The following is a 144,179-nucleotide window of genomic DNA, read 5'->3' on the forward strand; positions in this document are numbered from 1 at the left end:
GGGCTGACCAGAACCTACAAGGCAACACACGTGCAAAAACACAAAGCATGTCTAAAGTAGTAGGTTTGTCTTTGTCCATTTAACTTTTGCATGTGAAAATAAACTTTCTTCAAGGGTCATTTTGCTGTAAGGTTTTACAGGATAAGGCACTCTCTCGAGTCGACATCACCTTGTTTCCAACCCCAGAGCTTACTGTGTACATGTTAAGTTAGTGTTCAGCGCATCACTGCCAACAAATGAAAACGATAACCTCCTAAGAGAGTGCAGGGTATTGCTCATTTTCTAATGACACAGATGAAGGGGGAAAAAACTCATCCCTGTATACATTGGAGAGGACAGCCATACGGGTCTGAAACAACAACAGTATGTGGCACTGGACAGACTTTTGATGTCAGATTTAGATGGGGGTAGACTGGCTGCAGCACTGCCATTAAAATTCTGCCTCTGTAGGAAACTGAATTAGGAAGGAAGGTCAGTAACTACTGTCTTCTCCCTAAGAAGAGTAACGGGCCCTTCGCTAGTTGAGTACGGGAACTAAACGACAACTTTACAAAACTATTTCAAGTATTCGTTATCACAGTGAAAAATGTTGAGAACAATGTCAAGACTGAACGATCTGAAAATTCCTTTGATGACAAAGGCAAGGGCACTAAATCAAAACATATACAAAATGCTTCAACGCATTTCTTTATGTGATATGAATAGAAAGATTATCCATAAAAAGTTAGAAAAAATTAAGGTAAATTATATATTAGTACACCTTCCCAACCACATTTGATATAAAAATTCAGAATAGTGTACTGTTATTTCAATCTACACAATGAAAATGCCTGGGCATGGTGGATATTTTCTCTCTGTGCATGTATTTTTTTTTTCTCAGCAGAAGGTTTACTGGTTGAGTCAGTATTTTTCAAGCTTTCTTTTTCGTTGTGGAGCTGACTGAACCGTCAGTAAACCCAGCTGATGGGGACCCACTGGGGCTCCAGCCTCAGCTTCTCTGTGGCAGTCTGCAGCTTCTCAAAGGCTTTATCTAGATTGTCATTCACGATGATCAAATCAAAATAGTGGCTGTACGCTCTCTGAATCCGGGCACTTTCATCCACTGTTTTCTTCAAGTCAGAGTCCTGTTGAAAGGAAACAGCTCGTATCGTAATGCAGATTTGTTTGGTCAGACTCCCAGCATTAAGTGCTTAAGATGTAAGCATACTGGATGTTTCTTGATTGTAACTGTCATCTGGGTAGTAATCCTAAAGAGCTAACCTACATGGAATGTTAAAGACACTGATTACATCGAACTACACATGCTCAAAAGAGTAGGTTTAAACAGGGAAAACAAAACAAAAATGAAAACTTTGTTAAGCCTGGAAAGAACTGCTCACCGTCAAAAGCTTGGTGGTAATGCCTGCATCTACCACGGCCTTGTGCATGGCGCGCAGGGTCTCCAGCTCGGGGGCGGCGATGAACACCACGTAGGGCATGAACTCGGACGTCCGCAACACTTTCAGTGCCTGCACAGAGAACCATTACAAACCAACCTGCGCATCATTAGAGCATGAACTGAGCTACCCTGTAGGATAAGGTCAAAGTCTGTTTGCCATCTTCCTCAATTTTTGTTTTAAGAATTTACTTACTTGAAAGGCTACAAGAGAAAAGGAAGGCCACACACACACACACACACACACTCACACTCAGAGACACACACACCCCCATCATTCTCTGGTTTATTCCTCAAATGCCTGCAATGGCCAGGACTGGGGCAGGGCAAAACAAGGATCCTACAACTCCATGTGGGCCTCTGACATGAGTGAGAGGAGCCCCAGCACTTGGGCTATCCTCCACTGCCATCCCAGGCACATTAGCAGTGAGCTGGATCAGAAGTGGAGTAAACAGGACTCAAACAGGCACCCTAAGTGCTGCCAGCACTGCATGCAGCGGCTTCACCTACTGCACCACGACACCAGCTGCTCTGCAACTTCCCTGAAGATTAAGGACCTCACTTCCCTCTTTCTGATTCTGTTAAAATAGTGATTCACTAATTTTATTCTGAACTCTCATTTCTCTTCATTCCTCTCAAACAAGGGAAAACTAAAGTTATAAAAATCACCAAGAATTGTCTAAACCTATGAAAACCTTAGAATTGTGATACTATTGAGAAAGTGTAAAAAACGTGAGTGTTGACTCATTAGAGAGTGGCTAAATGGAGGCCAGATCTGTGCTGTGAAAAACTGTATGGCAACTACAAAGAACCAAAACAGCCCTAAGGTAACAGCTACAGAAAGAGCTTTGAGAAACACTAAGAAACCTCAGAATCTACACAAAATTTTCCCATTTAAGCAAAAAGAAAGGCGCTAGATGGGAAGTGGAACAGCTGGGACTCAAGTGGCACTCTGATATAGGATGCCAAGCATGTCACAATGCGGGCTCCTTCAATTTCTTATTCTTCATATTGCAGCCTGGTTTTGCTTCACATGTAATATTTCCTCAGGACCGAGCAAGGAAACAGGTATCAACTCTTGTCCACAGACCCAATCACAGAGCTTCTGTGGCTCACCGAGCAGGGGTTCTCTAAGCAGCTACGGATGCCTGGTGAGGTTCTTTAGCACCGAAAGATCCTCCAGGCAGCATCACGTTCCTACCCAGGAGGACTTCCCACCCAGAGGAACTGACGAGTCACACCCCAACACACAGGCACACGTGCACAGGAACTGACCTCTGCAAAAACAGCTTTGGAACCCAAACGCAACTTACTTGTGGGTTGACGTCCAAAATACAGGTTCGCCCAGTTTGGACGACCTCGAGGATGGAATCAATCTTGGTTCCATAGAGATTTCCTTCATATTCCCCGTGCTCCAGATATTTCCCAGCTTTAATGTCTGCTTCCATCTCAGATCGTGACACAAATTTATACGCCTGGCCGTCATTTTCATCTTCTCTGGGTTTTCGTGAAGTAACTGAACAGAAGCATGGTAAGAGTTCGTACACAGAGACTTTGAAGGCAAACAAGACTAACGTCCACAGGGCTGGCAGACCGCAGCCAGCGGGGAGCTCTGACCTGTTTCCTGTTTCTGTAAATAATGTTTTACTGGACCACGGCCATGCTCTTCCACTAATGTACGGTTCCTGGTTTCTTTCTCGGTAACATGGTGGACTGACCTGCAAAAGTCTTAACTATTGCCAGTATGGCCTTTGGGAAGCTTGCTCACCCTTGAGTCTGAGGAACGGCCCAACCAGTCTTCAACAGAACATCTGTATTCAAAATATGTGCTTTAAAAAAGTCATTTTGAAATTTGATTTCCCTAGAAGCTGAATTCCAAATTCCATTCTTACTGTTGAGACGTGTTCTGAGTTACTATCTCCTCCTGAGTAACACACACTCGGCCTTCTCAAGGGAGCCATGATATCATTTCTTTCCATATACTCCACAAAGGCAAGCCAATGTCACCACCCATTCTTAACTGGCAATACCAACTGTCTCCAGTGTGGTTTTGAGCCACAAGTTCTGTGTCCTTTAACTTGCCTCAACAGCAAATACTTTCGGTGGCTTTCTGCTTTACTGGTATTCCCTAATATCACTTCATTTTACGCTTCAGCAGTAGAACTAACCATGATCTCTGTGTGTGACAAGGAATGGCCCAGGGCAAAATGTACAAGTGGGGAACCTTTGGCTTGGTATTTCCGAGTACTGAGCACTCCCCTCTGTACCCTGGCTTGGGCCAGAAACAGAACATCATCATCTACTATGCTGTTGCTAGAAAGGGGAACTCTGGCAACGTTGTTAATATCAGCTTTGAGCAAAGAAAATTATCTTTCTTTTTAAAAGATCAATTGGGGCTGGCACTGTAGCACAACACATTAAGTCTCTGTCTGCAATGATGGCATCCCACACAAGTGCTGGTTCAAGTCCTAGCTTGGCCCGATTCTGATTCAGCTTCCTGCAAATACTCCTGGGAAAGCAGCAAAAGCTGGCCCGAGTGCTTTGGGCCCTTGCATCATGAGGGAGGCCAGGAAGAAGCTGCAGACTCCTGCCTTCAGACTAGCCCAGCTCTGGCTGTTGCAGCCATTTGGAGAGTGAACCAGCGGATGGAAGATCAGTCTCTCCTTTTCTTTCTAGAAGTCTGCTTTTCTTATAAAAAGAGATTTATTTATGTATTTGAGAGCGAGGGAAGGAGGAATACCCAGAGGGGAAAGCAGGGAGGTGGAGCTATCTTCTATTTGCTTGTTCACTCCCCAAATGGCCACAACAGCTGGGGCTGCACCAGGCTGAAGGCAGCAGTGCAGCACTCCATCCGAGCCGCCCACAGGGCTGGCAGGGGCCCGAGGACTTGGGCCACCGTTCGCTGCCTTCCCAGGTACGTTAGTGGGAAGCTGAGTTGGAAATAGAAGCTGGGACTTGAAGTGATATTCCCATACAGAAAGCGGTGTCAAGTGGTGGCTACACCCCTCAGGACACTGGACTTGCTCCCCCACCCAAAAAGTAATTTTTCTGTATATTATTTCAAGTTTAAGTTACTCTGGGCTTGCTTGGATCAGATATAAAAAACAGAATCTTGTGGGCTGATGTCGCACCCAGTTGGTTAAGCAGTTGCAGGCCATGCAGGCATCTTAACATGGGTGCCGTGGTTCAAGTACTGGCTGTTCTACTTCTAATTCAGCTCCCTGTTAATGAGTCTGAGAGAGCAGCAGCAGATGGCCCAAGTTCTTGGGGGACCCAGGAGAAACTCCTGCTATAGTCATTTTGAGCCAGAAAATGGAAGATCTCTTTTTGTCTTTCAAATAATTATTTTTCCTAAGAATTTATAAATGCAGAATATCTGACCAACTTATCTACACCCATGAAATTAAAATCAAAGTAATCCGTATAAAATGTTGAAAGGCTTTTTGCTATTTATCATAAACAAGTATCAAGAAAACCACAGAATGAGTTTCAAACTCAAGCTCCAAAATAAGGTCCTCAATCAAAGCCAAGATCATTCTGTGCAGTGGCAGGCAGTGGCTCCCTTGCCCCTCGGTGGCTTTCAGCTCAGCCGTGACTGACCTCACAGCCCAGGAGGGACAGCACCTGCCAAGTCCGGCTGTTCACGTCTGAACTGTGCCCGAGGGATGGGGTGGAGGTTGTTTCTTGGACTGTTCAGCAAATGTGGTTATGGTTAGGCTTCCCAGGTAAGGTTAATCACCCCGTGAATAAATACCTACTAGTTCTTGGGTCAGGATCTGAACAATAATTTTAGCGAGCACAGCTTTTTGGTGAAGCTCCACTGTGAAACAACCTAGGGGAGTGTGCTGCTTGGAATAAACAGGTACAGCAACATGGAGGGACTCTAACCATGCTGCCAACAAGCTGAGGGAGTCTTACGCTCAAGATGTTACTACTGAAAACAGGATTCAGAAGTGATTTGTTAAATCAAAACATAGCACTGGCATATACTTTCTTTGCTAGTATAACGAAGACATGACAAAAATTTCATGGAAACATGGAATTTTTTAAAAGTATGAGTTTATTTGGACACAAAAGCAGTTTTGAAATTCATGTACAGATTTTTCATGGCACACATGTGCCATGTATTATGAAAGAAAATCTACTTGGAACTGACATAAATGCATAAATTCAAGTTTTCAACAAACCTTTTTTTGTAATGCTTTCTTACTTTCCCGTTAATCTATAGCACAATCCTGTGTATCAGGAATCACACAAGGTCCTGCAGACTCACTAAAACTGCAGTGGACAGCAATATGCCAGAGAGACCTCCACGGTGTCCCTCATGCATGCATGATTTAACAAGGTGACATATATACTCAGTGGAGTGTCCAGTCCTCCAAAAGCCCGGGTAGCCCATTATTTACGTCACAGGCGCCTCTAGAGGCATTTACTGTAAGTGACACACAGAGGGACAATCACCGTACAATCTTTGTGATAGGTGTGAGCTAAAAAGATCAAACTCCTTGTAGTAGAGAAGATGATGATGTTACCGGACATTGTCAGGAAGAGGCAGCAGAAGGGGAGACACTGGTCAGTGGGTACAAGTTACAGTTGGATGGGAATGAATGCTAGCATCCCACCGCACAGCAAGATAACAGTTACAGCGGGTATCAGTGCACTGCGCGTTTTCAAATAGATGCAAGAGGAGTTTAGATGTCCGTACCACAAAGCAATGATGAATACCCGAGATAAAGGATATGTTAATCACCCTGATTTGATCAATGTGTAAAGTTTGCATACACGGAAACATCTTTCTGTATATTCTATATAATTAGTGTTTTTTTTCAATTAAGGAAATTAAAAATTTTTCATGTTACTAAAACATTAAGTAAATTATAACACTGACTCAATCTTGCTTTTTTGTGTGTATATCCTGAGGCTTTAAAACAAGCTGAATGCTATATAAGTGTGAATAATTTAAGTAAAAGTGAAAGACAGCACCATTACATTTGTAAAAAAATCTGAAAGGTGATGCGTGGATATGTACATTTTTTTTCCATATAAAAATTCAGCTTTGAAGGTCCAGCATGATAGCCTAGTGGCTAAAGTCATTGCCTTGCACACACTGGGATCCCACATGTGTGCCAGTTCTAATCCTGGCAGCTCCACTTGCCATCCAGCTCTCTGCTTGTGGCCTGGGAAAGCAGTCAAGGACAGCCCAAAGCCTTGGGATCCTGCACACACATGGAAGACCTGAAAGAGGTTCCTGGCTCCTGGCTTTGGCTTGGAGCAGCACTGGCCATTGCAGCTGCTTGGGGAGTGAATCATCAGACAGAAGAACTTCCTCTCTCTCTCTCCTCGTCTCTGTATAACTGACTTTCAAATAAAAACAAACATTTTCAATAAAAACATATAAAATTACATATATATCATATCATATCATATATCATATAAAATGAAGTAAATAAGTCTTAAAACAAAGCGAGCGAGCGAGACACTCCTGCATCCCATGTCAGAGAGTGTGGCTGGAGTCAGTGCCCGACTCCTCTGCTTCCTACAAGGTCCGTTCTGGGAAGCAGAAGGTGATGGCGTTTTTACATCTTTTGGACTACTTAAGTCCTTTGGCGGTTCTTGAATGCGTTTGGTGTTTTAAGATTCAGTTACACAAACACTTTGATGACAGGGGTCCCTGCCACCCCCATGAGAAGGCTTGAAGCAGTCTGGGCTCCTGGCTTCAGTCTAGCCATGCTTCAGCTGCTGCAGGGAGCTGAGGGATGAACAAGGAACAGATCTCTCTCTGCTCCTCAAATAAAACACAAATGAACAAAGACTAAAAATTTGCCTTCTGGAAAAAATGACAGTGATAGTGATGGTCAAACTGCAAAAACACTTTTTTGTGGAAATATTAAGAAGTTACAAGATTATTAAAGCTTTTATGTAACATAAAAGTTACCATTTTAACTTTTTTTTTCTTTTAAAGAGTTAACTACTTTTTATTGGAAAGGCACATTCATAGAGACAGACAGACAGGAAGATGGTCTTTTGGTTCACCCTCCAAGTGGCTGCAATGGCCAGAGCCAAGCCACTCTGAAGTCAGAGCCGTGCAGGTGCAGGGTCCCAAGGCTTTGGGCTGTCCTTAACTCCTTTCCCAGGTCACAGGCAGAGAGCTGGAAGGGAAGGGGACACGAACTGGCACCCATATGGGATGCTGAGCGCGCAAGGTGAGGATTTAGCCACTGAGTCATCATGTCGGGCCCGTTAAAACTACTTTTTTAAGTGCGCAATTCAGTCATTCTACCTTCATTTACAGTGTTGTACAATCATCAACAGCATCAATTTCCTGAACTTTTTCATCATCCCAGAAATTCTGCATTCATTGAACAGTTTCCTGTTATGCCCTCCATGGAATCTGGCCACCATGACTCACTTCTTCTGTCTTTCACATATTGCAGGTGCCTCACATAAAACTGAAGTGGAATCATATGATGCCTGCCCTTTTTTATGTGGTTTATTTCACTTTTAAGGCTCAACTATATTGCACCATGTGTCAGAACTCCATTCTTATTTGAGGCTGAATAATATTCCAGGGTGCATCACGACATACTTTCTTCATTCATTTATCTACCAATACACTCTTGGGTTTGGTTGTGTTTTCTGACTAGTACAAGTGCTAGTAATACTGCAATGTACACTCGTGTACAAATAACTGTCTGAGCATATTTATATCTTTTCGAGAAAGGACTATGTAAGTTCTTTGCCCATTCTTGAGTTTTTGTGTGTGTGTGTGTTTTAAGATTCAGTTGCACAGACATTTTAATGACTTGTGGGGAAAAAGGTCATGATGTGCATTCCTTTTATTCATCAAGTATTTACTGCACACACACAGGCGATACGCCAGATCCTGGTCTGCGTGTTGGTCTACAGAAACATAAAAAAGAATTTCTCTGTTCTCCTGAGATGTATTCTGCAGCGTAGAGTAATCTGAGTAACTGAGTAATCAAGTGCCAGAGAACTCTGGAACAGTCACTCACCAACAGACGAGAAAGAACGATCTGGGAGAGCCTGTGTCAAGTCAGGGTCAGAACAGAGTTGTTTCCTGTTTGTGCACCAAAGAGCTCATTCAAAAAACCACATCGGGTACTAAGTGAAGACATAATTTAGATGGAACCTTGGTAGCTGTTCCCTCAGGTTTAGGGAAAGATCTTCGATTATCTGATTATCGATAGAATACACACTGGGTTCAAGTTTAATGGAGTTTGTTGAAAATGTTTACACAGTTCTCAAGTAGGCTGGAACAATTACAAGTGGAGGAAAGTTATCTTTTATGGTGAAGAAAATCTAGTAGATACAAACTTAAACCAGTAACTAAAACTCACCCTGTCGGTAAGGGCTCAAAATTGACAAGATGTAGCTCCAGATTTAATTTTTGGAGAAGAATAAAACATGACTTAGGGGATCCCAACAATTTTTCAGATGAATCTGTTCATGAAGAAACACTCAGGAAAAATCAGCTGCAAGCACATTTACTTATCAGCAATTACAAGATATAGATCGGCAGGCTGGCTTAGGAAAAATAAGATGGAACGACACTCTCCCTACAAAAGGCACCTTAAATTCAAAGTTATAACCAGGTTGGAAGTAAAAAGATGAGTGAAAGCTATAATATGCATTTTCCATGGGCTTTCTGAAGGCCCTTCATATATGCACCTGGCCTTACAATCCCAAAATAACTGAAGCATCAAAACCTGGCAGAACTGAAGGGAGAACCACTCACAGGCAGGTCACCAGCAAGAGAAGGAGGCTCCAGCACCACATTTTCAATAATGGCAGCAGATTTATAAGCAGAAAAACAGTAGACCCAAGACACACCACACAACTCTATCTTGATAAAGGTTAACAAACTCAGACAGGAACTTTTTTTTTCTCTCAATGAGACACCCACACTGAATAGTTAAAGATCAAATCTTTCTCTTAAGATCATGAAGACAGGATGCCAACTTTTGTCACCTGTATTCTGTACTGCACAGTAAGTTTTATCCAGGGCAATCGGGCAAGAAAACAATATAAAGGATACCCAGATGAGAAAGGATACAGTAAAGCAATATTTACAAACAACATGATTTACTGCCTAGAAAATGCTGAGGAATTCACACACATACATGAATCATGAACACTGATGAGATCAGCAGACACAAAGTCAAGGCAAAAAAAAAAAATCAGTTGCATTTCTATTCACTAACAAGGAAAAAAAATTTTCCAAAAGGGAATTAAGGAAATAATATTTTATGAGAGCAATAAAGATGCTTAATAGTTGATTTAATCAAAATACTTGAGAACACACGAGACAAAAAACCCATAAGATTTGTCCATTGAAAGCTATAAATGTCACCGAAAGAAATCAAAGACCTAAATGTACGGAGACTAAATTTTGTTAAGATGGCAATATTCCTAAAACTGATATGAAACCTCTCCAAATTCTGGCTGCCTTTTCTGTAGAAATTGAAAGTTTATTGTATAATTTATACAAAAGAGCTAGAAGAGCTAAAAGAATTTTGAAAAAGAAGAAAAAACTGGAGGGGGGGGACAGGAATTCATAATTCTGTATTTTGAGACTGACTTTACAAAAGTACATTGATCAAAGTTCTGTGGGACTGGGATGCTGACACACACAGAGGCTAATGGACAAGAACTCAGTCCACAAATAGATCTTCACATTCATTGTCCACTGATCTTTAACAACGGTAGCAAAACTATTCAAGAAAGTAAAGGAAAATTATGCAAAGTAAATATCTGCAAGCAAATCGATGAAAGCTGGGCACCTTTACCCACCATGCTTTATATACAAACTCAAAGTTCATCGTAAATCTAAACATAAGAGCTATTACTATAAATATTGGGGTAAAATGTTGCAGATCTAAATGGGGCAAAGTCTTGTATGATATCATATTTGATGTGATACCAAAAGCATGAATAAAGGAAAAGAGTTTTTACATATTAAAGGTCATTACTCAAATTTTCTAGTACATACTGGGAGAAATATTTGTAAAGAATTTATCTGTTAAAGGAGTTAAAGAACATACAATTAACTCTTCTTCAGCTGAAGAAACAAGTCATACAACATAATTTAAAAATGACCTATCATTCCCAAGACATGTATATAGAAAGTGTGTACAGGGAAAGCTGTCCAACATTATCAACCTTTACGGAAATATAACTTGGGCTCACAATGAACCAGAACTTCATTCCACTAGGATGACTACATTAAAAAAAAAAAATCCAGTTGAAGAAAGTTGGTGAGGATGCAGAGAAATCGGAAACATCCTCCTGAGCTGCGACTGCCCGGAAGGTGTGGATACCCTCTGTGGGAAGCAGAGAGGCCCTTCCTCGAAGGCTTGAATATGCAGTGAACACAGGGCTTACAAAACCCAGTCCTAGCCAGACGTTCGGGTGAAGCTAAGCATTATTTCTCCACTGATAACATTATAGCAACATTATTCACAGTAGCTGAAAATTGCAATAATTCAGCACCAATCAACCAAACGAACAGAATCAAACAGCAATGTGGACCAGCCATAAAACAGACCATGATTCAGCCATGAAGAGAAACTGAGTACCGACAAGCGCTGTCACTCGGATGAAGACTGAAAGAATCCTGTTAAGAAGCCAGTCACAAAACACACATCTTGTAAAATTCCATCACATAAAATGTTCAAAATAAGCCAATTTGTTATGACAGAAAGACCAATGACTGCCCATGGCTGCACTGGGGGAGGCAGCTGATGGCAAGTGGTTACAAGGTTTCTTTTTGGGGTGATAAACATTCTGAAATCTTGACAATGCTTGCACGACTGTGAATATATTAATATACTGAAAACCACTGAAGTGTATACTTTAAATACATGAATTGCCTGGTAGTGTGAATCCTTTCTCAGCAAAGCAGTGGGAAGAAAAATGAATAGAAAAATTTGGGAAACCAAAATAAGATGACCAATACATACATAAATGCTCACCAGGTCAAGGAGTGAAACAAGAGCAAAACATGAAAAACACAGTTCTATGCAGTTACTACCTGCATATTCATGCAACTGAAAAGCAAACAGAGATTTTGGGTCTGACAGTATATACATTATTACTATTTGCTACTATTCTTAAGCTAGCCCTGGCATTTTAATTTTAAAAAGGCAAAATAAATGAGTAAATAAAAGGGAAGAAATCTTAAAGACGCAAATGAAACCAACACAAATGAGAAAGTACAACCCAAGCTACCATACGTCACATATTACTGAAACTAACTTCTGGTAACTGGTTTATTCAGGCAGGAGATGCAGCAAGCCAAAGGTTCAAGAGGGACTTGTACAACTAGGCTGACTTATCTTGTAAAAGACACTGGAGGGAACTCGAGATCGAGTCAAGAGGCTGAACACAGGGTAGGATATGAAGCAGGCTGATTTCTCTCTCAGAGAATAGTCTCAGCAGGGCCCTATCTAAGTATCTTTGAAGGAAAACCAAGGTCACGTGTGAAAGAGCAAAAACTACTACGATGCCACTGCTGAGAAATGGACAGTGTGCGTGTTGGGTTTCACAAGCTACAGTTTCTGTTCTCAGCCAATCAATGAATCAAACCCATGGCAGAAAGTGAGCATCCTAAATGCAGATACAGAAATGCTTCCATACCCTCACTGCCTGTGTGGTTACAGGAGGACACAACCCAATAAAAACAAGGCACTATAAACTGAAAAAGAATGGGATCCAGGAACAGGAGCTTTGAGCATGGATGACCGCAAAGGGCCAGCTATGTCCTGGTGTTAAGTCACGTAGCTGGAACAGTGAACATCTGGCCCTCAATGAGACCTGGACACTGAGGTTCTGAGACAGAGGAACATAACTTACCAGAGGAGTGAGCCTTTGGCTTGAACAACAACAAAAACCATATACACATATAAACATAATGTGGTGAAGAGCAGCAGAAGGGAAAGAAAGAACTCTAGCGAGTGCTGCTTGCATGCAGGGCGCGCCTGCTCAAGACCGCAAATGGAATGCACTGGAAATAGATCTTTAATACTGAGATTAGTTAGGAAGTCAGTTGATAAGGCCTGAAATGAGATAAAGCAGGAAATAGCAAAGTAAAGATATTAGTACGAAATACTGAACAGTACCATAAGAAAATGCCTGCTTCTGGTAAGTGGACCAAAAGTAGGGTAGGGAAGAAAGCCAACTGTCTAATGTACACTAATTTGATAAACATTTGAAAAAAAAAAACCCTTTATTTCACGATTACAGCCTTTCAAGTACATGACAACAGTGAAATTCTTATTTTAGCAACTGCTCAGCTAGGATGTGTCTGAATTTACGGATTGACAGTGGTTACAATGGCACCAAGCTTTCCCCTCAGGGATTATAAGCAGCACATGAAGGAGGTTAACAGAGTTACTCTCCCAACTTCTTTGAATTTTAACAGTAAGATTACTCACCGAGTATTAAACCTCAAAACCCACCAATGAAAATTTCTAAAATGTATTTAGAAGAGATGGGACAGCTTTACACCATGATTTGACTTAAAAACAGCTTAAAGACATTTATACATCTGGAATACTGTGTTAAGAGGACAGAGACTACAAATACAAAACGCAGAGTCCCAAAGGCACCCCCGCTTCCCTGCTGCTCCCTTGAGGGGAGAGTATGCAAGCCCACACCCAGGCTCACGCATCTCCGAAACGAAAGTACATTAATCATTGCAACAAGCCAGTGATATCATCCGTTAATTCAGTCTTGACTGGATTCATTTCTCACCAAGCATATTCATGATATCATGATCTAACCTTTCATGAAAATACGGCAACAGGAAGAGAACGAGAAGATCCAGAATATCAATGTCAGCTTTGCTTAACGGTCATGCTTTTCACCAGCATTATTTTGCACACAGCAGTCTCTGTGACCGTAACTAATGTCCCATTGTGGAGGAGGACTCACTCTCAATGTGTGCCATCAAACATTAGGTTTATGACGTGTTAGGCCACAAGCCAGAACGCAACACTGCACAAAGGTTTTGGCACCCTGCGTGTGTCTGAGGGTCCAGCAGCTTCTCCCCTTTCCTTCCATTAACATGGGCGAAACAAAAAAATACAACTTTACAGACAGATATCAGTTGTATGAGAAAATACCAAACTGATGCGAATGCTGTCACAATTCTTACATACTTCCATTTAACTCGAATATTTCTGGGCTGACCAGTTTGAAGAAGCAACGGTCACTTCTAGGCAGACAACTAACACTGCTGCGCCAGCGTTCCAAGTTACAGAACTACTGAATCTCTTCGTCTTCTACTACTTGGGAAGAATAATTAATAATACCTTTCCCCCTTCCCATAGGCCCATTTCTTGCCAAACAAAGAGCAAAGAAAACTCACAACACTTACACGGCACCGTTGTTCCAAATTTGGTGGGATTCAGTACTATGAACCTGTTCTTCAAGCTTCTTCGGCCCACGCCTTGAGCCCCTATCAACACTAACGTCCTTCTCTGGAAGGGAGGCATCTTAGCCACTTCCTCATATATCTGCATTTCATGACGATCAAATTCTGAAGGTACAGAGACAGGAAAACCTAGCAGTGAGCATGCCTCTACACTGAAGACAAATCCTCTGCTCTTCCGTCTAGTAATGGCTTCGTTGTCAAATATCCCTTGCATTGCATCCCCCCAACTTGACAGAACATAAGCTATTTTACATCTTGATTTTGAACATCTACTTCCATCCATTAAACCCTATAAACCTGTCTAACTAAGCTAGAAAGATTCCTGAGTTTTATATTTATTTATCAGACATTCTATACAGTTTATTTTCAATTTGTCAGCAGAAATAATCCCTTTAATAATAATAATAATAATAAAATCAAACCACAGATGGGTTTAGGTAATTCACGCTGAAATGTGTCCATCATGCACCAGGGACAGCAGTGCACCTAGGGTGACTGCTGGCATGAGTGAGCTGCCCTCCCAGACAGCAACGAGTAAGCACCGTGCTGTTATTCTGCAAGTGTCAGCTGCTTGAGCACGACACATACGGACAGCACACTGGTGTTTAAGAACTGGATTTACAGATATCAAAATATTGGATCTTAGCTGTTTTCTCTAGAAACACATTCTCAAATTATAATCTTAGTCAATGGCAAAATCACAGATTTTGTATTTTTGCACAAAAGCCTTGGGAGTGCATGTTAATGAACCACGAGGGACCAAGGTAGATTTGAAAGACTTATAATTGGTACAGCTCTCAATCAGCAGTAATAACACTTATTGCTTAGGGTTATTATCTGAACAGTTAATTTCTCATCCCACAATAGGTTTAGCTACCATTAACAGACAAAAGGCAGCCCCTCCTCCTTTCTATATTATTCTCTTCCAGAGTATGCTATTACCAAGATAGAGGTGGCCCCAAAATTTTAAAAAAATGTAATAAAAATAATTATTTCAAGTTTACCTCCACTCCTCCACCAAGCTTTCTGACTCAAAGAGCTGCATTTCACACCAATCACCTTGTGGCCTCTGTAGTTGGGCACTACAAACATCACAGCATCTGCATTTATCCTCAACTCCTCCTTTCTAAAGATGAAGGGCATCCAATCCAGAGCTGAAGTCATTTTTTTTTAAATGTTAGTTTTACTGAGGTATAACTGGCAAAGAATGTTCTATACGTAAGGTACACAAGTTAATGTTTTCATATATGTATACAGTGAGAAATGATTATCATGCCCTCATGCTGTTAACAGTTCTTTTAATGCCAAACTTTTTAAACGAATCCAACCAGAGCTGCTGTTTCTGAGGAAGCTTTTGCCAAGCACCTGGGAAGGCAGCAGCAGATGTCCCAAGGCCCTGGGCCTCTGCCTCCTGTTTTAGTCTGGCCCAGCCCCAGCCTTTTTGACTACTTATGGAATAACTGATGGATATAAGACCTCTCTTCCCTTCCCTCTGCCTATCAAATAGATAAATATTAAAAGAAAGGGAGGGAGCAGGACAGGGAGAGGGAGAGACAGAACTCTACAAGTTCAGACTAAGATTGGTTTGGTCTGGTGTTATTTTTACGGTTGCCCTTCATTGGAACTTAGTTATCTTCACAAGTTGTTCTGTCTTTTAGAAATGGCGCAGTTTCGGGCCCAGCCACGTGGCCTAGCAGCTAAAGTCCTCGCCTTGAACGCGCCGGATCCCATATGGGTGCCGGTTCTAATCCCAGCAGCTCCACTTCCCATCCAGCTCCCTGCTTGTGGCCTGGGAAAGCAGTCGAGGATGGCCCAATGCTTTGAGATCCTGCACCAGTGTGGGAGACTTGGAGGAGGTTCCTGGCTCCAGATCGGCATAGAATATAAAACTAGGGATACTTGGGGAGTGAATCATCGGACAGAAGATCTTCCTCTCTGTCTCTCCTCCTCTCTGTATATCTGACTTTGTAATAAAAATAAATAAATCTTTTTTTTAAAAAAATGGCACAGTGTCAAAACTCTGTGAATAATTGTAATTCTAACCAGTTCATGATGCTGCAAACCAGAGTCAGAATGCAGAGCACTTTGGTCGTACAGCCTTAGGATTTAAAGGATGTCTCTAGGCCATTACCTGTTCATATGCCCATCCCTTCCAGTCCTTTCATTTGTGGACTGGTCTGAATTTCCTTCATTTTCAATGATACATTTAAAGTTTGCACCACAAAAGCAGTAACAGCCCTCAGACTTTTCCAAACAGAATCTGAAACTTACCTGCATTTCTGGTTGTGAGATACATCATCTTTTTCTTTTTTTTACTACTTATAGTTCCACAGAAAGGCCCTGGAGGAGAAGATGAACGGAACTTAATGCATGTCACAGTATGATAGAAACACTGTCCTGAGGTTTACATCTTTGGAAGCAAAAGGGGGTGGAGGTGGTGGGGGTCAGTCAGCACTGAATTCTGATATTCTACCAGCAGGTGGCAGAAAGGGATAGGGAAAAAATGACTTTAGAGAACCATTAGAGTGACTGATAGGAGGGATGAAATCTAGACTTGTTTTAAATATACTTCTTTGTTTATGCAGATAAGAGGGGCCAGGAAGGGTGACCACAAAGGGCTGCTTTAGGTCTGAGTCGAGCTTCTCACCTGAGCTGTCCCAGTCTCTTCTGACAAACGCCTTCCTCTTCTCTTCCAGGAACTGGCTGGGAATGAGACCAGCACTTCCTCCCTCCTTTACATGGCTAGCCTAGAATCAGATTAGTGAACTGTATATTCTCAGTGACCAAAATTAGAAACCATATTCCTATAAGCAGGATCAGCAGTTTAAAAAAAAAAGTCATATGTGCTTTTAAAAACAGCCTAGAGATTTAAATCAATGGTACTTGTTGTCGGTTAAGATATCAACATTTTAGCACTGGCACCTAAAATCTTCCCATCTTTAATTGGACAAGAAAACAGTGAGGCTAAAATAGCATGGTATACAGGATCTTTCTAGTTTCTAAATGTCTGCAGCCACTGTCGGGGTTCAGAGCAGGTTAAACTGCCACATGTTGATGATGGCATCACAGGAGTCCTGGCTGCTTCCCTTCTAACCCAGCTCTCTGTTAATACTCTTAGGAAGACACTGGAAGATGGCCTAAGCGCAGAGGTCCCCGCTGCCCTTGGGGAGACCTGGGTGGAGTTCCCAGTACCTGTCTCCTTTCTAATAAAAATAATAAGTCTTAAAGAAAAAGAGAGATTGGAATGGTGACAGGGTTAGACGACAGAAGTGGAGATGGTGTTCAAAGAAAAGGGAAAGGAGAGGAGGGAAGAGCAGAGAAATTCATACAGGAAACAGAAGGCAGACAGCAGGTTTTTAAAACAAGGGTTCTAATTTAAGTGAGGACTGCAAAAAGAAAAAAAAATTAAGTAAAAACCTGCTGAGATGGTGGACTGTCTAGTTTACTGATTTCTTAGTTCTCTCACAACACACTGGACACACTGTACTTACACAAAGTAATGTCTTAAGCGCAACATAAGGACAACATTGAAGTTGCCCATAAAATGTATTAGTGATGGTGAGTTACCAACAGCTCAGGTGGCTCAGTCCCTGAGTTCTTTCCTATTACATCTTACTCTTTCATAACAAATTTCACTTGCTTTGATAAAAGATTTCAGAGCTCAGATTTGCCAGTATCCCTAGTTTTAAACACCGTGGTGGATTAAAAACAGAAACAAACTCACTGCTACTGCTATGGATTCCCAAACATGCTAGGGAGAAGGGAGAAAAAAAATAACATCGCCACACCTTCCGGTAAATGGAGAAAGGGAAAAATATTTCATTTCGTTGTACACACACATTGACTCAAGAACATACACAACTGACAGAGCAAACCTCCGGGCAAGTGGATCAAGAGATCTAGGACCTGAAGAAATTAGGCTTTCCTTACCATGAACACAGGGAGGACAGACGAGAGAAAGATGACTATGCTTACAGCAGAACACATACGGTGAGACAAGGCTAAACCAAGAGCAAATGCTGAGAAGGAACCACTCCAAGTGAGTTCTTCTGGCCCGACGGCATGCTTTGAGGCATCGCCATGCAGAAGGGCTGATGGTCCCAATCCCCAGGCCAGTGCCAACAGCTCCACAGGCAGGATAATTCTGTCACACAGCTACTCACAAACTCCCTCTTTGTTGGATCTTCTGTCACAGAAATCAGTAGCCGTGAAGCAGGAGTTGGATCATGTGGGGGAAAATTCCACTGGAACAAAACTAACACCTTCCTGAATGTTCAGGTGGTGGCCAGATCTAAGACTGTAGAATGACAGCTGAGGAACCTGTGAGAGGCATACTAACCTGCCACCAGTTTGGGTCTTCTCTGTTTACGATCTGAAGAATTTCTCCTTTGGAAAACTTCAATCCCGCTTCTTTGCAAGGTATTAGGTTATCATTATATGGGTTATAATCAAAATGACACTTCACAAATACCTAAAACACACAGCACAATGAGAAACATTATACATCTGTCATTTCTCACTACTCCTGACATCCTTTTCAAACCACCTTGATCTGAATGTAACTAACAGTGTACTGAGCACTTAGGATAAGGACTTGTCTCAGAGTATTAATACGATTACTTGCCATCACAGAGAAACAGCATAAATACTAATACATAATGACGAACGTTTAATGTTCATGACTATGAAGTAAATCAAAAGTGTTATCTTAAAAGTTAGAAACGATTAAAAAAATAAACTTTTAACTGTTACTAAGGGACTATACTACTGTGGCAATTCGGGGGAAGGGAAACTCAGGAGGGAAGACCCCCTATATCTACAAGACTGGAGAGGGAAAATCCAAAAATAAAGAGAACAGGAAGTTGTTGCCTCTGTTAAATCTCTCTTCTTTATGATAATAAATTTAAAACATCTTTGTGTCTGGTTTAACCTATCCTAAACTATTTCATCCGAAATCAACAAAGAGCTTGACTGTCATTTTATCCTAACGCTCTTAAATTTTGCTCTACTTTTTTCACTTGCTTTTCCAACTAACATTGAAAACTTTTTAATGCAGTTACGTTAATACTACTTTCTAATGATTCTAATATATACAATTGATTTAAAGCATATACCAAAGATCTATAAAGTGACTGAAGGAATCCCCAAAACCAACATAAAATATTTCATTCTAATGTCGGACCTGTAATATATCTGGTACTTACACATAGATTTAATTGATCAAAACGAGTATAGAAAATACTTTCCTGGAATTGTCTTGATCTTATTTTATATAACCACTTAAATTTAGATGATCAGCATAAATTAGTTACAAGACAAATACTGAAAATGTCTTAAGATCATTATTTTCTACTTAAACACTTTTAAGCACTCATCTCATATTTACTTTGTTTAAAAGTGTGAGTTACCACTATTAAAATCTCCAACACTTCAAATATTTTGTTCATTTGCATTCTATTTATTTCCATTTTGTATGAAAGGCAGAGAGAAGAAAGAGAAAACCTTCTATCCACTGGTTTCACCTCTCAAATTCTGGGCCAGATAGAACCCAAACACCTGAGCCATCACCTGCCTCTTCCTAGGACACATTAGTAAGCAGCTGTATCAGAGCTGGCGTAGCTGGGACTTGAACCAGGAACTCCAACAATGAGATGTGAGTGTCCCAAGCAGCGACTCAGACTGAATCACTGCTTCAAGTGCCCAACCCTGAAGTCTAATTAAGCACTTTCAGTATTTGATAGCAAGTTCACACCAGCAGCTTTCTTAAAACAGGTTTGTTTTATACATATTTAAGGAATATGTATAAACAGTTCATTTATCATCAAGAAGTTGTAAATTTTATCTTCTAAAGAACAGCCTTAATGATTATCAGCAGGTAAACCAAATAAGCAGAAAAGCACACAATCAGTAAAAATAAAGGTTTTACTTGTTCATATTTCCACATGATACAACCAAACAATATATTTAAATGAAGTCAATATAAAGGTAAAACTAATGTGATCAATACATTCTGAAGTAATGTTAAAATAACTAAACTCAGTTGCATGCAATAAAATTTCATTTTAAACTATATGATTTTTATAAAAAGTTCTGAACATTTTCAATAGCTTTGAAAGGCTAGAAATTCATGCTTTAAAAAATAAATAAGTCAATTTCTTCCCCCAGATACACATTTTTAGAAGTAACTGAAAAGCAAGCAAACACTATTAAGAGTGCTAAAACTGTGAGTTGGCTAACTAGATAACTACATGCAGCTCAATATGTTGGCAAAAGACAACACCACCAAAAAAAACAAAATGACAAGTTAAATCAAGGTACATTTAGTTGACTGATACAACAGCAAAGCCAAGTGCCAGAGAATATTCTTCCAGCAATACCATACCTGATAGAAACATGCTGACTGTCTCTCCGTAGTGATGCAACTCTAAAAATACATTTTCAACTGTATAAGTCAGACTTTGAAGTGAAGATAAACTAACAAAATGTAAACTCTTGGCTCATCTCATCTCACTACTTCCTCACTCTTTGGGCACAGCACTTCCCTCCCGAATCAACCCTTCACAAGGGGTACTGCATGCAAATTTTAAGGGATAGAAGCAAAAAATTAAGAGGTATTATTTGAGATGAGGCTGAGAAAAAGGGTTGCTGTGTAAAGTTGTGAAAGAATCTGTATCTTAAGGAAGGTGTGAGTGAAGACCTGGGCCCTGCCATCCGGCCCTGAGTGTAGCCATCACGCTTATGTGCAATGCTTGGTCCTCATAAAGTTCAGATTTCACAAAGCTCAGAGAGTCACTTTTCCACTCCTTTCGGAATATTCCAGAAATGCCATAATTTGTGAAATACAAACTACATCTCTGCAAAAATTTCTAGAAAAAAACAATTCTTTTTTCTCTCATTAAAAAAAATTTTTTTTAATTGGAAAGGTAGATATACAGAGAAAAGGAGATACAGAGAAAGATCTGCCATGGGCTGGTTCACTTCCCAAGTGGCAACTACACAATGGTTAGAGCTGAGCCAATCCCAAGCCAGGAGCTTCTTCTGGGCTTCCCACATGGCTGCAGGGTCCCAAGGCTTTGGGCTGTCTTCATCTGCTTTCCCAGGCCACAAACAGGGAGCTCGATGGGAAGTGGAGCAGCTGGGACACGAATCAACACCCATATAGGATCCTGGCATATGGAGGGGAAGTGGAGCTGCCAGAACACAATCAACACCCATATGGGATCCTGACACACACAAGGCAAGGATTTAGCCACGAGGCTACCGCCCGTTTTTTTTTTTTTTCCCCACTTGTTAAGCTAATTTGGGGACATTTATCTCATGTTCACAAACTCAGATTAACCTGGCTTTACTTTGAACTTTGAACTTTAAAAAACTCTGAAAGGGGCCCGGCCACGTGGCCTAGTGGCTAAAGTCCTCGCCTTGAATGCGCGGGGATCCCATATAGGGTTCTGGTTCTAATCCCAGCAGCTCCATGTCCCATCCAGCTCCCTGCTTGTGGCCTGGGAAAGCAGTCAAGGACAGCCCAAAGCCTTGGGATCCTGCACCCACATGGAAGACCTGAAAGAGGTTTCTGGCTCCTGGCTTTGGCTTGGAGCAGCACTGGCCATTGCAGCTGCTTGGGGAGTGAATCATTAGACAGAAGAACTTCTTCTCTGTCTCTCCTCCTCTCTGTATATCTGACTTTGTAATAAAAAATAAATAAATCTTTAAAATAATAATAATAATAAAAACTTTGAAAAAAATCAATGATTTCAATTTTTGACCTTCACTTAGGTAATGACCTTAAACCCGTAAAGATTTAGCCAGATTATTATACTTCATTAGATACATTTTATAGAGTATTTCACTGATAGGCTATACATGTTGATGTCACTCATTATTAAGAAGGTACAAAACACTGCCTCTTAAAATATTTCAATTTCATATTCTTATTACCAAGAACAGTCAACAATTTGAGGTAGACAGAACAGAGAAAAAGGAAGTGCAGATGTTTTTCAAACTTGGGAGGGTCTGGCATTTTGCCACAGTGGGTTAAGCCACCTGCTTGAAATGCCTGCTTCAAGTTCTGGCTACTCTGCCTTTAACCCGACTTCCTGCTAATGCATCCTGGGAGGTGATGATGGTGGTTCAAGTGCTTGGGACACATGTTCGAGGCTCGCTTCAGCCTGGTCCCAACCTGATTACGGCAGGCATTTGAGAAGTTAAGTAGTGGATGGATGATTTCTTTCTCTCTCTGTTGCTCTTTTGAGCAGGTGAAAATGAATATTAAAAAACCCCAAGCAAAAATGTTCAATGCCAGAGTAAAAACAAACAAACAAAAATCACAACTATTATTATGAAAACATTTTTTCCTATCTAATCAGATAAACATTGTATTGCTTGTACTGTGGGCTAATAGGCTTATGGAATGATATTTGAATCTGTTGGGAGCGCAATTTGGTAATAGCTAGCAACATTACAAATGTATAAACCCTCTGACCCAGTAATCTATGTCTGGGAATGTATTAAACAGGTATTAATGTGATACATACAAAAATGACTTGCAAGATGATTAAGTACAGACTTGCTTCTAAGAGGAAAAGATTAGAAGCAGTCTCTTTAATGGTAGAGAAGTGCATGCAGCACAAGCATCCCATATGGGTGCTGGTTCGAATCCTGGGGCTCCATTTCCCATTCCAGCTCCTTAATTATGGCATGGGAAAGCAGCAAAGGATGTCCTTGCGCCCCTGTACCCGTGTGGAGACTAGAGGAAATTCAGATTAGTTCAGCTCTGGCCATTGCTGCCATTTGAGGAGTGAACCAGCAAAGGGGGATGATTCTGTGTCTCTCAATGTAACTCTACCCTTCAAATAAAAATAAAATAAATATTTAAAGGCAACTTTATAAAATATAATGCCATATGGTTGTTTTTAAAAAGTTTGTGTATGCATGTGTGTGTCAAGAGGCAATCAAGGACCAACGAGAAAGGATCCTTAAAATACATGGTTTAGGGCCAGGTGTCATAGCCTAGTGGCTGAAGCCCTCGCTTTGCATGCGCTGGGATCCCACATGGGTGCCAGTTCTAATTTTGGTGGTTGTGTTTCCCATCCAGTTCCCTGCTTGTAGCCTGGGTAAACAGTCAAGGACAGTCCAAAGCCTTGGGACCCTGCACCCATGTGGGAGACCCAGGAGGCAGCTCTGGGCTCCTGGCTTTAGATCAGCACAGCTCTGGCCATTGCAGCTGCTTGGGTAGTGAATCAGTGGATGGAAGATTTTCTTCTCTGTCTCCCCTCTTCTCTGTATATGACTTTACAATTAATATATGATTTAGATATAAAAATAAAGAAACCACATAAGGTACAGTATAGCATGTTTAGTATAAGGAGAATAAAATAACCTTTATTGACTTGCATATGACTAAAAAAACACTGCAAAGATAAACATCAGTTTCTTACTGGAAGTGGTGAACACTTATTGGAGAGCTAGACATATTAAAACTGGAGAAATCATATGAAAAAATTTTTTTTCAAGACATCAGGATCCAGTGAAGACTGACGGGGAACAAGATGGAAAGCAGATGCCCCTGCTAACTGTACAGAGGAAGTTCCCAGGTTGCAACCCAGGGAGAGATTCTGGGCGAGTGCTGGAGGTCTCCACGCTGAGCAAGAGGCGCACCCAACAAAGCTTCAAAAAGAAGAGCTGAGAGGCTCATCACACGAGGCTAAGTAACTGTATCCTGGAATACAGTTCAGGTAGAGCTAGAGAGAAGAGAGATTTGCCATCTGCCAGTTCTCTCCTCACATGGTCACGAGTGCTGGGACTGGGCCTCATGGAAGCCAGGAGTGTGAAACTCCATTCGGATCTCCCACGCTGGTGGCAGGCATCCAAGACCCTCAGCCACCTTCTGCGGCTTCCCCAGGCACGTTACCAGAGCAGGCTTGGAAGTGGAGCAGAACTTGGACCTATGTGGGATGGCAGCCTGGCAGTTTAATCCGCTGCGTCACAGGTTGATGACCCCTGCTTAAGACTAAACAGCCAGCATACACTGAGTTAACACGCACAATTCCTGGGAGCCAATAAAAATGACCAGTACATAAGGAAGCAGGAAATGTGCCCTGGAATGAGTAGAAAATTCTATTACTTAAATGGCCTGTTGTGATAGAATTAATAGACAAAGATATTACAATAATTATTTTAACTTTACATATTGGATTCCTAGGTTCAAGAAGCTAGAGGAAGGATCTGGCATGTTAAGCAGACACATGACAGACATAAAAGAGGGTACTCCATCAGGTGCGATCAGCAACAGACTGCAGAAGGGCATAAGAATCAGTGAGTCACACAAAGAGCCACTACAGGGTCTACGGGCTAAAGTCCTCACTTTGCATGCACTGGTTCTAATCCTGGCTGCTCCACTTCCCATCCAGCTCTCTGCTTGTGGCCTGGGAAAGCTGCCAAGGACAGCCTAAAGCCTTGGGACCCTGCAGTCACGTGGGAGACCCGGAAGAAACTCCTGGCTTCAGATTGGTGCACCTCGGGCCGTTGCGGCCAACTGGGGGCTGAGTCAGCGGAGGACGGAAGATATTCTTCTTTGTGTCTCCTCCTCTTTGTATAACTGAGTTTCCAATAAAAATAAATCAATCTTTAAAAAAAGGTTAGAAAAAAATGATATAAACAGCTATCCAAAATGGAAAGTATGAAGAAGTAAATGAAGAGAGCTTAGATAAAACGATGGGACAACTTCAAGGAAACTAACACCTGAGGAAACTTAACAAGTTGGTGGAAAAATACAATTAAAAAGTGTGTTACTTTGTTTTTTTTCTTTAAATATGTTGAAAATGGGTGAAATGTAAAAGCATACTTCATTTGGCCATAACATGTAAGACATAAAACCATCAAACTCCCAGAGGAAACCACAGGAGAAAAAATCTTCTGGTCTTGGACCATACGAAGATTTCTTATGAAAAGTATGATTTGTAAGAGTGAAAGAATACAACAGACTGAACTTCACTAAAATGAAGAACTGTTGCCCTTCGAATGACCGACGCTGTTAAGCAATGGAAAAACAGGTCAGAGACTAGAAGGGAATAGTCCTGGCAAATCACAGTTCTGATGAGGCACTCGTGCTTCTGGAGAGCAGACCGTCAGCACTGCACACGAAAAACAAAACAAAACAAAACAAAAAAAACGGAATAATGCTAACTGCTAAGGAAATGTGGATGCAAACCCTAACCACCGCACATCCGTCAGGATGGCGGAAACTAACCAGACCAGAGCACATCTGTGTGAACTGATACAATTACATCTGAAAATAGTTTACTTCCTTAAAAGTTCAATATATACCTTTTTTATCACCCAATTCTTGAATTTCTATGCACCTGAGACTAATGCACAAATGTTCATGGCAGGTTTATCAGTAAAAGCCCCCAAATGGTAACACAAAATTGTTCATCAGTTAGCTGATGAATAAACAGGGATATAGCTACCCAAGAGAATACTTCTTGTGAATAAGAAGGGATGAACTAGAAGGAATACACACATGTATCTCTGGATGTAGTTACTATTTGCATGCTTGTCTACTTGCTTCCAGCTGCATGTAAATAAAGCAATCGCTCTAGGCAATCACTGCCCCGCAGAGTTTGTGAACACTCTACTCTGAGAGGTAGTATTGGCAGTAAGCTATTCTCCCAAGTCTACAACCTTTTGCCATCTGATGATATTAAGAAAAAGAAACAGGGTGGTGGGATGCAAGCATACCTATAATCACAGAAAGCAAAGCAGTGGCTACCCTGGGAGGGAGGGAGGGAGGCAGGCAGAGAAACGGAGGGAGGGAGGAGAGGGAGGCAGGCAGAGAAACGGAGGGAGGGAAGGAGGGAGGGAGGGAGGCAGAGAAACGGAGGGAGGGAAGGAGGGAGGGAGGGAAGGCAGGCAGGTGGGCAGGATGGCCTGACACAAGTGGACTTAAGGAAATGTACTGGGGTGAGAGATCTGCTCATGACCTTGGTTGTGTTGACAGCTTCACAGATGCACATGATAGCCCGTACTTATTGAACTACACACTTTATTAAACATGTTATTTACACGGACTATCACCGTGACATTCTTACAAACATATCTTCATTTTACTGAGCAGTGTTACTGACCCAGGTTCCCTTACGCTTGATTTTTCTGAGAACAGGAATTCAATTTTAAATACTGCCGTTATGAATCTACCAATTCCTTCTGTTATTGAACAGTTTCTTTTTTCACTGCAATTTGTTATCTATCATACACTAAAGTAACATATGTGCAGGTCTTTTTTTTCCTGAGCTCTGGGTCTTTTTTTCACTGATCATGCTGTTTATTTCAATGCCAACACTGGAATACTCTGATTGCTACATATTAATGATAATCCTCTGTTGGTTCTTTGGCTACTTATTCTATCAAATTCTGTGAACAACTCGTTTGGAAAACTGAGTAGAATCCCACTGAATCTACAAGTCAATTTAAAGAAAACAGATATCTTCATATCTTCATAATATTGTCCCTCTGATTCTCTTAATCATCTTTGGTGTGCTGAGGTCCAGAATTTTTTTTTTTTTGGATTTATTCCTAGAAATAAATGTGACACACTCTAATTTGCAAATCAAAATTTAGTTATGTTTATAGATGTTGATGACAAAAATGCAAATAACTTCTGAATACTGACCTTATTCTCAAACATTGTAAACTCTTGTAGCTAAGTTGTTTGGGCATAGTTTATGCTCCAAATTCTGCTGTCGATAGCTCATTTTGCCTTCCCAAACCGTCTGCCTTCCACAATTTGCCTCTGCTATCCTTTGCTTCTGAGAGGCCTTTCCCCCTAAACTATGTAAAGACTACTCACTTTCATTTTAAACTTTCTCACTTCTGTGGCTTATAAATAACTTGGTCCAAGAAGTATCTAGAGAGCAGTATCCTAATACAGGAATTTAAAATATTACAGATCTATAATTCGTTAGACTTTAAAACATTTTCAAAAAGCAGTTATAATTCTTGAAAAAGATTTTTGTGTTAGAGCAGTTGAATCAATTTGGTTTGCTTTGCTGTTGGAAGCCTCATCAAAACGCTGAAGAAGAACAGCCTCCCTCCGCAGTGGTGCGTGGTGACTGGCCGGCCAGCTGCTGCCTGCCCTGAAGCTTCTCCACACACCAGGCTGCCGGGAGAGGCCAGTGGCATTTGCGTCAGCTGTCTCGTCTCAGCAGGGCCAGGAATGGCCAAGGCGTCCGATGATGCCAGGGGTGGAACCTGGTACTACTAAACCGGATCTCCACCCACTCCTCTTCACCACCTCTGTATCAGTATTGTTTAATTTCTTTGAGAACTGAAGATTTTTCTTGAACAGAAACTGTTGCCGTTATCATCTGAGGGGGACTTTTTTTTTTTTAAATCAATGCGCAATTTTCCTGAAATTTGGCAAGTTGTCCTTGGTTTATGATGGGGTTGGAGTCTTTCATTTTGTTGGAAATGGAGTTTCATGAGGCACTAGGGTTGGCAGCTAGCTGAGAGTTCAGTTTTTGATTTTAAAGGAGAAACTAAGATTTGAATATTCAGAAGGTTCTGTTTATTAATATAGTCACTTACAGATTTTTCTTACATAAAACTATGCTAGTCTTCCTAAGACAAATCCAGCTCAGGCATATTGTATTACATTTTTCCATACAAATAAATTTGCTTTACTAGCATTTTGCTGAGAATTTTTGCATGTACAGCTTCAGTGAAACGGCTCTACAATTTTTCTTTTAAAATTTATTTGGTGCCCCCATCACCCTGACCTGAAAGGAGGAACCAGCATTCCCATCAGCTGGCCTCCGTGAAACACTACCAACAGCGGTCTGTGGACACCTAAGTTACATGTAAGCTGAAGCACTTCACAAGGCTACAATTCCTACCTCACCCTGATTCTCAAATTTAAAAATACCTGTCTCATAGAAGAGTTTGGACTTTTGACCAGCAGCTCAAAGGGCTCCAATAAGGAGATCCACTGACCACTCTAAAGTCAACATGTGGCTGGGCGAAGAGTGCCTGCCTTGCAGCTGCTCACACAGCAGTGGGGGGACAGGCTCCACAGCACCCCAAAGCACCTGTAGTTAGCACCAAATCCTACACTCCAATTCCTTTTCCATCCTGACTAAGCACTTGCTATGCAATGTGGCCATAATGTGCGCAAGTTGAGGTGTATTAGAAAAACTAGCATGGATTTCTTTCCTGCTTCACAGTTTAATAGAGAGAAGATTCATTCTTATGTAGACTTCAGCAACCTAAGCATATGACTGCTTTGCTAATGGAGACTTTTTTAAAGATTTATTTATTTTTATTGGAAAGGCAGACATACAACAAGGAGGAGAGACAGAAACGAAGATCTTCCATCCAATGATTCACTCCCCAAGCAGCTGCAATGGCAAGGAGCTGTGTCACTCCAAAGCTAGAAGCCAGGAGCCTCCTCTGGGTCTCCCACATGGGTGCAGGGTTCCAAAGGTTTGGGCTGTCCTCGACTGCTTTCCCAGGCCACAGACAGGGAGCTGGATGGAAAGCAGGGCTGCCGGGATCAGAATCAGCTCCCATATGGGATCCCGGGCGTGCGCCAAGGTGAGGACTTTAGCCACTAGGCTACAGCATCAGACTCTAAAGTTGAGATTTTTTTTTATATCTTTTCACTTAAAGGAAGCATTTTTATGACTTCTCTTTGACACATCTGAATTGCTAGTATCATTCTCATGTTCTCTGAGACATCATTGAATTTAAAAAAAAAAAAGGTGGGGGGGGGCGGCGGCTAGCTGAACACAGCACTGCAGCAGCAGAGCAGTTGTGGCCCTGATAGTGAAGCAGGGTGAGTCACTGAAGGGCAAGATGTAGTGAACACAGCGTGGCTGCTGGACACAGGCATGGCTGCTGGACACAGGCGTGGCTGCTGGACACAAGCATGCTTCGTGTCTGGGGAGAGGCAGGACAAGAATGGTGCAAAAATACAACCTATGATTTTGCCTCTGGAATTTTCCATTTAATAGTTTCAGACCATAGGTTGGTCATAGTCACTGATATTGCCGATCAGGGGAGGACAACCATGCTACACAGTGGAGCTACAGCTGGAGCAGCTGAGGAGGCTCAATGTCCTTGCTGTCCCACAGCTTTCTCCGCAGGAAGTGGCCCAGGATTTTGCCAGGGTGGTCCTGGCTTGTGGCTAATGCTTTGGTGTAACAGGTAACACTTTTAGCTTTCCTTCTCATAAAAAAAAAAAAAAAGTCCTGCCGTGAAGTCCTGCATGTCTCAGTCTCCCCTTTAGGGGAGGACGGGCCCGAGATTCCCTGTGGACTTTGTAAGCTCCCCTCCCACCTAAGGACTAAAGAAAACCAGAGCTTGAGAAAACATGTGTGGCAAAAATCCATGCATTTCATGCAAATCACTTCACCAGGTGCAAAATTTACAAGGGTATCTGGGCCAAAATCCAAGCTATTACTGCTATGAAACTTTTGTTTTGTCCTAAAATGTCCATTACGTCGTGGTGAGCTGGAAGAATTCTGGAGCTTGGATCACAGTGTGGTGCGGGGCGGGGGTAGAGGGAATCAACAAAACTTTCCTCAATATTATATCACAACTAACATTCAATAACAAATATATATTGCCCACAATTCTTTCTTTTGAAGATGAAGTCTCTACTTCCATTTCAGCTATGCTCATTATCAAGTTTATTTTTCAGAATTCCAATTGATACAATAAAACTCATGGTTACGTAGCTTAGCCTATGTTCTAAAGATCAGACCACTCAATCAATGCTCTCTCAAAGAATGATATGGAAATATACAAACTGAACTATGTCACTCTTAAGAACATAAGATACAATGACAACACAGAGTTTCACAGAGTGAAAACAGAATGCCACTCATGTACCAAAAGAAAAATTTCCAGCACAAACCTGAACAGGGGAGGTATCCAACTAAAAAACTGCCAGGTATTCCCTCTATTGCTTCATTATCTGGACTTAGAAACCCTCTCCTCAGTTCCAACGTGCGGACCGGAACTGCCAGTGTCTCCGTGCATCTTCTGTTACTTTGTTTCTGTACGCACAGCTACCTCACCACCACCATCACAGCAGTGGTGCCGGACGCTGCTCTGCAAGCATGATGTGAGTTAACTTGTTGACTCCTCACAACAATCTTGTGAGGAGAAAAATATTATCTCTGAATACATAGATGGTAAAAATTCAGCTCAGAGAAACTAACCAAGCAAGCAGAAGAACCAGCATTTAAACCCAAGCAGAAGATTTAACTATGTGTCAGTACTGCCTTTCACAATCACCACGCACTTGCAAATACGTACACATGTGCGTGTGCCAGCGACCTGATCTCTAGGATTCAAATTCATCCAACATAATGTGGCTGATCATCTTTACAACATTCTAAAGTCCAGTTATCTGTTACATCTAAACACAGATCCCAAACCAAACGTATGCAAACCAAGCGTTGAAGGTCATCTTTCAGCCATACCCATCCCCTTTGCCCTCATCCCTCATCTGGCCTGCCCGTCACAGGAACACGAGGCGGGAGGTGGTTTGAACTGCCTGATAGAACGCTGAGAAGGTCACACACCTCAATGATGTTTGCTGGATAAACGAGGCGATTCAGAATCACTGAGTCAGACAGTTGGCTTTTCCTTTTCATCAGTACAATAGTTAGCAGCTTCTGGTTTTATCCACCAAGGTGATTAAAGCAGCATAAGGAATATTATCAAATACTTTATTACTAACCTGCTGAGGAGTAATGGTATCTCTGTAACTTGGTAAGATTTTTAAAGTGACGCTTCCACTAATATTTTTCAGCAATTCTTGTAATTCCTTTGGATTGTTCCCAACCTCATGGCCGTTGACTTCCTTAATGATGTCTCCCACATGCAGCAGACCCTGCCGGTCTATCATTCCGCCATGAAGGATTCGGGCAATCACAAGGTCATTATTTTCAACTCTAAATGTTACACCCTGTAGTGAATAAGGGGAACAGAATTGCCATGTATTTTGTTGAGTAGACATATTTAAATATTTATGAATATATGTAAGAAAACTCCAAAACTAGATCTATGAATCACTCCTAACTTTTCCTGTGTTCTCACCTACTGGACATCTCAAGCCCATTAAGCTACATGCACCTGTGGCAATCTGCTGCTCCATCAAGAAAGGTTAACTCTACACATAAAACTTATGCTAAGATGTGGGGAGTAGAAAAAAGCATTTATGCCTTTCGATGGACTTAATTTGATAAAACAATCAGTAATACAGTTTTTGCAAGAATACACCAGGAAAGAAACAAAGCAAAACAAAAAGTGACTGCGCCACCAACTATTTCAGAGTGAGGAAGGCAGTGATTCATTTACTTACCAGTGGCTCCCCAGCTCTCTTGTGAATTCCTAGAATACGAATAGCATCTACAGGTAACAACTGATTATTGATAGAAGAGTTATTCATTTCTGGGCTCGATGGAGGGGAATCATAACACTTTGATGCTACGATGTCATGGGCTTCCAGGAGGGACTGTAACGAGCCAGAACAGCCTGTGGTTATTAGCCACGGATGGAGTAAGTCACCAAGCTTAAAACAGATTTATTAACATTCCTGCTTTAGGATTGAAGAAATTGAAAAAAGTCACTTTTTTTGTGGGGCAGGGGAGGCAGAGGAAACACAGAGACATACAGAAAAAAAGGGAGGGAATGTAGGGGACAGAGCAAGTGACAGCCCATGTTCTGATTCACTACCCCAAAGGCTTGTAAGAGACCTGGGCCAGAGCAGCAGCAATTCAGTCAATCTAGGCTTCCCAAATGGGTGTCAGGAGAACAATGACTTCACTATACGCTGCCTCTCTGGGTTTGTATCAGCAGGAAGCAAGAGCTAGGACCAGGGTACCGGGGCACTAGCTGACCCAGAAACTCCCAAAGGGACAGTCATCTTCACTGGCAGAGTAACTGCTCTGCCAAACGCTGAACCAGTTAAAGTGTTTTAGATTTATATTTATTGAAAAGGCAGATTTACAGAGAGCTCTTCCATCTGCTGATTCACTGACCAATTGGTTGCAATGACCAGAGCTGAGCCTATTAGAAACCAGAGCCAGGAGTTTCCTCTGGGTTTCCGACACGGGTGCAGGGTCCCAAGGGACAGGGTCCCAGTTGGGAAATCTTTTTTTTTTTAAAGATTTATTTTTATTATGTTTTTATTGGAAAGGCAGATATACAGAGAGGAGAGAGAGACGAAGATCTTCCGTCCGATGATTCACTCCCCAAGTGAGCGCAACGGCTGATACTATGCCAATCCTAAGCCAGGAGCCTCTTCCAGGTCTCCCACGCGGGTGCAGGGTCCCAAAGCTTTGGGCCGTCCTCGACTGCTTTCCCGGGCCACAGGGAGCTGGAAGGGAAGTGGGGCCTCCGGGATAGAACCGGCGCCCATATGGGATCCCGGGCGTGCAAGGTGAGGACCTTAACCACTTGCGGGCCCAGTTGGGACATCTTTAACAGCTTTCCCAGGCCTAGTGGCTGGATGCAAAGTGGAGGAGCTGGGCCACTCACAATTTCACAATGGTATCTTAAAAATAGAAGGAGTAACAAAACTCATTTTTACTACTCAAGAGCGCTATTTTTAAGGGCCTGGCACAATAGCTCAACTGGCTAACCCTCCCCCTGGTTTGTGTCCCAGCTGCCCCACTTTCCATCCTGCTTTTTGTGGCCTGGAAAAGCAGTCGAGGATGGCCCAAAGCCTTGGGACCCTGCACCCATGTGGGAGACCCAGAAGAGGGTCCTGGCTTCTGGCTTAGGATTGGTTCAGCTCTAGCCACTGTGGCCACTTGGGGAGTGAACCAGCAGATGGAAGACTTCTCTCTCCTTCTCTCTGTAAGTCTGCCTTTCCAATAAAAATAAACTAATTAAAAAAAAAACTGCTACTTTAAATTACTTTTTAAAAAGATTTATTTTATTTTTATTGGAAAGTCAGATATACAAAGAGGGAGAGAGACAGAGAGGAAGATCTACTCTTCTGGTTCTCCCTCACGGGTGCAGGATCCCAAGACCTTGTGCCATCCTCCACTGCTTTCCCAAGCCACGAGCAGGGAGCTGGATGGGAAGCGGGGCAGCCGGGATTAGAACCGGTGCCCATATGGGATCCCAGCGGTACGTGTCAGGCAAAGACTTTAGCTGCTAGACTACGGCATCCAGCCCTTAGATAACTTTTGAACACTGAAAATTGGTGAAGGATCAGATATAGAATACCACTGCCCTTTTGGTAGGAGATACATTACAGAATCTGTGAGCTCATGAGAAGCAGCTCACTTGTTTATAGAAAAAGAGCAGATGATAAATAAGAAAATAAAAAAATTCATGCTGCAACATTTAAAAAAAATATTTATTCAAGTACAGTCTTCATGCTACAGCTTCTAATGAAAACACGGATATGGGCTAGGTACACTATTTATCAACAGGTGAGTGGTTGATAGGAAATGACAGTTGTATAAAAATTAGAACATTAGCACAATATATTACTTCCTGGTGAATGGATTATCATCACCCTAATTAAGACATTAATCTTAGCGTTGGTGGTAGTCTATCCAAATATTATACATCATCTGCTGTCATTTATATTTTTGTTTATGAGAGACAGAGAGAACAAACCCTATCTGCTGGTTCAGTCCCTGAATGCACAGGAGCTGGGAAGTGGATCTGGATGTCCCATATGGGTAGCAGAGTCCCACGTGCTTTGGACATTACTGCTGTCTCCCCAGACATTAGCAGGAAGGCAGAATTCAGAGTGGAGCAAGGGAACACAGGCAGTTACACAGGGATACAGGAGTCTGTTAACCCCTGTGCCAATCTCCCACCCCACTCAGGTAGCTTAATTAATATTGTTTCACACCATTTACAATACAGACTAGGTCCAACTAATGAAAGAATCACCAATCTTTCAGCCACGACTTCTGTGTACAGGAAATCGAAGGGATAATTAAACAATACAGTGGGGGGGGGGGAAGCAACTAGTCAAATCCGGGGAGGGGGACATCCTACAAGGGGCTGTTCTCAAGAGGCTGACATGATCAAAGGCAAAGTGGGGGCTCCAGCCAGATGCCACCCTTAGATGTGGGCTGGGAACTGGGGTGTGACACACTCTCCTGCAAAGCTTTCCCACCATCCTCAGGATAACATCCAAAACACATTAGAAGAACTTAACCATCTGGATCCTACACGAGGCTGGCTGTGACGTGTGTCATTTTTATTCTCTGCCAGTTACACTGACTTATGCGGGAATCATCTCACTATAAATCTTCATTTTTCACAGTAGTACTGTTGGAGGCTCACAGAACGTTTTGGCACAGAACAAAAGGGTGTTACCATTTGATTTTCAGTGCTAAGATTTGCAGACAAGCCCAGGCCTGAGAAGCAATGTACGCAAAATGTGCATTACTGGGCCCCAGGAGGACTGGAAAACAGAGTAGGAGCAAACAAGAAAAAAGTCCATTATCTCAGTGAAAAATTATCTGTTGCATGTGGCCTGATGGTGAATTAGAGCTGCTTTGTTTAACCACAGAAAAGAAAACCCACTGTTAACATATCCCGTTATAGATACTGTGTGTTTATAAAATGTAGATATATTTGACCATGTAAATCTATTCATGTATCCTCAATGCATCAGGATATTAAAATACCTAAGTTGGGATTTATACACTTAGAAATTCACTGCCTTAAACGTGAACTTAACTGGTACTTGGGAGCACAGTGACAGGGAAAGGTTACCTGGAAGTGCGGCTCTTTGAGTATGCCAGCTAGTTCTGCCGCGTTCTCGTCCACACTGACCAGAGGGGTGATGTCTTCCAGAATCTCATTGACTAACTCCAAATTATTGTCACTGACAGCTTCTAGTTTGGAGTCTTCAAGCCTCTCGTGAGCCTGAAAAAGTGACCGTGACTTCAAGTAACAGCACTTACTTGTTTTGCCCTAAACCATGGCCTACTTACTGATTAAAAAACAACAACAATAATAATAATTTTGAACACTAATACTTGAAATACTAACTCAAAGAAACCAAATTTAGTATTTCAATCAGAGGATATATGTGTATCTTATGATAAATATATTATGTAATTTAATAAACGTTGGCTTCTATTTCTACTGTAGACATCATAAAACAGAACTCATTCATATATATATATATATATATATATATAAACAAAATTTTTGAAGAGGCTAGGCGACTTTTAAAACCATGGATTCCCTGCCCACTGACACCATTTCCTCACCACTTCCCTGTTGAGGCTCAAATGCTGGGAGCTATTTACACTTTATCAAAATGACAGAAATGAGCATAGCAAAAACAAAGGCATAGAACCAGCATGTCAGATTTTTTGAAAGACAGAAAATCATTGTGGAAAGCCCAGAATCCAAAAGCCACTACTTTTTAATTCTTAAAATCAGCAGACAATAGGATGCTGGACTCTGCCAGTGCTCATGCCTGCAATGAATGACTTATGACTGTGTATTACTATACTGTAGTAATAATATAGGGGAACTCAGAAGGGGGGAGAGAATTGGGGAAGGGATAAGGGAAATTTGAGGAACTGTATCATAAAATGATAATAATAAAAAGAAGTAAAAAAAAAAAAACACATCAGCAGATAAACCCTTTCAGAGCAGGCGACTCTGGCCCTGAATGATCCTCTCCTGTCTGTGCCTTGGGTTGTTTTGTTATTCAGATTTTCACAATCTTTCCCACAGAAAAATAGACCACGAATTTCAGTGTCACAGAAAATTGGTAATGTCAATTATCCTTTAATTGCACCAACAAAGCAGTTTTATATTCTAAATGAGAAAACATGAGACAGGCTCATTTTAAAAATGGCCTTTGGTTTAATAAATGGCTTGTATGTAATTCTGAAGATGGGAAAACCTTGATTATCAAGATTTAACTCAGAAACATAACCATGTAAGGTGCCAAAACCAAACATTTAAAGATTCATCTCTGTAAGTGCATAAGAAAAATCCAGATTGGAGTGGTAACAGTTTCAGACACCTGGTGTACATTTTACATGGCATTTCCACCACACTGGTGGGGATCCTTCAGAGTTCACATATGCCATATTCTAATGTTCAAAAGACAATCTTTTTTGTTTCCTTGCTTTAAAATTTTTATTTTTATCTCTCTGAAACACAGAGAAGTCTTCCATATGCTGATTTGCCCCCCCACAACTCCCAAACAGTGGCAAATAAACGGTTGGGACTTGTATTAGGCCAAAGTCAGGAACCTGGAACAACTTTGGGTCTCCCATGTGGGTAGCTAGGCCCAAGCACTTGGGCCATCTTCTGCTTTTCAGACCATTTTCAGGGAGCTCACCAAAGTGGAGCAACCAGGTCTCTAGGCAGTGCCCAGTGGGATGCTAACATCCCAGGGGGAGGCTTAACTTGTAAAGACCACAAAGCAACTCTGGTCTTTTTGTTTCAATGTAGTTTTTTTTTTTTTCTATGTAACTCACAGTGTGAAATAGTTCTTAGTTGGATGCAATGTCTACATAATAAGCCACATTTTAAAGAAAATCTGATACTTGAAAAAAACCTGATAACTTGAGAAAGAGCTGTTAAATGAAAAGAAATTAGTCAAAAAGAGCAAATGTAATTTAAACAGAGGAAGAAGCTTCTATTAGACTTTGATAAGGAAACAGAAATTATAGACTAGAAAATGTCACAAAGAATTGGAATGGGTAAATGTGTAATTTTCTGAAAGCATTAACACAAGCCAGACAAGGACAGGATGATAAGGACTTTCATCACAGACCATGCTATGATTATCATCATTGGAAGACGGGTGGGTAACTCCACAATGAATTGATTCCTGTAAACAAGCGAAAATTGTCAGTTGTTTAAATACAGATATTTACTGGTTAAATTAAAGCAATGAAAAAACTAGGAGTAATTGGGGCAATGTTTAGCTTCCACTTGGGACGCTTGCACCCAACCTCAACACATCAGAGTGTTTGGGGTTGAATCCGAGCTCTGCTTCAGATTCTAGCTTCCTGCTAACTCTTACCCTAGGGGATGGCAGGTCTGACCCTGAGGCACTTGGATTCTTGTCACTCCTGTCACTCATCTGTGGACTTCCGGACTCCTTGGCCTGACTTGGGTTGCTGTGGGCATTTTGAAATAGATCATCAGTTGTCTCTCCATGTGTCTCTGCCTTTTAAATGAATCTTTAAAACATTTATTTACACAGAGGTAGAGAGAGATCTTCCATTTGCTGGTCTAGTCCCCAAATGGTTACAACAGTCAGGGCTGGGCCAGCCCGAAGCCAGGAGCCAGGAATTTCATCCCAGTCTCCGATGTAGATAGCAGGGGCCCAAGCACTTAACCAATTGGTGCTGCTTTCCCAGGCACACTTGCAGGCAGCTATTCATTTTTTTTTTAAGTTTACTTGTTTTTATTATTATCATTTTGTGATACAGTTCCATAGATTGTAAGATTATCAGGAAGGGTAAGGGAGAATGGAGCAAGACTGGAGAGAGACAAAGGAGCATAGATGTATGTGTGTGTGTGAACATGTATGTGTAGGGTGCTGTGCATGTGTGTAGCACATGAACCGCATAGATTGGTTTCTGAGAAAAAAGAATCTAATTAGACAATATAGAAATTCTTGGCAGGAGGCAGTTGGAGAATATAAATCAAGTTACTGCGACAATTAACATGGAAAACCAATTTCTGAAACTTCATTAGGCTCAAACAGGATCAATATTACTTTTCCCAAGGAAGCAAATACTGGTTCATATTTATTAAGGTGTAGCTTTTTAAGCTCTGATACATAGTGAAAGAACTCGGGACCTCTAATTCACTTTTAAAGTCAGAATCTATTTATTGGCATTCAACAGGCAAGTGCCAACTTGAGTTTAATCAAACTAAAAAAGGCGAAGGCAATACTAAAGACTTACTGGAGGGGCTTACTTGAATAAATGTGTCTTGGTTCCTTCAAGAAATGACATTATTAGAAGTGGGCTGGCATTGTGGCAAAGTAGGCCAAGCTGCTGGCATCTCATAGAGATGCTTCACTTCCAACCCAGCTCCCTGCTAATGTGCCTAATAAAGCAGTGGAAGTGCTTGGACTTCACAGCCTTGTGTGAGACTAGCCCTGACTGTTGTGGCTATCTGGAGAGTGAACCACCAATGGATGAACGCTCTCTCTCTGTAACAGCAAAAGACAAAACAAACAAACAACAACAAAACGAAATCTAACTGAACAAACAGATTTCACTTGCTAGAAGCGGACAGAAGAATATACCACAAATGCCTCTTTGGAACTCAGACTTGACACAAATATGGCCCAGCCTTCCTGTATGGCCAGTTCTAAGAACCCTGTTCACCACTGCACCTAAGAAAAATCAACTGCAAAGAAAAGGTTCTTTCAGAACTTCTGAGTATTTCACCAAAACATGGTCCACGGACCAAGCATACCTGTAAACCCAAAGCATTTTATGGAGGAGGCACTCAGCCCAGTTGGATAGGACACCAGTGAAGAGGCCACATCACTCCACACTGGGGTGTTTGGGTTTCATACCCAGTTCTGGTTACCAGTTCCAGCTTCCTGCTTAATGTAGACCCTGGGAGGCAGGCAATGGTTCAAGCAGCTGGGTCTCTGCCACCATGCGACAGAGTTCTTGCTCTGGCCACTGCAGGCATCTGGGAAGTCAAGCAGTGCCCAGGAGTCCTCCATCTAGTCTCTGTTTAACTTGGAAACAATAACAAAAACTATTTTTGCTAAAACTTGTGGACTATATCTAAAGTGACACAACCACTTAACAGTAATAATATCACTATGAATATTTGTTTTTCACTCTTAGAAGCCATATAAAATTTTTCATCTTCTCATAAACATGGATAGGTAGTCATTGCTTATTAGTTCTTGAAAACGCTTAGAAGAGCATAGGATGTTAGGAGCTAAGAAAGCATCCCTTCTGTTCTCAGAATGAGGGGGGAAAAAGCTGAATAAAGAGGAAATCAGCCACTCTTTTTTTAGATTCATCAGAAGTCATATGGAAAACTGCTACCCACTAAACTGGACAAATGGATACAGGGAATCACAGCTTGTTTGGACAGAAATCTAGAAGTAGAAACTTCCACTGAAATCAGCACCAGGTTAGGGAAATTTAGAGGAACAACTGATGCGTTGGCACAGGCTCAGTGTAGACAAGGTGGGGAATTAAAATCCAGAAGCTGATGGGCTCAGTCCTGGAGAGCTCTCATACTTGTCAGCTTTACAGATGGGAGATGGGGGACTGGACACTGTGGTGTCTGGTTTAAATGCCACTTACAATGCCAGTACCACATACTGGAGTGCTGGTTCAAGTGTCTGATGGGCTGCTTCCAATCCAGAGCCCTGCTAAAGGTCTAGGAAAGCAGCAGGTGACCGCCCCCCCCCCCATTTGGGCCCTGCCCCAGCATGCTGGAGGTGCAGCTGGAGTTTCAGTGCAGCCCTGCCTGTTGCTGCCATTTTTAGAGTGAACTAGAAAATGGGAGGTCTCTGTCTGTCCCTCTTATGTCATTCTGTGTTTTAAATAAAAACTCTTAAAAATCCAGGATACCTACAAAGTTCTCATAGTAAAAACTGGAGGGAGAATGGTTCAAATTTTCAGCAAAAGGAAGGTTAGGCAAGTTCAGCTATTCAGAGATACCCTTAATGTATCTGGTCTTTCTTAATGAGACACTTTTAAAGGAAACTATTTTGTTAGAGTTGGTCTAGCCCAGGGGAAGGAAAATATTCAATCCATCCTTCTTGATTCATCTATTTTGAGGGAAAACACACACAAGATTCAGACCTAGTCACAGGACTACAAAAACACTAACCCTCACCCTCAACACCACAGCAATGCGGTTCTGGTATAATAATAAGAATGCAACTTAAAAGAACGTTAGACTTTACATAACTAGAAGTCTGGGGGAAATCTGAAGATAACATGAGCAATAAAAGACAAGGCATCAGAGGAAAGGTTAGCTTGACACCTATGGCTACAGCATGGCAAAGCCAGATAAACCTCACCGTAAAAGCTATTTGCTTCAAGTTCCTTTAGCCAAAGACCAGCTTTCAACAGAAATAACAAAAGGACACAGTTTGAAGACACACGGCAAGTCTTCAGAACCAGACTCAGACCTGAGCTGTCATTCTCTGGCTGGCAACGTGTAATATCCAGGACCACCATGCTAGAGGCCCTTGTGGGAAAAGCGGACATCACAAAAGAGCATTGTAGGTAGGAAGCTAAGCCAAGAAACAGAAACCCTAAGAAAGTACAGGATACAAATAACAACAAAAGACGAACAAATGATAACACGCCTTTGATCAGCTCACACTCAGCACGGCTGAAGACGCCATCAGTGAGCCTGAAGACACGGCAACAGACACTTCTGAGGTGCAAATGCAAAAGACAGAACAGAATGTCCAAGCACTCTGAGACAATTACAAAAGGTGTAACATGCGTAATGGGAATACTGGAAGGAGAAGAAAGAAACAGAAGAAATCTTAGCAGCTGCAATGACAGAATTTCCCAAGATGAACGGCAGATACCGAACCACAGACCGAGGAAGCTCAGGGAACACGGAGCAGCATAAATAACTCCCAAATCTAAACCTACACCAGTAAAATTCAAGCTAGAGAGAACCAAAGAAAAAGAAATATCTTTAAGAGCTGTGCTAATTTTACAAGGCACATTTCAGAACAAGAAAAATTATCGGGGACAAAGATGGGCATCATGTAACAACAGGGTCAATTCTCCCAGAAGATATAACGGAACGGAATGTATACATGCCTAACAGGGTGCCAAAGCACATGACAAAATATAACAGCTGCAAGGATCACTGCATGAATTGGCCATTAGTTCCTCGCTCCGTAATGAAGAGGCCCCCGCGGGCAGACAGTAGGTAGGATACCGAACAGTGCCACACATCAGCTGGACTTCAGCGAACTCTGCAAGGTACCCCAACAGCAGAACACATTTCTTCTCCAACTCCCCATACAGCGTTCACCAAGAGACAGCAGCAGAGGCTGCACCACACACCTTAACAAATTCATTATAAAAATCATGCCAAGTACGTTTTCAGACTCCACAGAAAAATAAATGGAAAGCTCTAAAACAATCAAAAAGAGGTTAAGCAACACACTTCTAAGTAACACATGGGTTAAAGAAGTGTTGAGAGAAATGGAAATCAGGAAAATAGGTTATTTGAAAGAAGAAAATTTGGTTCTTTGAAAACATCAATAAAATTGAAAACCTCTTTGCCACTTAGTGGAAAAAAAGAGGTAAGGCAAAAATATAGTGATACTGGTCAAATAAAGGGGGAACATAATGGATGCACATCACAGGAACAATTCTAAGCCCACAAACTTGATAACAGAGATGAAATGAGCCAGCTCTTTGGATGATTCAGGAGACACAGATAAGACAAATATCCCTGCCAACAAAATCAAGTCAGCCATCACTCTTCCAAAACCAATACCAATTTCCTACAATCTCTTTGATAACCAAGCAGAAGAAATACTTCCTAATGTATTCTATCAGGTGTGCACTGCTCTTAACATCAAAACCAGATGAAGACATTAACCAGATGCACACACAAACTTTGCTTGATAAATTTTGGGGTTCACAGAAATTTGAATAGCACAGAGGTCCCACACACACGGAAACTTTTCCCGAATCCATGTTCAGTTTCTCCTGTTATCCATTCTAGTATTGGTGTGGTTCATTGGTCACAACTGATGAACCAAGACTGAACTAAAACCCACAGCTCACACTAAAGTTCACTCTGGGTTGTGCAGTTCCACGGGTTTGACAGACACACGCTGTCTGACAACCTTTACGGCATCATATTGCCCCACGGCCTCAGAAACTTCCCCTACTCCCGACAGATATTCAACCCTCTTTCTCACCACTCTCGCCTTCAAAACCCTGGCCTACTACTGATTTTTTAAATGGTCTTTGTGGCTTTTTTCTAGCAATGTATATTTAAGGTTCTTCCCAGTCCTTTTATTGGTTGACAGACCATTTCTTTTTACCACTGAAGAATATTACGGCATGTGGAAGAGCTACACTTCATCCATCCACCTACTGAAGAACTTCTTAGATGCTTTAAGTTTTAGCAGTTATAGATAAAGCAGCTATTCACTTTGGTGTGAAGGCTGCTGTTATCAATTTATGTAAAAAAAAAACATACCAAAGAACAGAATTTCTGGGACATATGGAAAGGCTATGTTTAGCTTTATAAGATGCTGCTAGATTGTCTTTCAAAGAAGCGGTACCATTTCACATTACCATCAGCAAGACACCAGAAACATGAATGCTTTGTGAATATTCCTCCTAACATGGTAACTTGCCTCTTTTTCTTCTTTTTAATAATAAAATTTACGGGATTTCTCATTTACTTTCTCATTTGAGAGGCACACACACACAACTCATCTCCCATCTATTGGTTCGTAGCAGCTTGGGGCTGGACCAGCCTGAACCCAGGAGCCTGGAATTCCATCCAGTTGTCCTACCTAGGAGACAGGGATCCACGTGGTAGAGCTGTCACCTGCTGCTTCCAGGTGTCCATCAGCAAGAAGCCAGAGTAAGTGGACTGAGGGACTGCACCGGCTCTGCATGAGATCAGCAGTCCCCAAGGCCATCTAACCGCTCTACTACGGCTCACCTTTTCATTAATGTGTCTTTTTCTAAGAGAAGTCTCTATTTTCACAAAATCAATTTTATGAAATTCTCATTATGCTTCAGTTCTCTAAAAAAAAATTTTTTTTTTTTTTGAAATGTAGAATGACAGAGAGAAGGAAAAGCAGATAAGACTGTAAGCAGAGGAGCCAGGACTGGACCTGTCAGTGATATGGGATACAAGCATTCCAAACCACGGTTTAACCTGCTGCGCTATAATGCCTACCAATTAAATTTTTCCCATGATTTTTGTGTTATTTTAGACAACTTATGTGAGCTAATACATGTTAATTAGCTCAATTTAGCCACTCCATGATGAATACACATGTCAAAACACCATGTACATGATGAACATGCACATTTCATAAATTAAGAAATACAAGGCTTTAATACTAAATCCCAATTTTTCCTTGTATGGTCTTTTAGGAGTTCTTGACAGTCTTGGTTCTAGGTCTACAATACATTCTTAGCTGACTGTTGCACACACCGCTCACTTGTTTGTTGTGTGAATATTCAATTGTTCTAGTTATATTTACTGAAAACAGTAACATTTTCCCACAGAATGACCAAGGCCTTCATTACTAAGGAGCATCAGTTGAACCTGTACAGTTGCCCCTAGCAACAGTGGGGGATTATCTTCAGGACAGTTGTAGATATCCAAATCTGCAGACGCCCAAGCCCCCTCAACATCTCTGCAAATACGGATTATGCCCATATTCCCTTTTATTTTAGAAATACCTCTGAGAGTACCTAACACGATGTGACGTCACATGAATGGCTGTTACACTACACTGTTTGGGACTGACTGTACGCAGTCAGGACAGGCATGTCCAGTGGCCGGCGGGGTGTGCTGGCCTCCTCCTCCTCCCAGGCTCCTGATCAGAACGCTCCAACTACACTGTCTTCATCACCGTAGGCTCATGCACAGCCCTGAGAACAGACTGTCAGAAGAATGAAAAACTCTGCTCTTTAAAAATTATCTGGTCTAGTTCGTTTTTTTTAATCAATTTTAGTCATACCAGTTGAGTGAAATTGTGACTAGTACTGACCTGAAACAGTGAATCAGTACCAGGATATGGGCGTCCCAGGGGTAATCCCCTGTGCCACCACCCCCTCACTGTACACTCTGGTATTTATTCCTTAGTTGGTCCTGCTTACTCTGGTTTCACTGGCTCCCTTCTTATTTACTTGAGGCTCACCGCCTTGAGACATTTCTCTTTTCTAATACAGACACTTTTTTCCCCCTTAGAATTGTTTTCTTGCTTTTAATAGCTATGATCTGAATATTAATTTTAACTCAGCTAAGAAACTATTCCTTGTGATATTCTTCTTTGAAACATGGTTATATGTGATGGAATAATTTAAAAATTAGTTATTTTAATAAACACTCTTATTTGTTTTATTAAATTTTAATTTATTAAAATGTTAAAATTATTACTTGATTTCCAAATACTTGGGGCTTTTTAAAGCTAACTTGTCATTGTTTTTAGTTTATTTCTGAAAGTCTATTCTTTTCTGGGGTTCACTAATGTGAATTAGGGCTAATAACTCCCCACTTATGCTGTGGGAGCGCATGTGCTTATCCACCCTTTGCAAGCTCTGCAAACTGGTATGCTCATTTCCAGGGCTCTTTCCGTGCACTGCATTTCACTTCCTATATACTCAAGTCTGGACCCAAATTTGAAGGGCATCTCTGCAAAGATGCCTGGAGCACTTCCTTTGTTCAGTTTCCTCCTGTCTCATACTCTGCCTCACAAATCCCAGGCATCTTTGTTAATAGAATTCTAACCTCTATCAAGACTACTGGGCTGTCCTTGTACAAGTCCACTCTGAAGCACAAAACTTAGCTTCTTTAAAACTTACACAGAGACACAGTTCTTAACTATTCTGAGGTGAGAGTGGGGTAGGTGGAGGAGCTGGAGTGTGCATTCTTACTGAGTTTATTCCATAAATGCCTACGGCTGGACTGAGGCTACAGCCAGGACATAATCCGGCTCTCCCATGTGGGTGGCACAAATCCAGTGGCTGGAACCACCACTGCCGCCTTCTGGGGCAGGTCTTAATCAGTAAGAAGCTGGAGCTAGGAGCCAGAGTGAGGAACGAGCCTAGGGACTCCAACGTGTGAAGCAGGCATCTTAACTGCTAGGCTCACACTCATCTTAAGCTAATGTCTTCATCCACATTGCAGGAATTTGAACTACCACTGCCTTTTGTGCACTGACAATCTATTTGAATATGGTAGATTACTGGGTCATTTTGTTTACCTCATTCTTAACAAATGATTATAGATACACCTCACTTGCTCAAAAGCCATCTGTCCATTTCAACTGTGGTAACAACAAACAGAATGATTCTCTGAGCACCAGGGACATACAACTGATACATTTTTATGCACTAAAGTAAAGTTATTTAGAACACACACCCCCCTTTCAAAGAGACAACCATCATCCCAAACCTCATTGCTGTCCTTTACCAGCCAAGTGACCCCCAAGCAAACCACTTATCTAGCTGGAACCTTAGTTTTCACTCATAAAATGGAGGCAGAAAAAACAATATAATCTATTTTAAATATCTTTGGAAACTATAAAAATACATACATATATATATATATATAATTTTTTGCCGAGGAATGCTGTTTTTTATTTTTTATATTTTTAGTTTGAATTTTGTGGTACAATTTCGTACAGATTGGGATTCCCCCCAAACTCCCACCCCCCAACAGATTTTCCCCCTTGTTGGTATACAATGGTATAGTCCTTCATAAGCACTCATAATCCCATCAGTCTCATATTTAAGTTTGCCCCAACATTGCTGGTACAGAATGTCAGATAGTCCAACCTCCCATTACCTACACATTTCCAACAGTTTTTTTGGAAGCAGAGATGTATGTTGCATTGTACCCCTACATCTGGACATGGTAGACCCCAGTACTTCATCACTATACATTTCCATAAATGAGAAGCCATGAAACAAAGTGAACAACTGGTAAGAATATATAAACATATTTAAAACTGCCTTATACTATTTTAGTTTTAGTTTTTAAACCCACAGATCAAAAACCACAAATTACATATATGAGGGAGGGGGCCCAACGGACACATGGACAGTAAAAACTAAAAATCATCAGACTAGCGAGCATAAAAAACATTTTGAAAGTTCCATTATGAACCCAGAGGAAACATTTCACATGGGTTTCAACAGGTTGGGCTTATTTCAACAGTCACTAAGACCATCAAAATTCCTTCTTGTATAACGGAAAACTGTATAAAAAGCATGATTTCTTGACATTCTTGGAATAAATTTTAAAAAGAGCAGGATTAAAAAACAAACAAATAAAAAAGAAGCAATTCTCATTCTAGGAGGACAATGTGCAGGAATGATCATGGAGGCCTGGGATTTCTGAAAACCACACCTTGAGAAGCAGGGAGTACACTAAATCAGGGGTGGGGAACACCTGGCCCTCACAAGGTAACTGCAGGTGGGACTCCAAGTCCAATAAATCTACAGCACACTGTTTTCAAAGTTTACAAGGGCCACAAAAGTTACACTCTAATGGCCCTCTGCAAGAAAAAAAAAATAGGTTTCCCCAACCTTGCACTAAAGTCTAGTGACATCCAGCAAAAAAATTATGATGGGGAAGGAGTGTAAGTGAAATAAAACTGGATTCCCAAAAAATGGTTGTAAAAGCATATTTATGAACAAACTGAGGAGTTTAGTGTGGACAATGGAAACAGACTTAAAATACAAGGGTTATGAAAAAAGAAACAAAATTTCAAACCATTACTAGAGAAAAGGAGCCCAACACATTATTCTAATGCATGATGCTTAATATTATCGTAATCTAAGAAAGTCAGTAACTTGTTGTTGAACTAGGATTATGTTCTTTGTCAGAGACCCAATTATAACACTACTTTGCATTTCTCTAGATTTTTAAAGTGTTAGGCCAAAACTAAGACCATTCATCCTGTGGTCCAGGGTTATACTCAGGAAGGCAAAAGTTTCTGCAAAATTTATAATTTCATTATATAGCAGGCATTACTGTTTTTGCTAACTCTGCCTGAGGTACGATCAACCAAGTTCTGAAACAGTAACATCTGAAAGGAACTCTATAGAAATATATGCAAAATAAATTTGGTAATTTTACAAATGAGCCCTTTATACCTTGGCAAGTGACTTCACAATAGGATTCTCCATAATCCCCTTCAGGAAAATAAGGTCTATTTCTTCTGCTCCCGTGGATGAGGGCAGCTCCGTCAGGTTTTCCAAGACTTGCTGCATCGCTGCTGAGACACGTGCAACACAAAGGAGAAGAGAAACAGAACTTAGGACCCACGTCACTGTGCAGGAAGACTCACCATCCCAAACCTCAACGCTTCTGAAACACGACATCTTTCAAAACTAAACTGTTAGTATGGCTCTCAAGTTCATTTCCCATGAATCAGCAGCAGTATTGATCTTTACATGCAATCTGGGATTTATCAACTACCCTACACATACTTAAAACTCATATTTGCTTTATATTTTCCAAATGTAAAAACGCCACTCAAGAAAAATGACAGTTAAAACCAGTATTTCAAAACTCATTCCAAAAAAAAAAATAATAATTACAAATTCATTTTATAAAACCAGTTACTCTCCCCATCCCTCTGGTATTTTAACAGTGTAGCCCTTTAGTAAGTCGTAAGCCCACCAGTCTTCTATTTAAGTGTATCATGACATTGTAAGTAAAGACAATGGTAGAAAGTAGAGCATTCCATTGTCAAGATATATTTTAACAGTTTCATTGGGGGTCCATCTTTTATTCAAAAGCAGAGATGCATGCTGCAATATATCTTTACTTTGCAGTATACTTGCCTCCATTATAATTCCTCTAGACAAATATACATATATGTTTACATATGTATCACTTGACCTTATATTTTGTGTTAATATTGTCTAATAACAGAAAGAACATATCCATAACCTTAAGGATCTGTATGATAAAAAATTTAAAAAATAAAGAAACCAGTTACTTTGATACTGCAAGATCCTACAAGACAATTGTGGCTAACAGCCTCATGTACACAGATGCAAAAGTCTTTTTAACAAGATAGTACCAAGCTGAACTCAGGAACACATAAAAAGTATTACAATGGCCCTGTATAATTTACCCAAGGAATGGCAGAAAGCTTCAGCATATGAAAATCAAAACAATGTATTAATAGGACAAAGGGAAAAAAAAACCCCAATGATATCTGAATAAAGAATACATTCAAAACATTTCCATGATACAAATATTTGCCAAACTAGGAAGCGAAGGGAAGTCTTTCATTCTGATAAAGATCATGTAGGAAAACTCACTGGCTACATGAGAGGTCATGCTGAAAGACTGGGTGCCTTCTGTCAAAGATCAAAGATGTCCGTTCCAGTTATGTCTATTCAACTCTATACTGGAGGTTCCAGCCAGGGATCGATACCAAAGAATAAACTGCATTTGTATAGACTAGCAACAAACTACCCAAAAATGAAATAAAGAAAAACCATTTTCATACTGTAGCATCAATAATACACTGAAGAATAAATATAATGAAAGTTGCGCAAACTTTGTAAAATGCAACTATAAAACTGTCATTGATGGGCCTGGCGCGGTGGTGCAGTGGTTAAGGTCCTCGCCTTGAATGCTCTGGGATCCCATATGGGCGCTGGTTCTAATCCCGGCAGCCCCGCTTCCCATCCTTCTCCCTGCCTGTGGCCTGGGAAAGCAGTCGAGGACGGCCCAAAGCTTTGGGACCCTGCGCCCGCCTGGGAGACCCAGAAGAGGCTCCTGGCTTCGGATCGGCATAGCATCAGCAGTTGCACTCACTTGGGGAGTGAATCATCGGATGGAAGACCTTCCTCTCTGTCTCTCCTCTCTGTATATCCGCCTTTCCAATAAAAATAAAATAAATCTTTTTTAAAAAAAACTGTCATTGAATGGACAAATTAAGGCTTGAATAAATGCAAACATACCTCACATTCAACTGCCTGACTAGGAAGATGACAACAGTTCCCAATGTGATCTGCAGATCTAGCACATTTTCCATCAAAACCTGAGCCTTTCTTTTCTTTTTTAAAGAAACAGACAGGCAGTGCAAGGGAATCAGAAGAGCCCCAACAAATCTTGAAAAAGAACAAACCTGCAGGACCCACATTTTTCACTTTCAAAACTTGCTGAAAGTCTACAGCGATCACAACTGTGGTGCTGCCATATGGACACATATGGAATCACAAAGCATCCAGAAATTATCCCTTCGAGGTGTGGCCAGCTGATTACTGGCGACGGTGATGAGCTGTTTCAGCCAGTGCTGGGGCAACTGTAAGATGAGAGGCTAAGGCGCCACATACCTTCATTCACTCATTAGCATAGTCTTTTTTTTTTAGGGCTAATTTTATTAGTTTTATCTCATTTTGATATTTCTTCAAAATAAATCTGCTAATACTAGTTTTTTTTTTTTTCAATTCACCTTCACTACTGCTAAAATAATACACAGGCAGTGCTAAAATTCAAATGGACTAAGTGGCTAATGATGAAATACCACAGTGGTTCCCGGTTACAGATGTCTACGCTTTTCCCACTTACCCTGCTAGCTCCTAGGACCAACAACCATGAATTTACTAATCATCTTTTTTCTTTCTGAATCACTATTTTTACTGACTTATTTCGGATAGTATCTATTCTCTGTTAGAATACTACAGGCTTCAAGTTTGATCTTCACTCTCTCTAGACTCAATGTTTCATAGGATTCTTTTCACATCACTGTGTTTTCTTCTTCTCTTCCCACCGTCCCCGCCCCTCCGCAAATGCGTAGACTCTTTCCTATTACTGTATTATCTCTATCCCAGCTCTCCTTCCCAGAGCATTCTTCCCTTGGACATTCATCGGGACAGGTTCATCTCGAGGTCTCCTACTCACGAGGTATAAATAAAGTTTCAGACCAGAGCACCATGTGCACCCAAAACCAGAAGAAAACTAGTGCCAGATGGAAATGGAGAGAAGACATTGGAAAATAAAGGTGGGTAAACAAAGTCTATCTCATCCTTTTTGCTTTTGGTCCTCAGTTCAGCTCTAAGTGGGCATGAAACAAGAGACTCGATACTGAAAAGGATGTTTCCTGTGATTACACATTTAATTAGTTATACTTCTCATTATTATTTTTCCTTGACATTCTGCACCTCTATTTTTAACTCTCATCATAGAAATATCCAAATGCTTACAAAAATAATGAAATCAAAAATTATCAGTTCTAACCACTGCCAATGTCCAATCTTCTTTCATTCTTCTATACATTTCACACCTCATACACCATATTGAAGCACACTGCAGATACCATATTTCAGTTTTTATGTGCCAAAGCTCAGGACTTCTTTAAAAACAAACACTGCTAGCCCTTCTAAAGAATGAACAATCTTTAAATATTATAAAATATCTAGTCAGTACTCAAGTTCCAGGTTACGCTTTCAATCTTTTAAAGATCTACCTTCTATACTCATTAAATGCTTATTATTTTTTTAAATTGGCATTTGTGAGGAGGAAACTGATGTTGATGGTCAAATACACCACTAGCTATTTTGAAGATTTTCATTAAGTCACTAATTCTTGGTCATATGGAATTTAATTAAGAAGCTGATAATTCTGCCAATACCCTATGTTCTAGAATGGGACTCTTGAATATTACAAAGCTGCCAGTCACTCCCAAAGTACTTCTACATTTGGTGGATTTCTAAGCAAAAAATACACAACACATAGTCTTTTAAAAATGTACCATTCCAAAAGTGTATGAAAAGGCAAATAAAATTATAATAAATCACATGAAAAATGGGCCTAGGCTCAAGTTTCATTAGGAATGATTCTGCAGAATACTTCACTAACATCTGGACAGCGTAGCCTGAGTTATAATCTTAGAAGAACCTTGCTGCTGCTCCTAGGCTTCAAATGCAAATCACTCTCTTGTTTTCTGCCATCAAAGCCTCTTCTTCCCCATACTTCAAAGTACTTGCAATATTTACCAAAAAAAAAAAAAGGAAGAAATAGATGAATAATAAGAGAATTAAACTATAAAACATTAAAAGTATTAATAATTACTTAGCCATAAATAATCACAAGATTAGTACATGAGACTGGAAGTTCTCTGTCATGGGAATCTTAGAAGTTGGGATGAGGACCCCAGAAGCAGCGAGTGTCCCCACCTTACGTAGATTACTGGAACACAAGAAAGTCTCAAACTCACACTACATGGCTTACCCCACAAGTTCCACCAGTAGGTCATCACTACAGGGCAGATGCTTGAAACAACATCAACGACACATAAATGAGATTATTGTTTGAGACAAAAACTAGACCTGTTTCATGGCTTTTTATTTAGGGGATATATAGTAATTGTGTAATGCAGACTATCATATCCAGATGTGAGGATACAATACAGTATGCATCTCTACTTCCAGATCAAAGGTGGACTTCCAATGAAACTGTTAACTATATCTTGATGCTGGAGACTCTGTCATTGTCCATACCTACCTACAATGTCAGGATACACTTAAATAGAATGAACACCTATACTACTGTAATAACATAGGGGAAATCAGTGTGTGGGGGGCGGGTTGGGAGAGGGTACTAGGGGGAGGGGGAATCCCAGAGCCTATGGAACTGTATCACAAAATAATAAAATATACAAATATAAAAAAAACATATCAGAACATTTCAAAACTTGAAAGTGATAGTAGAAACCTAGCTAAAGCAAATGAAGCATCCAGTCCTAACTCCTAAATATTTCTAGAATCCACCACTTGTGCCCTTAATGAGTACAAGCCATTATCATATCCCAACTCAGACTATCATTTTAACCGCCTATCTATATTTAACTCACAGGGATTCAATTAAAGTGTAACTTTTATGGCCTACAAGTCTTTAAAGCATTGCTAGGCTCAGTTCTCACCACCTTTTGCAGCTTCAGGCAAATTGACCTTGCCCCATTTACCACCATGCATGTACAATCACTCTCACTCCCCAAATTCACTCTCACTCTTCAGAAGCAAGACTCCAATGTTCCTGGCTGTTACCAATTAGGGCACATTTTCACAGAATTCCATACATTTAACTTCTCATAATCCTATAGACCATTTTGACCTTCAAGGCATACTTTCTAAACTCTTTTACAATGGACACACATCCTGTTTTGCTCATTCCTCTATTTCCAACATGATCACAGGCCAGTAGAGCATTGGTTCCTGATAATGTAGGTTGTTGCACAAAGATGTTTATGTTACCAAAGTCAAGAACACTTTTTAAAATGATAAGTTACCCAAAAAAAGATCTGTATAGTATTTGGGAGCAGCAAAATGCAGAACAGTTAATAAAAACAGTATGAAAGTTATCATTTCCTGTGATTAGAAGAGAAAGGCAGCAGTAGTGTTCCTAAATGCTTTTTCTACTAAAATGGCATAATTTACAGTAATAGTTCCTATCCTATAAATATATTTCTAATTTGCATAATCTAGTGCATTATGTTAAGTAAATTTAACGTGTTATTTATTCACCTGTATTTTGTTCCAAAAGTTTTGTTAATTATCTCATGAAAACATTTCTACTCAGCTTTAAAACTTGAAATGAGTTATTCTTAATAAGACCAGGGCTTATTTGAATACTAAAGATCATTCTGTAACCCCATTTGAAGGCATGCTCAGACTCATTTAATGCAACAAACTGAATTTCCCAGCCAAAATATGATGGCTAAATGAAGTCTTCACAAGATGTTAGACATTATTTCTGATCTTAAAGATAAAATAACAATTACTTCATCAGAACTGTATTGCACAATTTATGGAAGCCATGAAATGAAAAGCAAAATCCCATTCAATGTACTTGGACAATTTAAGAATAATTTTAAATTACTTAAAGAATTTGGATTATTCGTTTGTAGCAGAGCAGCAAAATTCCTTTTAAAAAACACATTTCTAAAAAGTGAAGAAAAAAGCAATGACACAGAAAAAAGAACTCCAGACCAAACTCCCTTAAATTTTAACTGCTTTTACACTTGATCTTAGCAAAAAGGCGGAGAAGCAATCACACACAACTGTTTTTGCCTACAATACTGATAACAGCTGAGACCACCTACATTAATAAAAATAACTTCGGCAAAATGTCAGTATATTATCAAAATCTTAGGTCTCAAACAAATATCCTGAAATTTTTATGTAGCTATATGGGATCAAAAAAAAAATGGGGCTTTCCATGTGCATAGCTAATTTAATTAGTTGCCCAGGATTCATTAGGTGCCAGGCATGGGGTTAAGTGTTGGAAATGCAGACACAAACCATCTGTCCTCCAAACACTCTAGAGAGCAGACCAAATGAAGCTCGATGTGTAGAATCCCCTGCAGCTATCGCAGAGTAAGGTAACAGAGCACACTAGTTAAGAATCTGAACTCTACCACTTATCTAGTCCTGGACAGCTATAAATGATTTCACCTCTTAAGAAGCTATTTTTTTCCTGTCAACTGGGGAATGACGAGGATAGTGTCCACCATATGGGGTTGATGTTGCTAAATAATACACAAGATTCTTATGCATTATTAACGATGGAAGCACAACAGGAAATGATTTAAAAGTTAGTTCTTGATCTTATGCGGGTGGTGAGCTGATGAGAAGATAGGAAATCAGGGGAGACACCAACCTACGGTATCCCAGTGGATATGACCAAGTACGTCTTACTGGAAATATGGAACTTACTGTCAGTACTTAAAGCCTTAAAACAAAGCAAAGCATTTCTAGAGGAAACCCAAACATGGGAGTCAGACACAAGGGGAGGGGCAGTTAGTTGGAGAAACCAAAGCCCCCTTATTCAAGAGCCCGCTTTCTGAACAAGGACCACAGGTCTCTTCCCAAAGTCAGGGAAGTAGGAACAGACGCAGAGGTCACCCTGGCTATGACGACAGATGCTGATGCAGAGGACTCTGAGCAGAGCAGACGGTTCAGGAGGACACGGGCCAGAGTGGAGCTTGTCCAATGGATGCCACTGATAACTAGGAAGCAGACCATCCTCTGAGTGCTGGGCTGCTCTTCCAACAGGTGAAGGACCACAGTGTCCCAGCGTTGCTTTGACAACCCCAAACTCTCCTCACAACATCTAAATATCTGCTTGCAAAGCCAATAGACCACAGCAGGTTCCGCTCCCACCATCCCATTCCCGAGGGGGCGAGCAGGGAGAGGGAAAGATACAACTGCAGAGGAAATCTGTCAGCCCTTGCCGCTCATTGACAAATACAAACCAGCAACTGCAGATCCACCAGTTTAAGAAAACCCCAGTCACCGTAGATAAGGCTGAACGGGCTAACACTGCAGTACCAAAAACAAAATGTTCTGAGAACAGAAGACAACCTTAAAGTTTCATTTTGTTGGTGTTTTCAGACATGGGAAGAGAGGCTACTGCATTCATAAAACAAGCCATTAAGAGCGATAAAACAGTAATCCAAGAATAAGAGTTTTTGGCAACTGACATTTTCGTCAAATTAAAATCTAACAGTAAACTGCATGACAGAACAAAATTGAAACTAATCCAGAATATCAAGTCAAAGCAAACTGCCAAATGCAAAACAAAGATGTTGAAAAATATCAGAGTAAAATTAAAACACATAAGCAATAGATACTATCGTAGAAGGAATAATCATCAAACTTCCATGATATTTATTATTAGTAATAATAGCTACTGGAAGACAATGGAGTAGGCTTCAAATTTTGATGAAAAATAAGGAATTTTCACATATCAATTTTCAAAAAACCATTATATATATTCATAGGATATATTAAAATATTTATAAAATCACAAATAAAATGTTATTCTCCCACAAAGCAAATCCTTTCTCAGTCCTCCAAAAATTACATATGTATTTAAATATATCTACTGTGATTTAGAAATGTTCACATTAAAAGGCTTGCTCCCACAGGATGAGCAATAGAATGTTCAGGCAGTAAGAGCCTAGTGCGAGGGCCCTGGGTCAGCAGGCTCATGGTCTTGAAGGTAGTTCCCAGGAGGGCTGTAAAACACTCTGAAGTTGAGCCCAATGACCCTGATTCCTAGGTCAACATTTGGACCTTTGTCCATGCCCCACTGCCTGACACCTGTTACCCTCATCATGCTGAAACAATGGGCTGCTTGAACTTAGACTTAACATCTCCAAAACACTGAGCTTAAACCTCTTATCAAGTTAGTTGCTTCAAGAATTTTGCTATAGTAACAGAAATCTGGCTGACACAACATACTTTTAAAATTTACATGGATGTAGTTATTTTATTTAATAAATATCTTAGTGATATTTCTATACTGGAGCTCATTTCTCCCACCCCCAAGACAGCTAGTACTTCACTACGTGGATACATCAACATTCTTTTAGCCTGTTCTCTACAGGGAGATATACAGGTTGCTTCCATCATTTGCATCTATAATCAATGTTACAATCTACAACCCAACCCAACCCAACCCAACACGCTTGTGGGGCCCAGTACAGTAGCCTAGCAGTTAAAGTCCTTGCCTTGAATGCTCTGGGATACCATATGAGTGCCGGTTCTAATCCCGGCAGCCCTGCTTCCCATCTAGCTCCCTGCTTGTGGCCTGAGAAAGCAGTCAAGGATGGCCCAAAGCCTTGAGACCCTGCATCTGCGTGGGAGACCCAGAAGAGCTCCTCGCTCCTGGCTTCAGATCGGCGCAGCACCAGCCATTGTGGTCACTTCGGGAATGAACCATTGGAAGGAAGATCTTCCTCTCTGTCTCTCCTCTTCTACGTATATCTGACTTTGCAATAAAAATAAATCTTTAAAAAACAAAAAAGACAAAAAAAAAAAAAACAATCCACTCCTGTGTATGTTTGTGTCCACGTCTCTCACCTGGCTGGGACCCAAAGACTTAGGCCATCTTCTACTGCTTTCCTTGGCACATTAGTCAGGTGCTAGATGAGAAGTGGAACAGGTAAGATTCAAATCACTCAGCATGCCGGCTTAACCCGCAGGTAGCAGCTTAATCCATGGCACCACAACACTAGTTCCTCATTTTTTGATGATGATTAACAAGGAATTGCCCCCACAAAGACCCTCTAGTACGAACTCTGAAGGCACCAAGCAGCAGAAGGGTAAGAACAAAATTATCATCTCATTTCCTCCCCAACATAGTCTTTTTTAAAAAAGATCAAACCTCATAAACACTTCCTTGCCTAAAAAAATTGACACCAGGGCTGGAGTTGTGGCACAGTGTGTTAACTTGCTACCTTCATGAGGCCAGCATTTTATGAGTGCTGTCTCGAGCCTCAGCTACACCACCTCGGCTTCAGCTCCCCACTAATGTGCCTGAGAAAAAGTATGGAAGATGACAAGTATTTGGATCTCTGCCACCAGTGTGGGAGATCCAGAAACTGTTCCTGGCTTCAAGGTTAAGCCTGGCCCAGTACAGCCACTGAGCCTATTTGGCGAATTTACCAGCGGATGGAAGATCTCCCTCTAATTCTGCCTTTCAAATAGTTAAGCTATATATATAAAGCAAGTATATCTACGACTATATACTACAGTATATATATCTACATATATTTCTACATACATGTTTGTGTGCCATCTGAAATGTTAGGCATAATTTATCATTGTGCACTTTGACTCACTATGTATATCTTCATAGGTTTTCTCAGAACATATATCTCATTCTTTCTAATGGCTTATTAATTGTTGTTACTAGAATTGTTATTATGTAGCTTTTTGAGCATTTCTGCCAGACAGATTTAACAAGTGAGATCTCTGTGTAAGAGGATATATCTTGTACATTTTTATAGATGCAATTTAACTGGCATTTAAAGAAACAGCACCTTACAATGTACTTCTACAATTTTTAGAAGCTTCTGACAGGTGGAGCACTTGTAAAACCATCAGAACACTCGAGACAGTGAACACGTGAGCATGGAGCCTGCTAGGTTAGCTGCCAGTTACGATGCCCACAACCCATTTCAGAGTACCTGGCTTCAATTCCCACCTCTGGCACCTGAGTCCCAGTTCCTGGGTATGCACTCTGGCAGGCAGTAGTCATGCCAAAAATAACTGGGTTAAGTGCCACCCACACGAAATAGCTGGACTGAAGTCTTGGCTTCTAGCTTCAGCCCTGGCAGCTGTATCCGGGGAGTAAACCAGCCGGTAAGAAAAGCATGGGTGTCTGTCTCCGTCTCTTCCCCCTTGTAAAATATATTTTTTCTTTATGCAAACATATATCCTTAGTTTACTGGTATCCCTAATCCCTTACATGTTGTCTTTTGAATACCACCGATCTGTTGTTATAAACTAACCGGCAGTTTTGAGAATTCACACTCATGAAGAAATGTGTGATCTCTAGGAATATTAAGCTCATTCAGGTCCACCCTATTTAGACCTATCTTCATGTTCTAGTTACTCTTGAGAGCGGTATATAAAGTCCATTACAACATGTTTGTTTCCTTGCATCTGCTGTAACTTAGTTTCATTAAGATGCTATTATACTCATGTTATCATGTATGAAAAAAACATTGTGCTCTTATTTAATGCTCAGTGACTTGAATTTTACTTTGTGTAATCAGTCAGGATTCTGTTTTCTCGTTGCCTTCTCAAGATTATTGGTTTTCATTATGTAAAACAGTTGTACGTCAGTCTTTCACATTTGCCCCCTCCTTTGTGAACTTAATCTTTTGGCTTCTCTGGGCTAAGGAAGAGGATTTCTGAATCACTTAAGTACATATTCCTGTATTAGCTGAGAGTCAAAGACCGACACAGAGAACTCTTCATCTACTGCTTCACTCCAGGGCATCAACCTTCCCAATTTTATGTTGGAATCGCCTCGATATCACACCTACACTCGGCGAAAACCCCATCAGACATCATGGCTTTTGCTTCCAGCCCTTAGATGTATCTTACAGAAGAACAGAACAACAGCCTACTCTGCTTGCCCTCATCTGCTGTTCTTCCTTCACTGCTGCTGCTCCACGCCTTCCTTGTGGCATCGTTTCCTTCCCAAGCCACTTTTTTTTTCTTCTAATTTTATTTTTAGAACACATATGCTGCCAACATATTCTCCAAGTGATTATCTGAGAATGTCTTTGATTTGCTCTCACTCTTGGTATTTCCACTGGATCAAGAATTCTAGGCTGATGGCTTCTCCTCTGCCCAATTCTTAAAACGCTGCTTGACCTCCTTCCAGTCTCTCAGTCTCCGAGGAATAGTACACATCCATTCAAACAGTTCCCCTTGTTCGTGGTAAATATGTTTTTCTAGTTTCGCTTTCAGTATTATTTTGTCTCCTATTTCCAGCAGTTTGATTATGATACCTCCAGACATTGATTTCACTGGATTTATCTTGCTTGAAGTTCACTGGACTTGGGTGATCTTACGGGTTAGTTTTGCCCCAAATTTGAAAAGATTTCAAGCCATTATCTCTTGGAATATTCCTTTCTGCACTGTATTCTCTTCTGCTGCTGGTCTTCTTCTAACATCCCCACAGCTCCTGAGTCCACTTTATTCCATTTCCCTACTCCCACCCCCCTCTGCTAGTCAATCTGGAAGTATCTGCATTGGTTTGCCTTTCGCATTCCACTATTGTATCTGGCCAGTGAGATATGCTACTGTATTGTTGGTGTTCACATTCTCCACTTGGTTCTTCTTTCACTACATCTTTTCTTAGGTATTACAGATTTCCACCTATTTTTGTAGAATTAAACTCCTATTTCTAGTAGCACCCCTGTAATGGCTGTCTCAAGTCTTTGTTGAATAGTTCCCACATCTGTCATTCCGGACTTGGCGTCTGTTCACTGGTTTTTGCCTGTGTGGGCTTCCACTGACGCACTGCGGTAAATACTGGAGTTTTCATTTGAGCAGGCAGTGACTCAGCTGAACCTGGACCTTGAGTTTTGACCAGCCTTCTGAGGCGCTCATGGTATTTTACATCCATGCATCTATGGGTAATCTAGTTTGTGAACCTAAGTTTTCATTTCTGCTGGGTAAATAACCTAGCAGTGGGGTTGCTAAGAGTATGCTGAATTTCATGACACTTGTCAAAACTTCCACAGTGCTATCCGGAACTCAATCAACATCTGTAGCACCTGCTGGCTGGAGTAGGACTTGGGAAGACAGCCTGCCAATATGTATAATTCAGGACTCAGTATCACAGGATGCTGTTTGGAGTCAAATCTGCACATGCTCAGCTCAGAAGTGAGTCCATCAATTCTTGGGGTCTCTTCCCAGGCTTCTTTCTCTTCATAATCTGTTGGGAACTTCTGGTTCTCTGGGATGCCCTTTTCACTAATCCTCCTTTCAAAAATGCAAACCTTTGTTTATGTCACATACTTCCTACAACTACACTCAAGCCAACGTTCAAGCACAAGACTGAAAGAAAGAGAAAGCAAATTCACCCTGGACTTTGAGGGCTACAGTTCCTCTGTGTAAAAAGAGAACCATTTGCTCCCTTTGGAGTTGTAGCTCCTCTCGGGTGCACAGCTGCATCCACACTGCTGCCCAAAGCTCTCCTAGGGATCAGGGTGACAGAGAAAAATGAGGCAGGTGGCAGGGACGAGAATGTTGCTGGGCGTTTGGACTTCTTTTCCCTGCTCTTCTTGGCAGACCTACAGTCCTGTCCATTCTGATGCCCATCTGTAGGTACTGAGTTCAGGTCAGAGGACACAAAATCCAAAAGACAAAACATCAAGTTAACTCACCAGTGACTCGGTGGCACTAAGATCCCTGGTTATCTTCTCTAATATGTCTGTTACTATTTACTTTTTACAGTCTGTGAACACTTCTCCATATTCTGTCTAGTATTAGTAAATACTAAGTCTGCAGTGAGAGAGAAACACGGAATATGCCTATTCCATGTTACTGCTGCTCTCTGTAAATTACAGCTTTCATCAAAACTGGGTGAAAAGTTGGAGTGGATTGGTATCATGATTTCTTCAAGTAAGTTTTCACTGTCACTTTTTCCTTTGACTCTCACTATCCATATCGATGGTGCTCGACTTAGAAGGATCATCCCAACTCACCTATTGTTAAGCCAGGAATATTTTAGGTAACAAAATGGATTTACTTCACCTGACTGGCACAGTGCACTGTGGAATGTTGGCAGTTTCATCCCCGAAATTACCCGGCTGACAGGGCTACCACACACAACCACTGAAGGGGCACAAGGACCTAACACCAATCTTGGATTAAGATCAAAGTTCAACATATGAAGTATGGCTCCTGCTGAATGTATGTAACTTTTTGCAACATGTGAAGTTGAAAACTGATGCTGAGTTACAGTAGGTTTGGAACCATATGTTCTGTTAGATGCTGGGACACTGTCCCAGAGGCTACAGTGCTTGCTCACTGGCCTCACAAATCTTTGTCTCTCGCTTATAAAAGGACATTTTCTCTGATACCCCAAATGTACTGTGGAGCCTACCTGGGGCCAGCTCTGATCCTTTCATCTTTGTATAAGGACATTAATGTCATGAAGTTAGCTCCACCCTCATAACCTAACCCTAACCTCATCTGTTAGGTACCCCTAACAGATACCCCTCCAAATACCATCGTATGGGATTACGGTTTCAACTGACGCAGCCACTGAGTAGCACTGTAAAGGCTCCACTTCCCCCAGCCTGGCCAGCAGCGTGGCCTGCCGAGGCTCACGGGAACAAAGCCAGGCAAGGTCAGCGGCTCACCCTGCTCTTCCATCCAAGCTCCAACAGCCGTGAGAATAAACACCGATCTGTGTTTTCAATTCCCTGGGGTCAATTAGCAGTAGCCTGAGAGGGCTGCTTCTCACAGCTCTGTCCAGGTTTTTATTTGCTTTCCATGGAGTGGTAGCACGATGTTTTCATACCGGTATCACCAGAATTCATGTAATCTTTCTTAATAATAAAAGATTTTCAGGGTCTTAATCTTACAAAGCCTTCTTAGTTGTCAATCCACTATCAAGCAAAAGAAAAGGTCATGACAGTGGTGATATGGCTACTAAGAAGACCCACTAGAATGTTCACTGCGGCACAACATGAATGCATGGGGAACACAGAAAACCGCCTCATAGGCCTCAGCCGGGAAACAGCTAAATAAACTCTACTCCGCCTACAAGTAAGCTAACAGTTAAAGGCTTTCGGTGTGCAGCCATGAAAACCTCTCTAAAACACATCTTGTCTGTGGGGAAAAAAAAAAAAAACAGCAAATTTTGTATAGTATCATGGGCATTGTAAGATTCTGTATACTTACCTTTACAGAAGTGAGATGTAAAAAAAAAATATATATATATATATACACATATATATATATATTTTCTTTTCTACAGGCAAAAATATGGAAATACACAGCAGCACATGTGGAGAGAACCACGACAAAGCGCATCCAGCACTACAAGGCCTGCAGCAGAAGTGTGGCGTTGGCAAAGTGCTTTGTCTCTCTGGTCAAGTCTTAAAAGGTTGATGAAATTACTATAATTCTATAAGCCTGTGCAGCAAAACAGTAATTTAACAAATGGATTGCCTGAGCTGTGGACTGTGTATTTAGAGGTTCAGTAACATGAGCATGCTTAGAGGTCTTTATGCAGGTTCAAAAGGATTAAAAATAATAAAACTAAGGTAGAAAATCTTACTAGGCAAAAAAAAAAATACTTGGCATCATTTTTCAAGTCATGAATTTGTCTCTTCAGAGATAATTTCTTTATACAGATTATCTCATCCCCTGAATAGCTGATGCCTTATTTGTATTTTTTAATCATAGGTTTCTTTCCTAGCAAGTCACTTGAGTCTATGTCATATTAAGTACTTTTTAATAACTTTAGCAGATGAACTGTAAGTTATAAAAACTGCTTTAATGCCTACGGTCAAGGACCACATGAATGGGAATAATTAATATTTACTCAGCTTTCTACATTTTAATTCTGCAAATTAGATATTTTTGCCAAAAATATTTCTCTGCAATCACCACCTCTCCAGACTTCAAAAAGAAAAGAGATACAAGACACTGTGAAAATGAAAGTAATTTATCTTCCATTTTAGGACACTCATAACAATGCAAGCTATCATTCCTATGTAGGGTTCCAGGACATCTGTTCTGAGATTACCAAGAATTAAGTTCCATATTGATTCCTATAAATATTTATCAGAGAACTTTCCTTGCTCTCTTGCACTGTATTGTTCTCTCAGTTGCAAAATAGGAATTTCGTAGCATTAAATAGCTCATTTATAAGTTTTTCGACTTCTCTAATGTAAACACTCACCCACACCTAATTCAACCAAGCCTTTCAAACATTATCAGTGGTATCTCTTCACAACCCCTATTCTTCAATTTGCTCAGCACACAATCATGCTTGCATACCACTGTAGATGCCCACATTACCTCATTGTAATTTCATCTCTAGATCAGTTGTCCACTCTACATTACTTCCATTTTCATGTCATTCCCCCCTAAAACTTAGTCAATCCTAAGCACTACTCTGTCCTTACCTGAGTTCAAACAACTACCTCGTACACAGTTCATGACCCTGTCCTACGTTTCTTTTCCATCTCAGGTTCCAAAAACAAACAAACAAAAAACAAATTAAAAACCCATAAATTGCATGGGATAAGTGTTATCTCCATCTGCCTGGTGAGAAAAATGAGGCTCAGGGGAGTTTAAAAGACAGAGGTGAATCAATAGGAGAAACAAAAAAATCAGCAATCCGGTTTCAGTGACATTCTGCAAGCAGGGTTCCCTGTACAGCACACTTCTCCCAAAGGAATCTCAGTCCTTTGCTCAAAACAGAATGAAGGAAAACACCCAACAAGGTTGGACAAATCACACAAATGGGCATTTTGTTGCAAGGGACTGGCCAAGGGTGAGAGATGTGCAAGATGAATTCAGTTCTGTTTGCTTTATAACAAATGGCAGATACTCAGAAAAATTATGAAACAATCTATTTTGGTTAGTAGAGACAGTACTGGGCATGAGAAAATGTTTCCTAGATTTGCCACTAAGTAGCATGACTTCAATGTAATTGTAACCCTGAAGTTGTGGGGAGACACGTTTCCAGGGTGAGTATCAACCATTTCTCATCCTCCCCACCCATCCCTCTCATCATGTCAGTCACTGGAGCAGCTGCCAAGATCGGAGCAGCTGCCAAGATCCGTTAGAATCTGAGCTGCCAGTGCACCTTTCTCAGAAGCAGCGGACGACAAAGAAACGCCTGCAAGGCCAACACACGGCCACAGTGCGAACAAGGCTAACAGTCAGACACGGACTCTCGAAACTCCGCAGGCAGGGGCATCCAGAGATGCCAAAGGGAAAGACACTGTGCCCTGCGCTGCTTTGCCATTTCTGGCTCCTTTCGGCTGTGAAAGGTAAAGAGACAGCTGCGGCTAGATGCTGTTTCTTCTCCATAGAACCAAATACCTTTGCCGACATCTGAAAAGGATGTGTTAAAAATATAAATTTCTCAAAATAAAAAAATTCTCCCTTCTTTCCCTTAGCTATCTTTTTCCCCTCTCAACTTCCCTGTTTATTTTTCTTATGTAAAAAGTAAAACAAGGGGAAGTAGTTTCATGCATGCTGCTTCTCTCTCAAGCTATCTTCCTCTCTACAAGAGCTCCTAAATACACTGCCTTGAGTATCTTAGGATACTGGATAAATGTACAACAAATACTGGATAAATGTAACCGTGTGAAGAAATGTTTCAATGTTCTACATTTTTTGTTAAATTTCAGCTCTAACTGAAGCATCTCGGGGTAAAACACAAAATTTCTGTGGGATTAGTTGAGTTTCTACTGGTCCCAGTACCACAAAGGAGGCAATTCATTTCGTAACACTAAGAGTGATCTAAAAACGCCCAAACTGAAGCAAAGCCTGCTGTTGGAGTAATTAATCTTTTTTTGGAAAGCCGAATAGCATCCTTCACCGCATAACTTCACATGAACATAATTAAAAACAATTAAGAATCATCTTCTAGGAGTGGGTACCACGGATGTCTGTATTTCCTATCACATCATGTTCCGGCTATACTTCTTTATAACCAACTTCCTTCTAGTGTGCCTTGGAAAACAGCGGATGCTGGTTTAAGGACTCATGTCTCTGACTCCACATGGTAGAGCAAGAGCTCCAGCTCCTAGCTACCACCAGCACCTGGTCTGGACCAGCTCTGGTTGGTGGGGATATCTGGAGAAGTGAATCAGCAGACAAACTCTTTGTCTTGTCATCACTCTGCCTTTCAAGTAAATAAATATTAAGAACGGTTTTCCAGGGTTAGCCATCTGGCTCAGCAGTCAAGGGATTCCTGAGGATACCTGCATCACATCCTCTGAGCAACTGGATTCAAGTCCCAGCTACACTCCAGATTCTAACTTCCTGCTAATAGGCACGCTGGGAAGCAGAGTAACAGCTCAAGTATCGGGAACACACAAGAGATCTGGACTGAATCCTAGCTTCCAGCAATTACCAGCATCTGGGAAGAAAACTGATGGAAGATCGGCCTTTCAAATATATAAAAATGTTTGTAAAATGGCTAAGAAGAAACTCCTTTCCTGATAGGCTACATAATTTTGCTTTGCTTGGATTTGACCCAGAGTTGAGCTGGAAAGAAAAGCAGATAGAAAAATGAGTATTTTTATTCAAGAAGGAAAAACAGCAACACTTCCATGTAAAGATGAGTTGGACCCATTTTTTGCTTTTTCCTAAAAGCCTTCTCCATGAAATAAAGATACTTATGTCTTTCATTTTATCAAGAATTGGCTTGCAAAGATGCAGATAATCGGAGAAAAAAGTGACTTTGGAATTGTAAAGCACACAAAGAATTCACTCACTCAGTGGAACCAGAGAGGAGAGCCCTAAACCAGCCAGAGGGAAAGTGGGAACACACTTCATTTACACAAAGACGACTCCCAATGGCCTAGGAATGGGCAGCACAAGGTAGAGGAGGTGAGGGGAACGCAGAAAAGGAGACCAGGACAGAAACTCTGTCAAAAGTACTGGCATCTCTCTCACTCCCACTCTCCTTTTCTGCCCTCCCTAGGAATCACAAGGAACTAAAAACAAGAGATGCTACTTTCTGGAGAGAGGGGGTCCCAATGGTTCTGACCCACTCAGGGATGGCACCCCATGTCAGAAGACAATCAGATCATCACATGAGGATGGTTGGAAGCAACTTTTAGACTTGCCTGTAAAATTTCACAAGATTAATCAGCCATAAGTGCTTTTTCTCAGAAAGACACTAAAAAAAGAAGACAAGCTGCTTTCTAAGAATGAAACAAACAGGCAGAACAAAAAAGGCAAGACAGACTAGAAGCCACCAGGGACAAGATGACGGGTCCACAATGGACGGGTCAGAGGCTCCTGGAGGGCGGAGAAGGAAGCTGCTAAGTCTGAAAAAATGGCACTTAGAGAACCAGAGAGATCTGGGGCCGAACTGTTGAACAGACATGAAAATAAGTAAAGCCAAACAAATCAACATTAACTCCAAGAAAATAAAGACAGAAGAATGGAGAATGGTAACCACTGATTGGCTAAAGCACACTGGTTGATCAAAATTACCAATCTAAGTAAAGTGAGGAGGACGGAGGACCAGAGGTATATATTACATGTACTGGGAGCAGACTGGGGTGGGGGAAGAACACAATGATTTTCTTCCAAAAGAATAAAGCTGGAAGAATCTGTGAGTCAGCAGCATCAGTCTGCCATTCACGGACAGAGAGGGAGTTCACTACCAAAAAACAAATCCACCAAAAATGTCCATCCTGCAGGAAGAAACAGTGGCAGGAACCCAGGGAGCAGCGGTCTCACATCCGTGCAAGCACTCGGCTTTAATAAGAAACCAAAGCTGCAAAGCATGCATTTATTATGTATAAACAGCAACCAGCTTGAATATGGGAAAAAAAAAAATCCCAGGCCTGTCACTATCCTCTTGAAGTAAAAAACAAGCAGGACTTTTCAATGATGAAAATCTAGGACACAAAGTCATCTTTAGACGATTTCTTTCATTTGATTCTGCTTCGTAACACAAACAGTAATTTAAGGTTTTTTTAAAGTATTTATTTGATGGGCAGAGAGACAGAGCAAGTTCCCATGCCATGGGTTCACTCCCTTTATTCAGCTATAAAGGTGAAGCCTGGGCCCAAGAACTCATCCCAGGTCCTAAACACGAGGCCGTCACCTGCTGCTTCCCAACAGTGCGTGTCAGGAAGCCGGAACTCCACCCAGGCACTTAGACACGATTTGGGCATCCCAAACCAGCAGCGTTTTAACTGCCAGGCCAATGCCCACTTCGTAAAATGTATTCTAGCAATAGATTTAGCTAAAACTTGACATGTAGAAAAGTTGTAAAACATTTTCAGATTTTTGAAGATATGGCCATTTTTTCCCTACAAGTGTAAAGATTTAACATACACTAAAGGAAATTTTTCAACTTTAATTCATAAACCTGCATCTCCTTAACATATTTATCTGGTATCAACCTAAATCATTTATTTCCCTTAGCTGGCACAACATCAGTTCCATTTTGACAAGGAACTAGAGCTCAAAAATCATCAATGTGTAAATGAATACAATTCAGATTATTCTGCTATGCTCCCATGACACGGTTCTCGGCTCTATAAAATATTTTAGGAGCTACTACAATTAGCTCATCATAAGGACATTTTATTCTCACCTCACTCAACACCCAGGCTGCTGTTTACTGCTGCTTTATGTTACACACTAAAGCACTGAGGCAAAACATTCCGCAAAAGGAGGCACAAAGTATTGCATTAAAAATAATCATGACATGGTATTTTTTGATGGTGAAAAACAAGCGGCAGACAAATTCTCTTCTCCCAAGCAGAAGGGCCCCAGGCCATCTCAGCGTGCTTGCTCGGCTGACCAGGACTGCCGCACACAGGCCACAGGGAACCCTGGCGGGGAACGGGAGGAAGTGCTCGCTCTGCGTGCTCGGCCGGACGCCTAGCACACATCTAAGAAGTCCTACTGCAGTGAGAACACAGGGCTGAATCCTACCCAGAATGAGCAGATTTTAGGTTTTTCCTCACCTTTCATACCTGAGATTTTTTTCTTTGGTTGGGAAAAAAAAAATCAAGCAATATATAATATGCTCAAAGTTGTGAAACAGCACTCTGAGTGGATGGAATTACATCTGAATCACAGTCTTTGATCCAGACTACAAACTGCTCCATGACAAACATCAACCCCACAGACCACTGAACATCTTGGCAGGATCTTGCATTTCTAGAAGGTCAAGACTGAGCTAGGTGCTGAGCTTGAAAAATATGGCTAATAAAATGAGGCAGAAACAAGATAATTTGTACCTTTCACAAATTTCCAAAAGGCCACATAAAAATATTGCTTCAAAAACTGCAACATGTCTTAGAAGTCCTTTTCTATGATGATAGTGTTCTGTGGCAATCAGCCTCCTTTTGCATTCTTTAGTTTGATAAATCATCACTAATGAAACAGTTCACATTTTGACTCAGTGAAAAAGACCTAAGAGCCTGCCTGCAGCTCACCCGCACCAGCATCAGCATAGGTGGCCCTGAACAAAGACAGGAGAAAGCTCCCTTTACCTCTTATTGCCACAGTTCCTTCCTTTGCAACAGTAGCTTCAGTCCTTCTTATTATATTTTCTGCACGTTTAAATTTTAACTTTTAATTGAGAAGGTGGGAGGGAAGAGAGAGGGAGATGGAGCTCTCCCATCTGCTGGTTCACACCCTGTAAATGGCCTCCACACTGATGGCCAGGGCTGCGACAAGGTAACATCAGGAGCCAGGAACTCAATCCAGATCTCCTACAGGGGCGACAGGGATCCAAGGACCTGAGCCATTACCCACTGCTTCCCCGCGTGTGCCTAAGATGAAGAGGGAATTGCAAGCAGTGCCGGGACTTGAACTCGGGCTTCCTGAGTGGTATCTTAACTGCTGTACCAAATGCCCAGCCTCACTCTTCGTCCTGTTCTTATCAATAAATCCTTCAGTATTCTAAAACCTCCCTGGTCCTACGAAAATCACAAGGTTCCTATGGCCCACATGAAGCCATTACCTGTCTCTTGCCAAGTTTTCTTGTCCCCTCGCCCCCGTTTTCTAGAACTACACCAAATTATCAATATACCTTACTTTGTCAGAAGGGAAAATAGAAAGACTATCATCTGTGACTTACTCAAAGTTTCCCTCCACCTGGAGAACTGAATGTATTAGCACTACACCCCTGATCTCTGCTCTAATCAGGTTCAGGAGGAAATATGCCCCCCTCCTCCGGGTAAGGCTGCTTACCCATGCAGCGAATCGACCTCCCCTGCCCAGCGAGGACCTTGGTTCCCTGGTTACTCCTCTCCTGGAACACAAGTGATTCTTCTTCAGTGACCACTTCTGCCATTTGTAAATGCCAGCAAGTTTCTCATCTTTAAATTACAACTTCCAAGAATTCCCTATTTTGAAGTGCATTCCCTGGTTAAGTTGTTGCTTTATCTCCTTCCTTTTCTCCATCACACCAGGCTCCTCTGAAGAGTAGCCCACTTGGAGCCAGTGTGGCTAATAAAGTTGCTGCCTATGACACCAGCATCCTATAGAGGCAATGGTTCGTGTCCTGGCCTCTTGTAAACAGCCTTGGAAAAGCAGCAAAGAAAGGTCCAGGTGGTTGGCTACCGGCCACTTGCTACCCATGTGGGGAGATGCAGATGAAGCTCTCCGCTTCCTTGCGGCCACTTGGGGAGAGAACCAGTGGACAAAAGATCTCACTCGCTCTAGCTCTGCAGCTCTTTCAAATACACAAAGCTTAAAAATAACCACAAGCCCCTGTGCCTCTTCAACTCTTCACACTCTCCAGCCCAGCAGTCTACTCTGGCTTTCTCTACAGGATAAAGAACCCCATCAGGTGTGTCTACAGCACATCCATTCCCCACCCTGCCTGAGGACAGCCACCCAGCACTACAGGGATGCTCGGGCTCCTGTGTTTTCCTTGTAGGATCCCACTCACTTGCAGGGTGTCTACTACTTCTCACAAGGTAATGATTTCCAAGCCTTGGCAACAGCATTCACATTCCTTTGAGTGCCTTCTTGACACATTTTCCCAGCAGGCCCCAAGATGGCACCTCTGACTCACCACCTGCTGGACTGTGCACTGGTCCTGACCAAGCCTACTCCTCCAACTGCACATTCTAACACCTGCATTATGACATCACCACCCCATTCTCTATCAGTTATAAGCTCGGAATTGTCCTCAGTGGTCTTTCTGCTAACCTCCACACATCAAAATCTTCTCATTATGCTTCATAGAAGTCTCAAAATTATCCTTAGCGCAATTTCCACTCTCTGCCCACTGCTTTCCAATTTGGGCTTTCTCCTTCCCAAATTATAGAAATGTCTTAACTGGTCAGTTGACTCCAAGTTTTCCCAACCACAGTCTATGCCCCTGCTAGGTCCACAAACATCCTCATTAAAGTATAATACAAAGACAGAAAAAAGCTACATTTACAAAAAAATAGCTACTCCTAATTAGCTCCCACAATGTAATAGCCCTACTTGGCAAAGATTTGTATGGATCTAAGCACTAGCCAACAAAGCAAGCCAAAGGTTACTTTATTATAGGAAGATACACAGGATTATATTTAACGGTATTATCTGAAAGCATTTCTGCATTCCCATTGATTATCAATAAACATGAATGATGAGTACAGGATCACTGTCACTTTTATTAAATATGCAAACTAGAATCTTTTGAACATGTCTCAAAACCAATTTTGTCGAAATGGATTTTATTGACGGTTTCTGTTTTTAAAGGCAACATGTGTTTGACATATGCACCTATGGTAATATCTGGAAGTCATAACAGACCAGGGATTATTCAGTCGTGACAGAGGTGACTGAAGACAAGCCACTTGACTTGGTCCCTCACTCGGCCTCGGCTATCACACCACTGACCCATCATCACCCTCGCTGTCCACTGCAAGGTCCAGGCAGTTCACTCCAGTTCCCAACATCTACCACAGCCTTCCCTGTAAAACTTAAGATAGATTCTGTTACTCTCCTGCTGCAGCTGTCCCAAGGCTTCCCCTGTACTTAGGAAAATATCTGCATACCTCGCCATGACCTGTCACAGCTTCATGAAGCCACCTCTCTGGCCTCTGTGCTATCCCTCAAATACGTCCAGCTCATTTTTCTGTTCCCTCTGCTGGAAATGACCTCCTCAGAGAGCCACGTGCACATCCTGATTCTCTCTACTTTGTCTTCAGGTGATCAGCACCTCCAAAAATAGGCTGAAACACCCAATCTTAGTCAGCCCCCATCTTGGTCACTCCCTGTTCGGTTAAGTTTCAATTTCAACACAGCACGTAGCTGAGTCATTTTCACAAGGTCTGTCTGCCCCGGCTTAGACATTCACACACTGTCCTATCTAACTCTGCACTCTGTCAGTGGCTTCACACACAGCAGGCATGAAGGTACTTATCAGTGCCTAATCTCTCTCAAATCCCCATTTCCTAAGTGTCATCAGACTCACTTTATGCCTATACTTCCCCATCCCTCCCCCCCCAAAAGGCTGCAGGTACACCACACACTTGACATCTTCAGAACTAGCCCATTCCTCCCTAACTGTGGCTACCCTCCTCTATTCCCCATCCTAACTAAAGCCATCATGTAAGGGTGTTCGTTCTCCTTGGTTTCCTCTATCTAATCTATCACCAAGACCATTCAGTTTGACAACTTGCCTAATTCTCAAATAACTACTTCCTTTTTTTCTGGTTTTATTTTTCATGATATGATTCCAGAATCACAGAGTTTTCCCCTTCCTCCCATGGTTTCTCTCCATATTAATACAGTAGTGTAACAGTCCTTCAGCAACAGTCCCAAGTCCAACATCCTATATCAGTATATCATGACATTGTAGGTATAGACAACAGTAGATAGTCTAGTGTCCCACTGTCAAGATATATTTAAGTCTCACTGGGAGTCCTCCTTTCATTCGGGAGATGCCATTTTGCTCCAGCCTCAAACAATAACCATTTCTCCCCCATCTCCACCATCACTACCTTGACTCATTCTCTACCGTGTTCACTTTCATGTTTAAACCTTCCATTTATTTTTCTTTCCCATCTGCCCTAGGGCCACTGTGAGTTATGGCTGTGTTTCTTCTTTGGCTAAAGTCTTTCACTAAGGGTAGGAATGCGGACCTGGATCAGGATGGCTGCTTCCCATAAAGGAGCACCTGGACTTGCCATCCTCCTCTGGCTCCTGACTCCAACTACATGGGAGACCTGGATTCAGTCCTCAGCTCCCAACAGAGCATTTGTGGATGTGTGGGGAATGAACCAGCACACAGGAACACACACTCTCAGTCTGCTTCTCTGCCTCCCAAGCAGTTCACCAGCTCCTCATCATCTATAAAATCCAAATTCCTTAATGCGATATAAGAGCCTTCACAGCCTCCTGCTGCCCCTCTTGTCCCTCCTTACAGAGCTACTGACTCCAGCCACAGTGACTCGCCTTCTCTTCCCTCAATCCTCTGCTTTTACCACTGGAACCTCATCCTTCCCTGACCCACTCTCACAGATACAGTGACTACAGTTTACTTAACAGTTACCTGAAACAGAATTTGTAAATGACAGTATAATTGATTTGCAACCCCCAAATCAGAGTTTTGTGGTCATTCATGGATATTCTCAGATTAGCAAAAATCTAAGTTGTCCAACACTGAATTGTCCTGGAAGAGGCCTCAAAAGGTACCGTTCTGCTTCCCATGGTCACAAGCCATCTTTTTTTATGCTGTACTTAATTTGGGGGTTTTGATTTTGTATGTTTCGTTCTTAAAAATTTTTAAACCAGCGCCCAGCATGATAGCCTAGTGGCTAAAGACCTTGCTTTGCATGTGCCAGGATCCCATATGGGTACCAGTTCATGTCCTGGCTGCTCCATTTTCCTTCGAGCTCCCTGCTTCTAGCCTGGGAAAGCAGTAGCGGAAGGCTCAAGGCCTTGGGACTCTGTACCCATGTGGGAGACCTGGTAGGAGCTCCTGGCTTGAGATGGGCTCAGTTCTGGCCACTACAGCCATTTGGGGAGTGAACCAGCAGATGGAAGAACTTTGTCTCTCCTTCTCCATGTAAATCTGCCTTTCCAATGAAAGACGAAAAAAAAAATCTTATATATAGAAAAAAAGGTATGTCTGGTTAATTTGAAAATAATTCTCCCACTTATAAAATATCAGAAATTGATAATTAAAACACCAAAAAATATTCTCTTTAAAAATTAGTCTAAGATGAAATCTCCATAGGCTAAGATGAATTGGGGGTGACAGGACCCAGGAGTTCCGGGGTGCCTGCTGATGTCAGCACTGAATCCAGCAGGGTAGCCGTTGGCTTGTGAGAGACAGAGAGCAACCCTGACCCCACCATGCAGAGCGGGGACCTGGAGGGACTCACCCTCCTCTGCTGAAAGGCTAGTGTTACTGAAAACATGCTAGTCGAAGACTACAGACATCAGCCTGTGTCCATGAGGACTCCACCTGAGGGACGCCGAGGATGCTCGAAGATTCAGTGCTCAACTGTATCGACCAGGTTCAAAGCACTCACAGCGTCCTGTGTTTGAAGCTCTGACAGGTGCGAAAGCACAGCCTTAGCAACTCCGGGGAAGCCGCCTTCTAACCAGGCAGCACCGAAAAATGAAAACCCAGCCAAGCCAAGTGCTCCCAATTCAGAATCCATGACACACTCAAGCCACAGAGAAACAAAAACACCAGAGAGCAGTTTGACTGTAAAGGAGCGCAGAGATGACCCACACGTCCTGTAAGCTCGGGCTGCAGAGGCAAGCACGGCTCCTCCCCAGCCAGGCCTCCCCTGGGAGGCATCCTTCGGCAGAGAGTCAACAGCCGCTGGGTAATGCTGACAACACAGACATATGCTTCCTGAGACATATGGTGCACTTTTAAAAACGGCAGCAGCACCCCTCTCCCTGAGGAAAGTCTGAAAGGCCATGAGGGCATTTTTGATTGTGCCAGTGATTCTGGGAGGGAACAGGGGACGTTAAACACCAAGTCACGTTCAGGACAATCCCGCACTGCAAAGCATGGCACAACAGATCTCAGGATGCGGAGGGACAGTTTACTAGCAAAACTACACCCGCCATTCCTGGCAGTGATGCAGCACTAGGATAAGAAACCTGGGCTGTTCATTATACATTCCTTCTTGCACACCAAATTAACTATGTAACATTAATATTTGTAAAGCTTAATTTAAAATAGAGAAATAAGTCACGGGAGAGGACAGTTGTCTTATTTCTTAATCAGCATAAATCTCTCCCCTACAGATAATACATGGTTGTTCGCAGCACCCAGGATAAAGCAACACACTTGACCACCCTGGATGACCCTAGGCTTACAGCAACTGAAGAATTAAGATGGACTGACTGCTGCTAGCTGTATGCTCAGGCAGCAAGGTTGGGCTTCCCACAGCCCTACAAAGGCTATGAAGAGGTCAAGCTTCCACAGTGCCCATGTAAACTGGTTACACTGGTGGGGCCAGAGGTTGGGATAGGGGGGCTCACCCCGGCACATACCACACACCACTCAGCAAACCACCAGAAGCTCTGGTTGACACTCTGACACCAAGGAAGCAGCTTAGCTGTGGATGTGATGAGGCCAAGGAAGGATATACCAGCACCAGTGGGAAGGAAGGATGGAGACATAACTGATGTGGACACGGGGCGGGGGGGCAGGGAGCAACACACCTACTGTGCACACTCCAGAACTCACGTCACAACCAAATAAAACCATCCTTTGGAAAACCACCTTTTCTCTGTTGAGACATTTTTTTTCCTGCTGCTATATCACAATGAAATATTTTTCTGTGATTAACAGAAATAATGAAGCCAAACAAAAACTCTTGCATGTCTTATTTCAGCATAGAATATCAATTCACTATTCTTCATCACCACTACAGATCCATCACAAAACGTTTCTACGTGTAACTTTTATGCAGGACAATCTTTCTTTGTAAGCAGAGTTAAGATTTTTCTGAAAGCACTAGCTTCATGAGTAGCTCTTCCTTGAAGTATCTTGTTGTCTGAACTTCCAACATACACAGAAACGACAACGATACCAACGCTGCAAGAGGAGTCCCCTGACCCGGGCAGCGGCTTGAAAGCACACGGGAAGCGATGTGAAGAGAACAGCATCCTTAAAGAAAGCGTAACTAGAGGCCTGGAGATCTAACTATATGATGATTCCCTCAACAGCTAAATTAGTCAGAGTAAACACAAGATAAATTGCCACGCCAAACAAAAATGTGTAAAAAGATTTGGAAATATCTAATCCAAAGTGTGTACCCTTGGGCTAGGGCTTGGGAGGGTGAGGTGGCTGGAGACAGGCTTTCAGGCACATGAGAGCAGATGCTCTGGTCCTGCCAAGGAAGCTGTAGGCAGGTCATCGGATCTGTAGCAGGCTAATTTGTAAGTTGATAATTTTGTGTTTTCTGTGAATGATGCTATAAAACATCCAAATGGCCCTTGACAAAGGTTCCCCATCACCAACACAGGATAAGTACGCAACAGAGAAGGTGCTAAGAAAGATCTGCATTGTACTCCGTGGGAAGGACAGTGAAGGGTCACGCTGAGACAGAGGGAGTAAGAATCTGGCCTGGGGGGTACTGCAAAGTCCAGGGAAGAACTCGGCTCCTCTGTATTCCATAGTTTTCCAACCTTGGCAGTTCTGACATAGGGGGGTCAGGGTAACTGATGGTTGCCTTTACTAGATGTCAGCAGCAGCCTCCCTGCCAGATGTGACAACCAGAAAATGTCTTCGGATATTACCAAGAGTTCCTGTGGGTGGAGGGAGGAGAGAAAATTCCTCCTCCTACAGGACGACTGGTGTATCTCAAATAAGGCAAATAGATGCGTCAAGCCAACAGTTTGGTATTTCTTGCATCAAACTCGTTTTCTCGCTCTCGCAAGCTGGCTTTCTAGAGACAATATGGTCATGGCTATAGGAATGTGCTACACTGCTACTTTATAAAAAATAAGTTAAATTTGTCAGAGAGGAGGACTCCTGACCAAAGTAAAATAGTGCCAATAAAATACTGCCAATAAAAATAGTGAGCCACATCTTAAACTTTCCAATATCTAACACTGTAACGCATGTCCGATAACTTGAACTGCTTCTAAAATATTCCTACTTAATATGGCTATAATATTCCTTATTGCTGTTAGTATCTTCATTTTTTTAATTTTCCCTTTTAAAATTTGTTTTTTTACAGTTTCTGTTTCTCTTCCCTGAAGTGACAGCAACACTCCCCCCCCGCCCCCAGTTAATCCATCATCATTATTGTCCTTCCATTCTAAGTTAACAATATGTAGATCATATAGGGATGAGAGAAGTTTAACTAATTGGCAGTCTAAAAAAGAGAAAAAAAAAACCGTTTCCACTCTTTAATATAAAGGCAACAGCTGAGAACAACCTACAAAAACCTAGGGTTTCTAACTTTCAATAACCTAAAACATCTTTTGAAGTTTTAAAACAAGACATGGACTTATCTTAGAAAAAAACTGTACCTCTCCGGGGGGGAGACTCAAACCCTGAAAATCCAGGAGTGTCTTTGTCTTGAGGCCCCATCTACGTCATTCCACCTGCCCTGGCGGACGGTGAACCCACTGTCTTTACACTGATCTTATTCTTCACTCTCCCGGCAACCATTTTCTTTCATGAACTCCCCTTACATGTTGCTGCCAGCGTCTTCGGACTATCAGATTCTTCAGCACGATCCACCCAGCAGCCGGAGGCTCTCATGCCCATCACAGTAACAGAACATTTTAATGACCAAAGGTTTTTTGTCATCCGGAATGTTGAAGTTTTTTTCTTCTTAAAACCTAGCTTTCTAGCTCCTCAAACCAGTCCACTTGTTCCTTAATATAAATTCTGTTCTGGGGCCTTCATCTGCAGGGCTGACAGCCCGTAGAGGCGTTTGTCAGGATGTTAGCTGCCCTGATTCCAATACAGCTCCCTGCTTAACCTGGGAAAGTAACAGAGGGTGGCTTAGAGACCACAGAGAAGATCCAGAAGAGGCTCCAGGCTCCTTGACTTCAGACTAGCCCCCAGTCCCAGCTGTTGCGGCCAGTTGGGGAGTAAACCAGAGAATGTAAGATCCAACGATCTCTGTCTCTCCTGACTCTGCCTCTCAAATAAAAATATTACAACACACACACACACACAACACATACACCTTCAGTTCCATTCACAGCGATCTTTACGATACCTAAATGCACAACCGCACTTCTCATTTTCATCTAAATGTATCCATTTATGTTCATCTTCCCCATCTAAGAACATGGTTTTTGGAGGCTGGGTTGGGGGTAGAGCAGGTGAAAACACTGCTGGGGACACCAGAACCCTGTATCTGAGTGCCTGGGATGGAGTCCTGCTCTGCTTCCCACTCAGCTTCCTGCTAATGCGCTCAGGAGCCAGCAGCAGCCGGCCCACGTGTTTGTAGTCCTGCCACCCACAGGGGTCCTCAGGCCTGGCCCGGCAGGTGTGTGAGGCGTAAACAACAGGTGGACTATCTCCCTCTTCCTCTCTGTTACTGCTCTGCCTTTCAATCACATAGATAATACTTTGCTTTACCTTTGCTATTCATTATCTAACCAATGTATGATCCATCCTGTGCTTCTGCAGAATCAAAATGTCAAAAACTAAAATGGGAATTCATTCTCTGAATTCCACTGAGAAGGATCCAAACGAGGGAGTGCCATGTTTCTCCCCGTAGGTGAAAATTCATTTCACTGCAAGTTTTCAAAACTTCGTTGTATGTGATAAAACACTACTCTGTATCTTCCATAACGTGCAAACCCATGACCCTTAGCCTCTGTTCACAGGCGGATGCTCAGCTGGGGGAAGTCCAAACACAGGTTCTTCCTCAGATCAGTCAGACAGGGCAATGCTTTCATTACGCTGCGATGTCAGTTCACTCATATATACGCAGACTGACTTTAGGTGAACGTTTTCACCGGGAGTAACACATTCTTCTAAGTGGTTTTTCTTGAAACTATTTTGGGAAGAGAGGAGTCGAGGCTTGGATAATACAAGAGAAGGAAACAGAGAGATGGCAGGGTAGGAGAAGACATTTGCTGTGCAAAGTCACAGAGTGTGCTTAGATCAACCTATGGCTTCCATCTGCGATCACGCAGGCTGCTTGGGGAGTGGAGAACCAAGATGGGACCGCCAGGGACCGCCAGAGCCAAGCGTCCCACACCGTGTCCTCACGAGCACTGGCAGGAAATTATCACGAGTAGAAACCGACTATAAATATCTGCATGCACACAGCCAACTTGGCGAGTTAAAGAAAGGTTACTAAAAGCTCATTTTTTAAAAAAAATCTGAAACATCCAAGTTATGCAGGAGCAGCAGCTGGAACCAGAAGCTGAAGTCAGTAACTGACTGAAACTAAGGCAGGGTTTGAGGAAGACCCCTCTGGAAATGTCTGCTGGAACGTGTGAGCACTCCTTCAAGACCAGACTGAAAATCACACCAAGCCTGTTACAAGAACGTAGCTGTGAATGGAAAGGTACTGCGAACCTGCCTGATTCTGCCAGGCCGAATGGGGCAAAGCACTGACCATGTCTGATCTGTTCTGTTCAATGTTTTAATGGAGAGAACGTTAGAACTTACAAGGGTTTTTATGCATTTATTCCCCAGCTCTGTCTCCTTATTGACCCCATGAGATCTTGAATTCCTTCATGCAAAACTGCTCCACCCTTAGGTCTTTTAAGAACTTGATGCTTCAGTGAGGGCATACTGTGCCTACTTGTCACGCAAGATATTCCAATCTTCTTAAAGATGTGGTTCCAAAGCATGTTTTTCGCTTCCAGAAGATTACAAGTTTCAAAAAAGAAAATGAAGGGCACTTGAATTAATTTGTATAAAAATATGCATGATCACCGTCTCATTTTTTGAAAAAAGTCATTTCGATGAATTAATTTTCTTCCCTCAGCTACCTAGGTTTTAAAGCTCAAGCCAGAAAAACTATCAAAAAGATGAATTTTAAAAGGTGAATAATTTTCATTTTGTAACCATTTCAACACAATATTCTAAGGGCCAGCACCATGGCACAATACACTGAATCTCCACCTGCTGTGGCAGCATCCCTTTTAGGTGCTGGTTCATGTCCCAGTTGCTCCACTTCTGATCCAGCTCCCTGCTCATGTACCCGGGAAAGCAGCAGAAGATGGTCCAAGTGCTTTGGGACCCTGCATTCATATGGGAGACCTGGAAGAAGCTCCAGGCTCTTAGCTTCCAACAGGCCAAGCTCTGGCCACTGCAGCTATTTGAGGAATGAATCAATGGATGGAAAAGCTATACCCTCTGCAATTCTGCCTTGCCAATAAAAATAATCTTTGAAATGATTTTTATTGGAAAGGTAGATTTTACAGAGAAAAGGAGAGACAGATCTTCTACCCACTGGTTCACTCCCCAGGTGGCCCCAATGGCAGAGCTGAGGCAAGCCAAAGCAAGGAGTTTCTTCCAGATCTCCCATGCAAGTGCAAGGCTCCAAGGCTTTCCACTGCTTTCCCAGGGAGTTGGATGGGAAGTGGAGCAGCCAGGACATGAACTAGTGACCATATAGGGTCCCAGAGCTTGCAAAGTGAGGATTTATCCACTGAGCCATAGCATTGGACCCAAGTAGTTGGATTTTTACCTTGCAAATTATTTTTTAAAAATTCATTCACTTACTTATTATTTAGACAGAGAGCAATCTCCCATCCATTGATCCATTCCACAGCTGTGTACACCAACCAGGACTGGGCTGAGCCAAAGCTAAGGACTCAATCCAAACTTCCCACATGGTAGCAAGAACCCAACTATTTGGGCCCTGGTTCATGTCTCAGCTGCTCCATCTCCCATCCAGCACCCTGCCATGGCCTGGGAAGGTAGCGGAAGATGGTCCAAAGCCTTGGGACCCTGCATCCGTGTAGGAAATCTGGAACAAAGAATTTCCTGGCTTCAGAATGGCTGAGCTTGGCCTTTTGGGAAGTGAACTAGCAGATGAAAGATCTGTCTCTCCTTCTTTCTGTAAATCTGATCTGCCTTTCTAACAAAGAAATCTTTAAAAAAAAAAAACAAAAAAACAGCTACTTGGGATAGCATCACTGCCTCACAGTTCTACATTCACAGGCGCTTGAGCTGGGAGGCGGGAGGAGAGGAGCAGAAAGGGGGAATCAAACACAGTTCTCTCATCTGGGACAGATGCATCCTAACCACTGAGGACCAAAATGCCCACTCCAAAACATCTCCTTATACATATATATATGCACAAACATATATATTCCAGTAAAAAAAAAACACAAAGGAAGGCAAATCTACTGGAAGACAAATCACACACATTCAAAATACTATGGGGTTCCTATTACGGGACAACAGACCATCATGGAGGCATTTTAAGTGAGGCCATTGTCTTTATTTAAAACAAAATGTTTTATGTCAAACATGAGTCAACTTCTGGAGACATTTGGGGAAAGGCATGAGGCAGAAAAAAAAATCAAGACGTGTCAGTTTTATAAAATCTTGACATGAAGTTGGAAATGTCATGTAAAAATAAGTGATTAACTTTACTTGGTAGTACATAACTTATTACTTTAAAATTAAAAGTCCTTAAGGAAAAAAATTTCACAGGCCTGGTGCAATGGCTCAGTGGCTAATCCTCACCTTCCAACAGCCAGGAACCCATATGGGCACTATGGGATCCAGCTGTTCCACCTCCCACCTAGCTCCCTCCCTGCTTGTAACCCGGAAAAGCACCAGAGGATGGCCAGAAGCCTTGGGACCCTGCAGTTGTGTGGGAGACCTGCAAGAAGCTCCTGATTCCTGGCTTTGGATTGGCTCAGCTCTAGCCACTGTGGCCATTTGGGGGCGTGAACCAGCCGATGGAAGATCTTTGTCTCTCCTTCTCTGTGTAAATCTTAACTGCTTTTCAATAAAAATAAATCTTTAAAAACCATATATTCATAAGATGAGATCTGCCTATGGTGGATAAGAAACACTACGAATCAGACTGAGCCACTGTCCAGTGCAGTACTGTCCACTGCAGTACTGTCCACGGCTGCTATTACACTATATCAATGCCATGTGTATCGGAGTGAAAGGCACTCACTCAACACTTAGCCATGTCTCAGGGTCTGTGCCACACTTCACTCACATTAGCTAACTGAAATCTTACACTCACCCTATTAAAGGGATGTAATCTCCACTTTAGAGAGGGGACAGATACTGAGCTCACCAGTATTGCAACTATGTATCCTGAATGCCATGTTACAAAGACCGGGGTTCCAATCCGCAACTGCCCTGCCACACTGAGAGGAAAGATTAAAAAGTGCTTCCTAATTTCAAGGATTCTATGGTTCAACTCTATAGGAAGCAGTAAAGACACTGTTTTGCAAGTAAATATTTTGTTATATAATATTTATGACAGTTAATGAAAAGCAAATCAATGTTGCTGTTAGCCAAAAGAGAGCTGAAGTATTAATCTGGTGACCTTAGCATAGTATTTATAGTAATGCTCTCCAGACAATTTACAAACTCTATACTGATAGCACCTAAAATGAAATTTCCTGAAACATTCAAGATTTGGTAAACAAGTGTGATATTAGCTGTCACCATTTCAATAAGTGAGAAGCTGTAAGAATGAGCTACAGCTGGAGGCAGTGCTCCCAACTCCGGGCAGCGCTATTGGAGTGTGTGTGCATGAAATCTGTCTTCATATATACTGTGTATTGTATTTGATACAAGACAGTAGGAGTTACAGTGCCCCTAACATGAAAATCAAGTTGAATGCTTTGGAAAGATCCCAGAAAGTCAAGTGTCCAAACAGAAAACACATGGCTGTATAACTAAGGATGAGCAAGACAGGTGTCAACAGGGCATCACCAACCACCGGGAACCTATAGGCCACAGGCTGATTACCTCACAGACTTGTGTGTCCTCACTCATAAGCTGGTGACACCACTGGTTCAGGAGAACAATAACCCAGGACTCCTAGGAAAAGGTGCCTACATAGATAAGGTGCTCCTTATCTATGTTTTGGAGTCATAATCTTATTTATGGTACATAGGAATCATCTGTCACTGGCTCTTCACTTACAACTACCACCTGTCCTGATCCAATCAGAGGGATTGGATCCAATCATGTCCTGCTCATGAGCTCTGCCAACACAGGCACGAGCTGCTTCAGAATCGGGTTTCTCAGCCTTTGGACCACAGATGATCCCTGGCAGTGGGCCATGGGGTCCTGCATTACCTGCACAACTCCCGACCTCTCTGTCCCAGACCCAAGCAGCTACCCCTGCCCAGGGGTGAGTGTAGATGCAAGAAACCCTAGGGCAAAAATCACTGCTGGTGGAGAAAACTGATTTACAGAGAGATGAGCAGCAAAAAAAACAAAACAAAACAAAAAAGACCCCCACCACAGCTCTCTTCTGAACCTGTCTGAATTTATACAGAGGAGCGCTGAATAGCAGCAGTCTCAAAGAAATCCAGGTCTGAATCCCTGAGCCCTGCCAATGTCACTTTGCTGGGAAAAAGGGGGTTTGGCAGAGGTAATTAGACCAGGATTCTGTGATGGGGGTTATCCACTAGGGAACAGGCCGCATCTGGCCTCACAGGCATCTCTGGCAGAGGGAGTGCTCACATGGAGCCACAGGGGAGAGAAGAAAAGCCAGGACAGAGAAAGACTTGAAATGCTGACCTTGAAGACTGCAGTGGGGCAGCCACAAGCCAAGGAATGCCAGCAGCCAAGAGAAACTGTGCTAGATACTACAGTACAGATGGTGCCTCCTCTGGATCTTCCGGAGCGGGAGAGGCCCTAGGGGCAACCCTGACCCTGGCCCACCTCGTGTGAATGAAATGCCTGTCCTCCCAAACCATGCGTGAATACGCGTCTGTACCAACTTGTTACAGCAGCCACAAGAAGTCAAAACTACGAGCAACGGAGACAACGTGCAGGTAAGGCGTTCGCACAGATCCTGAGCGAGAACAAGGGGAAGGACGAACCAAGCGTACACACTCAAGGCTCACGTGAACAAAAACACATCCGTCATCCACTCAGATGGCACATGCACTTGCCACTTCCATAAGTGCTGAGTTATCATTTGTCCTGGACTGAGAAGATACATTGTGTTTGGGGGTGGGGGGAAAAGGGACATCCAATGACAGCTTGGGAGACAGACGCAAACCTGAACGTTTATTAGAAAAGCAGAACAGGCAGGCCAAGGCTAGAAGAGGAGAGGGTGGACGACTGTGGAGTCCCGCGAAGAGACAGGCCAAGCTCTGGCGTTGGTTAGCTAAGGGACATAAGACCCTGCAGGCCAGGTGACCCCACAGGCAGCTTCCAGCAGACCTGCGAGAACCTCCGTTAGAGTGGGATTCCTGACAGAGGACCGCAGGGCAGGAAGGATCCCCTGTACTGGGAGTCGCTTCACAGTAAAGCCACCCCACAGCAACACACCACTCACAGGGTCTGCTCTCAGAGCATGCGTTAAACTACAGCAGCTTGAGCTTCTGCCGGGTTCCAACGCCTCCCGAGATGCAGCCCCTGTGATTTCCACCACAGAATTTCCCTAACCTCATGGTTCATTCCTCATTTTCCCCTTCCACAGCACCTTCCGTCAGCTCAGTCATCCTCCTCACACTTCCTCACAAATGTCTCTACAAAGGTCCCACACATCGCCAGCTGCTCATCGCACCTCTAACACGTACACCACCCTCCCGAACAAATGAACAGGAAAAGTTCCACTCACACAGCTCATAATAAACCATAATAAAACCCCACTCAATTGCTGACTTACTCTAATAGTCTAAGTACATTTATCAAATGAAATTCTAAACCTTTTCTTTTTATAAGCAAAGATTGCTGCTAAAATTGTAAAATGATGGACTAGGTCTATTAAAAAAAAAAAGTAAGCTAAATTCCTTCACTACAGTCTTTACTTGATGCTACCAAGTAGCTAACGAAGCGCTGGCCTCTGGGATACTAAGTACATGGTAATTCCAGAGAGGAGAAACAACTTTACCAGCACCTGGCAGGGACAAGCAGCTGGATTGGATTCTGCAAGGGCTTGCCTTCCTGGGGGGAGGAGGGGCGGCGCGGGGAAGGAGGGTTATTTTTTTCTAGTTATATTAACCCTCTTGCAAAATTATGACATGAAATTCTACAGATTTATATTTTCCATCAGCACCATGAACGCCTCCGTCATTTGCCATTTCTCACCCAAAGCATTGCCAACGTTTTCAGCCCACTGGCAGGTGTACATGACATCTCAGTTTTAACACATCCATGCTATGCATAAGGTTGAAAGCCTTTCTCCGTGCGTGCCGAGGGACCGTCTTGAGCGTGACCTGCGCACGGTCTCTGCCCACAATGGCCCACAATGGCTCGTCTTCCTCCTGCTGCTCTGTAAAGCCATACTTTACATATATCAAGGCAGTTAGTCTTCTGTGGGCAAATACTAATGATGAACATATTTTACCAGTTCCTCCATTATCATCTCTATTCTTTTTTAAATTTATTTTTTTTTATTGAAAAGGCAAATATATATATACAGAGGAGAGGCAGAGAAAAAGATCTTCCATCTGCTGGTTCACTCCCCAAATGGCCCCAAAAGCAGGAGTTGAACCAATTTGAAGCCAAGAGCTTCTTCTGGGTCTCCCACATGGGTGCAGGATCCCAGGGCCTTGGCCCATCCATCCACTGCTTTCCCAGGCCACAAGCAGAGAGCTGGATGGGAAGAGGAGCAGCCAGAATATGAATTGGTGCCTGTCTGGGATCCCAGCGTGTTCAAGGCGAGGACTTTAGCCACCAGGCTATGGGAGCCAGACTGGCCAAGCTGCTGGCGCTGTTTTCCATCAGGAGGACCAGGAGGCGGTCCTCTGCAGCCCAAGAAGGAATGAGGCAAACACTCAGTGAGGAGTGGAAGAGCAGCGAGTGTGTCCTGCTGGACTGCAGTTCCCAAGTCCCAGCCCTGCCTGTCCAGCAGGCATGCAACGGATCTTAACAGCAAGCTTTCCCTTGCGGTCCCACACTTGGAGATTTCTCTAACCCACTTTCTCTTGTCCCCCACTCCTCTTACCATTTCATAAAGGTGTGTTTCAACACCACAATCTCAGGCAGGACAGAGCTGCAGGTCCTTCAGAAGCCTTCCTTATGGGATGGCAAGCGTGCCAGGTCTAAAGTCCCTGAAACAGAGCGATAACCCACAGAGCTAAGCTCAAAGGGGCCTTCTCCTCAGGGTATGCAGATCACAAAAAATCACCACACACAGAGACCCCCTCAGTGAGGAAGGTCTGAAGAAAAATTTAAACAGATGGATGGAAGGGGAGGAGGATGGTACCATTCTAAAAGGGCAGCTGGATAGTGATGCTTGTTTGAAAAGGGGATACATGAACCTGAAGACAGCCAGCCATGGATGGATCCGGGGAGGGAGTTCCAGAAACAGAGAAAAGGGAGGGGTGGGCCCAGTGCAGTAGCCTAGTAGCTAAAGCCCTCACCTTGCTTGTACTGGGATTCTATATGGGTGCCAGTTCTAATCCTGGCAGCCCCACTTCTCATCCAGCTCCCTGCTTGTGGCCTGGGGAAGCAGTCGAGGCCAGCCCAAAACCTCGGGACCCTGCACCCATGTGGGAGACCTGGAAGAGGCTCCAGGCTCCTGGCTTTGGATTGGTACAGCTCTGGCAGTTGCGGCCGGTTGGGGAGTGAATCATAGGATGGAAGATCGTCCTCTCTGTTCTCTCCTCCTCTCTGTGTATCTGATTTTCCAATAAAAAATAAATAAAACGAGGGGTGAAGTAGCAACAGGTGGCCAAGAGGTGAAGGCAATGAATTGCTAAAAATCATGGGTGGGAAAGAAGTTGTGAAGAAGTGAGATGCCTCACAGAAGACGTCAGTGGCGTGGGCAGTGACCAGATCATACACTGGAGTTAGTGGGCGGCAGAGGGGACTGCAACAACGCCATCTATGACCCGTCATTCTCACTTGCCTTTGGAAGTGACCATCCCCAAGGGCTAAGCACACTCTGGAAGTTGGACATGAAGGGGCATTTCCTAAACAGAAAGCTCCTCTTCTGGGATACTATACTTATGTAATAGCAACAAAAATTCAAAAAAAAAAAAATAATAAAATCTTTAGGACTAAAGCAAAATCACCTAAAAGATGACAAAAAAAAAAAAAGGAATCAAACTTCTGATTTTGTTGTACTTAACAAGAAAAATTGCATCTTTTATGTTCAACAGGTGTGGGCTTCCGTCTTGGTGAGTAGAAAGGAAAAAACTTCCCAGCCACAGTGAAATGAACATGAAAATCAGGTGGGGGGGCATGCTTTCACATCTGCCCCCAGGGAAGCCTTTGCAAACAGGAGCCCGATTTGCACTGATACAGTCTCCCTTAGGGAAGTCACCATCAACCTTTGAAAGCTACAATGTATTCTTAGATCTTGGCTGGTTAGATTTGCCTCTTCAGCTCACCTATAACCAGAAGGCAGACTGTTAAGCCTGTAAAATAGACGTGGCACCGTGAGAGTTAAGGGAAGAAAAGCTGTTTAAACACCTTGATCAGGACTGGATTCCGAGCGCACGCTCCTGGGCACAGGTTCTGGCAGGCGGGTTGGCAGCGTGCCCAGGAGGATTAGCAGAGGGGCGCCAGGCGGTCAGGCCCAACGGCAGTCTCCCCCTAGTGGTCACACACGGAACGGCCCAGTGGCAAAGTCACTGCAGCTTCTGACCAGAGAAGCACAGGTGCCTCCAACAACAAGGACACATCTTTCACTCAACACCACCACATCAGTAGAAACCTCTTGGGTTTCTGCTGCTTCATGACACAATGATAAGGTACCGAGGGAAGACTACTTTTTGGAGGGGAAAGAATCAAGAGCTGAAACAAAAACAGCACAATTTTTTTTCTCGGTATAGTAATGCTTAAGGAGTTACTGACAAGACTCCCAAAACAATGTTATTTACCAAAGGGGCAGGTGCCCCTCCTTCCCGAAATAAATATCGGCACGCCCCTTGCCAATTGATTGCACTTGGCCGCAGTGGGACCTTGACACAAATTTAGTCACTTATCAAAATGAGCAACTCGTGGGGGGGAGGAAGAGGATTATCAGCATTATATAGCTAATGCATGCTTTATAAAACTCTTTCAGAAGCCCCCTAGAACGTGGTAGTTTCTAGTACAGCAGGTGGTGTGAAAGCACAAATGGGATCTCCGAGGCTCTCTTCATACTCATTTTTTAGGAGGTTTTTATAACCAGGTGGCCTTTGCCTAGCACTAACCCTACTTTTTTTTTTTTTTTTTTGTGCAACTCGGCAATATTCTGCAGATGCAACCCAAGGGCACTGGATTCAGAGTCGCCCCCTCTGCTGAACATCTATTACTGTTAAGCCATGCAGAGGGACACACACAACTTAAAATGTAAGACAGCTTTTTTTTTTTTTTAAGCCACATGCAGAGTCATACAATTACAATTTTCCTGGTTATCCAGAGCCAAAAGGAGTGAAGAGGAGGCAGAGAGAGTAGACTGGGTACTCTCTTGGAACAAGTTCGACCTCAAATGAGTCTCAGAAAAGGGGAGGGGGGGAAGCAAACTGCTCCCTTGAAGGTTTCAGAAAAAAAAAATGATTCATTTTTCAAAATCCAACAGTTGGCCTAAAGAAAAAAACATTTTAAAAATATGTCTTATACAGAGCCACGGGAGCTGCCGAAACACCTTGAATTCCCAGCCTAGAATACAAAATAACCCAAGTCGCCACTCAGGTGGGAAAATGTCGGAGGCCTCGCTCACAAACGCGGCCCTGGCCCCTCCGTGGCCGTGTGCAAGCTCCCCGGGACACAGCAGAGCGGTTCAAAGTGTTACCATTTGTGCATTATGTAACCCTCGTCTAGGGTGAAAGAAAACATGGACCTTCAAGAGCAACACCTTGTGCAAACAGTATTGAAACACGCATTTAAACACACCGTCGATTTAAGATACAAATGACCTCAAAAGGACACGACTCACCCAAGTTCCTGGCTTACAGTGAAAAGGCCTCAGGAGGACCCAACTACACCCAGGCCCGGCGGCGTCCTGTCCTAGGATGCCCACCACCACGGGCGACAAGGTGCTCTGGCCCGCGCCGGACACCTACGCCCATCACCTCGTCACCTCTAAGTTTCCCCACGAGCATTTCAGAGACCCCACGCTGAGCCATGGCTGCAATCTCACTTCATTCAAGAGCTTTCCAAACGTCTCGTCTCCAGCTCTGTGACAAGGGGATCCATTCACCCAAGCCTCGAGTCACATTCCAACAATCCCCCCACGGCGTAGGAAAAGAGCGAAACGTGGTCAGCCTGACCTTAACTGGCTGCTTGCAAGTCATGCGGAGAATTTTCGGAGCCTCCCCAATATTCTCCTCCCGGTCTCGCCCACCCCCACCGACACACAGGCAAGCTCCACCGGACGGGAAGTTTAATAGCTATGAGCTCCAGCTGTAATGCATGGAGCCGGCAGGATGGAGCAGAAACTCCCAATTAAGTGTTCCAAAGTCCTTCTGCAAAAAGGGGGGGGGGGGAAAAAACGCCCACCCACCAATCCCCAGTCTAGCACCGCACGGCCCCCCCAACTCACCCCCTCGGCCATCCAGCTCACCCCATTACTCCCTCGCATAGAATCCCCCGCTCCGCCCCATAAAGCCCCGGCACCTTTCGGTTCAGCTAGGGGCAGCCCGGCTGGGAGAGCGGATCTCCCCGGCGGCGCACGCCCCCGGAGCAGCGTGTGCTCAGCCCACACGAGCGAGCACTTTGGCCCGAGCCTCGGAAGTAGCGGCTGGAGTTGCAGAAAAAGCCTCCTCCCGCGGGAATTCCGAGCCCAGGGAGGAAGTCCCAAGCGTGTCCAGCCGGCCCCTCTCGGGGGGCTGACCCCTGAAGGTGTCAGGCTGGGCCACGCCGTCCCCCACCCCCCCAGAGCTGCACGCCGCCGCCTCCTCCCTCTCCTCCTCCATTTATGCTCTTAAGGCCGCCCGCGCCGCAGAGGGCCCCCCCACTTCCACCCCAGGGCGCCCGCAGCCCCGAGTTCCCGGCGGGGAGCCAGGGCCGCGGCGGGGAGGAGCGCGTGCGGGGCCAGCATGGGCCGGACACGTTGTCGCACTCCCGCCCCGCCTGGCTCTCGCCCCTGAAGCTCCGGGAGAAGCGTGGGGACCCGGGCGAAGCGCGCCCCTGCCGCGCGGGGAGGACCCGGGCCGGGAAGGTGGGCTACCGGGGAGCCTCCCTGGCCGCGCTGCTCCCCGCCTGGAGCCCCCCAGGTGCCGAGGGGCGAGGCGGGCCCGGGGCTCCGCGTGGCGCGCCGCACGAGCAACAGGGCGCACCCCCCTCCCCGAGCCGGCCCGGCGCGCGCCTAGCCCGTTACCCGAACGGCGTGGGAGTGGGGTGGAGGGGCGGGGAGGTTCCCGCAACTCACCGGCTCGCACCTCGGCCGCCTCCGCGTCCCCACCGCCGCCGCCGCCGCCGCCGCTCCCCCGCCCGCCGCTGCTCCCTTCTCCTTCAGCCGCAGGCGCCGCCGAGCAGCCCCATCTACAAACTCGGGCCGCTAGTTGGGCACGGGGAAGGCGGCTCTCCCTGCCCCCGCCTCCCTCAGCCGCCGCTCCCTCCCTCGCTCCCCACTCGGCTCCGGCTCGGGTCGCCGCCGCCGCCACCACCGCGCGCGCCGCTCCTCCTCCTCCTCCTCCCGCCGCAGCCGCCGGGCCGCGCGCGCTCACCCGCTTCCCCCGGCCTCGCGCGTGCGCCGGACGCCGGGACTCGGGCGCGAGGGGGCGCCTCCGGGAAGCCGGGCCCCGCCCCCGAGGCCCCGCGCGGCGGCCAGGTGGAGCCCCCCGAAAAGCCACACTCACACACACCCTCACACAGCCGCTCCCCTCGCGCGCGCGCGCGCGCGCGGCCGGCGCCCTGCTTGGCCTGAGGCGGCCCCGCGCCGGAGGAAAGGGCGCTCACCCGCTCCAGTCCACGCCTGGGCTTCCAGAGTGCGAAAATCGCGCCCGTCTGTCAGCATGTTACAAGCCGGGGCCGGCTGCTCCCCCACCTCAAGGAGGCGCCTCAGCCGGCCTTTCGCAGACTTTAGGTTCTGGGAACCCAGCCTTGAAGCCACAAGGGAGACCCCGACCGCTCCCCGTGCCTCCTCCCCCTGGGGAGTTTGAGGGAAGGGGAGTTTTCATTTGTCCCACAGGCCCAGCTGTGGGGTGTGACGTTCGTCCCGCGAACACACACGCACCCCGGTTCCTCTTCCCCACCTCGCCGACTTTCGGCCCCTCTCAGCCCTGGAGCGCCACCCTACGCGCGGTGTCGGGGCCCGGGGACGGCGCCGAGCGGGCTGCTGCGCGGAGGGAGGAGGGCACACTGGGACAGGAGTGCGGGTTTCTGGAGAGCCCTGCGGTGCGACAGAGGCTGCTGCCTGGAATCACCGAGCCTGCGAGGCGGGCGGGCTGGTGGACAACTTCCCGTCCCTCTTGGGGAGATCACCAGGCACCCCCAGACCTTAGGGGAAAGCTGCCGTGTGCCCCTCCTAAACCCCGAGACTCTGGGGGAGATGCTGGTTGCGTGGCGCAGAAAGGCTTCTCTGCAGATTTTGTTTTTTCTCCCACTAAGTGAACCTACGCACGTGGCCGAGGGAGCCGGGTGGTCTAAACGGAGCCTGCCCGGGCCTCCTGCTGGGTGCCCCGCACCAGCTCGGCCGGATGCCTTCATGAAGCCAAGGCCCTCGGTGTTCGGACTCGCAGCTCTGAGTTCCAGCGTCACTCTATCCTGCACAGATGCGGCAGGCGAGTTCAGGAGACGACATTCAGACAGCCGGGTGCCTGAAACGATTTTTTTTTTATCTTTAGCTTCTCCAACCGAGCATCAAAGATTAATTTGTTTTTCCATTAGCATCATTAATTTTGCAAACCCACATGGAGGGGGGTGGGGAGGGCGGGTAGAGTTGTTAATTTAGAACCTTCTTTCCTGGAACAGCAACCCTGAGCCAGTGAAACTGGAAATAAAGAAGCGGACCTGACTGTGCCAAGAGGCACGGAGTAACTTGGTGCTGTGGGATGGTGACTTCCCCCGTCCCGCCCCCACTCAGACCTGCGGGAAGAATGGAGATGGAATGGGCTTCGTGGCCAGGAGCAGAATGGCACGATGAGGCTTTGCTGCTTGGAATGTCTTGTCAGACACCCCGGACTGACCTGTGACCATTGACCTCTTCTCCCTTTTGACTCCACTCCTCTTCACCCCACGCCACCTCCCTCTTCCTGGTGCATTTGCACGGAGCTCTCAGTGATGAGGGGCGGGTGGTGAACGCCATTTCGGGGTCCTAGGTTACTGATCCTTTCCTGATTTTTGTCAAGGGACTTTTGGAGACCCTGGCCTGACCTACTACTCCACCCCGTCTTTGCACCTACACGTGGGATAAAGTTTGTTGAGCTTGTCTAGCAGAAGTTTAAGGGGCTCTGCCCCTCAAATTGCAACATGGAGGCCTACCAGAATTTTCTTGGGATCAGCTCTGGCTAACTCCCTTGTTTCTTGGTGAGCCACAGAACTGGAATTTGAGGCAAGACCATGGGAGCGATGATTTTTCACTGAAGGCCCAACTCTGTTCTCTATTGCAGGGACAGATGCTTGTTGGCCAGACCAAACCCTGGAGTGTCTTGTTCAGGTCCTGGCTCCATTCCCAATCTCCCAGTGCAAGCTTCCTGCTGATGCATACCCCAGGAGGCAGCAGGTCCTGTCCTCAGTCCCCAGGTTCCTGCCACCCATGAGAGAGACTTGGATTGGAGTCAGGCTGTTGCAGGCCTCTGGGGAGTGAACCAGTTGGTGCAATGAACCTGTGTGTGTGTGTGTGTGTGTGTGTGTGTGTGTGTGTGTGTGTGTGTACGCAGCTCCCTGGCCTTCAAGTAAATAAATACCTTTTAAAAAAAAATTCTAGCAGCAACTGTTAAATGAAGGCATAGGACAGTTGTTAGAGTAGCCTTATCCGTGGAGTCAGAAAACGATTTTTTCCAATAACTATCTTCAATCACTGTCTAGCAGGAAGCTCTTGCGGCTGAAGTTCCCCCCTTTCCTGCGCATATTTTATAAAATACTCATATGCAGGTTATATTCTAAAACACTACCCTATATAAAGCGTAGGCCACCTTGGGACACCTTATTCTTCCTCTAATCTTTAAAGGTGGGACCTGCCAGAATGGATTTCAAGGAGTCTAAGTTTGCACTCTGCCTCTGCCACCAGTGCTGCCCAGGCCTCCTGCTGCCAGGCTGTGGTTTCTGAAGCACACCCATCCATTTCCCAGGCTGCTTACAAACTCTGCTCTACAGAAAAGGAGAGTATTTGAAGTGAACATGATAGCTGGGCTTTCTCTTCCATTCTCTTAATAGTCTGACTTTTCATTTTCTTCAAGATTGACTTTTAAGGGATCATCATTTTTCCCACAGCCTGATAACTCCTAACCAGAACTCAAAATCGGAATTTTCATTCTTGATTCAGAAGCAGCCATGTGTGGCTTTTACTTCCTCCTTCAAATATACACAAGAGGAGCACGTGTTCGGCACAGGGGTGGAGATGTTACTTGGGATGCTTGGGCTTGAGTGCCAGTTAGGATTCGGAATTCCTGGGAGGCAGTAGTGATGGCTCCTGGCTGTTGTAGAAGATTGAACCAGCAGATGGGTGCTCTCTCTTTTTCTCTCTCTCTCTCTGTCATTTCAAATAAAAGCAAGTAAAAATTAGAACGCATATAAAGAAGAGTTTATGTACTTCTAATAGGATCATGTGTTCTCTTCCAACCTGCTTTTACTAACACAGAAATTGAGATTTTTGCTGACATGGGTTGACCATCCCCAACCTCCAAATCCAGTATCTGAAATGTTCCAAAATCCAGAATGTATCTAGCCATGACATGACACAAATGGAAAATTCCACACCTGTCCTGAGATAATGTCACCATCCAAACATGGGTGTATCCGATATGTTATGCAGCATTAACTTCAGGTTACATAGTGGAGGAAATTAGCCTTGTTGGTGTTTAGTCTTGGGTCCCATCAACAAGATACTCCTTTAATGTATTGGAAATTATTGGGAAACCTTCTTGTTCCAAACATTTTAGATAAGGGATCCTAACCTGGAGCTCCTCACTTTGAGAAGTAGCAGTCCTCTCTGCTCATTTTCTCACTAATCCATCATAATAAGGGCGACAACACTCGTGGAGGATAGCTTCATGAAAAATTGCACCTGGCACGCATCATGAAGTCCAACCAACTTTTCCTCCCAGAATACTTTATTTAGCATTACCCCTTTCATCTCTGTTCATAAAGCTAGGTCAGACTCCCATTTCCAGCTTCTTGCTACCCTTTCTAATTCTAGCCTCCCTTTTGCCTGCTTGCAATTTACCCTATGCTCACAGCAGTGTTTCTCAATTTAGGCTGTTGATAAGAATCCTCCAGAGAACTTTAAAAAAAAACCAACTCATACCCAGGTCCAATCCTACATTTAATTGGTTCTGAGCCCAACCCGGGCGCCAGGATCTGTCAAAGCTTTCCAGGTAATTCTAATATGCTAATAGGCAGCCAGGGGTTAAGATTTCTGGAAATGAATCATGTTCCAGCAACGTTTATACCAAGTCTTTTCGGAATACTGGGGCAGCTCCAAATTATCTTGAGTAATCAAATTAAAATACCTAATCCTGTGGCTTAAGACTCTTTGCCAATTGACTAGAATAGTCCCCTTTCAAAACAGCTTAAATTTATCTCCTTCCTAAAGCTTTTTCAGATTAGTCTCACCTGGCCGCCTGAAGATCGCTGTCCCCAAGTCTCCGAGCCTGCCAACTGGCACTGGTTTACAAACCTTTGGAGCACGGTGGATGATGTAGAATACTGTTTTAATCTAGCCTTCATCGGGAGCTGTCACAGGTTTCTCTTGTAATCTAAATCTTCCTGGAGTCCCCCTGGGTCAACAATTTCAACATGAACAGAAACATTCTTCTTAGCAGAGCTTTCTCTAAACCAGCCCTCTGAAAGGACAATCCCCCACACAGTGGCAGTTGATTTTTTTTTCTTTTATTGCAGTTAAGTCCAACAACTGTAAGAATGTAAGTATTTGAAGTTGTGCAATGTTCTCTCATAACAGGAAATCTGTGCATCTCAGTATATCCCCTCGACTCTGCCAGGCATTCATCCATGTTAGGCACTGATATTTGCCTTCCACTGCCACCCCTGTCTACTGAAGTTACTCCATAGGATTGCAGTTGGTACATTTATCTATGTCTTTATGCATATACCCATTCATTGGTAAGAAATGCTGAGAATAAAATAATTAACAATGCCAAATAGCCCCTACCTTATGATGTTTAATAACCGCCAATTATTGTTTGTTTCACAAATGTTTCAACAGACTTCTCCAAATTATCTTGAGTAATTATTGAGTGGAATACAATAAAATTATTGTTTGATGTTCATGCCAGTCCAACACTACAGTGTCTGGGAAAGTTAACACCCCCTACATCGCCACTTTTCAAATCTCCCCTTTCCTATGACAACTGTTACACAACCTGGATGACTTTGCCTTACTGTGGCATTTCCTCCTGCTTCTACACAAAAATGTTCCAGTGAGGGTTGAAGAGGATTTTCAGGGGCAGGTGCATAAAGAGAAGGCATTAATTCAGTCTAGAATCGCTTGGTTCCTTACAACTCTGACACCAATGCTTCCACATCTGTGCCTGGTAACCCTCTGAGGCATGCTTGCAACACCCTGATGAATATCCTCATCTAGTAAGCCACTCGGGACTTCAATTCACATGTCTGAAGTCAAATTCACTACTGTCCACCCTAGTTGATCCTTCTGCTGGCTTCCTGGGTATTCTACACCCTAACAGACACACACTCAGCCTGCACCAAGTTGCAAAGACAAAGCAGTGGGTTGGCTTGTCCATTGCTTCAGACCCTGCAGTGGGCCTCTTCTCGACCTGGACTGTCCCATTTTCATGGTTAGTCATTTGATTCCTGTCTATGGAACTTCATTCTCAAGGTCGTTCACTATGGTCTTCAAGGCTTTTCTGCTTAGTTATCTCAGTCAGTCATATCTTTTTTTTTTTTTTAATTTTTATTGGAAAGTCAGATATACAGAGGAAGATCTTTTGTCCCTTGAGTCACTCCCCAGGTAGCTGCCACAGCCAGAGCTGAGACAATCTGAAGCCAGTAACCAGGAGCCAGGAACCTCTTCTGAGTCTCCCACACAGATGCAGGGTCCCAAGGCCTTGGGCCATCCTCAGCTGCTTTCCCAGGCTACAAGCAGGGAGCTGCATGGGAAGCGGGGCGGCCAGGATTAGAATCGGCACCCATATGAAATACCAGGGCATGAAAGGTGAGGACTTCAGCCACTAGGCTACCATGCTGGGCTGACAGTCAGTCATGTCTTAAACTTTAATGTTTCCACCCCTAGATTTTTTTTTTCAGCAATGTCTTCTGTCATCACTTGTTGGTTAAAATCCAAGCTATTATGTTCATCTACACTCTTCTACAAAAACTTTTCGTGCCCCACCCCAAACAGAGAGAATTGCTGTTCTTTGAATTTTTATAGCACTAGGACTACCTCACATACCCTCGTCCCATTCTGCTTCATAATAGCATTGATTATGTTTTCAAATATTTATCTTCACATTCTTGTCACCACCACTTGGCTCCTATCCTCTCTGGCTCAAAGAGAACAGCCCAGAATGCTGTACACAGGAATGGCTGCAGTACTTGACCTAGTACTGCACAGAGTACTAGGTCATTTGTTGAACAGGTTAAGTTGGTAGTAGATGAACTTATAGAATGAAAGCACATTAATAAAAACTTGTTACTTATTATAGGTGAAGACTTATTCCTGAATATGCGAGTTATAATCAAAAAGCCCTTTTAGAAATGACTGAGAGAAAGAAAGACAAAGATTAAATGGCTGCAGTGTCATGGGCAGGACAGGCTGCAACCAGAATCCTTTGGGAGTGTAGCAGCCCGAGCACTTGGGCCACCTTCTGATGCCCTCCCATGTGCATTAAGAGGGATCTGGATTGGAAACAGAATGGCCAGCTTTTGAACCAAATGCGATGCTAGCATTGCTGATGATGGCTTAACATGCTAAGGCAAAATGCCAGCCCTAAGAAGCTCAAAGACAGGCAGACATGAGTCATAGGCTTAATGAGGCTGCTTGAGTTAATATTGCTATCAACTTTTGGAATTCTCATTTGAAATTGGCTTGTAGGGAAAGCTATTAAGCCTGATAGTTGAGAGTTTGCATCCCATACAGGAGTTCCTGTGTTCTATTGGTCCTGGCTTCTGGCTTCAAACTCTTGCCAGTGCAGACCCTGAGAAGCAGTGGTGCTGGCTCAAGCAGTCGGGTCCCTGCCACCCCACAGGGGAGACCTGGACTGAGTTCCCAGTTTCTAGGTCTGGACTGGCCCAACCCTGATCAGTGTGGTTATTTGGAGAGTGAAGCACTGCAAGGTAGATAAGTACCTCTTGCTCTCTCTCTCTGCCTTTCAAGTAGATGAAAAATATGCATTTAAAAAGTTATAAACATACCTGATGTCATGTTCATGTCCTGCACACTGAAGAGGTAGAGACACATAAAGCCCTGGGAGCAGCGGGGGTCTTTGTGAAGGATATACCAGCATGAGAGACAAAATGAGCATGTGAGCAGTGGTCAAGCACAGCGACAAAGGGTCCCATTTGAGAGAAGACATTCCTCCAGAGAACTGGGGAGAAGTCATAAATAAGAGTGAACCCACATCATGAAATGCAGAGTAGGCACACAAGACATTTCTGTTTCTAAATAAAGAAATGAGAAGGTAAGAAATAAAGCTGGAATTGAAGGAATGTTGTGTGAGACTTGTATGTGTGATGTGTGTGTGCACACCTGTGTATGTGTGTGTGTGTGTGTGTGTATGCACACGCACACCTGGTACCTACTTTGAGGACAGCCAGAGCAAGCTGTTTTGTCTGTTAAAAATATAACCATTGAATCGTCCGTTTTAAAGTGGTGCTGCCTTCATGCTAGGAAGATAGGCACGTAATTGCTCCTGAAAGTATCAGCTGTTCATCAGCAGGACCCATGTTTTTAAAAATCCTGCTTTGGTGGTGGGTAACAACTGTCTGCTTTGGTGGGTAGCAAGTGGCAGGCCGTGTGGAGTATGACAAGTACTTCATATAGAACATCCTGTTGGGATCGTTCCTGTGATTGCTCTTTTGATAAATGAAGAAACAAAGAGGAGTTGAGCTCACCTGCACAGACTCCATCTTGGAGAAATGTTTCAGGCAGCTCTGGTGCAAAGCTGCCATTCACTCCTACCTTCTCCTGCCAAGAGTGTTTGTTGATCTTCAAAGTCAATCCCAGCAGAACGAACCACAGCACAAGTCACCACCATGAAGGGCTCTGTGGAGCAGTGACTTAACTCAACATCTGAAAACTTACTATGTGCCTGCATGTGATTGATGCAGAATTTGTGGGGGAGACTATGTTGTCCTTGTGACAGTAGAGTGACATGAAAGACAGGTGCAAATTTTTCCCAACCATTTGTTTCAAGAAATAAAAGCAAGAAACATAAAGAATACATTTAAACAAAGAGTAAGAACAGGGTTTCTGTTACTCCTTGAACAGTTGACACATTGCGTTGAAGAGGATTTGTTGAAACATGAACTTGCCAAGGAAGAAAAAAAAATGGACAACATCCATTTAGCTGCACCCAAGTCTAAGTCCACTTCTTTGCCAGCAAAGAGGGGCATCTCTGTGTAAGATGTTCTCTAAGCTTTCTGTCAAAGCAGTGGGCATGGAGGTGGGGGGGGGCGCACCTGGGAAATAGTGTTGACACTGTTTCACTGTAGATGAGTCAAACAGTTGTCATAGTATTTCATTTCCCTGAGTCTTCGTTTGTCCATTGATTGTCCTGCTGCCCTTCACTTCTTCCTGCTGATGTTAGTCCAAGGCCACCTACTAAGCTGCACACTGATCTGTTCCAGTGTCTGCCTCGAGGAGAACTCCCAGGTGGCACAGACAAGGGGCTCATTTTAAATCACACATCTTGTATCTCTTCGCTCTAGGGAGTGAGCCCTACAGGCTAATCCAATTGTTTCAAGAGGGTTCCTAGTGGATACACTAATGATTTGTATACATATTTTGTACATCTGTATTTATGAATGTTTGAGTATTTTCTATCCGCAAAGAATAATCGCCTTGTCTGTCACTATGCCGACACAACTTGGAGAGAAAAACTTTGCCGACTTCTGTGAACCAGGAGGGGTGTCTAAAGTTGTTCTAAGCAGTATTCCTTCTCCTGTCTCCTCAAAAGTGTAACCCTTCTCTTCCTCTGGAACCATGTTTCTCTCACTACTCTTCACATTTCATTCTTCTGAGGCTTCAAATAGCCATCACTTCCCCATACCCTCAAATCATAGAGGCGACCATGTGACCCAGGCCAGGCCAGTTACAGTACATCATCCCACGAATGGCGGTGATTGGCACCCCCAAAAACCAGACATGTTGTATGAGTCAAGAAAAATTTAGAGTTTTGTAGACTCTAACAGAGAAACATCATTTGTTTTTTGTTTCCTCAAATCAACACTTGGAGAAGTTCAGATAAGCGAAGAGTTCATCATGTCACAGGCCAGCCTTACTTCTGGGCTTACTTGGTCCTAAATTCACAAGACTCTTTGAAAATCTAGTTCAGTTTTTTTTTTTTTTTTTAAGGTCTGTTTGTTTTTGTTTTTAAGCACAGAGAAATAGAATGAGAAAGCAACAGACACACAGAGATCTTCCATTCATCAGTTCGCTCACCAATTGGCAGAAACAACCAGGATCTGAACTTTATTCAGATCTCCCTTGTGGGTTCCAGAAGCCCAGGTGTGTGGGCCATCTTCCACTGCTTTCCCGGGCACATTAGCAGGGAGCTGGTTCAGAAATGGAGCAGCTAGGACTCGAACCATTGCTCTTGTAGTAGGGATGCCTCTGACACAAGTGGTAGCTTAAGCCACTTGTGCCACATGCCTAAGTCCTGGATTGAATTTTTATTACTTGTAGATAATCTATTTGGGGGGCAAAGTCAGGAATTTATAAACATTTCTAGTCACAATATAATCAAATTGAGATTGTATGCTGTAGTTAGGTATATAATTATGGTATGTTTTAGGTACTTAACATTTCTTTGTTTCATTCCATTTTTTAAAGATTAAGAAGTAGTGATGGGGCCCAGTGTGGTGGCCTAAAGGCTAAAAGTCCTCACCTTAAATGCGCCAGGATCCCATATGGGCGCCGGTTCTAATCCCAGTGGCCTCGCTTCCCATCCAGCTTCCTGCTTGTGGCCTGGAAAAACAGTCGAAGATGGCTCAAAGCCTTGGGACCCTGCACCCGCGTGGGAGACCTGGAAGAGCTCCTGGCTCCCAGCTTTGGATTGGCACAGTACCCGCTGTTGCGGTCACTTGGGAAGTGAATCATTGGACAGAAGATCTTTCTCTCTGTATATCTGACTTTGCAATAAAAACAAAATAAATCTTAAAAAAAAAGTAGTGACTATAATTCAGTAATCTGTCATATATGATTTTCACACAAGATGAGTACTTAAGATATATTAAAGTATTCCACTGTGGGGCCTGCCACAGTAGCCTAGTGGCTAAAGTCCTTGCCTTGCATGCACTGGGATCCCATATGGGTGACAGTTCTAATTCCCGCAGCCCTGCTCCCCACCCAGCTCTCTGTTTGTGGCCTGGGAAGGCAGTGGAGGAAGACCCAAGGCCTTGGGACCCTGCATCTGTGTGGGAGACTCAAAAAAGGCTCCTGGCTTCTGATTGGTGCAGCTCCAGCCACTGTGGCCACTTCCATTGGATGGAAGATCTTATTCTCTGTCTCTCCTCTCTGTATATCTGACTTGCTAATAAAAATAAAATAATCTTTGATAAAAATAAATAATAATAATAATCTTTAATAAAAATAAAATAAATCGTTTTAAAAAAAGTATTCTACTGCAACCCTACGCTAATTGTGCAGTTAGGTACTCATTTACATGTATCAGAATTAAATAAGGATGGCATTTACATAACGTAGGTAATATGATACAAAAGAAGTTTAGAATCAAAGCACCCAGGTTCTGTGTATGGATTCATCACATATGAACTGTTTACTTTTAGCTGTGTTTTTCCACAGACAAATAACTTCCTCTCAACATCTACAAAGTGGCTTTAATAAGCCTACATTGCAGAATGTCTTAAGGATTACACGTTAAACCAATACAATGTCTGATAAGAGAAGAGTGTAACTATTGGCCATTATTATTTCACAATAGTTGTAAAATGGCAATGGTTATTTGTTTATTCTCTTTGGAGTATAATTATAAGCTTGGAGTGCTTTAAAACGGGTTATTTCTTCTTCCAAAGAAGACATCATTTCCATTTTACATACTGTTGCTAAACATGAATATGAAATTCTAGAAATAATGCAAGAAATGGAAGAGATCTGTAAGAAATATGGCAATAATGATTGGAAGAGAGACACAAATTATCATTAGCTACAGATGTGGAAATTATGCCCTGATGACCCAAGATATTGACTTAAAGAGCTTGCCAATAAAGATCTGAAACACAGTTTATTCTGATAAAAAGTTATAATGCAATTTGTTTTCCATTTATGAAGTGTCTTCAGAAAGTTATGGTAGAATATTATGAAAGAATCTTTGCATGGATTTCAAATGATTTTTGTATCAAAATAAACTTTTCTGTTAATTCCATTTTCCAGAAGTTTCTGAGGTGTGTTTGAACATAACAGCAAGGTACAAAATTAGGCTGAAAAAGAAAATATCCATTCGTAATTGCTACAAAAATATACTCTACCAGAAATTGAATATACTGCCGAAGTCACTTAATCATACAGTGTTGCAGAAAGAATAGACACATTAATAAAACAAAATAGTCAGAAAATAGTATTCACATGGAAATTTAGGAATTCAAAAGTTCTAAGTGGTGGAGAACGTTTTGAACGCTTAACAAGTGGTATGACAAGAATTTGGAAATGTAAGATTTAGTTCTTTTATTTGAAAGAGTGGCAGAGGTGAAAAGAAACAGAAACAAAGAGAGAGATTTTTCCATTTACTGGTTGACTTTCTAAATAACTACAACAGCCATACCTGAAACAAGGAGCTAGGAACTCCATCCAGATGTCCCATTTGCATGTACAGGTATTCAAGTTCTCAGGTCTCCACCTACTGCCTCCCAGGCCTGTTAGCAGCAAGGTAATGAGCATGGAGTAGCAGGGATTTGAACCTGCCATCCTCTGTGAGGTGTGGGCATTCCAAACAGCAGCTTAATGTGCTGTGTCACCGTGCCTGTCCCTGGAAAAACTGATGTCCAAAAATAGGTCGCGATGAACTAAAGATTAAACCCAAGAGATAAGCTACATGAAGAACTAAAAGAAAATACATCGTCAGATTAAGACAGAAACTGTAATCAAAAGATAGAAATTGTAGCTACATGAATCTTTTTGGAAAAAAGATATGATGAGCAAAGTTGAAAGGTAAGTGGTAAATTAATAGAGAGAACAGAAAGCGATAAAAGTGTTAAGCATAATTATTATAAAAAATACATAAACAAGTGTAAATATAATTCTTTCTAGCTTTAAAAATTTAAAGTATCAAGGAATTTATTTTGGGGGCAGAGAGAATTATTTGAATTAACTCCCAAAGTGTAGGGACTGGATTTGCTTTATTAATCTTGTGTGGTACCTAGCAGTCAGGGGGCTTTACTCAGATGGCTGTTTAGTGGTAAGGATGTGCATTGTAATAATGTTCATGCAATATGTGAAATATTTAGCAGTCTTGTGCACTTCTCTGACAGCAAACACAACTGATTAGATCAAAACCATTTGCATATCACTATGGATTTGATGCTTTTCATTCTCTTCTGACATCTTAATCATGTCTTCGTACGCTAAAAGAATATTAGAGCTAGGGCATTTTCTTTATATTATACCCATTATAGGATTCTGCAGATAGAAAACAATTCCATATGATATTAGTGTATAATTGTTTTGACAACATATTGCTTTGAAAATATTATACTAGTTGCTTTTTCAATCCCAAGTTTAGTATAAATGACTTACTGGCAAAATATTTGGTTTCTATTTTCCTATGGTTATCCGCATCAGGTAGGGATTACTAAACCAACCAATTCAACTAATATTTCAAGTGCCTGATATTATGTTAGATTGTGTCTGTGGTGCAAAGGTGACCAGGACAAAAATGACCATTGACCTCACGGAGCTCACAGCCTAGATAAGGAGGCAAGGGAACACGGAAATGAGTTAAAATTACTGCAGGCTTTCCCTTTGGGTGGTAACTAAAAGGGTGCCTTACCCAGATGTCTGTTTAATGATAGTGATGTACATTGTAATAACGTCTCTGCAGGTGCAGAAAGTGCAGGCTGTTACCGGAGTACATGGCAGGAGGACCAAGCTCACCTATCATTAGCCCAAGAGGGGAATTCTTTTCAACTCCAAACTCTCATGCCTTGAACAAGATTAGGCTCCTAAGAAAGGTGGACATTTAAGCCTCAAAGTCTTAAGTTCATGGTACCAGGACATTGAAGACTTAATCCAGTCCTGGTGTCTAGGAGATGGGCCTGGTGGGAGGATCTTAGGTGCCTGGGGATGTAACCTCTGGAGGTGGCTCTGCAAAGGATTGGCTATGAAGGCCTGAGCAGCACCCAGCTGTTCTCTCTCCCTCTGCTTCCTGGTTCATCCTGTGACTCATCTTCCTGCTCCATTTGTTTTTGCCTTGGTGATGTTCTGTGCTGTTCCTCAGGACTCTGCCAGAAAGAACACCATCATTAGAGGCCAAACCAATCTTGGACCGTGGCCCTCCAAAACTGTGAACCAAAAAAACCCTCTTTTTCCTTCACAAGCAGCTTGTCGGGTATGGTGTTTAGTTTGATGACAAGCTGACTGAAACACTGACAGTGGTTTGAGTTATTTAGATAGGCCTCTGAGGGGCTGGCACTGCCATGCAGCAGGGCTGTGCCACTGCTCGTGACTCCAGCACCCTGTGTCAGTGCTGTTCTGCTCTCAGTCCAGCTAGCTGCCTAGAAATCAGCAGAGGATGGCACTGGTACCTGCACTCTTGACATCCGTGTGGGAGACCCGGATGCAGCTTCTGCCTTCTGTCTTGCCACAGGCCTGGCTGTTGTGGCCATTTGGGGAGTGAACTAGTGGATGGAAGGACTCTTTCCTCCCCACAAGTCACTCCGCCTTTCCAGTAACTAAGCAAACCTGAAAAATCAAATACACTTGCAAGTGAAACTCATTTAAACATGCATTTAAATTACTTATCAAATACCAGCTATGTTCCAACTATTGTAGTCAATACTCTTTTAGTTCAAAATGTATTTAATTCAACAAATATTATCTCCAGTTCATGGCGGAAGAAACTCTAAATTGGACTGTTTAAAACACACTGAGGATTTTACACGGGTTTGAGTCCAGCAGTCTGGTGGGTCTTGGTTCTATGATCATTTTATTGAATGGACACAAATTCTTAAGTCCTTGAGCAGTAGGTTTCTACTTATAAAAACTTATAAAAAATCATGGTGACCATTAATCAAGTTAACATGAATAAAAATAAATTAATGCAATGTAAAACATTTGACAAAGATTAAACGGTAGCAAAAAAGTAAAAAAAAAAAAATAGAAAGAAAGGAATATGAAAAGAACCACAGAGGAATGCACTCATTTATCAACAATTTATTCGTTATTTAGTGCCAAGGGTGTCAGCAGAGCCATTGCTAAGGTGAATCACACAGAATAGTCCCGATGACGCAAGCTTCCTAGTTGGGTGAAGATATCTGAGGCTTGAAAATTTCATTCTTATTACCCTCTCTCACACACACCAAAATGGAAAAAGAAAAAAAAAATGGCAAATTAAAGTAAGAAGTATTTTATTAAATACCTGCAAACTTACTACTGACATTTTATTCTATTTAAAAACAACCTCTGGATCAAGTTTCCTACTTGAAAAATTTGATTCTTTTGAACGATTACTTAGAAATCATAACCTTTTGAAAATTTAACCACCTAGTTATAGGTGAGTACTTTTTCTTTTAAGAGATTTATTTGTTTTTATTGGAAAGGCAGATTTCATTGGGAAAGCAGAGGGAAGGGGAGACAGAGAAATGTTTTCCATTTGCTGGTTCACTCCTCAAGTGGCTATGACAGCTGGAGCTAAGCAGATCTAAAGCCAGGAGCCTTCTCTGGGTCTCCCATGCAGGTGCAAGGTTCCATGGTTTTGGGCCCTCCTCTGCTGCTTTCCCAAGCCATAATCAGAGAGCTGGATGGGAAGTGGAGCAGCCAGGACACGAATCATTGCTCGTATGAAATGCAAGTGCTTGAAGGTGGGGGATTAACCAAGTGACCCATCGTACTGGTCCCTAGCTAAATACTTCTAAAAGAAAAATTACAAATTCCCTTCAATGTATAATGAAAGTTAACTATGGGGTATGGGTTCATTTTGCTACACTTATATTAATGATGTTGAGGTTCAGATAAGTTAAAGCCAAAAATATTTTGGTTGTTAGGTTGGTTTTGTAAGAAAAGCTATTTGACCTGTGAAGTTAATCCTCATGAAACTCAGTCAGGGTGGGACATGAACATCCACATGAACATCCCAGCCTACTGCTGGGTTGTTCTGGATGTAACGCTACCTCATGCAAAGCACAGAAAAAGAAATTGGGAGATATGTTCAATTATACAAATAATCCAGGGGAGCCCGTGCAGTAGTCTATTGCCTAAAGTCCTCACCTTGTACCCGCCAGGATCCCATATGGGCACTGGTTCATGTCCTGGCGACTCCACTTCCCATCCATCTCCCTGCTTGTGGCCTGGGAAAGCAGTTGAGGATAGCCCTAAGCCTTGGGATCCTGCACCCGGGTGGGGGGGAGACCTGGAGGAAGCTCCTGGCTTCAGATTGGCTCAACTCCAGTTGCTGTGGCCACTTGGAGAGGGAATCGGTGGATGGGAGTTTCCTATCTGACTCTCCTCCTCTTGCATATCTATATTTCCAATAAAAAATAATAAATCTTTAAAAAAAATCCAGGGGAAAATTCTGAGAGTTGGCGATGCTTACAATGGGACTTAAGGAACCAGGCATTTGGTGCAGTGGGTAAGACACTTCTTGCGACATTTGCATCATGCATCGGAGTGCATGAGTCAGTTTCCGCTTTGATCCTCACTCCAAAATTCTTTAGAGGTAGCAGTTGGTTGCCCAACAAATTGGGTCCCTGTCACCCATGTGGGGCCCTAGCTTTCACCTGGTCTCACCCCAGTTGCTAGTGGCCATTTGAGGAGTGACCCAGTAGATGGGAGAACTCTGCTTCTGTCCCTGTCTTTCTTTGTGTCCCTCTGTCTCTCTGCCTTTCACACAAGTAATTCAACTTTACAAAAAGGTAGGACTTACGGAAGGACGTTGGAGACATGGATGAGAATTGTGATGTGGGGAAGGTACGCATGGCAATTTGGTGTGTGCAATTCAGGGCAGATCTGGCAGCGGAGGCATAGCAGGTAAAAGGCAGAGGGAGAACAGTGTGTGGAGGGAACACCTGTGGAGGGCTTGTGTCCTGAGCACGGTGATGAGCTCCCATTGCTTTGGTAAATACCAGATTTCTGCTTTGCAGAGGCTGTCCTGATGGTATAGTGGATGTTTGCTTAGAGACCTGTTAGGAAACATTGATCAAAACTGAAGAACAAAAACATGGGTGAAGGCGAAAACCAATATTTACTTACCGCAGACCCACTCCAGGCAAGCAGCATGTGACAAGTGTTCGTACACTCTGTCTCAACAGCCCTCCCAGCATGCCTGTGAGACAGACCTGTTCCCAGCCTCGGAAATGCTGAGTTATGACTCCTGATGTCAGAGTGCTCTGGATCTGGTATTCAAAATACAAGTCTCTCTGCAGCCAGATACACTAGTCAGACCCTCATGATTTGGAGAAGCTTCTCAGGAAGCTCACAGTCTAGAGATTCAGAGGTCAAGTTCAGGCATCTGGGGAGACTGGAGGATGGGGGAGGGATGACGAGAACCAGGATTAAGAGAGACATGGGAAGCACACTTTGCACTGACAAGCACTCTCCTAGCAGCTCCCTTCCAAGCACACACTCCTAATGGTCCAAACACTTCCCGGCATGTCCACCTCCCAGAGGCCCTCGTTAGGTCCACTCTCCACCCGCTAGGCCACGAGCCAGTAACGTTAATCCATCGACCCTTAGCATTAAGACATCGCACTTCACGAGTTGGGGTGGTCATACTTTGAACCCTTTCACCAGGTGATCTCTGTGTTGGTCTCTCTGCTCCGTGCTGCCTTTCTAAAGGACAGTCCCCAACAGCTGGAATTTAGTAAGGATGAGCAAAAGCGTGGACTAGTTTGAAAGATACTGCAAGGACACAGTCTCTGAGCTTCTGGGTATGTGGAATGAAGAAAAGATCTGGTATGTTCCTCATATGAAAAAAAATATGGAAATATACAAAAGAGCTAATTTGGAGCAGAACAGCAGGTTTCAAAGCACAGTGAGAAGCAAAGCTGGCCCTGGAGAGGCTGCAGAGTGCTGCCAGGGTTTAAGCTGGACCGCACAGACACTTGACTATATGCAAAGATAATGAGGGCAGGAGGCAGGGTCAGAGGTGTCAGCTTTGAGGTCTGACTTGCCATCATTTCTTATTTTGAAAACAAATATAAATCTCAGAAGTGGGAATTTGGCTTGCTAAAAAGGTAACAGCTACTTTCTGGATCTGAGTTTGAATCCACAGTTTCCACCAAGATTAACCTACAAAGTAGTTAGTGAGACTAGAGGGAGTGTACCCTCTCCCAAGACTCAGCCAGGAGCAGACTGACCACTGACCCTAGGAGCATCTCATCTCAGGTAGAGAGACATGATGTTCTTCTAAAAACTTAGTGTGGACAACATGTTCTTTGGCCAGCCCTGGAGTGTTCACTGTTGAGGGGGACAGGTATATCAAATAAAATAGACTCAGGATATGTTTTAGTGTAACAGATGAGAGAAAGTCCTTCGGTTAGGAAAGGATCAAATAAGTGAATTCAAATTGGTTGTTATATGAAGGAATTCCAGCATGTTCAGTATAAACTAAAAGTGTCTCAAGCCTGAACATCAAATCTGTTGAAATGAAAACTATTGAACCCTATCTTGCATCACTCAGAGTATTGCCCCTTTCTGGAGTAAGCATGGTCTAGGATGCGTATTGGGCCTCGTGTTCAAGATGTTGAGTGAGATGCCTGCATCCCATATGGGATGCCTGCGTTTGAGTCCTGGCTCTGGGTCCTGATTCCAGCTTCCTGCCCATGTAGATCCTGGGAGGAAACAGGTGATGGCTCAAGCAGTTGGGTCCCCGCCACCCACTGAGTTCTCAGCTCCTGGCTTCTGCACAGCCCATTCCTGACCATTGCAGACATTCAGGGCATGAACTCCCATAAGGGAGGTCTGTCTGTTCATTTGACTGGTTCTGAAATTTAAAAAAGTAAAAATGAAAAACACAACGTACCCTCACTCCCCCTCCTGTCTCCGTCTCTATCCTTGTACACCACCTGCCTGCATTCAGCTCCCAATTTCTTCTTCTGAAAGCTACAACTTCAGACTGCTTCTGTCTAACTTGAGGGATGCTCAGAATGGGTCTGGCACATTTTGTGTTGTGATTCACCAAAATGAGAAAAAAGAACCAAGTTAACAGATGCTGAGGTAAGAGGCAAACTTCTGGGTCACACAGCAGAACAGAAATTCTTAAATGAAATTATCAATGGATGTGCACATTTTAAACTCTGTCAAGTCAAAGCAAATTCAGTAAATGAGTGAAAAAGCAAGTTATAAACTGTGAAAAATAACTGCATCAGAGGAGGTGACAGACAGAAGGTCACTATATGCTTTTATTAAAAATGGAAGTAGGAGAGAAAAGAAAACCACCCCAAATGAAAAATGGCCCAGGAGCAGACACGAAAAGGCAATTCATGAAAGATGAGCTGCAGAGGCCAGGAGATGTTTGGCCTCATAAGGAAAGGAAAAAGTATGTGAAAACAAAAAGCCAATTTTCACCTACAAATTAGTTTAGAAATGATTTCACTAAATATCTAGTACAGTTGAGGCTATGGAAAAAAAAAAAACATTATTATAAATTGCCTTTGGTAATATAAGCTGGTATAAATCTTCCCAGGAAACAATTAACAACATATCCTAGGCTTTGAAAACATACATGTTCTGGGCCCAGCTTGGCAGCTTAGCAGGGAAAGTCCTCGCTTTGTACTCACTGGATTCCACATAGGCGCTGGTTCTAATCCTGGCAGCCCGCTCCCCATCCAGCTCCCTGCTTGTGGCTTGGGAGGGCAATGGAGGATGGCCTAAAACCTTGGGACCCTGCACCTACATGGGAGACTTGGAAGAGGCTCCTGGCTCCTGGCTTCAGATCAGCTCAGCTCTGGCATCTTGGGGAATGAATCAACGGATGGAAGATCTTTTTCTCTGCCTCTCCTCCTCTCTGTATATGGAATGTTCCAATTAAAAAAATATCTTTTTTTTTAAAGAAAATATAAATGCTCTTTTATTTAGAAAGAGGACCTTGTTGATCTGAAAAAAATTCTTGCAAAGGGAAAAAAATCATAGATAAACACAGAAATTTGTCAAGAAAACATCTAGCTTAGTTTTTTAGTACATTTATAAGATTGAAAAATTGAAAACAATCCAAACCTCCAATAATAAGTTTAGAGGTTTATTGGATAATATATTTCATGTCCCTAAAGTAAATTAATATGCAGCTTTAAACAACTACAGTGGAGATGAAAATGTAATAAAATAAATTTCTCTTTATAATAAACTATTAAATTAAAAAATCACCTAATAAATGAATATGTATAGCAGTACCCCAAGCTTATAAAAATATACATTTGTATTTGTACATATTCATATATTTACAAGAATGAAAATTGTAATGTCATTTTTAAAAGGTTTATTTATTTGAAAGGCAGAGTAGTAGAGAGATGGGAGCAAAGAGGATAGCATGCCACTTTCCATTTGCTATTTCCCAGAGAGAGAGAGAAAGAAAGAGAGACAGAGAGAGAGAACCACTGTCCACTTGCTGTTTTTCTCCATGAAATGACCATAACAGCCAGGACTGGACCAGGCAGAAGCCAGAAGCCTTGAACTTCATGCAGGCTCTCACATGGGGGACTATCATCCACTGCCTTCCCGATGCATTACAGAGCACTGGATCAGAAGTGGATCAGCCAGGGCTGATATAGGATGTCAGACTGGAAAGTGGTGGCTTAACCTTTGGTGCCACAATGGTAAGCCCAGTAGAACATCTCTGAGGCCAAAAGCCTTGACCGCTAATTCACCATATAGCCTCAGAGCTGGGAATAATTGCTAGGCTCATAGCTGATTAACTCTGTTATCTCATCGGTGAGATTAAGGCTCTTAACATTATTTATTTAGTTAGTTATCTGGATTTTCAAAACTTCTTACAATAAATTTGTATTTTTCCTTATTCAAAGAGGAAGAATTATTATCTTCAAAAATGCTAATGATAAATTAACTATCTATGGACAGACCTAATTGATTATATGGGGCTCATGCAGTTTAAAACATTCAATTCATCAAGGTGAGCTCTGACGTATTGTGGGGAAGTTGGGATTGCAATTAATGAACCTTGGGTCTTTCTATCTGTTTTGTGTTTTGCCCTTCTGTGATAACTTTATTATCTAAAAATGTTTCCACTGGAGCCAGCGTTGTGGCATAAGAGGTTAAGCCCTCATTTATATCAGCTCATTGTTCGTTGGAATCCCACCTGCTCTGCTTCTGATTCAGCTTTCTGCTAATGTGCCTGGGAAACAGCAAATGAGGCTTAAGCTCTTGAGTCACTGCCACTCATGTGGGAGATCCAGATAGAGTTCCTGGCTCCTGGCTTCAACCTAGGCCAGCCCTGGATGTGGCTTTTGGGAAGTAAACTAGTGGATAGAAGATTCTCTCTCTCTCTCTCTTTCTCTCGCTCTCTCTCTCTCTCCTCTATTTCTCTGCCTCCCCCTCCTTTCTCTGTCACTCTGTTCTTCAAGTAAATAAGTAAATAACTCTTACAAATAAGTACATTTTAAATAAAAACATTCCCATTAAAACCGAAAGGGAGATCTCATGATTTTTTACTTCAAATGTGAAATCATACCTGAAAGCTGTGAGTAGGGGATAGGAGAGACCTTCCATCTACTGGTTCATTCCTCTAAATGCCAGTAGTAGCTGTGATTAAGCCAGGCTGCAGCCAACCAGGAATTCAGTCTGGGTTCCAGATTTCTCAAATGGGTGGCAGGCACCACGCACCCAGGAAGCTGGGACTAGAGGTGGGGCTCAAACCCAGGCTCTCTGATGGGAGGTGCAGATGTCCCACGTGCTGCATTAACTGCTATGCTAAATATCCCCACTCCAGTTTAATTCATATAAACATTTGAAATTCTCTGCCTTCATATAAGACAGATTCCCCAGACCCTCTGCTGTGTTATCGGACAGTGAGAGAGGTCACTTGTCACTCTTGGAAGTGTACTCAGCAAAGTTTGGAGCACAGTGCCACCAAAAAGGACGAGGAATGCTGGGAAGCAATGAGCAGGTTGGCGTGTGTTTAGGAGAGCGCTGTTGACTGATTTACACAGATATGCCATCTGTTGGCAAATTGATTTCCACATGGAAAAATCTTGTAGGGTGAGGATAAAATGAGATATAAAAGAGCTGCACGCAACCTTGGCGCTAAGCAAGCTTTCAATAGATGTTAGCTGCTATTAATTATTCTCCCCATAGAGAATTTTTCCTATCCAGACGTCACTGCCACTTCGCTCATCAAGCTACTAACAAGCCACATTCTCACATATTTTCCAGGCAGATATTTTTCTGGAGAAAGCAAATGATCAAAATCAGTTTGGGGCAGCCATCTTCTTCCATGAAACAGTGAAGGGGTTGGTCCCAACACACTAACCGTGTCTTTACAGACTCAGAAGTCTTTACCCACACAACTGGACATTGGCTTGGGAATGTGGTGTTGCTGTCCAGCTTCTGTTACTCCTTAAAGTGTGCCTGGGCCCTGGGTCTTTCCCAATCCATGGCTATAGCTCATTTCCCTGACTTCCATTGACAAGGGTATCGTTTTTTTTTTTGTATGTAAAAATAGCATTTAATAGTTAACTGGAAAATTTTGAAATCATATTTTAGTCCTTAAAGTAGAAGATTCCAGAATATTTTGGCTAGGTCCCATAGTTCAAAACAGAGACTTTTACAGTACAATCCAGAACATGCTTTGAAAAACCTCATGAAACAATACTTACCCCAATACATTATTTTAAAATCAGAAGTGTAGGCAAGTGTCATTGTGCTGGAGCCCACAGAGGAGTGTCGGCTGTGCCTCCCTCCTCAGTCTACATGCTCTTTCTTCTCTTTGTCTCCAGCCTGCAGTGTTCTGATCCCTGCCTCACACACATACATTTCTCCACCATAGCCCCTGGCCAGCGCCATGCTCGACTTCAGTAGGAGCCCACCTGTCGCTTATGTCTACAATTCATCTTTTCAGAGTTTTACAGGACAATCTTATGTTCTTGTTTTTAGATTTTACACTAATTACCAACAACAGATGAATGCTTTTTTTTCCCCTTAAGTACTACCTTGTTATTTTTTTTTTTATCTTGATGGCTTTTCTGTAGACACAGAGAAATAATTTTCAGAGACAAAGAGCCCCAAGATCAAATTTTTGCTCTGCCACATTTAGCCTTATTTCATTTGTAACCTCATACTAGTTTTGGGAAGATAAAATAAATGTTTGGGGAAGCTTCCTAGAATTAAGTTTATTTAGTTTTAATGATATAAAGAGAACAGATTTCATGTATTTCATAAATTCCAAGCTAACTACAACGCCCTCACCCTCTCCTTCCTTCCTTTCTTTTTGTTCCTTCAGTTTTTGCAAATGCATAATTTCAGTCCATTCTATCATTACAGGCTTAATGCTTCTCTAACCATAATATTTAACAAGCAAAACGTACAAAGACCAGTTATAGTATAAGCAAGGGCTAGAGACAACAATGAAATCACGAGATGCCTATCTCATTTCTCTCTATATGTATTTGTATTTTGTATTTGTATATGTTTGTATTCCATGTATCTACAACCTATCAGAGAAAACACGATCAGCTTCTAACACTAAATATAGCAGGTGGACACATGCTCAGCCTGCCTCTACTTTTTTCAGTTCGGAATGCGTAAGGGTAAGATGCAATGTCGTCACGTGACAGTGTTAGCGTGTCTGAACTTACTTGTTCCCTCATAGGCCACAGCTGATCTAATCTTAGAGTGAGCTGACAGTGCCTCTTCTCACTCCCCAGATGAGAACTGAGGTACAAGGAGACTCAAGATCATGGCCGAAGTCACAGAATTAGTGAGCAGCAAAGCTGGATTTGAACCCCTGAACTGCAAGGACGTTCAAGCCTCTGATTCTGTGTGGTAAAAGGACCCAACTGGGAGCCACAGTTCCCGGCCAATTAGGTTGACTGCGCACACCTGTATTGTGACAATTCTTGCCTCTCCCAAACATGAAGATTCCAGCCTTTGTTCCCTTGCCCTCCACCTTGTGTTATGTTAGGACCAAATGGGACCATCTTGGACATCATACAAAAGCTAAAAGTTCATGGAAGAAGCTGTTTGTGAACCAGGTGATTTCTATAATGGTCTGTGCCGAACATTCCAAGTCACTGACTCGGACCAAGATCAAATGGCTGGGGGCTCTGGGCACCTAATTTACTGCGTAGTTCACAGAGCCAGCAGCTTAGACACTGTAGCATCTCTTGACAGGTCGCTGTTGATGGCATGACCACATGTGTCCATTTGTCTGCTATTTGTTTGGCATAATAAGGACTGTTCTTCCAGCTGTTCATTTTTCTACCTTTCCAGTTTGCTTTCCTAGGGATTGAGCTTTTAGCATTCACGATTTTTGCCAAGCTGTTAGATCAAATCAAAAATTATCATTTTAGCGTTTTGAGGATTTAGCCTTGCCCTGTTTTAGGCTTATGTTAAAACCCTAACACAAACACAAACACACACACTCACACACATACTCACTACCCTGAGAATTTGCTCTGGACCAAAAAAAAATTTCCACACAAGTTTTGTGATTTTTTTTTTAAAAAGATTTATTTATTTTTCCTTGAAAGGCAGATTTACAGAGAGAAGGAGAGACCAAGAGAACACGTCTTTCTTCTGCTGGTTCACTCTGCAAGAGGCCGCAATGGCCAGATATGAGCTAATCTGAAGGCAGGAGCCAGGAGCTTCCTTTGGGTCTCCCATGTGGGTACAGGGTCCCAAGGCTTTGGGCTGTCCTCTACTGTTTTCCCAGGCCACACCAGGGAGTTGGATGGGAAGCGCAGTAGCTGGGACATGAACTAGTGCCCAAAGGGATCCTGGCATTCAAGACATGGATTTAGCCATTGAGCCACCCTCACCCCGCTGACCCCAGTTTTAATTATGTCCGTTTAACATGTACATCTTTCTCTTTCTTAATATCACTGAATTAATTCTTTTTGAATTTTTTGAATTAATCTTTTTGAATTAATTTTTTGAATTAATTCTCTTTATTTATTTTCCATCAATCTCCTTTCTGTTTTGCTTTAGAAACCTTGAGAAGTAGTGTAAGACAACTCAGTGGCTGCTTTGGGCCTTGGTGGGGGCCTAAGTGGTGGGAACTGCAGACCAGTAGGGGGCTGAGGGCTCCAATCTTCTGTAGGGAACTGTTGAGTACGTGCAAAGGGTGCCTGTATGCTGTCAGATCAATCTGCAACCTGTACATGACTCAGAATCCAAACCCACATAGCAAGATAGGTTCAGGAAAGGTGTAATTTGCAGCCCAATCCCTCCACCTGCTCCTCTTTCCCTTTCTTTGCCTCTTACACGTACAGCCGGATGAAGTATCATTAACTGAACATACCTATGTATTTGCCATCCAGGTGCAGAAATAGAGTATAAGACCAACACCCTTGAAATACCCTCTACATGGCAAATTCTAGCATCTGGATGCAATAAATATAACCTCTCCCTGGTCTTCGCCTCCAACTGTAGATTGTTTCTGGGTTTTGGGAGTGCCTGTTGTCATAAACATTGTTACAGTCCATACTTTCATTTCTTTATGGTATGGCTCTAGACATGAGAGCTTGCTGGATGAAAGGCTATGTGTATTTGACACACACAGTCAAATCTTCCCTAAGGTCTAGGAGCAGCATACAGCCTCCACAGCAATTGATGAGACTGCTGTTATATCACATCCTAATGAGTGTCATGCATTTTTATTTAGTAGGAGCTATCACATTGCTTCATGCTTAATTTGCAAAGACATGATAAATACCTATTGTGTTTATAGTAGGTATTTAATATCTAACTTCCTTTGATAAGCATTTCCTATTTTATTATATTCTTTTTACAAATATTACCTTCCAATTTCAAAGAAGTGTTGTAACATAAAAGGAAGCATGTGTTCAGTCAAATGTGGTTTAGATTCCTCCCCCGCAATATTTCGGAATTATGAAGTGTCCTCAGCAATTAGCTAGATGTAGCTATGTCCCCAGGAGGTAGCTTGGGGGTGGGTACAGCAGATCATTTCTTCAGCTTTCATGCTTCTCCAAGCAAACAGACAGTCTAAACACAGTGTACATATTTCTCCCAACTTGTTACTCAGGAACCTGTTTCATATAGAAATTCTGGTTCTGCCACTAATTTTGTTATCATGGTGAGTGTCAGAGTGCCGATCCAGAGTCAGCAGCTATTTGAAATGCGAATTCTTAGGAATCAATTTAGATTTACTCTGTCAGTAACTCTGGGTGAGGAACCTAACAATTTGTGCGTGTATGTGTGTGTATGTGTGCATGTGTGTATCCACTTAATCACAGGACATAAAACAAACCATGATGACCATTTTTAAGCAGACAGATCAGCATCATACGGCGATCCACGTTGATGTGCAACCAACCTCCAGAACTCTTTGCATCTTGTGAAACTGAAACTTGATTTCTGTGAAACAGTCCTGCTTTCTCCACCCCATCCCATCCCCTGGAAAGCCACTTCTCTCTTTCTGGGCTTCTGTGAGTTGACTGTCCCAGGTACCTCATTCGAGTACCATTAACATTTGTCCCTTTTTGTGCCTGGCTTATTTCACTCAGCATAATGTTCAGAAGGTTGATCTAGGTGGTAGATGGCATAATTTTCTTCCTTGTAAAGAATGAAGGACAAATCCCACATGTGGATATACCACATTTTGTTTGTCTGTGCATCCGTGAGTGGATGCTGAGTTGCTACTACCACATAATCTGTGCTTTAAGAAATCCCCTGCATGCTTTCATGCACAGTGAACTTTGGAGAACTCTCATGGGGCAGAAAATAAAACTGTAGTGATTGCCGTTGTAACAGATTTAGAACTATTTTTGGAATATCTTAAACTGTATTTGATACAGCAAGTTAATCTGTATGATTTGTGTGATCCATTCAGTTCAAGGTGAAGCATAATACCCATAACTCTTTGCTTGCAGTCATCTCACCAGACTGCAGTTGGAAACACAACAGTGCCAGATCAAAAAGTATTTAGTTATGCTTGAAATAACAAGGTGTGTTCAATCAAGCAAGAAAATATACGTGATAAAGGGCTGAGACAATTTCATCTCATCCTTGTGAGGTGAAACCTGGACTGGGATGAACATGTATGTACCAGTTAAGAAGGTGAACAGAAAATGTAGTGCAGTCAAAGGGGCACAGGCCTTCAACGACATGAACACAGCCAGAAGCACTCTCTCTGTTGTGTCACTAATGGCATTCAGTGAGTTGCTCACGGTGCTGACAGTTCTAACTGTTTTGAAAAAGCTGGAATCTTTTTGCAGTTACCAGGAAACATTTGCGGTTATGTAAACCACCTTAACAAGGGTAGTCAAGTCCCAGGAAGCAGCATTCACTGCCTGAGGCAGTCAGTTGGGAAGCCCCCAGTGATGGACAGCACTGCATCATGGGCTAATGGGTTTTGGGATCGGGAGGTTTGACTTTCCCGCAAGAATCCCAGCTAGAGAATTGCACTGGAGACAGAGCATAATACTAAACAGGCTAATGATATGATCTGACATAGGAAGAGTGGTTCTGGCTTAAGAAATCTGTGTAATGGATTTGAAGAAAATGATCCAAATAATGATACACTGGGTGCCTAGCGCAGGTTCTGAGACACAGAGGATCTGAATGAAGGAAGGAGTGAGAAAGAACATCATGGAAAAACATGCTCATTTATTGAGTATTGAAAATATGCTGGTGAAATGGAGGCCCGGGTCCGTGAGTATGGATTGCATAGCAGCTTTTCTGCAGTGGATGGCCCACAGTTATAATGGGGGTACCAGAAGATTATAATGGAGTTCAAAACTTCCTATCACCTGGGGATTCGTCACCAGCCTAACATGTTACTCCTGTGTTTGTAGGAATATTAGTTAAAACCTTCCATGGTGTCGTCAGTGATATAAAAGTATAGCACACAATGACAACTATTTACAGCACAAAAGATTTCTTAATGACAACAAATGATCTTTATACTGGTTTGTGTATTAACCACGTTACACTTTTTAACACTGTGCTAAAGTAAATTCCTTCTATGTGTAAAAACAAAAACAAAAACAGGATTGTTAAAACTGCCTCTAACAGCTTCCTAATCCTCGTGTTTCCTGTCTCTCTTGATTGCATCATTTTCTCAAGGCTTGATTTCAGCTCATGTTGTTTGTTGCTTGTGACCCTAGCAGTGATGGGCTGTGCCATACAGCCCAGGTGTGGATTAGGTTAGATTATTTTGGTTGATTTGAGTACACGCTAAAATATTTGCCAAAGTCACCCAATGCCACACTTCTCAGAATGCAACCCTCTGGTTAAGTGACCCACGACTGCATGAAAATAGATAATTAAATCAGCAGCTCACTCTTCACTGGGTGAGAAAATAAGTGAGTACTATATGACCATGGGCAAATAACTTTCTGAGCCGCAGGATCCTCATTTTAAAAAATTGAGTCAGTGGATGCTGAGACAGATCATCTTTAAGGCTTCTTAGAGTTTTCAAATTCTGTTTCTTGCAGTTGATGTGTGTGGGGAGAGTGTGTTTGTTCATTAATTTGTTCATCACTGCTTACTGAGTCTGTGTTATGTTTTCCATTAATATTAAGACCATTGTCGTTTTTCACCATTATAAAACAACACTTAAATGTCAGAGAGAAAAACAAGTCTTCATCAAGAGATTACTGTACAACTCATGCGATGGGAAAGTAGTCTGGTTTCTTGCAGAGTCCCGGCCAGGAGCTGGGGGCTCTCTTCCCTTCCAAGTTGCCACATGTGGTCATTGGAACACTTGTGCTGAGTGCTACCTTATCTGACACCTTTGCAAAACATGCTCTGGCAACGTCTCCATTGAGCTCTCCAGACCTTTCACCAATCAGCAACACTGTGCAAAAAGGTTTTTATGGAAGTGTTTCAGAAGTGTTTGGTGATGTAAAGATTTGGATCCAAACAAGCACAGTCATCCTATATGACAGAGAAATGAGATTGGCAGATGTTGCTTGATTTTACTTTTCTTTTTTTAATTTGGGGATTTTGTGGTATCTGCTCTTTTTTTTTTTAAGATTTATTTATTTTTATGGCAAAGTCAAATATACAGAGAGAAGGAGAGACAGAAAGATCCTCCGTCCAAACATTCACTCCCCAAGTGAGCACAACGGCTGGTACTGTGCCGATCCAAAGCCAGGAGCCAGGAACTTCCTCCAGGTCTCCCACGCGGGTGCAGAGTCCCAAGGCTCTGGGCCGTCCTCGACTGCTTTCCCAGGCCACAAGCAGGGAGCTGGATGGGAAGCAGGGCCGCTGGGACCAGAACCCGCACCCATATATCGGGATCACAGTGTGTTCAAGGTGAGGCCTTTAGCTACTAGGCCACTGTGCTGGGCCTTCTTATCAAGGTGCAACAAAGTATTTAATACTTTTATACTTTGAGTGTTTCAATTTAAGAAAGCTTAAACATGGATGTAAACTTTAGAATAGCCTGGATAACTTGAAAATAAAAGCACTATTAATCCTTCTGCCAGTTCAGGCTTGACCTTGAGTGAATTCTGCTTTAAGTGATTTAGGCGATGACAAGACCAGCTTCAGCAGCTTCTGGGAAAACCACCTCTGAATTCCTGAGGTCTTGGAGGCTATATTTAAATAAGCAAGTCTGTCACAGCCCATTTCTATTGATCATCATTTTAAAATTAGCCCATTTGTTGGTCAGGTAAGGAATGTCTTTGTTACAGTTCCATCTGGTGCTGAGTCAGCCGCATGGCAAATTTTAACAACATGTTTATTAGAGTTGAAGAGCAGCGTGGCATCCACAATAAATACAGGAGTGAAAGAGCAGCATCTTGCTCCTTTCTGTGTTCATACCACTTGAAATATGATTGAATCCAGGGGTTTTTGTCAGCAGAAATGTGTAAAATAGATGAGTTACCGCTTGCTCTACTTAATGATTATCTTCAGACCAGACCTAAGAGGGAAAGAACCACTGGCACATTTACATGGGTGATTTTCCTTGGCCATACTAAGGGTAATAATATTTGGTCATAGCAGACAGATTGACTTTGTCACATAGTATATGTGCTCCAAAGAACATCTTCTCCTGTGGGACTAGTAAATTTATGTTCCAAATAATAAAGTAATTATAGAAGACATTTAGGGAGGGCTCTGGAAACATACTTTTCCCTTCGGAGCCCAAGTAGTTAAAATCTTTCTGCCCTTCATTCCCCTTGGAAGATGGAGGCTCTGAAGGTCTTCCTTAGTGGTCCATAGAGATGAGCATGATTCCTGGCGCAGGTCTCAGCCCTGCTTAGCTCTGCCCATCCAGTCCTTTTTCCAGGAAAGACAGGTCCATCTGGAAATGAATCTCTATGGGCTCTCCAGGTCCAGTCCTGAGGAGCTAAGCCCTTGCCTCCACTCTTTTGTCCTTTCTTTCTCCTCTCTTTCTTCGGTGTATCTCCTCTGCACTGCTTGGAACTTGGCCTCTTGGTGGTCCTCCAGCCACAGGATTTGTCTGGCTCTTGCCTGTGTCCACTCAGAGGTCAACTCAGAGGTCATCATATTCTAGTACTGCACAAAATCTGGAGTTGTTTCCTTCATCTTCATGATGCAGGTCCAGTTTGTGATCATGTTGTAGAAGGTGTCTTCTCCGTCATCACTTCCTGTGATCAGCATCATTTTGTGTCACTGGGATACACTTGTTCTCCATCTTCCTCAGTGGATGGATGCCAAGAAGTCATTCCATTCTGGTTGGCAGCTTCATGATCTCTATAGTGATTGCAGTGCCTTCCACACGTGCCCTGGATTCTCATACTATTTATCACACCTATTTATCAATGTATTTGTCTCTCTCAGTGGACAACAAACCTGTCATGTCTGAAACCCTTGCTGTGAAATCTGCCTCTTGTCCTATCATGTCTTTAGCAGCAATAGCAGTATCTGATGGCTGATAGTTTCTTGATAAAGACTGGTTGCAAGAGTGAATTCATTCACCCAGGTTTTCATATTTTGACTTTATCAAAACAACTTTGTTGCCAGAGGACTGGTTATACTAGTAGCACTCTACCTAGGGCCATCTGTTTCAAAATAATTCTTTACTCAATTATTGTCACTAACAGGATAAGCATCAGAATTCCGTATCACCTGAGCCACAAGGCTTTGTGCTGTGTGGGAGCATATGCCAAAATATAACAAGGAGAACAAATTCTGGCCCATGCAAATATTTTAGGAAAACCTTTCTAAGCGACCTTCCTGGGTGTTTGCAAAGAACATACTTTGTTGTTTGCAAAGAAACTCTGAAGCCTGTTTTCTCTTGGATTTTCTTATAGAATTGGGGCTGTTTGAACAGAACTTAACATCAACACTAGGTTATTTAATGGCCGAATCAAATACTTCTTTGTGCAGTGTTAAAATATAGCTTTTTCCCACTTAACAACTTGTACCTATCTTGTGTTCATATGACCATTATCGGTTGACAAGCAAAGCAAAAAAGCCTTAGGAACTTGAGAAGCAAACATCAGCTTAAAACTTTGTGGATGTGGAGCTGGAAAATAGATTTTCAGTGTGCAAACTAACTGGACCCAAGGTGCATCTTTTTCATTTTTGTATGTTCCCTTTGGCTACTTAGAATTTCATGCTGCACTCTGTTGTGCTAGAAGAATGATTATGAACCAATGCAATTTTACCCCCCAGCACACATTTACAATGTCTGCAAATGGTTTTAGTTGTCACAATTGGGCAAAGCAATGAAAGTAATAAAAAAAATATTCAGTGAAAAGAAGCCAGGTATTCCACTGAACCTCCTGCAGTACAAGAAACAGCCCCTCCCATACAAAATGATCTGAGTCTATGCTAAAAGTGTGGGAGTGAGAATTCATGACACTTATGATCGGTTTTCCAATCTTGGAATATGGCTCTTTCATGGGACATCCTAGGAATGATCCGTGATCCTCTCTGTGGACAGTTAATGACAGAGATGTTCACGTCCTCAGGCCAACAGGTGAGTCTTGCTGGCTCAATCTGCCCAGGCTGGGTCCTACTTAAAGGAGTGACTTCCACCACCAATGCTACATTCTATTGAACAGAAGCAACTTAGAGTCCCCATCTGTAGGCATGTGGAGAGTGTCAGACAAAGGCATGAGTATCAGGAGGCAGGAATCGTCAGAACCATGCTAGAGTCTGCCTGCCCAATGCATTATTGTCTCGATGGAGGGTGAAGTGATTCGTACTGTGTCAGCACCTCCCAGGGGCAATGCCTTCCCAACAGCTCCCACCACAACTATGGGTTTTGCTTTCTTTCAAATTAACCACTGTTAGTAATTCCACCACTCTCACCAGACCACCACTCCTCAGCTTTTCCCATAAACGTGTGAGGGCAGCGTTTAAAGCAGGTGCTATCTCTCCTATCTCTTCCGAGACTATGCCCCCATGAACAAATGGGGACTGACTAATGCAAATGGAGTTCCACTTAGGATCGTTAGGAAAAAGAAGCAAATCACTGTCTAGGTGTGGTGGTCAATAAAACCCCATATGACACAGTCCTTTCCGAGGGATGAAACCCCTCAGCTTTGGTAACCGCTGTGTCCCATGGTGAATAGTACCTGACACATATGTAGTGGACACTCCATAGGTTCATGAATGATGAATGAGACGTATTTTGAGTGATGTACATATGTATATATATGCATATGTGTATAACATGTCCTTGTACATGTTAAGTATATGTGTATTTATAATAGATATATATATCACATATATACAAGATTATCTTCTTTATTCTAATTTTTGAATGCTTTTAATGTCTAACTTGGCTTCTATTTAGAATACTCTTTGGGGAAGGCAGGGTAGACCACACCCAAGCAGTAAACTATAATTTCTAGGTCCAAAAGAGTGAATTCTACAGTTTCTAGTGGTCTTCCAAATTATATTGCATATAATGTATAATATATAATTTGTTTCTTTGGTAGAAGATCCCATTTCTTTCTCCTTCTCCCTGTGCTAAGAGAATTGGTCTCTAAGAGATTGTCTTCAAGGTCTTTGGAACATAAACCAGACCAGAAAGAATGTGTAGAATGTCCCTGGTCTCCTCTAAGTCTCATCTCACAGCTGTCTATTGCACCCCCCTTAACTATTGTTTTTCATCACCTCCACGGCAGATGTTCAGTGCCTCTACGGTTAGAAAAGCTTTTTTTTTAAAAAATATGCTTAGAGTATTACAGGATTTCATATAAACGTATCTTAAAAGATTATTTGTTTGAAAGGCAGAGTTAAAGAGAAAGAGGGAGAGGGGAGAGTGAGGTCTCATCTGCTGTTCCACTCCTCAAATAGCTGCGATGGCTGGAACTGAATGAGGCTAAAGGTAGGAAGCCAGAAACTTCATCCAGCTGGTGCAGAGATCTGAACCCTTGGGCCGTCTTCTGTTACTTTCCCAGGCATATTAACAGGGAACTGGATCAAAAGAGTAGCAGCCAGAACTGGAAACTTATTTTCAGGTGGGAGGCTGGCACAGCAAGCTATAGCTTAAACAGCTATGCCACCATGCCAGCTCCATCATATAAATGTATTTTTTTTTAAAATCAATTGGTTTACTGTAAAGCTAAATTCAAACATGTTTCCCATTTATCTTCAGGTTAATCACATTTCTGTGTAAATAATTCATAAGCAACCACAGGGAGTTAAAGACTACAGGGGCTATCTCCAGGCATGAGAAATGACAGTGGTCTACTTGGCAGTGGTTTATTCTGCTTTCCTCAAAGGAAAACAAAGACCAAAACTGACACCAAAGGAATTTAAATGCTAAAATGCACAATAAGAAAGAGGATGTAAGATTTGTGCTCAAAATCAATACATAAAATTTGTAGAAAAAGTAGGAAAATTTAAAAAATAAGGTCCAAGGTATCAGTATGGAGTATATTATATTAGAATAAGGTCAAAGGTGTCACTATTAGCTATATTCTTAGGTAGTGAGAAAACATTAACACAAAACCATTTGTGCACAATGTCTTCTTAAAAAGAATATGCTTCAAGCTGGGGTGGTGGGGGTGAGGAATTATCTTTTGTGTTGTCTTTACTACAACGTAAACTTAATAAAATAATAATTTAAGAATATTCCTGGAAGAGATCTTAACAAATCACTTGGTTCAGTCCTTGTATTTTGCAGTTTGAGTTACTGAGGTTCAGAGAAAAGAAATACTTGTTTAGGCCACACAGCTAATGAATAGGGCGAAAATAGAAGCTGAGAAAGACTTACTGTTCTGAGCATTCCCGCTGAGCCGCAATTGCTGAGATGACCCACTCAACTTCCAAAACATGGATTCATGGTTTACTGTCATCTTTGAAACCTAGTCATTAGAACTCTCGGCTCTTACCCAGTGTTAACAAAGACCAGCCTTTTCTGGTGGTTCAGTGTTTTTCTATGGGTAACATATTTAGTTTCAGAGCATTTTACCTTTTTTTTTTTTTTCTTTTTGGGTAAAGGTGTACATTTTTTGGTCACTAAGCGACCACATAACATTTTATAAGGACTCTATAAATACCATTACACTCCTGGTTTTATAACTAAGTTTTTGTTCTGTACAGTCATTGGAAATGCAAGAAAATTATTCCTTTTATGAGAGCACATTAAAATTACTGAAGGACAGGGCCCGGTGCAATAGTGCAATGGTTAAGATCCTCGCCTTGAACATACCAGAATCCCATATGGGAGCCAGTTCTAATCCCAGCAGCTCCATTTCCCATCCAACCCCCTGCCTGTGGCCTGGAAAAGCAGTGGAGCTGGATGGGAAGTGGGGCTGCTGGGATTAGAACCAGCACCCATAAGGGGCCCTGGCGTTTGCAAGATGAAGACTTTGGCTACTAGGCTACTGCACTGGGCCCAAGAACACAGGCGTCTTCATCAGTAGGCTAAGCACCTGCTCCAAGAAATATTTTTAAGATTAAATTACAATTACATGATTTCATATCCAAATTTTCTTAGTCTCCAGAATTCAGATGAAGCTTCAGACTTCCTTCTTAAAAATGGTAAGTAAAACACCACAGCCAACGGATCCTAGTTAGTCACGAGGTTACTCGGGGATAAAACGCAGAAAGTTTATTTTTTTCAGCATTATTTTTCCTCATTCCAAACATTCAGATCTTGAAATCCAACAAAAACATGAACAAAGACACTTTTTAATGTCTTGGACAGGTGCCACAAAAGCAAACCAATGGAGCACAAGAGAAATTCTCAAAAGCCCAGTGAGCAGGGTGAGTGGGTGGCAGCCAGAGCATTTGTGGGTGTCTGTATGCTGAGAATCCAAGCACGTCTCTGTTGACTTTCAAAGAGGCTGAGCAAGATGTAAAGCCTCAACACTAGAGGATGGATGACAACACTCCAGAAAATCCCCGACTCTACGCAAGTACAAAATGAGATTAGAAAAAGAGAAAATTAATTTCCCCGAGTGGCCTAAGAACTCTTTTCCTCTTAATTCTAGTCTAATTAGTCCAACAGATACTCTGAGACATTTTGTTTTGTGTGATGGATAATACAGGTACTGAGACAGTCAGCCTTTGTAACGGGAGCTTCACTTGCAGACTGAACTGAAAACCCAATTCCGAAGGATGTGTTTGTATTGAACATCTGCAGACATTTCTCCTGTAATTATTTGCCAAACAATGCAGTGTACCAACTAATTCCATGGAAGTAGATATTGTAAGTAATCTACAGATGGTTTAAAGTACCCAGGAGGATGTACACAGGTTACGTCTCATGTCGGAGACCTGACACAGACCCCACAGGGACAAGCACATGGATGTGTTGAGAAGGAGTCGTCCGAGACAGTCATGTTTTCTCATCCAAGTCATTTTTTTGTTACATTTAATTTTATTAAAAATGTTAACATTCTTTCAAGCTTAAATTGCATGTATTAAATCAATATATTTAAGTCACTAACAGGCAGGTTTTAACAGGTACAAATGGCTGTGAAACTGCCAGTAGTCATGATTATTAGCACAGAAAGCACATGAAAAATTTCCGGTAAGAGAATTTTTATAATCTCTTCTGTCTATATTTGTAGGTCCCTTCTAGCCCGTGGCAACCCCAGATCCGCTTTATCACTACATAATAGCTTGGATTTTCTGAACTTTATATAGTCATACAGTATGATCCTTATTTTTTCCCCTTCTATTTTATTTTTAATTTTATGATACAATTCCATTAGCTTCTCCCAAGTCATTTTTTTTCCCAAGTCATTTTTAATGATGGGTGAATCTCACAATTTGTTTCAAGCACTTAGCAGAGCAGATCTATAATCCCAAATAAAGCAATATTGTGCCTAAGTTCTTCAATTCATCTGTAACTTCTGTAGCCTTGTTTTCAGAAGTAAAAGTTGTAAATATGGCATGAGAAATGTTTCCATGGGACAATAGAGCGAAAGATTTGAAATCACAACTGTGTGCCAAGTTTTATGATGCAAAGAATTCCACTGGGATGCGCTAAAGTCACTGGCGGCTTGCAGACACCTCCCGTTGATGCACACAACACGATATCCATCAATCATCCAGATGCTTCCTGCATTCATGAAATCCTACAACACATGGATTGCAGAAAAGTGGAAATTGGCAGATTCTCATCTTCCATTATGATTTATAGCTTTATTCATACTCTGCTTTAACCTCTTTGGTGAAGGTTGCCACTGTCGGTGTTTGCTGCCAATCATTTTTTGCTACTTTTCTCAACACTCTTTCATGTCTGAACTACAGTAGAATAGGACAGAATGGGAGCTTCAATAGGAAAGAAGGAACACAGCGTGTATGGCCTTCAAGCAACGTCATGATGACGTGCTTCTTTTTAAAGTAAGATTAGAACTGACAAATGTCAGTAAAACCTAGTCATTTGTATCTCTTTTTCATACGAAGAAAAGCTGCATGATTCATTGAAATGGAACACCATTCTTAAGTTCTAATGCAGTAGAAAATGTCTCTAAAGCAAAGACTAAGATGGAGCATTTACTTGAGGTATTCATGTGTTCCAAAATATCCATGTGAAGACAGCTATTTTAAAAGAATAACATGGGGCATCAGTATCTTCTTGACGTACAAGGTTTATTGTGTGTGTTTAAAATAAAACAGGTGTTTGTTAAAAATAAATAGCAGATTTATGAAGTTTAGATTTCTGATACCAATTTCTTTTTTCTAGAAATGTTCTTTTTCTTTTTTACCTTCATATGTAGAAAGGATCTGTGTTATGGTATAATGGACATGAGACCCTGCCTGTCAGGCCAGCATCCTACAGGAGAGTTCTTTCCAGTCTTAGCTGCTCCCCTCCAAACCAGTGCCCTGCTAATGAACCTGAGGGAAACAGTAGACCATGGCCCAAGTCTTGGCCCTTGAACCCCTGTGGGACACACGGAGGAAGCTCTTGACTCTGGCTTTGGCCTGGCCAAGTCCCAGCTCTTGCAATCATCTGTGTCACTCTCTTCTCGCTTTGTAACTTTGATTTTCAAATTAAAGAAATAAATATTTTTAAAAAGAAAAAGAATCTTAAAAAATTTTTTTTTAATGTTATTTATTTTTTCATGTATAAAACACTAGAAAGTATTTTTTAGGTGCCAGGCATGGTTTCAAATCTGAAATACAAAATCATCAAGTTATAGTTTCCTGTTTGGAGACGTTTCCTCTTCAATGAGTTAAGGGGTTGGACATAGCTGAGCTGTGCATAGAGCTGCTGCCAGAGCCAGGAGATGCCACTCCACTCCAAATTTCTGATACTTTAGTAGCTATGGTGATGCACGGTACTGCAGAACTTTGTAGGGAAGTAATTCAGTGTTGTTCATTTGGCTTGTTTCAGCTATCCGAGTCTGCCACATGGGATATAGACAAAGGTTACTTGCAAACGAGTAACAGAAGGTTTCTGGAGAATAAGCCAGTTGATAGAATACAGATTCTGGCATAAATATCCGGACTGTGGAGTTGTTGACACCAGAGGGCTGCAACAACAGGTCCTGGGTGCGTTATGGTTGTTATGACTTTGAACTTTCCTATCCAGCCTCTCTGGTGGGTGTGCGTCCCAGCAACAAAGTGATCAGGTGTGTAAATATGCGTGTGTCAGAAGGCTCATGAAAATGGGGAACAAAGCAATAAAATATTAAAATAAAGCTTCATTTTTAAAAAAATGTAAAGCCCCAGGAAGCTCAGAAACACTTATAAGTGATGACACCATTTGGTCCATTCCTTAAACAAGCAGAGGGTCCTGGTACTCTATCCATGTCAACACAGCTTGTTTTGCATCACTAACTGCAGAGAAAGTAGTGAGTGCCCTTTAAAGACCTGTTAAGATCAGGAAAAAAAAATTTTTTTTGAGGACTGAAGGAGTCAAATCTAATGTGGCTGCCTGATGATTTCCCATGAAAACTCAGAAGACTACCTTGGTTTGAGGAGAAAAAAAGTAGAATTTTGGTGGAGAAGGACTCTATCGATATACCACTTTGGCAAAAGCCTTCCCTGACTTTCTCAAAACTCCTGATAAGGAAATGTTATCATTCTTTGTCCAGCCAGACCAATGAGGAAAATGGCTTGTGCTGCTATCATGACCTTTACACTTGAATGGTTCATTTTTGGTTTGATTGGCCCTTTCTCAGCTCTCGGCAGCTGTTGCTCTAATTGTGTTTTTTCTTCTGGACTGTACTGGTAAAACTGTGCTTCCTCTTCTGTTTCAATTCTTCAAAGAAATTCATCAAGCTCTTGTTTAAAATCTTTGTTGAAAACTCTGATCTTGTCAGCCACTGGGTCCCACCATTTTGGCATTCATGACACGGAAAGTTTGCTCAACCACGTTGAGAACCATCCATGTTGGGACAAGCGATACAGCTTCAGAGTTGGCTGTTGTTTCTGTTGCTAATTGTTGGTTGTCTTCAGTGAGCTATAGACAAGAGAATTGTTTTTTCAGAGACTCATGGATAATCTGTTGCTTTGTCTTCAACGTCATCTCATCCTTTGTTAAAATGAGTTCTCAGTTTGTACACGGCTGACTTCTTCAGGGGTATTGTCTTTACACAGTTTTTGTAAAGCATCAATGATTTCTCTTTTATTTTCATATTAACCTCACTATCAATTTGATCGTTTTGTTTTGGGGTCGGTTTTAGTACAAATCTTCTTGCTCTCATAAGGGTTCTTCTCAAACTGACATCTTAAGCTTCTTAGTCCCTCAATTTAAATCTTGGTCATGCATGCTATATCAAGTAAGAATAAGAGCATGAGGGGACTTTTGTTGCAGACATTTGGAGACGGAATTAATAAATGAAAAAAATCTCTGTTACTGTGACTTTCAAATACATAAATCTTAAAATAAATAATGGATAACATTTTAATTTCTGATTGCTTGCTGATAGTTATATAGGAATACACTTAATTTCATATCCTGATCTGAAACCCTGTAACTTTACTTCTAGTGGCTTTTTTTAAAAAGATTTATTTTTATTATTGTTTTTATTGGAAAGGCAGATATACAGAGAGGAGAGACAGAGAGGAAGATCTTCCGCCCCTTGATTCACTCCCCAAGTGAGCGCAACGGGTCGATACTACGCCGATCCGAAGCCAGGAGCCTCTTCCGGGTCTCCCACGCGGGTGCAGGGTCCCAAAGCTTTGGGCTGTCCTCAACTGCTTTTCCGGGCCACAGGCAGGGAGCTGGAAGGGAAGCGGGGCTGCCAGGATAGAACCAGTGCCCACATGGGATCCCGGGCGTGCAAGGTGAGGACCTTAACCACTTGTGCCACTGCACCGGGCCCTCTGGTGGCTTTTTAATTTTAAGGTTTATTCTGTTTTTCTTGGAAAGTCAGATATACAGAGAGGAGGAGAGACAGAGAGGAAGATCTTCCATCTGATGATTCACTGCCCAAGTGACCACAATGGCTGGAGCAGCGCTGATCTAAAGCCAAGAGCTGGGATCCACCTCTGGGTCTCCCACATGAGGGCCTGGTCTCAAAGCCCTGGGCCGTCCTTGGCTGCTTTCCCAGACCCCAAGCAGGGAGCTGGCCGGGAAGTCGAGCCAGGGGGATTAGAACCATATGGGATTCTGGTGCATGCAAGACGAGAATGTTAGCCACTAGGCTACCACGCCAGGCCCAGTTCTAGTGGCTTTTTGTTCTTACTCGCACGTGTTAGGTTTTCTCCCATAGATGATGGCATTATATATGAATAAAGGTCATGCATGTTTTTTCCCAAATTTGTGTCACTTTATTCCCTTATTGGGTTCGTTTTGGTTGCCCAGCACCTTAATAAAACATTACCTAGAAATGTGAGAAAAGACATCTTTTTCTTGGTTTTGATCTCAGCTGGAAATAGTCTTTTTAATTTTGAACGTGGTCATTATCCGCAGGTTCCTTTGTATACCCTTTTCCTTCTACTCCTAATTTACTGAGACTGTTAGTGGAAATGAGTTTCGTAATCCACAATTTGTCCATCTGTTCTGCATCTGCTTACTGAAATTGTCAGGGGATTTTTTTTTTTAAACGTTTGTTAGTATGGTAGATTGCATTATGAAGTGACTGAATCACTCTTGAGCTAAACTTGCTTACCCTTTTGCTCAGGATGCCTTATCCTTCTAAAAATACTGATAGAGTCAGTTTGCTCAACTTTCCCACTGGTCTATAGTTTTTTAATCTTGCAATGTCTTTGGTTTTGATGTTAGTGTAATGCTTTCTGGAGAGTTTGTACAGAGTTTGTATTACTTCTTTCTTACATGTTTGAAAGATTTTAGTGGATAGAGAAGCCACATGGGCTTGAATTTATGTTTGTGGGAATATTTTTTAACTACTGTTTAAATTTCTTTAACATAATAGATACAGAACCACTGAGATTAGCTCTTTCATTTTGCTGGAGGAAGTGGCACAAGTGACTGCAAACAAAGAGCCATGTAACTGCAATAAGTAAAACTGAACTGTAGATCTGTGGGTGACACAGCCTAGAAACCTGCCTCAAGAAGTATATTCTGATAACCAGAAGTACAATGACCAAGAGCAAAAGAAGAGACACAGGCACAATGAATATTACTGAAGACTCCCTGCAAAGGAGCAAAAGCCTTTGATAACCTCAGAGTTCACCTAGGAAGATGTAGAGAAAATGGGAATACAGGGTTGATCAAAAGCAATCTTCACCACAACACATGATAATCAAGCACTCTTCTGAACATAAGGAAAAGATCCTTAAATGTGCATGTGAAAAAAAATCAATTGATATATAAAGGTATGCCAATTAAACTCACAGAAGACCTATCACAGGAAACTACAGGCCAGGAGAGAACGGAGCAACATATTCCAGATTCTAAAAGCAGAAAATTGTTGGCCCAGGATAACATACCCAGCAAAGCTTTCCTCTGTCTTTGAAAATGAAATAAAATTCTTCCACAGTAAAGAAAAGTTAAAAGAATATGCTTCTTCCAAACCTGCCCTACAAAGGATACTTCAAGATGTTCTCTTGACAGAGAAGAGGAATAGCACCCACCAAAACCAAAGGCAAATGGGAAGAACATCCCAGTAAAATAGCAACAGAAGACTAAATCAATTAACAGCCAATTGCTAAAATGACAGGACCAAATTACCACCCATGCATATTAACCCTGAATGTAGTGGCCTAACCTCATCAAACAAGCATCACAGAGTAGCAGACTGGATTAAAATGACAAACACATCTAGCTGTTGCCTACAGGAGACCTATTTCACCAACAAAGATCAGTAGAAACTGTATCTCATGGATTTTGACTTTTTTTAAGCTTCATCTCTTAAAAACTCTTTTTCATTAAAATCTTCAATGCCTCATAGATCATACAGCAGCATCATTTTCTTCAAGAAGGTTCTTGATTTTTTTCTTTTTCATTTCTTCAGCAACACATTAATCATTTGGTAGCATGTTATTCAACTTCATGGCATTGTTAATTTTTTTCTTCCTGTTCTTGATTTTGTTTTGTGACTTCATTTAAGGGGATGTGTAGTAACTGCGTAATAGAGACTATCATATCTAGTAGCATGTTATTTAACTTAATGGCATTATAAACTTATTTTTTTCTTCCTGTTGTTGATTTTGTATTGTGGCTTCTTATTTAAGGGATTGTATAGCAAGTAACTGTGTAATGGAGATTATCGTATCCAGATGTGAGGATACAATGCAGCATATATCTCTACTTCCAAAGATGGACCTCCCAATGAAACCGTTTACTATATCTTGACAGTAGGACGCTGGACTCTGTGCCATTGTCCATGCCTGAAATGATGGACATATGAATGTGTATGAAGAACTATGCTATAGTAACAATATAGGGGAACTCAGTGAGAGCGGAGGGAACAGAAGAGGGGGTAAGGGAAATCCTTACAGGGACTATGGAACTGTATCATAAAATGACAATAGTAATAATAAGTAAAATAAAAAAATTAAGTAGCTTGTGTTTATCAAAAAATTTGCCTGTTGAAATTGTTGAATTTCTTTGCATGAAGTTTTTGCTAATAGTCTCCCTTAATATTTATATTTGTAGAATTTTTAGTGATAGCAACTCCTATATCTTGAACATTAGCAACTGGTAACTTCTTAATTTTTTTTTTTTTGACTAGTCAGTCTGGCTAGAGGTTGGCTAAATCAGTTTTGTTGATTTCAAATAATTACCTTTGGGTTTGGTTGAGTTTCTTCATTGGTTTTTCTATTTTCTGTCTTATGAATTTATGTTCTGATCATTATTGCTTCCTTTCTTGTTTTTGATTTAACTTGTCCTTTTTTTTCTTGTTACTAAAGGTTGAGATAGATCATTTTCTTGAGAAATTAATTCTTTTCTGTCAAGAGCATAAACTGCCCCCCAAACACTATTCTTTTTTAAGATTTACTTGTTTGTCTTAAAAAGGCAGATTTGCAGAGAGGAGGAGAGACTTAGAAAGATCTTCCGTCTGCTGGGTTCATTCCCAAAATGACTGCAATGGCTGGAGCTGCGCTGATCCGGAGCCAAGCAACCAGGTGCTTCTTCTGGGTCTCCAATGTGGATGCAGGGTTCCAAAGCTTTGGCCCATCCTCCACTGGTTTCCTAGGCTACAAGCGGGGAACTGGATGAGAAGTGGAGCAGCTGGGACATGAACTGGTGCCCATATGGAATACTGGCACTTGCAAGGTGAGGATTTAGCCACTAAGCCATTGAGCCGGGCCCCAAACACTACTCTACTGTACCCTCCAAACATCATTTTAATCAGCATCCCACAGATTCCAGTAGTTTACATTTTTAATTAATTTGAAAATGCTTCGCAGTTTTCATTTTAATTTGTGCTTTGATCCATGAGTTATTCAGAAATGTGCTTGTTATTATTTTTCCATGTATGTGGAGATTTCCAAGGGTGAGTTTATCTTCCAATTTAACTATGGTTGGAGTACATACCCTGAGTGAAATGAGTATTTTGAATTTATTGGATTTCTTTCATGTCCCAGAAATATGACCTACCAGGGTAAGTTATTCTGTGTTCACTGGAGAATACTGTAAAGTGTGCTTTCATTGCATGAAGTATACTGTAAGCAGCGGTTGAGTGGTTGATAACATTATCCAAATATTCCGTATTTTTACTGACTTTGACATTTATAAGAATCTACATCCAAAGTAATATTTTACTACTTTAAATAGAAAAGAAGAAATACTGTTACAAATCTATTCTCTGTTCCTGGAATTTATGCTTTGTCATATATTTTACTTGTACATACAGCATAAAGCCTACACTCCATTGTTATCATTTATGTTTAAGCGGTCTGTATCTGAGATTTAAGTAATGGAAAAATTACATTTACCCATAGGTTTCCTTTTTAAACTCACCATTTATTTGGATTTCAACCTGTGTTTCTTTCTGCTTGCGACTTAACATTTCTGACAATGTGAATATGCTGACAATGAATTCTTTCTTTCAGCGTTTGTATCCTTAATGTATTTTTTTGAAAGACAGAGAAAGACAGAGGGAAGAAGAGATCTTCCATCCACAGATTGACTCCCGAAGTGGCCACAACAGCCAGGCGGAGTTAGGCCCAAGTTAGGAGCCAGAAAGTATGTCTGGGTCTCATACACAGGTGGCAGGGACTTGGGCCATTTTCCACTCTCTTTGCAGGCACATTAGCAGGAAGCTGGATCAGAAGGGGAGCCCTTGAATCCACTTGAACCCATGCTGCAATCTGAGATGCCAGTGTGGCAAACAGAGATGTAAACTTCTGTGGTACTGTGCTGATCCCTACAGATATTTTTATTGTGCATTCAACTTTAGAAGATTTTGTTTGGTGATAAATATCTAAATCAGCGATGTTTTTCTTTCAATATTTTATTTTCTAAATGCAAACTTAAGCAAGAATTTGCTTGAGAGGCACAACCCCCTGTCCCTCCCCACGCCCCCCCCCAACACACACACACAGAAAGAGAGAGACAGAGTGTAGACACAGAATGCCACTTTCCACTTCCAAACACTCAGAATGCCTGGGATGAGGCAGAGACAAAGTTGGGAGCCAGGAGTTCATTTCAGGTCTCCTATGTGGGTGGCAGGAAGCCTAGTACTTGGACCCTTATTGCTGCCTCGCAGGGTGCTTATTACCAGGACGCTGGAATGGACAGCAAATCCAGCTTGCCAACAACCCAAGCATTCCTGCCCGGGTTGCGATCATCTCCCCTGGCAGCTTAACCACCAGGAAAACTGCTGCTATCCTAATGGTATTGCTCTGCTCTCTTCCCACTCTTATTTTTTTCCCCCTGGTGAGGTAGCTACAGTCTTCCACATTGTTCTTCCTCTGATTTCCAGGTGATTTTAAGATTTTTTTTTCTTCATTGTCAGTTTGGAATAATAATTTGGGGTCAGCCTAGATTCTTAGATCTGTGAATTATAGTTTTCATTAAATTTGGGAAAATTCTGATGATTCTTCAAGTAAAAAATAAAATATTTCCCCCAGCTTTATTAACTCCAGTTTCACGTCTGTTCAGCTGCATGCTGTTGCTGCAGAGCTCTCGGAGTGTCTTCATTTTTCTGAGGTTTCTTTCCTATTCTGTTTGAAGAGTTTCCCTTGCAGTGGCTTCAAGTTCACTGTTTGCTAATATCCTAATTCTAATTCTAATATTCTAAGAATGTGATGTTAATCCATTCACCACCCCCTAAATTGTTTCTAACACCTATGTGATTAATATATCTCTTCCTTATGGGTCTGATTTTCTTGAGTTTTTCATATTTGTTTAATTTTTTTATTAGATGCTGCACATCATGAATTTTGCCGTGTTGGAGGATGGCTGTTTTGGCAGTCACATGATGGTCTTAACTTTTCTTCCTAAGTTCAGTTAAATTATTTGAAAACAGGTCCATCCTTTGCACCTTGGCTTTTAAGATTTGATGGGGGGTGGGGGTGGTGATGGTGGGGCAGTGTTGTGACTTGTTGGATAAAGCCACTACTTACAATGCCAGCATCTCATGGGGTACTGGTTTGTGTCCTGATTGCTTCACTTCCATTCCAGTTACCTGCTACTGGCCTGGGAAAGACAACAGAACATTCAAGTCTCTGTCACTCAAATGGAAAATCAACTGAAGCTCCTGGCTTTGGCCTGGCTCAGCCCTACCCGTTTTGGCTATTTGGGGAGTGAACCAGCAGACAGAGGAGCTTTCTTTATTACTGTGACTTTCAAATAATTTTTTCAGTGTTAGTTGGGATCACATCCAGTTGGTGAGTAATTCCTAAGCCCCGGATGATTGCACTACACCTATGAATGTCCTAGTAGTCATGAGTTTTCTCAGGGTAGCTTGGGAAGCGTGTGCATGACAAGCATTGTCCTTCCTGCAGAGACTTCCCTGGGCTTCTCGTGCTTTCCTCCTGTGCCCATGCTGTTCAGTGCTCAGCTGCATGCTAGTCTGTGCCTGTGTGGTTCCTAGTGAGGTTAGATTAATCTTTTCCTAAGTCCTCTGTATTACTCAGTTTCCCTTCTACTGTAACCTTCTTTTTAAAAAGTCAGACATATAATTATTTTTTCTTATCTGCTTGAGAGAGCACCTTTGGCTCTGTTTTGGTCCACATGCAGTCTAAGCAGTGAGACAGGCTTGTCATTGTGCCGTGCTAGGTGACATGGTGTGTTAAGCTGCTATCTGCAATGCCAGAATCCCATATGGACAGCAGTTTGAGTTCTGGACATTCCATTTCAGATACAACTCCTGGATCTGAATTTTCCTGCTATTGCTTCTGGAAAAGTAATGGAAGACAGCCTAAGTGCTAGGGTCCCTGCACTCAGCTGAGGGACTGGGTGCATCTCAGGCTCTTGGCTTCAGCCTAGCCCAGCTCTGGCTGCTGGAGCCATTTGGGGAGTGAACTACCTGATGGAAAGTCTCTTTCTCTGTGTCTCTGCCTTTTCTTAAAGATTTATTTATTTTTGTTGTAAAGGCAGATTTACAGAGAGAGGGAGAGACAGAGAAAAAGATCTTCCATCTGCTGGTTCTCTCCCCAGGTGAGTTCACTCCCCAAAGCTGAGTCAATCCAAAGCCAGGAGCCAGGAGCCTCCTCTGTGTCTCCCACATGGATGCAGGGTCCCAAGGCCTTGGGCTGTCTCTACTGTTTTCCTAGGCTATAAGCCTCTCTCTTTTCTGTCATTATGCCTTCAAATAAACAAGAAAAGTCGTAAGGGGGAAAAAAAGGTATTTGTTGTGCTCTAGAAACCTCACCTGCAGACTAAGAGAAAGCACAATTGGAGCACCACCCTTTTCTTGATGCTGACACACCTGTAAAAGGCCAGTGAGCCATCATCTCTAAGAGAGGCTATTAGGGGACAATTCTCAAGAGAGAAGAAGAGAGTGATGCCCACCCCAATCCCCACCCAAAGGTCTTAAGGGGAGATAGGCACTTGTAGCTGGAAAAAATTCCTGAGATGATTTGATCAGCCAAGTGAAGTTGATGGCCTATTCTCTGCTAAGCTAAACCGATAAGAACCGCTAATGAGGTTGGTGAGACCTGGGCGTTAAGCAGTGGTGATCCCCAAGGTATTTCAGTGTTTCTCAAAACCTAATGAATCATCTGTGTTGTAAAACATCTGAAGGTGTTTCTAAAGGAACAAGTTGGCAGCTAAACCAGTAAGTCGATGCTTTGCCTTTTCCTGCAGTTCTGTGAATTTACTGCAGCAATGCCGACTACTGCATGCTAACCTTCAGAGACCCAGATGCAGAGCCATATATGTACTGCCCAGCTAATAATGTACAAAATTGTAAGCTTTGCCGACCACCAGGGAAAGAAAAAAACCTCGGTCAACTGTTGACAAGAAGCCTTTATTGGGGAGAAGTCTGTTCTCTGGCCTTTTCTCTGCACAACGCAGAGGCAAAGAAAAAACGGGAAGCTGTGGGGACAAAAAAGCACTTACTTTTCTAAGTCTTGTCACACCCAACCCACCTTTGGCTCCTCTTGCAGATGCTGGGCTGCAGATCTCGTTGCCAGGAAAAACTTCCCTGGCATTGTGCTGCTCTGCTTTACAAAGGCATCCCTGAGCAGATAAAGCTTCTCGTGCTTCTAAACTCATTAAATATTGGATATTTCCATTGCATGAGGTGGCCGGACTCTGTTAATCTGGGGGGAAATCCATGTTTTGTGTTACTTCTTTTTTCAGTAAAATACATCTCACACAAAATGTTCCATTGTCACCTTTTTAAGATGTGAAATCCTGTGGCATTGAGCACAATCACAGTGTTGTGCAGTGTTCAACACTCTCTGACTCCAGAACATTTTTGTCATCCCTCCAAAACAGAAATCCATTGTATTACATGGGTTAAGCATAAATGTTACTCAGCTGGTCAAGGTGAAGTTTTGAGAGAATCTCAACAATTCTTTCTCTCAAAGAGAGAGAACTTTTTTTTTTTTAATCAGTTGCCATGCACCACTTCTAGAAGCAGTGCATTGGGAATTGCATTGTGTGTGTCTCTACCAGGAATTGAAACCAATTACAGCAAGTATTTCTAACAAAAATATCTGATAAAAATTCGAGGTGTTGAAATATTCATTTAAACATGAAATACTGACTACGACCCAATAACACTTGACATGCACTTATATTTTGTTTTCCTATCCGCTGATACAATGTCATTTTGAATACTTGCATTGTCTCATCAAAAGCAAAGAGCTGAAGTGCTGTTTGTGGCCTTGTTTGACAGTACCTGGGCTCTTGTTTCCTTTCTCTCAGAGGATGGAACCTCTCACACGCTCATGCTAAGAACCTGGGGGTCAGCCTCTGCTCAGCCACCTCATTCATTTAACACAAACCGTTACTGGATGCTCCACTGTGTCCCAGATACTGCTGCAGGCTCATGCAGTGCAGTGGAGGAACCAGACTTAAAAAGGTCTACCCTTTCACCAGTTGTTTCCCCATTCTGCTTAATGTTCAACTCCAGTCACATTGACCACTCAAAACTCAAATCCATCCTTCCTTTCTACCCCTTCCAAATTCTCTTTTCTATTTGTTTATTTGAGAGCCTATAATGGTGAGGCAGAGCAATATCTTACATCTGGTTCATTACCCAAATGATTCCATTAGCCAGGACTAGGCTAAACCAAAGTCAGCAGCCAGGAATACTTTATCCAGGTCTCCCATATGGCCAAACATTTGAACAATCTTCTCTGCCTCCCAGGCAAATTCATTCTGAGCTGGATCAGAATAGGAATATATGGGGCTCAAGTCAGTAACTATGTATGTAATGCCAGCATTGCAGGTCACAGCTTAAACCCCTGTGCCACAATGCTGGCCCCTTCTCATTCAAACAACTCATCTCAACTCTCTGTTGTCTTTCAATCACTTATTCAGTTTACTAATGTTATGATCAAGTGACACACTGAGCCAGGGTTGAGCTGCATGTTGGGAGCGCCCTGATTAGCGAGACAAGTGGGAAAGGATAGTTGAGTGTAGCGCAGAAGACTAGCATTCAATCACCACGGTCCACAAAACACTATGCAAGCAGAGGTGAAAAGTGGAATGGGAAGTACCATTGGGGGTAGAGTGGGGCCTTCATTTAGTCAAGAGAGTAGACAATCACATCCCTAAGAAGGTGAAGGCTAGTCTCAGATCTGGTTGACTGGTTAGAGAGGGGCAGATGATGATTCTTACAGCATTCTAGCAAAGAGGATACCTGATTGAGATTCAAGAGCAGTGGGAGTGAGAGCTCAGCCCCCTGGAGGGACTGGAAGCAAACCAGCATGAGTGGCCCAGGAAGAGCCAAGCAGTCGAGGTGGCATTGAGCTCCCTGAGAAGGGATGTAGCAGCCCTAGCGAGGAGCTGCCCACCATTTAGGGTTATGCGCTGCCTAAGCTTTAGTTTTTTTTGAGATTGGCTTGGGTTGGGATTGGAACTGGTGCACTGGTACCAGAGAGAGATGATGGTGACTTGAATGTGGTGGGAGGATAAAGAGGTGGAAGAAAGGTTGGAATCCATTCCATGCCCTCGAGGTCGTGTCCTGAACAACAGCTTGAGGGGGTCTTTGTGAAGCACAAACTTCCCTTGGTGCTGTCCTACACGAAGCTGTTCAGGACCTCCTCATCGCCTCTGGGCAGTTTTGTAAGCTCCTGGAAATGCTAAGCTTCCCCTGAGCTGACACCAGCTTGCCTTTCTGGATGTGCTTTCACTTTCTCCCACTGATCTTGAGTTTGAAATTTACTGAATTGATTTCCTCCTCGTTCAATGCCCCCAAATTCTCCTGTACCCAGTTCCTTTGTTCTCGGGGTATACTCATAGTCATTCTGGAGCTTCTGGTTTTATTTGTAAGCTCCTTTCCTTGACTCTTCGAGGCTGGGCTGGCAACCCTTCTGCTATGTTCCCACGGTGCCATATCCCTTCTGCACTGTGCTGCTACCTTGGAGATTTTCTCAACTGTCTTCTGTAATGGAAAGTAACCTCCAGGTGAAGTATTTGTCCCCATCTGGATAACCTGTACCGAGCACAGGCTTCATTGTAATTCTGGAGTCAATATAGAATAACTGATTGAATAAATTAACAAGCCACGGCCATTTCAAAGCCCTGGCTTTAGCTGAAGGTTTCCGCAGTTACAGAGGTGGGTGGAGTTTGCGTCAGATCCGAGGTATCACTGGGAGGACCTTGGGCAGGATCTGGCAGAGGCACCAGGGTAGCGGAGCCCTGGCGGACCAATGATGGACTCAGACCAGCACTTCTTTTCCTAATAAGGACAGGAGTAGCATTCCCTCTGGCTTCTGCGTCAGGAGGGGTATAAAAACTTCCTGGAGTCTGGCGCAGTGGCCTAGTGGCTCAAGTCCTCGCTTTGAAAGCGCCAGGCTCCCATATGGGCTACGTTTTGTGTTGGCGGACCTGCTTCCCATCCAGCTACTGCTTGTGGCCTGGGAAGGCAGTTGAGGATGGCCCAAAGCCTTGGGACTCCATACCTGAGTGGGAGACCCAGAAGAGGTGCCAGGATCCTGGCTTCAGGTTAGCTCAGCTCCAGGCTGCTTGGGGAATAAGTCAATGGACAGAAGATCTTCCTCTCTATCTCTCCTCCTCTCTGTATGTCTAAATTTGCAATTAAAAAAATATCTGTATGCTTCTTTGCGTACCTTTTTTGTTGTGCTTTTCATCCCGGTGCTCCCTGCATTTCTTCTTGCCTCTCCATTGCCCTAGTGGTCCGTGAACCTGACACTAATACTTAAACATGAGTCTCAGGTTTGAGTAGGATTGTTTTGCCAATTGGCACAGACCCAAAATTCAGTACCTAGAAATAGGCAAACTAGGTTTAGAATAGACTCATTCCTAATTACGTTCAGTATTATTCTGGAATGTTAATCTCTACAGCGATTTGAAATATTTAGCATAAAGTCTCTGACATCAGACCAAATAGCAAGTTTTAAAAATATTTATTTACTTTTGTTGGAAAAGCAGACCTATAGAGAGAGAAGGAAAAATTGAGAGAAAGATCTTCTTTCTGCTGGTTCACTCCGCAAGTGGCTGTAACAGCCGGAGCTGAGCCAATTCAAAGCCAGGAGTCAGAAGGTTCTTCCAGGTCTCCCACTCAGGTGCAGGGTCCCAAGGACTTGGGCCATCCTTGACTGCTTTCCCAGCCATAAGCAGGGAGCTGGATGGGAAATGGAGCAGCTGGGGTACGAACCAGTGCCCATATGTGATCCCTGCGCATGAATGGGGAAGATTAGCTAACTGAATCATTGCGTTGTACCCTCAAATTGCAATTAAAAATTTTTTGTCTTATTTATTTGAGAGGCAGAATTACAGAGAGAGAGATAGACTGAGAGATCTTCCAGCCTCTGGTTCACTTCCGAGTGTCTCCAATGGCTGGGCTGAGCCAGTCTGAAGCCAGGATCCACACACTTCATCCAGGTCTCCCAGATAGGTTCAGGAGCCCAAGAACTTGGGTCATTTCCCTCTGCTTTGCCAGGTACATTATCAGGGAGCAGAATCAGAAGCAGAGCTGCTGGGGCGCAAACTAGTCCCCATATGGGAAACTGGCATTGCAGGCCCCGGCTTTACCTTCCAGGTCTCAATCCTGGACTGTAAATAATAATTTTAGGTGCTTGAAGAAGTTAGAAAAATTTTTGACAAGTCCTGACTTTCATATTAAAGCAAAGAAAGGTTATTTAAAACTGTGTGGCGTTTGAACGCATTCTACTCCTGAGAGATTTTAGGACCTTTTACTGTGGAATTAAAAAATAAAGAGCAATATTTTATCATCTGAGAGCTACGTGGTAGGGAGCTTATCCAGCAGGTTACCTGTGTCCCACATGAGAGAGCCCAGGTTCGATACTCCGGGCTCCACTTCCGAGGATCCAACTTTCAATCAGCGCAGGCTCTGGGAGGCAGCAAGGAGGCCTCCACTGGACTGGGTTCCTGCTGAGAGCCAGGAGTTGGTTCAGGGCTCCTGCCTTTAGCCCCAACCAGGTACAATGGCAATCGTCTAGGGGAGTAAGGCTGGCGATGAGAGATCAATCTACCTACTAAAGCAAACAGATAAGTAAAAAAAGAGATTTTAAAGTTAACGAGGTAAGAGCAATTGGGGCAGAAAGATTAGATTAAGTTTGCCATAGTTTGTAGAACACACCCAAGGACCTGAAGGTTTCTGAATGACCTATGATATCTTTGTTTTTTATGTTTTCATTTTTTTTTTTTTTTTTTTAGATTTTTATTTTTATTATTTTTTTTATTGGAAAGGCGGATATACAGAGAGGAGATACAGAGAGGAAGATCTTCCATCCGATGATTCACTCCCCAAGTGAGCCGCAACGGGTCGATACTGTGCCGATCCGAAGCCAGGAGCCTCTTCCGGGTCTCCCACGCGGGTGCAGGGTCCCAAAGCTTTGGGCCGTCCTCAACTGCTTTCCCAGGCCACAGGCAGGGAGCTGGAAGGGAAGCGGGGCTGCCGGGATTAGAACCGGCGCCCATATGGGATCCCGGGCGTGCAAGGCGAGGACTTAACCACTTGCGCCACCGCGCCGGGCCCTATGTTTTCATTTAAAACGACCCTTGGATCCTTAAAATGCCTAAGTTAGTGCCATTAAGACAGGTTCCAGGTGATGTTCCATCAGTACCCTGGAAACTGTTCTCCTGATTCCCTGTGTTTCCATGGCAAGGATATAGCAGGAGCGGTAACTACTCAGTCCCCATCATGAACTTCTATTCTTGACTCTCCCTTTTTCACAGTCCCATCAAGAATTCTGTCTCCAATTTCAAAGTGTCCACAAAATAGGGTCTTGTCTTGCATCCTTCCCTACTACATTGGGGTCCACGCCATCTTGATCTCTCCACTGGATAATGGAGCTCGTTTCCTATCTACTCACCTTGCTCCAATTCTTGCCATCTGTTTTCCCCAAAGCCTGTCCTCTACACTGCACTCAACAAAAGTCTTTCTAAACAAAGCATAAACTCCGATCATATTCCTCCTTTGCTGCAAGCTTGCAGTTGCACCACATCTCAGAGTGAAAGCTACACATCTCACAGTGGTGTGTTAGTCATCCTCCAGTTTCCAATGCTCCTGACCTTCTGACGTTCTTGTCTTTGGGATGCTTTCCAGTGTCATTACCCGTTATCAGCTCTGAGCCTCAAAGTTAGGTTGTGAAAGGCGTTGTAGCTCCTACCACCACAGCCTCTTGGGTTACTTTCGCTGATGTGAAGCCAGCCATTGAGCAGAACCCTTGGAGAAACCAGAAGGGTAGAAACTGCGGGTCCCAGGCCCAGCCCACCTTGACCTGCTGGCTGTGAGGAGCCGCTCCCAGCTCTGGCTAGTCTCCAGGGGACATCTCATTGAGCTTCATGGGAAACTCCAAGCCAGCAATGCCCAGCTGGGTCACTCCCAAGCCATTTCTGCACAGAAAATGGGGGAGTGGATACATAGTTGTTTTAAGTCAGTGTGCTTTGGGGTGACATTTTCTACAACAAAAGGCAGTTGTTCCAGCTTCCTCCCTGCCCTATTGTGGTCCTCTCCAGCCTCATTGCTATCTCTTCCCCTCATGGCTCACCCCACTTTAACTACACAGACCTCCTCTTCCCCCTGCCCTGTGCCCTCTCTTCCTGGTCTGATTGTTCTCCCAGATGTCCCCACAGCTGGCCCCTTCCATTCCTCCAGAAATCTCCCCTTCTTGGGCTCACAGCCCTACTCATTTCTCCTCCGCCCCTTTGTCCCAGTTCTTCCCCACTACCTGTCATCACCTTGACAAGCTGCCTGTTGACTCATTTATTTGCTTCCTTTCTGTCCCAGAAGATAAAATCTGTGAGTCAGGAGTGTTTCCGCCTTCATTCAGAGTTGAATGCCCAGACCCCATGGTGCCTGTGAGTGGCATGAATAAATCTGCATCAGAGATGGGCAGGAGCAGGCAGGGATGAAGTGATGAAAGGGGAAATATTACTCTTCAGAAGGGCTGTGGACAACCCTTACAGACCATCAGCATATTTAACCTAACTCCTGTCATGCCTGCATTATTCATGTTTTCTGAGGTCACTGGCCAATTTTTCCACTTGTCTATTTCAGGCCAGAAATATGACAAACTTCAATCAGCTGGTGAAAAATAGAGTTAAAACATGTTTATTACGGTACAGTTTTTGAGATCCATGCTTTTTTTAATATATAATATGTAGTTTCCACAAACTTTTTGAAGGACCCTTCTACCACTCTATTATGATAATTGCAGCAATGTTCTAGGAATTATTTTTCTCAAGTTGCTGCTTGAAAAAAAAAAATGTTCTGTGGCTAAAGAACCCCGGGGAAACTCTTTGTGTTACGTCCTGCTCCCCAGTATGCACTGCCCCCCAAAACAATGTGTTCCTTTCTTTCTTTCTCTCTCCCTTTTCCTTTTCTTTCTTTCTCTCTCTCTCTCTTTTTTTTTTTTTTTTAACAGATTTATTTGTTTTTATTGGAAAGGCAGATTTTACAGGGAGAAGGAAAGGCCATGAGAAAGATTTTCTACCCACTGGTTCACTTCCAAGTTGCCACAAAGACCAGAGCTGAGCTGATCCGAAGTCAGGAGCCAGGAGCTTCTTCCAGGTCTTCCACGTGGGTGCAAGGGTCCCAAGGACTTCAGCCATCCTTGATTGCTTTCCCAGGCCACAAGCAGGGAGCTGGATGGGAAGTGAAGCTGCCAGGACATGAACTGGTAGGTATAAGGGATCTCGGTGCTCGAAAGGGGTGGATTAGCCAATTGAGCCATTGCACCAGGCCTAGAAAGTTTCTTGACTTAATTTGACTCAGTAGTCCCCTAACTTACCTGCCTAAAGAGTAAGACCCACAAAGTAGTCACTGAGAGCTTCCCATGTGCCTGTTCTGTGCCGATCGCACCCTGTGCATAACCCTGTTAGGTAACTATTACTGTTGTCAACCCCATTTTACTGATGGCAAGACTGAGGGCCAGAGAGCAGAAATAAAGGGCACCAGCTTCCAGAGTCATCTAAGTGGCAGGAACAGAATCCATAGCAAGATGTCGGTGTGACCACTGTGGTGAATGAGATGTTTGAGTTACTCAAGTTCTGACAGACACCCCTTTGAAAGCCTACCTTTCCCATTGGCTTTAATAGTAACTGCAAACTGTTTCATTCTCAGAAGACAGATCGTGTGGGATGTTTTATTCTGTGACAAGGAGTAGTTGGCACTACTTCCCTATTGAACTTGTTCTCAAATGCTGTGACCCACAATAAGAACTTAATTTACTCTGTGTCTACATTTGCCGCTGATTCCACAGCGATAAAGTCCCAGCTGGGAGACTCTGATCTGGAGTCACACAATAGGGATTGGCACGATGGCTGAGCAGCTAAATCTTTGCCTTGCACGTGCCAGGATCCCATATGGGTGCTGCTTTGTGTCCCAGATGCTCCACTTCCCATCCAGCTCCCATTCAGCTCCAGCCTGGGAAAGACAGCCCAAAGCCTTGGACCCTGTATCCACATGGAAGACCTGGAAGAAGCTCCTGGGTCCTGGTTTCAGATTGGCTCAGCTCCTGCTATTTGGGGGAGTGAGTCAGAAGGTGGAAGATCTCTGTCTGTCCTTCTCTCCAAGGGTCTGATCTGCCTTTCCAATAAAAAAAAAAAGTGGGGTCTGTGGCTCTCTGAGACTCAGGTACACACTCAGAGATGGCTGTTTCCTGTGTCTGGTGTGTAATGAACTCTTTACCAAGAGCCTCACAAAGCATCGAGGTCAGTCTTCCTTCCCCATCAGAGTGCATGCACCTGACCACCAAGTTGGCAAATTTCATAGCAACTCTATTGCAATTTCATAACACATTTTCATCACATGTCAAGTCTTTGTCCCTTAAATTATCTTCTCACATGGTGGGATGAAAAGAAACACTTTGAGATTCCCTTGGCTTTTCAGCAGTATTATTTACAGTGGCAGAGAGCCTTCTCTATATCCCAATAGGAATGTATTTAATTCTGGTTCAATTTTATTATGGTTCATCAGCAGGTTATGTTTCCCCAGTCTGGCAAGTGATAATTGTCTTTTAATAATTGGCTTCCCTGTGTTGTAAAACACTGAGAAGGATAAGCACAATAAAAGTTGTAGGGGGTGTCCTGGAGTGAGCTTTAGCTGGCAGGGGTGAGGTGAAGCCACACATCTTATCCAATCTTTGCCTCCTATGTTGTCACTCATATTAGCAGCCAGAAAAGAGGATACTAACACCATGGAAAATGGCAAATATTTAAAAGTCTGAGAACAAACTACTTCACCTTTATGAACCACGCCAATGAAAATGTATGGAGGAATATTTACAGAAGCACGATTTCTGAATGTAGAAAATTGGGGGCATAAGTGATTATCTGTAGGGAAATGGCTAAGTTCAATGCATAAAATCTATGCAGCCATTAAAAAGGAATTAGGGATATTATTAAAGGACATCATTGTTGAATGAGAAAAATTTGCAAGATAAAATAACTAGTATGATTCTCTCTTTTAGGAATATAAATAAACTATTTGTATGTCCACATGTTTACATAACATATAATACTTGTGTGTATATATGCATGCATATATATAATATGCATATATACACGTGTATAATGTGTATGAATATTTGTGTTATATATCTCCCAAATTTGGAAATATTTTCACCTATTCTGTTAGGTTGTTCTAATACATAGGGATCAGATAGGCAGAATAGCAATCTTCTCTAACTATTTTATAAACTTTTGCAACATTTGCACATATAGGGGCCAATGTCAGGGCATAGCTTGTCAAAATGTTGCCTGAGATGCTAGCATGCCATATGAGCACCAACTCAAGCCCCAGCTGCTCCATTTCCCATCCAGCTCACTGCTAAACTACCTTGGGAAGCAGAAGAAGATGGCATAAGTGCTTGAGTCCCTCACACCACATGGGAGACCTGGATGGAGTTAGGGTTCCTGACCTCCGCTTGACCCAGTCCCGGCCATTGTGTCCATTTGCGGGGGAACCAGTGGATTAAAGATATTTCCTCTCTCTTTCTCTCTCCCTCTCTTTCTCTTTCTGTGTGTGCATGTACACTTGTACGTTTCCCTCTCTGTAACTCTGCCTTTCAAATAAATAAAAATAAACCTT

The 144,179-nt window shown here is 42.7% G+C and overlaps 1 protein-coding gene across 1 annotated transcript; it reads right to left on the reverse strand.

Moving 5' to 3' along the window:
* Nucleotides 1-671: 671 nt before the first annotated feature.
* Nucleotides 672-68,706, reverse strand: PALS2 (protein associated with LIN7 2, MAGUK family member). Its single transcript, XM_040964948.1, has 13 exons — nt 68,535-68,706; nt 67,835-67,892; nt 46,736-46,860; nt 34,644-34,796; nt 31,255-31,407; nt 30,631-30,858; nt 18,229-18,360; nt 16,537-16,636; nt 16,161-16,229; nt 13,833-13,994; nt 2,749-2,951; nt 1,380-1,508; nt 672-1,124 (listed from the first exon to the last, which is right to left on the reverse strand). Exons 3-13 carry the CDS (start codon nt 46,850-46,852, stop codon nt 948-950), a joined length of 1,623 nt encoding a protein of 540 aa, XP_040820882.1. The 5' UTR covers nt 46,853-46,860; nt 67,835-67,892; nt 68,535-68,706; the 3' UTR covers nt 672-947.
* Nucleotides 68,707-144,179: the final 75,473 nt, after the last annotated feature.

The sequence above is a fragment of the Ochotona curzoniae genome, unplaced genomic scaffold (assembly GCF_017591425.1).
Source record: "Ochotona curzoniae isolate NIBS_2020 unplaced genomic scaffold, NIBS_Ocur_1.0 scaffold_3835, whole genome shotgun sequence".
Classification (NCBI taxonomy): Eukaryota; Metazoa; Chordata; class Mammalia; order Lagomorpha; family Ochotonidae; genus Ochotona; species Ochotona curzoniae.

Excerpts from the sequence above, each read along its gene's own strand:
- PALS2 (XM_040964948.1), bottom strand. The coding sequence starts at position 46,852 with ATGCAGCAAGTCTTGGAAAACCTGACGGAGCTGCCCTCATCCACGGGA. Across the intron at positions 34,797-46,735 it reads TTGTGAAGTCACTTGCCAAG|GCTCACGAGAGGCTTGAAGA; the intron begins GTATAAAGGGCT and ends TCACTTTTTCAG. Across the intron at positions 16,230-16,536 it reads AAGAGACTGGGACAGCTCAG|GGCCTTTCTGTGGAACTATA; the intron begins GTGAGAAGCTCG and ends CTTCTCCTCCAG.